At 46.2% G+C, this 139,949-nt stretch overlaps 1 protein-coding gene across 1 annotated transcript; it reads left to right on the top strand.

Annotated features, from left to right (window-relative positions):
* Nucleotides 1-59,172: 59,172 nt before the first annotated feature.
* Nucleotides 59,173-123,255, top strand: LOC138467086 (vomeronasal type-2 receptor 1-like). Its single transcript, XM_069607237.1, has 8 exons — nucleotides 59,173-59,321; nucleotides 59,484-60,447; nucleotides 76,729-76,892; nucleotides 82,693-82,984; nucleotides 89,559-90,389; nucleotides 101,184-101,411; nucleotides 122,132-122,255; nucleotides 122,345-123,255. The coding sequence occupies exons 1-8, from the start codon at nucleotides 59,173-59,175 to the stop codon at nucleotides 123,253-123,255; spliced, it is 3,663 nt and encodes a 1,220-aa protein (XP_069463338.1).
* Nucleotides 123,256-139,949: the final 16,694 nt, after the last annotated feature.

Raw genomic sequence — 139,949 nt, 5'->3', positions numbered from 1 at the left:
ACTGCACAAACAATTTGCAAAACACAGTACAAGAAAATAAGGTATTGTTTTGCAAAGCAGTAACTGAGATCAACACATGGTTAGAGTGGTAAGGAAGAAGAGAGAACATACACGTTTAAAGAAGCGCAAAATATGTCTAGAAAAGAAGAGCATACCTCAAGAAACAGGGATTTCCATAGGTTAGCAGCGAGGAGAGAAAACCCACAAAAATGAGAGGGGGCACATGAAGGTTTAGGAGAAGTTAAAAGGTAGAGATGCTGCTACCGAACAGGTTGAGATGAAGTGTAGGATGAGATAGGGTGGGGCTACTCGGGATAGCACTTGGAAACAACCGAAAGAAATTGTAAATGGAAACGCAAGTGAAATGGAAGAAGTGAGATGCTCACGAGAGATGGAGTAATAGAAGAGAGTGGAGGCAAAGAGAAAAGAAGCTGGATAGCAGAGTTACAGACTGGGCAGAGTGGGGTGAGATGAGATGAAGGAATCCCCATGAGAAGAGCAGAGCAGTAATAGAGATAGTAAAAAATATTAGAGGTGATAAAGAGTTTAGTAGTTTGGAAGGATAGGAATGGATGCAAACAGCAAATGTTAAATAGATGGACGCGGCAAGTACGAGCTGTAGAAGAAACGTGGGAGGAAAAGGAGAGTTACGAGTTGAAGCGTGTGCCAAGATTATGAACAGAGAATGAGAAATGGAGAAAGGAAAGTACAGTCCAGAGGGAGGAGAATGGGATGAAGAGGAAGAAGGGAATTCGAGAACTTCAGTTTTAGAGACATAAAACATAGAAAGCATGACAACATTCCATGTTGTTCATTGAAACTGCAGTCCGAGATTGTGGAGTTGAGTGTGTCAGAAAAGCAAGAGAAGGAAAAGAACATGTGGGTGTCAATGGTGCAGAAGTAAGATGACTGATTGAAGGACACAATGAGCGAAAAGAGTGGAATGGTGTAAATAGAGAAAAGCAAATGAAAGGGACAAGCACTAAACCTTGAGGAACACTATAGAGACGAGAACAAAGGGAGGATGTTAGGCCAGACCAATAAACAGACCAAGAAACAGACTAAGAGCGATCAGAAAGTTTGGGACAGAACCAGTGAACTATAGGTTTAGAGAAACATAGGGAGGTGTCTGACAAATGTGGGGGATCGTCAGCAGTGTAAAATGCGGCAGAATGATTGAGATAAAGTAGGATAGATGAAGATTTATTGTGCAGAGAGAAGGTAATTGGTATTGTGAATTAGAGCTGTTTCCGTCGAGTGGCCAGGTCGGAAACCCAATTGGAACCCAATTGGGTTAAAGACATAAAGAGTGACATTTGAGGAACGAGGAGATTTGGGAGTGAAGTGCTCTTTCTAAGAGCTTAGAAAGAAAGGACAGTAAAGAGATAGGTTGAACATTTGATGGTAACAAGGGAATAAGGGAGCCTTTTTTTAGAATTGGAATGCCAACATCATGTTTAAATGGGATGAGAAAATGTGCAGGAGGCAGGGAGAGATTGATAAGTATGGTTAAGTAAAGAATGGGAAAAGGAAAGGTAGAAAGGGTTAGAAGAAAGAGAAGTGGGTCAAGGGGGAAAGCAGTAGGGTGGGCTATAGTAAGAATAGAGGCTGGGTCAGAATCAGAGAGGAAAGAAAAAGACAAAAGGGATAGGGATGAAGAGGATGCAGTCAGTTAATGAGGAGGAAGCAGGGAAAAGATGTGAGCCAGTGGAGAAAGATGCACGTAGAGAAGAGAATAAGTCCAAAAAGTCAGAGGAAGAAATACTAGAAGAGATGGAAGGGTTGGACGGAACCATGAAGTTTATGAACTGATAAAAAGGCGGGCAAGGTGGTGAGAAAGTGAGGACGTTAGAAAGGAAAAGTAAAGATTTTTAGCAGTGAGTAAGGAACAATCGTAGGAAGTGTGAAGTGCAGATAGAGCCACAAGTACCGAAGAGTGCTGTGTTTTCTTCTTGCGGCGCTGAACACGGCTCAGGGAAGTCATGGCACAGAGAGAAGGGGACAGCCATCCTTATAGAGGTTTTCGAGAAGGGAACAAAAGAGGCAGAACGAGGGTTATGAAGACAGGCATATGCTTGATCAAGGACATAAAGTGGAATGAAGTGAATGAGAATAGAGATTAAAGTGGAGAGAAGAATTCAAGGAAACAGGAGAAAAGAAGCAGAGGAAGGAATAGGAATGGGAGAAGGTGGTAACGAGAAGTAAAAGGAGAGAAGGGAGTGATGAAAGTGATACATGGGGTAAGAGGAGATAGAAGAATCAAGAGGAGAAGAGGAGTATGATCCAGATATGTGAGAAAGTGTCGTAGGGTAGACAGAGGAGAAAGGTAAAAAGAATTAAGAAGGGACAAAAGAGGTGTGGATAACTGGTACAGGTAAAACATAGATTAAAGTCTCCTAGCAGACAGGTAAGTAGGGTATCTTGATCATCATATAAAGCAGATGTGGGGCCCGGAGGATGGTAGACAGCAGTTAGAGGATATGCTTTGGAGAAGGCCGATTTGAGATATTCAAAGGAGGGAAATACTGGGAGGTTTGAAGGAGCAGCAGTTTAGTGCCGAGAGGAATGGAAGAGTATAGCAATGCCACCTCCCCATCCAGATGATTGAGAGTCTTTGGCTGCACCTAGTCTTGGCAGTGGAGAGAAGAGCAGGAAAAATAGGTCAAAAGTTGGGATAAAATGGGTTTGATTACCAATAGATTTAGCATTCCAGAGGCCATAAGTGATTACAGAAGATGGAGCAGATGAGATAGTAGAATAGGTAAGATTTGGTACGAGAGGTAAGATTCGAGGTAGTGTGGGAACAGGGCGGATGCAGAGGTGTGAAAGCAGAAGGAGCGAGGAGTGGGGATAGGAAAGGACATAGCGAGTGCAACCAGAGTACCTAAAAATCAAAATCCACCTGTATGCACCCAATCGCATGCTCAGATCTTCAGATCAAGGAAAGATCACATTAGCCACTCACAAGCGCAAATTTGGCTTATGGAAATATTTCCCCATCTTAGCCACCGGCCTATGGAACAACCTCCCCACCACAATAAGAAGGGAAGCCAACTAGTTGCGCTTCTGTAAACTAGTGAAGACCCATATTTTCAAGTGATCCCCTACTCTCAACAGACCTCCCATCTGTAATTGTACGTTGAGTCTTGTCTTGATAATTGTTATCGTACCTTGTGTCCATGTTTCTGCGCCCCGAAGACTTGCTAGTTACCGGCTCAATACAAATAAATAAATAAATAAATGCATAAATAAATAAATAAATAAAAACAGAAAGCAGAGTACAGCATGCAAGAAGAAATTAAACATGGCAGTTTAAAGGGTGAGTACAGTCAATAAACAAGGGGAAGGATATGGAAAGAAAGGATTGGTGGCAGCGGCACCTAGGGAGCAAACAGGAATGAGTTATGACCCTTAAATATGTTGCCCTTTAATGGGACACTGAGTGCATGGACGCCCTAAGAGATGTTACTTGTAAGAGATCCACAATGTGGGCCCTGTGACAAGTCATATGACCAGCTGTGGTGTTGAGTCAGTGGGGGTGCCAACTCCTCCAGCAACTGGATCTCAGGTGCAGGGAGCAGGAGAGGGTCAGGTGTGGAGGTCTGCAGAGCTTTTCAAAGGAGCCTTGGTCGGCAACCCAACCTAATGTGGTTCGGGCCGTGTCACAAGTCAAATAACCGGCCACAGTGTTGTCGGAGTGGTAAATTCAACTACTGCAGCCCACACCAAAGGGGCTCCCCTAAACTCCTGACATGCCCTGCAGGCAGCCCATCCACCCTGACCTTGCCCTGCAGACAGCCCACCCCACAGGGCCCGCCATAGACCCCTGACCATACCCCACAGGCCGCACATCCACCCTGACCATGCCCCATAGGCAGCCCAAATCACAGGGGACCACTCTACACCCCTGACCATGCCCCGCAGGCAGTCCACACCACACGGGCTCACCCTAAACCACTGGGCATGCCCTGCAGGCAGCCCAAACCACAGGGGCCGCCCATGACCCCTGACCATGCCCCGCATCCAGCCCATCACCCCTGCCCATGACCTGCAAGCAGCCCTTACCACAGGAGACCACTCTGCATCCCTGACCATGCCCCCTAGACAGCCCAGACCACAGGGGACCGCCCTACACCCCTGACCTTGCCCCGCAGGCAGCCCACATGGCACCATGCACTTGTGAGCCCCGACTCATGTCCCCCCACCTGTGACGGGCACCTGCCAGCAGGCCCCGCCTCATGTCCCCCAAACTCCATTGACGGCAACCTGCCAGCAGGCGCTGACTGGCCCCACCCCACCCGCCATTGACGGCAACCTGCCAGCAGGCCCCGACTTCCCCCACCACTTCCCCATTGACGTCAACCTGCCAGCATGCCCCGACTCATGTCCCCCCACCCCACCCTCATTGACGGCAACCTGCCAGCAGGCCCCGACTCATGTCCACTCACCCCACCCCTAATGACGGCAACCTGCCAGCAGGCCCCGACTCATGTCCCCCCACATGCTGACAGAATAGAGTCTCATGTCAGAAATGCCAACCCAAATCCCACCCCACGCCGCAGCACCCCAGTCGAATCACACAACCACATATTGTACCCACTCCCCAGTAAAAGCACCATGCCTATACCTTCAATAAAGCACACGCATGCACCCAAAGACATGTCCAACAGAGCCACACAGTGGTGACAAATGACAGAGGCAATGGACAGTGACCCATGCACAGAACTAATGAGAGTAGACCACACCAATAAAGAATATTTGTGAAATGTATTAAAAAGATAACAAAATGACAAAATCAAAACCACAAATGCAAATGAACAAATTATCAAAGTAATACCATAAAGAAAAGAGAATCCAACGAAAAAGAAAAATCCAAGAAATGAAAACTGTAAAGTCGTCCATCGCCAAAGTCCATTAAAATAAATCCAAAATTAAAAACCATAAAAAAACATTACTCCATGGGATGAAAATAAAAAGCAAGTGTGTACATGTCCGGAACTATTCACAAAGTAAGTCACAAGGGTCCATGACCCCAAAAATAAAGGAAACCTTTCTAAAATCCTATCAAAAACAGAACTATATACAAAAAGGAGGAGCAAAGTCTGTGGACTCCAAATCATAAATAGAAAGAAAGGAAACCTATTCCTAAATAATTATAGACAATGGTGGCTCACTTCTTGATGTTCCGGGCAAGGGCATCATCGAACTCCACGTCGATGTCCTGGATGCGGGCCTGTTCCCTGGCCTTGAAGGCTCGCAGGGATGTTGCCATGGACTCCTCCAAGTCCATGAGAGTTGCCACGAGGCTCTCAGCCTGCCTCAACGTCCGGTGCATTGAGTTCTAAGCCCTGACCATCGTGAGCCATAACCTCTCCGCCCGCCGCCGCTCTGCATCGATTTGCTGGCCCAACCGCTGCCACATGGAATACACTTCCAGTCCTGGGTCCACCTGCCCGTCGGCAGATGCCTGCCGCCGGGATGTTGTTGGTCCCGAGTGATGAGGCCTCCCACACCGAGCCTGCTGCTGCCTCAATGCCAAATTCCTCCGCCACCAGGACAGCCTCCAGGATGATGGTATCCCCCGGCTCCATCGTGCACATGCCCTGCTCGATGATGCCTGCACATCTTCCAATTGGTGGTGTGACCACCCCTGCTGGACCTCCGATGCCCGACTGTGGCAGGGATGTGTTCTCCAATTGCCTGGTTGCGGGCTCAGGGGCAGCTCCAACAGGGGGCCCAGGTGATACATGGGTGGGAAGACGGCACGGAAGACAACTGGTGAATAGGGGGTGCAGTTGAGGAGGAGGCCACAAGAGCGTCCAGCACATGGTGGAACCCAGCGCCAGTGACCTGTCCTAGCAAGTCGAGGCAGCTACACAGGTATTCAAATTGACGTGCACTGTCCTGCCTAGAATCATGCAGGTCATCCCGAATACCACGCGTGCGCAACGCCATACTGACTAGGACAGGCTACACATGGTCACCGATTGCCACGTCTGCAGGGAGAGGATGGCCAGTTGTTGTAGACGCATCTCTTACCTGCGAACGGGCCTGGATAGAGGCATCCCTGCTGGTGCGGGATGATGCAGTCACAGGATCAGGGACAGGATTACATATAGGCACCTCTGCGGCAACCTGTGCTGGCTCCTGCCCTGCCCCTAGACTGCATCACTCGCACCAGTGGAACCACACCCTCCAAGCCCCATGTGTGAAGCTGAAACGGCCTCCTCCTCAACCACATCCCCCACCAACCTGGATGACTGGGTGTCGTCTTCCTGAGTACGCCCCTGTGGGGGCTCAGCTGCCCCTTCTGCTGCCGAGGAGTCCACCTCCAACCTTGGCCTCTTGGACCTCCCTTTGGCAGCTGCGACCATGGAGGCGGCACCAGATTCCTCACTCCCGGAAGATATCATAACCTGGGAGGGGAGTTGGGCCCTGCATCTCTGGCTGGTGGTGGCATCCCTGCTGCTGGGCTCCACAGCATCGTCTCCACCCACTTCATCAGTCGACGCTGCAGACAGGGAGAGACAGAACACAGGCATCAGGGCACCGTACAACGGTCTGCTACACACATAACAGTTGCACATGAACCCACACACATGCACAAATAAACTGGGTTCGTGCAACACGCATCAACATCCATACACACATAACTGCATGAACATCCAAAGGTTGGCACGACATCACAAGCAACATGGGAAGTGCCGATCACATGCACACACGCCACCAGACAGACATACATCTGTACATCATCAGCAACTATGTCACATATGCCAATCAGGTACCAGATGTCTGGGTCACACGCATCCATGGCGTCTCACAGTCACACACATGCCAAACAGACACACGCACATGTACACCATGCACGTACATAAAAGTGGGACCAGCATCCATGTGTCATACCCCAACCATGGCATAGTACATACACATAAACACAAACATGTGTGCATCTCCACATGCAGTCAGGCAGCATGCATTGGAACACATACACCATTGATGTGCATCACACATGACTGAATTCACATGCAGCACGGGCATATCCCTGCACACACACATCCATACATGGGCCATGTCAGACATATGTCCAAGCTGCACACTCCTGCCACACCTCAACATGCACTATGTGGATGGGATAGCCCAGACACTCACCGCTCGACTCCAGACTGGTCTGCCTCTCTAGGACCTGGTGGTGAAGCACTGGGTTGATGCGTTCCAGGACCCTCATCTGGTCGATGGTAAGTTGGACCTGGCTCCCTCCTGCATCCGCTGCACGCAAGAGGCGCTGGGCCTTCATGAGGGTTCTGGACCTGAACTCCTCCCAGTGGTCTGGATGTGTTTCAAGTCACGGGTTGCCATCCCCTCTGCGTTGATGGCAACCACGATGTCCGGCCAGGTCCTGTTCCCTCTATCCTTGTCGGCGCACGGTCATCTGAAGAGGGCATCAAAATGCCCAAGGACTTGCTCCACCAGGATGCCAACTTATGTGGCTGAGAAGCTGACAGCCCTCTGCCTCTGTGGCTGGGGGTTGCCAGTGGTCTCAGATGGTGTTTGCCCTGACATGGCAACCCCCGAGGCAGGTGTGGGTGGGCAACTGGGTCCTGGGGCTGGGCTGTGGAGCGATGGAACAGCAGTCGGGAGTATTCTGTTCCAGCAGGGGTGGTCACAGGAACTGGACCCCTGCAGATGACTGATCTGCAGGCACCAAATAGCAGGGCAAGTGGGCAGCAGGCAGGCAGGCAGCAGCAGATGGCTCATGGGAGTCTGCTCAGGGCTCTGGGGGCAGGAAAATGGCCTTCTGTGCAGCAGCATGGTCTTCCGTATGTTGTTGCATGGCCAGCTTGATGCAGAGTGAATCCGCATGTGAAAAACAGCACGTTTGCGTGAAAATCAAGGAAAAGCCCTTAGTGAGTAAGCACGTAAGTGACATAACACGTGCAGGCATTTCCCTCTGCACGCGTTAATGGTCTGCGCGGGTCTGCAGCGCACTGTACGTGCTTTCCGTGGAGACCGGTGTGTGTGTTTTTCCTACTTTGGGGTTCACACATGATTATGTCACAGCGGTTACAGTGCCTATGCGTATTTCTTTTCATGGCAGACGGTGAAACGCACACGCTATTGCACGCTATTTTTCCCAAAGCGGCTGCCCCTGTTTGTCGCGTACCCCATTTATTGAGGTCATAGTAGCCCGCGTGTTAATCGCGTATGCTTTTTTGTGTTCCTGGGTTCCACAGCGTACTGCGTGAGGTTTTTTTACATGCACGTGGGCTACAGGGGTTGCATATACATTTTTCTTGCATTTTTGGGGTGCCTGAGCGTTGTGTGAGCCGTCATTTATCCCCAGGGTCCACAGGCAGCCTTGCAGGAGCACAGGTGTCTGTCTACCATCATGTACCCTGCCCCCTTCACCCCAATTACCCAGGACAATTGTTCAGTGCACCTCCAATTGGCATCAGTACATCCGTGCCATGGTTGGGAGGCCACCAAAGGTTAAGGGGGGCTCAGCTGGGCATCCTGACAGTGTTGGGTGTGGTTGGGCATTGGGCCGGGGTGACCAAGGAGTACGTGGAGTCCAGGGTGGCCAGGGTGGCCACAGAGGTGGAAGAGGCAAGGGTGCACCACAGGGTTAGGATGTCCAGCCATGTACTGGTGCAGCCATGCCACCACCCCCTGTGGCTCCAGTTGATGCTGCTGTTGCATCCAACCCTGGTGCCCTTGCATCCTGACAGTCAGTAACATGTGCTGACACGGGCCCACCGGTAGTGGTAGCTGCAGGTGCAGCTGTGGTGACCACCACACAGCCCGCAAAGTCTGCCTCACGGGCCATCAGGCACCCAGCAGGGTACTCGTAATATGGCGGTACGATATGGACGGTGCCAGTGACGTACCGGCACCGTCCATTGTGTACCACCATACTCATGAACACCCCCTTTGTATGTGTGGGAGTTTTTGCCAAGTGAATTTATCAGGTTCCATGTTTGGTGTGAATGTTTCCTGCCTGTTTACATTTGTCACGTTGAACTTAATGACGATAGTGTCATGTGTTGTGCATTTGGTGGGCTGTTTAGCTGCTGCATGCCATGGCATAGCATGGAGGACAGGGGTCATGGGGGTTGGGAGGGTAATGCACCTTGCATGTGTTCCTTTTGGTCACACAGGATTAGTTATGTTTAAATAGCTAGGGATGCACACAATGTTGTACTTCCATGGAAACATTCTCAGGGTGGTAAGGTTGTGACAGTTGACTGTCCCTTTGTCATCATCGATTGTCACCTGGTATGTGCCAGGCCTGTGTGCACTCCACAGGGGTGGGAGTTTAGGTGAAATATGTGGTCACAAGCTGGGTCCGGGCTGCCTCGCCATGTGCCCTTTCCCCTCCCATGCGCAGCGCCTGTGGGTGTGGTTGGGATGTGGGGGCACCACCATGGCCACCGATACGCCCCGTTGTGTTGCTACATTGTGCAGGACACATGCTGCCACAATGATTCTGCACATTACTGAGAGTGCATATAGCAGCTGCCCACCAGGGCGGTCAAGGGAGCGGATGCGTGACTTGAACAATCCGAATGTGTGCTCCACTATGGCCCTGGTTGCAATATGGGCTGCGTTGTATCTTACCTGTGGTGGTGTGGTGGGGTTCCGTATTGGCGTCATCATGTGGGTGCTCAGAGGGTAGGTACTGTCCCCTGTGGAGGTGATAATGGTTGTCATTATTTGGGTTTCTGTATTTGTCTGTGTGTGGCATGCATGCATGTGCACAGACATTTCTACTCACCGATGAGCCATGTGTCGCCATGCTTTCCAGCTTCCAGGGCCCGGCTCAGGATGGACATTCTGTATATGGAACTGTCATGGGTAGAACCAGGATAGTTTGCATGGACAGAGGTGATGATTCCCTGGGCATCGCATGCAACCTGTATGTTGATGGAATGCAAGTGCTTGCAGTTGCGGTAGATGTTCTCAGTGGCCATAGGTGGATGTAGGGCCACAAGTGTGCAATCTATGGCACCAAGCACTTTGGGGAAGTGTGCCATCCTGTAAGGGTTTGTGACCACGGCCTGCCTTTCTGTGGGTGTTCTGGGCATGTATATGTGTCTGCGGACTGAGGGGCGCGCTGTCATGATTGTACACCTGGTGTAGGCAGCGTGACAGCGTAGCCTGTGAGACGCCCCCAGCCATGGCAGTTGTCTGCTGAAATGGCCCAGTGGCCGAAAAAGTGCAGTACATTGAGCACCTTTTCCAAGGGGCTCAGTGCTTGGGAGCACAAGGTGGGTGATGTGAGGTCATCCTCATACTCAGCTACCCGGTCTAGGATGATATGGGGTGGAAACCTGTACCTGCAATAGACCTGGTCATCACGCATCCCAAAAGACTGGTCCTGGGTAAAATAAATGCGGGGCCTGGCTATCCTCCTCCTCCTGCAGTGTCCCATGAATGGTACATTCATCATAGCGGTATGAGCCTGTTTGTTGGTTGAGCGCACTTTTATGCTGCAGGGGCACGTACGCCAGCTTTCGCATGGCGTACGTGTTTCCGGCTTAGCACGTCTTTTGTGGCGTGTGCGTTTCCCTTCTTCGATTCCACGAATACGTGTTGTTAGCGCATGTGGGGGCGTTGCAAGGATTTGGCAGCAGTACTTCCCCTATAACGCCCATATTTTAACACGTTGTTCCCCATTCTGCGTGTTCCGCCCCCTTTTTGAGGTGTGTGCCCTGGGCTCTATGAATCGACAAACGGGCGCCTGCGCGGCTTTCGCATGCTTTTGCTGCAATTTTCACGATTAAGCCGCCGTTTTCAGCGCACATCATTCCATTAATTACCCTGTAGATCACTTGCAAGGAGGGTCACTAAACTTTTAATGAGCTTGACCTTTCTGTCATATGTTCACCTTTGTCTATATATTAATTTCATCCATTTAACAAAGGCACCAGTTAAATCTGGATGATATGCATGTGTTTGCCATGAACCAGATTCTTGAACAGACTAAAATAATATTAACTTTAGTTTCTGATATAAATCTAAATATCGCAGATGTGTACCTTTGATGTGCAATTTCCTTTGCTTTCTTTCAACCTTTATTTCTCTTAGAATGAATGACATGACCTGTAATTGGTTATCTATAGCGCGCATAATATCCAGAGTTTTCTGGGGATCGAACCTGTGTTGCACCGTGACGTTTTGCTTGCAAGGCGCGTATGTTGCCGCCAAGCTATCCTCCCGAGACAGACCGAACACACTTGCCACTGTTCATGTGTCCTTTCCACATCGCTCACATGATGAATACAGCAATCAAGGCATGGTGTCTCCTGGCAAGACATATATTTCCCATCTGAAAGATTTGAAACAACTGCTTGAAAAAGTCTAGCACACACACAAAGAATGTAGGCTTTGTGCCTGGGATGGGAAGGTATCTCAGAGGCAACGGGAATGTCTTGTAAGCAAGACATGACCTACTAGCACAGGTGCAAATCCCAATCCGGTGCTTAGAGACTGGAAACCGCGACACAAGAACCTAATGAAATTGTGGATGGTTCAATGCCTGAAGTACAATAGATTACAGGATATTGTGACCATATTATCGGATGTTACATCTTCCCTGCAGTCAAGGCTGCTTTCTTGATTGTTTGAAGAGCGGCCATGTGACTCCTCTTCGAGTGAAGTTTCTGGCACATCTACATGTCAACCTTTTCGTATTAAAGAGACTGCCACGTTACAGGTTTTAAATGATGTGTACATTGTGATGGATGAAAGAGACTTCTGCTCGTGGGTGAAGCCGGATCTTTGTGCAGCATTTGACACAATCAACAACAGGGTGCTTATTGAACCCCTAATATATTGAATGGGCATCAGGACACACATGCCCTTAATGACATGTTCATAGTTGTTAATGCAGGTGCTGGGTCCTCGTCCTGACCTCTTTGTTGTGTATACGTGCCATCTCCTGTTGCCTATGTGGTGTAACAATGTGAGGAAATGACTACTGCTCGGCAGGAGAACAGAGATGACTAGGGGCTAATGCAACTTCTAAGCCTCACACTACTACAAAACAACAGTGATAACAATCACAAAGATGAAACAGGAACAGGCAAAAAAGAAAAACAATGAATACAAGCAATATACATATTGAGCCAGTAGTTGTACCAATAGTTTATTTGTTGGACACACTAGCCATGGCCACTGTCCATGTCAAAGCACTATTTTTATCAAGCACTCATTGCTCCCTGCCCAGGAGGTATAGGCAATGCAGATATTACAACTTTTTTTCTAACTCCTTCTTCTTGCCACGCCCCCTCACTCCACTTAATTGCTATTTATTTCCCCACCCTTTTCCCATTACCTCCATCACTGATTTATTTGTGTGATGCACATTGTTTTCTGATCACAGCTTGCGGCGCTGCCACTGTAGTCTTGTGAGATTCCCACGGTCTTCCCCAGGTAAATGGAACATTATCTTCCTGTAACTAGATCCACAACCCACCCCCAAATCCCCAACTTCACATGATGTCTTCTTCACCACTCCTGACCTCTAGCCTGATGTGAATGCTATTGCTATTGCTATTGGTATTGGTATTAGTATAGTGCCTACGACCGGCCAATCTAAGCAAAAAAATCAGTGTTCCCCTAGGAGAGACTACATAAACAGAAGAGTTTTTAGTATCTTTCGGAAGTCTTTTTGAACGTTATTAGACTTTTTAAGGTAGTGGGAGTTCATTCCAAAGTTTGTTGGCATACTGTTTCCTCCTCCAAATAGAATTTTGAGTTTTTCATTTGCAGTTTCTCCCGGTAATATCACAGGAATCACTCGAATCTTTAACATTTTGTTTAGAAAATGTCATCCAATTTCACCTAGCAAGTCAAACGTTATTAGCCTCTCTCAGCCTCTCTGCTAAAGCACCAAGTCTGATATAAAGGTTTTAAGGAGCCGAGGACACCCTCTTCTTTGTCAAATATTTTAACTACTTGATGGATTTACATCAAACCAGTAAAGGAAATTAAATCAATACTTTGTGCCCAAATTGTTTCATTGTTGGTCCAAATCTGCCCAGTGGTTTTTGTTCTAGGGCTGTTCAAAAACTGCACTTTTTCTCCATGGGAAAATAAATAGGAGTTGGCTGAAAACTGTTTTTATATTCTCTTAATAACCTTTTAATTTTTAAACAAAATAGTCCCAAAATGTTCGGCTTGAGGGGGTTTAGACAACGTTATTCTTTGATAAATTTCATCCACATCCATATGGCAATTCAAAGGTTATTAGCCTCACTCAGTCTCTCTACTGCAAAGTACCTAGACAGATATGAAGGTTTTAAGGAACAGGGGGAACCCCCTTTTACATTGAATATTTTACTAATTACTCAATGGATTTTCCTCAAGCCAGCAAAGGAAATTAAATCAATGCTTTATGCCCAAGTTGTTTCTTATTTGGTCCAACTCTGCCCAGGGGTTTTCACGCTATGGCTGCTCAAATACTGACTGCACGTGTTCTCTATGGGAAAATTAATGGGCTGAAAACTGTGGTGTTTCATTTTCTTATTAACTTTTTCATTTGTTATCATCTTTAAATTGTTCCCAATCAACCTAGCAAGTCAAAAGTTATTAGCAATAGAATTTTGGGAAAACATGGCTGTTTGTTTCAATTCTGAAAAGCCTCTCAGCATCTCTGCTGCAAAGCACTATGGGAAATATAACTATTCTTTTGGAGAGCAGGGGCACTCCTTTCCCCATCGAATATTTTTAAAACTCCTGTACAGATTTGCCCCAAACTTGTCTCAGAAATCATTTGTTTCTTATTTGGTCCAATTCAAGCCAGGGTTTTTTTGCGCTTTGGCATGACAACATTTTGACTTTTTCTCTTTGTGAAAATTAATGTGTGTAGGCCGAAAACAGCCTTTTATTTTGCTTTAATTTTAATTTCTAACACTCTTTGCCCAAATTTACAACCTGGGGGGACTCCAGACAAACCTTTTCTTTCGGAAATATCATGCTAAATCCATCTTGCAAGGCAAAGGTTGCAAGGCAGGTACATTTTTGGATTTCCTATGATCTAGGCAATCACCTTAACTATAGTGCAGCAACCACTGCACAATAATATACACATGTCTAGACTGTTTTAAACAAACCAATGTGCAATCAACTGTCTAGAAAAACACTAATGGAAAGAAGACAGGAAATGCAGCACATATAGGTAATATCACTCTGGGTCTGAAGCAGGGTTCAGCAAGCAAGACATTGTAACAATGTAACTTTAAAAAGAATATGGGCCTCATTACGAGAAGTGCGTAAATAACATGGTCATTACCGGCATGGAGGAACTAGCGGGTCCGTGCTCGTTAGATGCTGCTAATAGCGGCTGATTACGAAGGCGCGAGCACCCGCAAACTCTCATACCGGTAATGGCCATACCGCCATGTCGCTAAAGGCCCTCCAACCCCCCGATAGTGCCATCACGGGACCCGCCGATACTGCCTCCACCTAGGAGGAACCCCTTAATACTGACCCGGTAATAACATCATGCTAATACCGGGCTCGTAATACCGGACCCGGAAGTAACGTCAGCGCATCGGAACAGGAAATGCAGGAAATGCACCGGCAGCCATCTTTAAAAACACAATCCATTGCAATCCTCCCAAACTGCCAATGTTGCACAGGAGAGACCAGGGCCTTTCAAATCAACATGTCTAAGGCAACCAGAAAATCCAACCCCCGCCTGCGCAAGAAGTCTTTCTCTAATGAGGAATTTAACATGTTGGCGGACACCCTTGTGCCCATGCTGATGACATAAACACCCATAACCTCAAAAGGGAGGCGCAGCAGAGGAAGAAGGAGATATGGGAGGAGGTAGCCCGCAAGGTATCTGCAGTCAGCACCACCCCACGGACAGTCAATTCCCATGTCATACATCATACATCACCACCAGCCATGCAGCATTCTTGAATTGAGACGGCACAACAAATGCCAAAATGCCCCCCTTCAAACTACCCTGTGTGACACACCTGTAAAATATGAATGCATGATTAATGAAAATCTCCACAGCACCATATAATGCATCTTGCATGTAACACCATCACTGATGCCCTGCATCTCTTCTACACCCCCCACCAGGCACCGATGGAGAAGATGCCAGTGAAGATCCAGCCACAAGGGCATCCACGTCCCGGGCCAAAACAACTGCCACTGGCAAATCCACCTCCGGGGCAGCCTCGCAGCCCACACCACAAGCCAGGGCGAGTGCACAGGCCATGCCGGCACATGTGGGCCCCACAGCTACGGATGAGACTGGAACCACAGAGCTGGCAACACCAGCGGTAGGGGAGGCCAGTGGCACCCATTCTGCTGAAACAAGTTCCGTGGGCGAGGCAGCTGCCACAGCCCCACTAAGCAACACCGAAATTGGAGCGGAGGCGTATGTGGACGAGGAAGTCCTAATCAATGTGGCATGTCCACACACCCCGTGCCCCCCGTCCACCCCTGACCCCACACTCAGGCCACACCCTCCAGCACCATTGCGTATCCTGCACTCCACAGTTCAGACCTCAGCACCTCGCAGCACCCTCTACCTCTGCTGCTCCCACTGACTTTGAGGCACGGTTATCAAGGGTGGAGGCAAGACAGGATTCCATGCTGGAACTTGTTTGACAATGTGTAGCGGAGGGAGAGGACACAAGGCGAGAGATAGCGCAGGCCATTGCAGGAAACACTGCCGCCAAAAATGCCTCTGCGTTGAGGTTGCGTGAAAGTCTGGGGGCCGTCATGCAGGTCTCGACCGCAATACTGCAACACATTCAGCAGCAACAACCGGCGCCAGCCGTGCCAATAACTGGGGCATCCACCCCATCCGCCACACCCCCATCCTCCACACCCACATCCTCTGCACCCTTCAGCCCTGTGTGACTGACAAGGCGGAGTGCGAGGCATTCCTAAATGCTGCCCCGGACACAAAGAAAGCACAAAAATAGTGTGGGTCAACATTGAGAATGGGGGAGATGGTGTCAGTGGTGTATAGGTGTATAAGGGGGAGTTCATTGGGGGTATGAGGAGTTTATTGGGGGTGTGGGGAGTTAATTGGGGGTATGGGGAGTTCATTGGGGGGTATGGGGAGTGTTGGTGTTTTGGGGGGAGGAGGGAAGCACTTTTTTGTAGTTTACATGAATACACCCGTTGTGTACAAAATCATTTCATGCCTGGACATTTTTAATTTTGTGTGTATTAATTTTATTCATGACAGTGCACAGTGCCCAACTCCCCACATACCCTGTGTGCATGTCCACATGGACCCAGTGCTCAGTGTAGCACTGACACATATCCATCAACGTCCCTGTGGTTCAGAAGTATTTGTCAATCAGTGATTGGCATACAGCATGGCCATCTTGTGCATCACGTACTGGCAGGGGTGCTGCTTCTCCTCCGTCTACATCCTCATCATCCACACCCGGTGCATGCATGTCAATGTCAGGTGGCAGTGGTACATTTCTCCGGACGCACATGTTGTGCAGCATGACACTGACCATGGTGATCTTTGCCACCTTCTCAGGCCTATAAAGCTGTGCTCCACCAGACCTGCTTAGGCAGGTGAACCACGCCTTCAACAGGCCAAAAGTCTGCTCAAACACAACAAGTGTACGGGTATGAACTGGAGTGTACTCCTCTTCATGGCTGTTCCACGGGCTCCACACAGGGGTAAGTAGCCACGGCTTCAAGGGATATCCTCCATCACCTGTATGTGAATACAAAGAGGTCTGTGTGAGTCACTCTGATCTGCCACCTTCAGGATTCACAACCATGTCCGCAGAAATTTGCTGTTGACATGCACATGTCCCTGTGTGTATGCACAAAGATTATTTAGATGCATTGTATACTGCAATATGGTGTGCTAGTCTGGATGGCGTTGAACAGATGATTCACGGTGATTACTTGCATGCTGATGCGGATGTACTGTGGATGCAGGACGATGTTTTGCCTCCCATGATTGCTGTGTATACTACTCTCTGCATAATCACATTGGCACAGTTGCAATCATGTTTGGTCATGCATTGCTTGGCATACCCATGGTGGCCAGGTTGTGCCTTTTACATGTTGTCATTGATATACGGCATTGGTCCAATGTGTGGCAGTGATGTGTCATGTTCGGGTTGGGAGGTTCAGGTCAGGAGTGTTTAGCTCTGCGTGCATTCTCCACTCACTGCCCATTCCCACCCTGGTGGAGTATGCATCCCCCAACCTCACAACCCCGATGCACTTCCATGGGCCAGTCAGGCAACTCACCAAGCAGACAGGCACGTCGTCCAGCATGTCGCTCCATGTGACGGGGTAGCGTGGAGTTACGCAGCACCATGGCATCATGTGTAGATCCGGGATATCTGGCGCAACAATGTGTGATGATATTGCTGGAGTCACATACCATCTGCACAATGATGGAGTGGTATTGCTTGCGATTGCAGTACACTGCCTCTATGGCATGGTGGACTACCAATTCTACATGGTTGCAGTCAAGGGCACCAACGCAATTGGGCATGCTTGCCAGTGCATGGAAGCCTACTTTGGTGTCAGCAATCTCCTGGGCTGTCCGTGGTAGGGATATATGGGTGCTAGCATGCTTCGGGAGGGCATCCAGCACTTGGGTCAGCACGCGTGAAAAGAGTGGTTGTGATATGCCATGCAGCTGGCCCACTGTGTGCTGGTAGGTTCCTGTGGCCAGGAAGTGGAGCACAGACACCACCTTTAGTAGCAGAGGGATAGCAGTGTGTATTTCATTGAGGCTGGCGATGTCATCATGTATCATGTCCACAATGGTGGTGATGGTGTCCCGGTCCAGCCGGTACAGGGTGTGGATCTGCTCAGGGGTTAGATTGAACGGACTGGGTCTGATGCGAGGGATTGGTGGCTGCCTACGAGGTACTACTGGCTGCACTGGTGGCAATTGGTTGTCCTGTCTCAACCTCCTTCTCCTCCTGCTTCTCCTCTGTGCTGCTTGTGGCTGTGGCTGTGGTTGTTGTTGTAGTTCTTGTTGTTGCTGTAGATGTAGCAGTATAGGCATGTCCTCCAGCCCCATGATTGCAACAGCTAGTGGTATCATTTTGGTGTGGGATAGGGTGTAGTGTGTGGGTGTACTCCTTTTATACTGGGACAGGCTCCATTGACTCCACCTGTGGTGATTGTGTGCACCTGTGGCAGTTGCCTTGACTGCAGGTTGCTGTTTACAGGTGGTCCGCAATGCCTGTATGGCCACCATCGTGCAGGCCCTAATTACGGCCTTTGGGATGCTGGTAATTGCATGCCCGCATGAGTTGTGATGTCCGCCTATTACCGGCATCCCGGTATTTACTCCTCGAAGGGGCACGTGTATGCGCACAAGCCGGTCTTAAGGGGCACGTTACAGGCGGTGGCGGTATTGGTGGGTTTTCGGGTCGTAGTGGCCCGGACCCGTTAACGATGCCAGTAAAACCATTCTTCCTTCCTATTTGTATTACCTCCATTCTCGTAATGAGGCCCTATGTCTCTCGGGAAAAGGTTCACAATGGTAGCTTATCCATCAACGTGGTCCCAAAAGTGGGTATGGGCCCCTCAAAAGTAGTGTATTCTGTCCTTTGGTGGTTTGACAGCATCGACTTAGGCTTCTAGGTGCTATCCTTACAGGTCAAACTGGGTTTCAGTGTGGCAGCTGGAATGATCCAGGTGGAGAGATGGTGTGGATTCAGGTTTGAAGAAGAATGATGTGCAGTTTGATGCAGCATTCAAATAAAGCTGTACATAGAGTACACCAGCATTGGGTTAAAAGGTGAACATGTTTGAGATGATTGGTATCAATGGGTGCAGTCAATGTGTGACAGGATGCTTCTCGAAGGTAGAGTAAAATTTTGGGTCAGTTCACAGTGATGTTCCTGGTGGTTCGATGCATTGCTATAAGATACAGTGGTTGAAAGCCATGCATAAGATTGAGCTGATGCACAAGCCAAAGCAGGGTGGAGTGGAGCTGGTATGGAGATGCAGAAAACCAGTTTGATGTATGCAAAGAGTGGTTTGAAATGTGATGAGCGTGCCAAAGGCCGCACTTTAGCTCCTATGTGGTGCAACAGCCGTATACACGGTTGAATTTGGTTGAAGGAGGGCCAGTAGCAATTAAACAAGATTCAAGTCTGTTCTGGGCTTCTCAGATTACTGTGAGTGCCAATAAAAGGGCCCTAGGTGAAGGCCAGACTTTAACTCTTCACTCTCATTCCAGGAAGCTTGGCTGACTTTCACCTCCAGTAAGGATTCCAGTTCCATAGCTGCTGGCAGAGTGGCAGGCCTTGGTACAGATAGCAGTTCATACTGTATTTCCCCTGTAGCTGATTAGGGGACAGAGTTCACCTCTGTCTTCAATGCACCAATCTTCACCTCTGGCAGAGTGCCTTGAAGTGGACTCTCCTCACAACAGGGTCCAGAAAATGCTTCTTCTCTAGGAGGAAGTCTAAAATGAATAAAAGAAGGAGTAGACAACCCCTTCCTTACAAAGGTAAAAGGGCAAAAGTGATTGGACATCAACAAGCCTTCTGTAAGGAGTCCAATCCATGACCCTGTGACAGGTGGCTTTTGTCTTCTTGCATGACACCCAGCTAGCCTTGTTTGCTGGAAATGAGGGTGACAGGAAGGGAAGAGAGCCAGTAGAAAAGCACAATAGTGATACCCCTCTTAGCTCTGTTCTATAAATTCTGGCTACTTTAAACCTCCCCCTTCCCAAACCTGCATCTTCAACTGCCCTTATATGTGCAGCACTCTGGTGTGAGGCAGAACTTTGTTATGTAACTCTCCATTTGAAGTATGGCTCCCAGGAGATCTCCTGATGAGAGCTCCTGGGCTTGAGTGAAGGTGATGCGCTGCCCCCCAGGAGTTCAAAAGAGAGCAGAATCATGTATTTTGTCACACTTGTGGAATGAGAAAAGCAGGCTAGCTATGAACGTACATAGTCTTTACACAGCCGACCTGGCTCACATGGTTTGGCACTTATAGCATAGCAATTTGATGTTGCTTTTTCAATTGTGTGCACAATCAGACATCATACACAAAACAGGTATGGCTTTTTCTTAGAGTTAAGATGGATCAAGTCACAATTATTATGTTTTGGATCAGAGGTGCATAAATTAAATGCAGCCTCTGTCCACAATGCCTTTGCGTAAACATCAGCTGTCTATACGGCACTTGTTTATTATTTTTTATTTGTTTATTTTATTGGTTATTTGTAAGGCACATGTTCCACAAATGGTGTTTAAAAGCACCACAAAAAAAAGGGGGGGTAGTGGAGAAAGATACCAATAATTGTCCTACCATGCCTTGTAACATTCGAATTGTAGAAGTGCAGTAACAAGAAGTGTGAGGGAGAGGGGGGGAGTGTGAAGTGCTAGGGTGGGAAGGGAAGTACAGGGTAAAGAGGAGAGAGTGTAAGTGAAGGGGAGTTCAGGTAGTGGGAGGGCAACATGGGCTGGGCAAGTGCTAAGGGGAGGCTAGAAGGGCAAGGGCCAGGGAATTGCATGGAGTGCAGGTTGTGAGGGTCCACATGCTAAGTGCGAGGAGGTGGGTGGACTGGAACGGGGGCCAGGTGCCCTGTAGATCTCAGAGGAAACCAGGCAGCCAGTCACTGCAGCAGATGGGGGTGTTAGTATCGAAGAGAGAGAGGGAAGAAAGAAGACACAAGGAGGGTCTTGAGGATCTACTGGAACTTAAGGAGATCCAGCTCAAGGCTGGGAGGGGTAGGGAGACCATTCCAGATAGAGGCTCCTGCAGAGGAAAGAGATCTAGCCCCCACTCTCTGCTTAGTGAAGCAGCTGACATGCAGAGATTTGGAGCTAGAAGAGCAAAGGTCTCTAGGAGGGAGGTATTTGGGGATAGAAAATGTTATGTTTCGTGGTCCCAGGTCCCAGAAAGCCTTGTGGATGATGCAGAGGTTCTTGAATTTGATCCTAGCAGCAACCGGGAGCCAGTGGATAGATTTTAGGGCTGGAGAGATGCTGTCCGTGGGCTTTAGGCCAAGGATATGTCTTGAAGTCCAGTTTAAGGGGGCAAAGAGAGGATAGAGGAATATTGAGAAAGAGGCTGTTGCAGTACTGCATCCTAGAGAGGAGCACTGGAGACATTGTAATGTCACATTTAAACCTGCCTTGTAAACTGGAGAGTGGATTATACAGATGTCAAGATACCGGTACAGCAGGGCACATGTGTACACTATGATTTTGGTATGAAACTTTAGAAAAGGGGGTCGAGTTAACACACCACAATTTATTTCTGAGGTTGATTGCCTACATCATTGTATTTATTTAAAATATATTTTATTTATATTTATTTTAATGTGATTTTAAATCACCAAATTTATACAAACAAATTCATATACTTCTTAAAACATATACATCCAAGTAAAACATATATGACGGAAAAAAAGAACACTTTTCTTATTCCATATAAATATATTACCATCACTAAAAAAGGATAAATGAAACACAAATAAATATCCATTAAATCATATTAAAATTAAGCATATTCAAACAGCGCGATCAATTCTTCTCATCATCATTTGCTACTTTACTGATCAAAAATGAATACAATCATCTCTTAAGGTAGAGCCAGAGGGCCCTTATTCCCCCCAGGCACTGCTTCAGGAGTGCTGCTGCACTGTTGGATTTCTCTCGTTCAAACTTTTATTAACCATAATCCGGACTCTATAAAGGGCTAAGTGGAGACTAGGCTTCAGGGTATTAAGGCACAAATACCAAAACTCATCTTCCTTAATGTAATCCACCTTATGAACGAATCTGCCAGAGTGCTTAATATATATAGAGCCCATTTTAGGGCATAACATAAGAATGTGTCTTATAGTTTCTGGAGTAGTGATGTTTTTGCAAATTCGGCAGATCTGTTCAGTTTTGGGAATAGTTGTCATCCGCCGTTATGGCAGAGGACGAGATTGGGGGATTCTTGCTCATTGGAATTGGCGAAACCGACATAGAGGGTTTTTTTTCCCTCTTTTGTTTCCTTACGCACCGCTCCGTGCAGTATTTAAGCTGCACCCACAGGAGATGCGTTGCGTTGCAACCCTCGATTCAGGACGCTTCATGTTTCCGGGTCCCTCTCGCTTTGTGTTTCTGGCTTCCTTTGGTTCTGCCAGTGACTAGCTATCGCTATCTCTCGCTCGCTCTCTCTTTTCTCTCACCCTCAGGGTCTTTCCCTTTTCCCGGGTCTCCGTAGTGCCCTTACCTGCTACCGGTGCTCCTGAACCTGGTGCATTCACTGCCACCTTCTCCTCCCTGCACAGTAAGGATGGCTGCTTCTTCCGGTGGAGTCTTCTACTCCTTTTCACTCGTCCAGAATCTCCATCTACTGGACTGCAATTTACCTTCTGTGACATCGCTCCTTACTTCTTCCGGTTGGAACTTTCTCCACCTCCTCCAGTCAGCACCCGTGGGGATTTGACTTCTAAAGAAGAGCCTGTCTTCATCAAGGTTTTTCCCTCCGGGGTTTTTTCCCTTTCCTGCTTGATTCCGGAAGGGGAGCCACAGGACAGCTGTTCCTTAGCTGTCACTGTGGCTTCTCTCCGTGACAAGCAAGTGCATCCCAAAAAGAAAAGAGACTTCCTCACCCGGCGACACCTTCAGGAACCCAGCGAATCCAACAGCTCAGGTGAGGAGAACGTGGGCATAGGGGAGGAGGGCAGCAGGAAGGAAACCTCGGCACAGTTTGCAACGCCCACAAGTTCAAAAATGTCCGTGGAGGAACAAGTACAGAAATTGTGTAAGGCCTTTCAGGCCTAGTCCCAGGAACCGCAAGGAGTTAAGACTGAAAATGCTCTACTCAAACAGATGGTGTCGGCCAGGGAACCGGCCCCTCCTCCCGAATTACCTCCCATGGCTTTGTCCTCGGGGAAGTTTGATGGCTCTCCTAAGAAGGTGAAAGAATTCTTAGAGGCCTTTATGGTCTATTTCACCTTCCGGCCTCGTACTTTCATTACAGATCAAGCCAAGGTGGGTTTCCTAATTTCTAACATGACTGGCAATGCATTGTCCTGGGCGACTCCATTAGTAACCAGTGGGAACCCCATCCTCCAGGATTTTGCCGGGTTTCAAACCCTACTTAAGCAAACTTTCGAGCGGCCAGAATTATCCTTTACAGCCTGTGAGGAATTATTGGATGCCAAGCAGGGCTCTTTAGATGTTCTGTCCTACATCTCTTCATTTAAGACCTTAGCAGCCGGAGCAGGTTGGCCAGAGACTGCCCAATATGCTATCTTTAGGAGAGGTTTGAAGGAGGAAATTAAGGATGAGCTGGCCAGATCCCCACGCTCACCCACTTTCTCGGATCTGCTTGCTGCTGCCCTTCACATCGAATTTCGTCTGCAAGAAAGAAGATCAGAACGCCGAAAGCGAAGAGGTTTCCTTCCTGACCCCTCTACGCACACTTCTCCCAGTCATCCTGCTGCTCCCTCTTCGGATGAACCTATGCAGATCGGTGCTACCAGGGCTCCCCTGTCAGCCGCTGAAAGACGCTGAAGATGTGAGAAAGAACTTTGTGCCTACTGTGGCTCAGACCAACATCTTCTGAAAGAATGCACTGCGTTGCCAGGCAAGAGTTCTGGAAACGCTTCCCCCCGGTGCCAGTAGGGACCAGCGACCGGGCGTCTCCAGATTTTCATCATCATCCCTATGTCTCCCTCTCTGTTTCCTCCTCCGAATCCAAGGAAGACTCTAGACTCATGGTAATACCGGTTCACCTTGACATAGAGGGCAGACCAGTACAGACTTAAGCTTTATTGGACTGTGGAGCAGCTGGGAACTTTATAGACACCCTAGGGGGTGACAAGGTGGGTCTTCGTAGGGTGGCCCGGAAGGAAGGACAGAAAGTGGAAGGTGTGGATGGCTCACCATTGTCCTCTGGCCTCATCACACATACCACAGAGGGTCTCTCTCTTACCATTAACCATCACACGGAGGTTTTGTATTTTGACATCATCAGAGCAGCCCATTTTTCCATCATTCTGGGCATTCCTTGGCTTCGCAGACACAATCCGTTGATAAACTGGACGGAGAATCAACTGAGCTTCACTTCCCCATACTGTACTTCCAACTGTTTTCCGCTGGAAAGTAGGGGTAATCTACAGCCCGTAAAGATATGCACAGAAAACCACATCGGTATCCACGTCCTACCCAGTTTCTGTTCAGGGTTTTCGGAAGTCTTCCAAGAATGCCCCCATGCCAGTCTGCCACCTCATCGGCCAGAAGACTGTTCTATCGATCTGGAACCCAAAGCCCTGGTTCTGTTTGGTAGGATGTTTTCCCTCACTCAGATGGAGAAACAGGTCCTGCGGCAGTACTTAGACGTAAATTTGAAGAATGGACTCATAATACCTTCTAAATCACCAGCAGGTGCCCCCCTGTTTTTCATCAAGAAAAGAGACACCACGGAGCTCCGTCCCTGTATTGATTACCGGGGTCTCAATAAGGTCACTATTCGGGATAGGTATCCCATGCCTCTCATTTCGGACATTATTGAGGCTGTACAAGGTGCCAAAGTTTTCACTAAAATCGATCTTCGGAATGCTTATCATCTGCTCCGCATCACCAAGGGAGACGAGTGGAAGACAGCCTTTCGCATCCCTTTCGGCCTATATGAATACCAGGTAATGCCGTTTGGGCTAGTCAACCCACCAGCTGCATTTCAGAGGTTCATGGACCGATTGTTTTCCGACTTGCTATCTCTTTCAGTCATCATCTACCTGGATGATATCCTGGTGTTTTCTCCCAACATGGAGGTTCATATCGAACAGGTCAGACAAGTGTTAGATCGTCTACAAAGGAACAAATTGAAGGTCAAGGCGGAAAAATGCAGATTTGCAGTTCCCACGGTGCACTACCTGGGGTATATTCTTTCGGAAGAGGGGATTGCTATGGATCAGGACAAGGTCCGGCCAATCCTAGATTGGCCAACCCCCACCTCGGTTCGAGAGGTCCAAAGGTTCCTAGGTCTTTCTAATTACTAACGAAGGTTTATCCCCAATTTCTCGGAAGTCGTTTACCCCATAACGCGACTACTCAAGAAAGAAGCTCTCCCCTTTTCCTGGTCTACCGCGGCAGAAAGGAGTTTTGGTCATCTCAAAGGTCTTTTTTGTTCCGGTCCCAGTCTACAGCATCCCAATCAATCCTTACCGTTTATCTTGGAAACAGATGCTTCAGCCATTGCCATAGGGGCAGTACTGCTACAGAAAGTACAGGAAATGGAACACCCGGTGGCATACCTATCCAAGACGCTTTCTCCCAGCCAACTAAACTACTCTGTTCTGGAAAAAGAATTGCTCGGCATGAAATTGGCATGCGAGGAATGGCGACACCTCCTCATGGGGGCCAGACACAAATTCATAATCCGAACTGACCACAAGGACCTTAGGCATTACAAGAGATGGAATGTGCTAATTCCCGACAGGGAAGATGGGCCTATCTTTCTTCTCAGTATGACTTCCAGATCACCTATTTTCCGGGAACTCATAATCAGCTGGCGGATGCATTGTCTCGCAAGGACTCCCGCAACGAACGAGCATTGATCAAAGCTGAGCCGATGTTCCACCGTAATCAGATCTTGGCGATGATAGGTTCTTTTCTCCAAGACGTGAAGACCGCTACCATGAATCACCTGCCCCAGTTCTCCTCAGATTCTGACTTTCAAGTCAAAGATGGCTGGTTATTCTATAAGAAGAGCTTGTTCATCCCAGAAGGACCACTGCGCAAGAGGATCTTGAATTGGGGTCATGATTCTCACCTAGCAGGACATCGAGGGGCAGAGACCACCCTAGAAATCCTTTCACAGTCCTTCCTTTGGCCAGGTATGAGAAAGGAAATACTGCAGTATGTCAGTTCGTGTCCGGTCTGTGCCAGATCTAAATATGCCTCAGGCAAGCCCTTAGGTCTCCTCACACAAGCGGAACTTCCGACTCGACCGTGGAGGCTCATCTCCACAGACTTTATAGTGGACCTCCCAGTTTCCGAGACGTGTACCTGTATAATGGTTACAGTGGACACTTTTTCCAAATTGGCGCATTTTTCACCCCTTACGGGAGTTCCCACAGCCACTAAGATGGCAGAGACCTTTGCACGAGATGTCTTCAGACTTCACGGCCTGCCGGACAAGATAATCTCGGATCGAGGCAGTCAGTTTATCTCAAAATTCTGGACGGCGTTGTGTGCACGATTAGGAATAGAGAGAGCACTTTCCTCTGGATTTCATCCACAAACCAACGGCCAAACCGAAAGACTCAACACCACTCTGGAGCAGTATCTTAGGTGCTTCATCACCCAACACCAGGACAATTGGGTCTCTCTACTTCCCACAGCGGAATACTCTTACAATAATGCCAAACATTCTGCTACCGGAATGTCTCCTTTTTTTTGCACCTACGGGGTTCACCCCCGATTTATCATTCCTACTCTTCCACAATTCTCTAACTCCCCAGCTGCGGAGGAGGTTATTCGAAACATCCAAGAGGCTCAAAGTTCTGCCATACTAAAATTGGAAAACAGCAGAAAGCAGAATAAGAAGAAAGCAGACTGGCATCGCAAGGAGTGCCCTACATGGTCACCAGGGGACAAGGTGTGGCTATCAACCAAATTCTTGCCCAAGTGGGTGAGGCCTTCTAAACTGTCTCCTAGGTTTCTGGGTCCTTTCTCTATTCTCTCGAAGATTAACCCTGTGGCCTACCGTCTACAGCTTCCCCCTTCTCTCAAACGCATTCATCCTGTTTTTCACTCTTCCCTTCTCAAATCTCACGTCCCAGATTCTTACCGAAGATCGCAGTCTCGGCAAACTCTGGTTCCCTCTCCTGGACCAGATGAGTATGAGGTCTCAGGCATCAGGGACTCCAGGTTCTCTCGAGGCAGGCTGCAATATCTTTTATCCTGGAAGGGGTACCCAGAGTCGGAGGACTCATGGGAACCGGCTTCTCAGATAAATGCTCATCAGCTGCTCGCCAAATTCCATCGCTTACACCCTGGGAAGCCGGGGTGGTTGCGATCTAGGAGGGGGCATACTGTCATCCGCCGTTATGGCAGAGGACGAGATTGGCGGATTCTTGCTCATTGGAATTGGCGAAACCGACATAGAGGGTTTTAGTCCCTCTTTTGTTTCCTTACGCACCGCTCCGTGCAGTATTTAAGCTCCGCCCACAGGATATGCGTTGCGTTGCAACCCTCGATTCAGGACGCTTCCTGTTTCCGGGTCCCTCTCGCTTTGTGTTTCTGGCTTCCTTCGGTTCTGCCAGTGACTAGCTATTTCGCTTCGGCGATACTTTTGCACTGTTGTGCTTTCCTCCCTCCTCTGCTCCTCCTCTCTCTACGGCTCTCTGCCGTGCCTGGCTTATTTACTTTTTCTCTCGTGTTCGGTTCCGGCTCTACGGAGCCTCTCTTTCTCCCTCTCTCTCTCTCTCTCTCTCTCTCTCTCTCTCTTTTCTCTCTCGCTCGCTCTCTCTTTTCTCTCACCCTCAGGGTCTTTCCCTTTTCCCGGGTCTCCGTAGTGCCCTTACCTGCTACAGGCACTCCTGAACCAGGTGCATTCACCGCCTCCTTCTCCTCCCTGCACAGTAAGGACGGCTGCTTCTTCCGGTGGAGTCTTCTACTCCTTTTCACTCGTCCAGAATCTCCATCTACTGGACTGCAATTTACCTTCTGTGACATCGCTCCTTACTTCCTCCGGTTGGAACTTTCTCCACCTCCTCGAGTCAGCACCCGTGGGGATTTGACTTCTAAAGAAGAGTCTGTCCTTCATCAAGGGTTTTTCCCTCCGGGGTTTTTTCCCTTTCCGGCTTGAATACAGAAGGGGAGCCACAGGACAGCTGTTCCTTAGCTGTCACTGTGGCTTCTCTCCGTGACAAGCAAGTGCATCCCAAAAAGAAACGAGACTACCTCACCCGGCGACGCCTTCAGGAACCCAGCGAACCAAACAGCTCAGGTGAGGAGAACGTGGGCATAGGGGAGGAGGGCAGCAGGAAGGAAACCTCGGCACAATAGTTTTCTCAGGGCCTATCACTGCTAACACAGGGAAATGATCAATGCGTAGTAGCAGTAAGAAACGTCTAAGCTTTTCTGATGGGCAGAGGTTTAGATACCCCTGTGATTTCTTATATGTATACTGTAAATGGGTAGTGAATCTATAACTGCTCAGATCCTCCAAGTGCTCAAAGTTGTTTTGCCAATCCCACAGCTTCACGCGCTCACCCTGTTAGAACTGATATAATATTGTTTCGTCCTCATTGTATATGTTGGCCTATGCCCAGTCTCTTTGCGAGGAAGCCTGTATTACAAGGTCGTGACCTCAAGTGAATTGAGCCTCCATTTTAGGTTAGAACTGCCATCTTAGTTTTAGTACAAAGTCACCCTGTAGTCTAAAATGGCCGTCTCGTGTGCTCTTGTTCTTGCCTTAACATCTTTAACCTCTGTAGGAGGGTTAATGTCCAACCTGCCTTCAGGCTACATGTTCGGGTCATGTAGACCTTGTCCTTTGTTGACCTCGGGATCAGGGGATTACTTGAATTAGCAAATGTTAAACTACAAGAACAGTAATGCTATCCAAATACGATATGTGAAACATTTGTTTAATCTGTATTCCACAACCCAACTGGTGTTACAAGTGGTCAAAATCCGTGCCCCAATTAGGTGTCCAATCAATTGCTTTAAACAATGTGGCCATTTCCGTGGAGATCTTAGAATGTTTTTTCCCACTAATGTCCTCTCTAATAGTTGCCAGCAACTGATTGGTACGGTTATTGTGGATTTTGATGTAGAGTTCAGCTCTCTTCTTCAACACCATGGATTTCATTAAGAACAGCCCAAGTTCCAGACGGAGAATAGCCATCGGTATCCCTTGCGGTAATCCCAGAAGCTTCCGCCAAAACTTCGATTCTATTATCTGCAACCAATCCAGGTTAATGGTAACCAGGGCCTCCAGTCCATACGTTACCATGGGCACCAAGCATTGGATGTATAACTGCCGTGCTCCCCAGATAGAATAGCTGCTCTGGTTGCGAGAAAATTTGCAGATCATAGCTGTTAATTGTGCAGCTTTTATTTTACGATTATCGATACAGGTGTCAAAATTTCTCTTGGAGTCGAATTCGACCCCTTAGTATCTATATGTATGGGTGTATTGTATTTCCTGACTCCTAGCACTCATACAGGGGTGGCTGATTGTCCCATGTGCATATAAAATCAGTTCAGTTTTACTATGATTTATTACTAAATCATTTAATTCTGCATATTGCCCAAACGGCATTACCTGGTATTCATATAGGCCGAAAGGGATGCGAAAGGCTGTCTTCCACTCGTCTCCCTTGGTGATGCGGAGCAGATGATAAGCATTCCGAAGATCGATTTTAGTGAAAACTTTGGCACCTTGTACAGCCTCAATAATGTCCGAAATGAGAGGCATGGGATACCTATCCCGAATAGTGACCTTATTGAGACCCCGGTAATCAATACAGGGACGGAGCTCCGTGGTGTCTCTTTTCTTGATGAAAAACAATAAAGCTTATGTTCTGCTGATCGTAGGAGTCCGCTAAATGTGTGGTCAAAAATGACAATGTCATCAGCATACTCCATTACTAAACAATGCTGGGTGCCCAGTTTGGGGTGGGGCAGTTGTGTGTAGCCCGAATAAATTCAGGGATTTCGGATACAAACAAATTGTACAGTGTAGGTGCAGTGACACATCCCTGCTTTACTCCCCTATTTTGTTTTATGGACCATGTAATGGTAGCTCCCCTGTCCAATCGATGTTGCAATAGAGAAGTTGCAAGTAATGGAACAGCCCATCTGGACATGCCATCTCTATCAACTTTAACCACAATTTCCACCTATTAACAACATCGAAGGCCGCCTTAAAATCAACATACAGTGCATACAAAGGTGGATTATTAGGTTGCAAAGCTGTGTCTCTCAAGTTGCTCATGACAAGTAGATTATGGGATGTGGAGTAACCAGCTCTAAATCCACTCGAAAAGGTCCACCACCCCACTTCCATCTGCCCAAGATTGCAATTTCTGCAATAGTAACGAGGCAAACATCTTACCAGAACAATTGAGCATAGACAATAGCCTGCAATTTCCCGGGTCAGATCTGTTCCCCTTTTTGAATACATGTACTAATATTGCAGCCTGCCAGGTCTCTGGGATTCTCCCCTCTCTTAATACCTTTTCAATCAGAATTTTTAGCAAATTGGCCCAGACTATATGGTTGTTTTTCATAACAATGTTAGACAGGCCATTCGGGCCCGGAGCATGAGATGTTTTAAGTTTGCTAATTATGTTTATACATTCGTTCAGGATCACTGCGAAAGGGTGGGGCACATGCTTAACTGCAGATGATAATTCAGCCAGCTCCACTTCTTTCCCATTATGCATCTCAAGAAACCCCACCCAGTCATCTGCATTTATCGGATTGATTTGGAGAGTTACCTTACTACCCCTAACCTCCCCTAGAAGGGCCCAGATGTTCCGTCAGTTTCTAGTAAACATAACTTTTACAGTTTTTTGCCAACATTCAAGTTATTTTTCCCTTTTCCTATGTTTGGACCAAGACTGATATTTGTTCCTAAGTTCTCTTATCTTACCATGGGCAGCAGTCAAGCACCTAGAAGTGGTCTTAATTTTACGTATTTCACTTCTAAGCTTTCGCTTAGCATCACGTATCTCTTTATCGTAAGTCAGGGGAAGGCCAGGTTCTCTGATCGAAACTGATGACTTTTTGGTGGCATATTTCCCAGTAAAGGTGCTAATCCATTTTTCCATGTCTTTAAATGACATGGCTCTAAACAGATTAGAATAGTTTACATCCCAGACTTTGATATCCTGACCTGCTCTTATGATATTCCTTTCAGACCAAACTAAACGTGTGGCTTATTCATTAATCAAGATATTACCTGTCTGGATAGTCTGGGGGGGGGTTATTAGTACTTTCACTAGTCATGCTCAGTGCTTCGTTGTCACTCCAAGCATTGCCTAGAACTTTCATATCTTTAAACATGGATGCCACTTCACTACTTGCGAAGATATAATCAAGAGTGCGGCTCGCTCCACCTGCCCTCCATATGTATTTCCCCGGTCGATCACTGTGAGTACGGCCATTAATAATTTCAAGGTCCCAGCTGTTAAGGAAACATAACCATCGATCCCCCGCCTTGTCATTACAGTTATGTGCCATGCAAGAGGACGGGTGCAATGACTTATTGTTAGTAGTACCACTTCCCCCTTTAATTTGACAATTAAAATCACCAGCAAGTATGACATAATTGCTTTTGGTTTCATTTGTCCAGGTACTAAGCAAATCATTCAATGCATCTTGAATTCGTTCTCTACCAGTCGCTCCATGAGGATTATATAAGTTGACCAGTAACATTAAGGCCCAATTATCACTCACTGATATGACTACCTCTACAGCATTATTATTATCTTTATGTCCAGTAGAAATCTCTCTAGATGTTATTGATTTTTCCACTCCAATCATTAATCCGCGAAAAGGTCTACCAAACTGACATTTTTTTGCAGGGGTATGGTACAACAAATAGCCATCAATTATGACTGAAGAAAGTAACCAAGTTTCTTGTAACAAAAAAAAAATGTTTCATAATGAGTGGTAGCAAGCAATTTTTTACAATAAAATACAATAAAATGTTTGAAACCCTGCATGTTCCAAACTAGCAAGGAGCTGGCTCATGGTTTATTCATAACCAAATGTTATGCATCTGCTAACCACTGTATATCTGTATATCAGTCATCTGTACTTCTTTCCCTGTTATCAGTGACGGTTTACAGTTTTTATTGATCTTCAATACTTTGGCTTCACCGTTATCGTTGGATCATCGTCCTCAGGGTTGAAATCCACCCCAAGGCCCACCTGGGCCAAGCTGCTCTCATGATTCCGAAAGAGTTGTGCTGAAGCCAAGACTTTACAGTGTAATGCCGGCATGTTTGGGTTAGAGAGTTGCAGGGGTTCTACAAATGTAAAATCCTCAGAGTGGATTACTTTTAATTGCGGTATAAGGTGCAGTCTCGTGAGCAGATCCCTCCTTGCTAGCCACTTGCCTCTACTTTTCTGTTGAGATTCTTCACTACGCAGATCTTATTTTTCCACAGTGGTTTTGTCCCTGGGCTCCTCCAGACTTTCGTTTTCAGAATCTGTACTCTCATGTCTACTCCTTGGTGTATTCTTTTGAGAGTAGAGTATTTATTGTCTTTTAGAGAGGACAGGGTCTTGGCTATCACTGCTGACTATCGATATTTCATTGGATTTCTCTGGTAAAATCCAGCTAGTTAGCGTTCCAGGGCCCTTTAGTTGTTGTTTCTTAGACTTTAGAGCCCTTTTCCTTGCCTTTCTGGATTTTTGTTGTACATTAGCCGTATCAGGAAGTGGTGAGGCAACTTCCACTGGCAGGTTCTTCAATGCTGCTCTGTGAGCCATCCTTTGTTATTTCTTAGTGAGATATATCATTTGCTCTTCAATAGGTGCCACAGGTACCTCAATATTCACGGGGACCTCAGGAGTTACATGTTCACTTTCAGTAGGTTCGGTGTTACAGTTCTCAATATCATGCACCCTACCCGGGTCAGGTAAATTAAGCTGAAGTACTGTGTTCACATGGATTCTCTGACAAAATTTAAGGAGGATTTTTACTTCAAACTTTAGAGAGGATATGGATGCCTGAAGATCAGCTATTGCAGTTGCATTTGATTGAGATAGGTCGTTAGTCGCATATTCTGCTGAATGGCCCACATCCCCTGTGTCAATCTTCAAATTAGGAGATTCAGATAGGCGGCCAGTAGCAAAGTCCGTAGGTGAGATGTTCGCCGGTAGGAGCACCTGTGCTTCTACAGTGATGGCTACCGCTTTCTGGGGAGTCCCCATGGAGTTATTATATGCCATTGCATTGCTGGGGGGAGGAGCCAGCGACCTCTGTATTGACAAGCAGAGATCTAATAAAGAGTTGTTATCAATGTCTTCGTAATTTGTCACATCCATAGGTTGACTCGCATTATGTACTGACGGTGTTGCCTCTTCAATGGGCTTGTTGTTGTTTGTTGGTAACGTTTTTAGGAACAGGGCTGGAATTGTGCCCCTATCATTAAGAATTGTCGTCGGAGTTTCCACCTCCTTCCCTTTGTTGGATTTCAGGCTCGCCTTCCTAGAATTGCCTTTTTGAAAGTTGTAGTTCGTTTTTACTTTATGTGCTTTAGTAGGCATGGTCACTTTTGTGTGGTGGCATCAGAGTCAGAACAAGAGGTTAGTTGTGTATAAAACTCTTGCTGATATTAAGGAACAACAGTCCAATAACTCTCAGGCTGTGATCACAATAGCAAAGGCAGGATCAAAGGAGAATCAATCTCCCGCAATCTCCCGCAATCTCCCGCTCGCCTCAGTACCCACACCTGGGACGGAGAGGAAATAAGCTTTCCGTTCCAGTGTTGCGATTGCTCCACAGTCCACAGTCACTCGGGCTCCCTACATATGAGGGCTAGCAGGGGGGTTCTCCCCACTCCTCCCCACAAGTGTCCACAAACGACCAATTGCTCTCCACATGGCCCTGCGCATGCTCCGCGCTGCACTGGGGATTATATTCTGTTTGTTTGGAGTCCACCCGCCAAAGCTCCTCCTCACCAATGAAGATGCAAAACAGACTCCGGATAGTTTGGCAATGCACAAAAAATAATCAAAGTCCCACCACAAAGGACCACTTGCTCTCCACTTGGCCCCGTAAATGTTCTGGCTATGTCACAATCACCAGATGGCAATTCTTCACAAAACAGAACATGGTGGCTCATGGAGTTTCCTTGTGCACCAGTATGATGATAACACTTGACTTTGTATGCAGATTGTATGTAGATTATATCTACAAGATTGCCTTCTGGGAATAAAGGTTTCAATGTGGTCAGATTTACCTCTATGACTGACTTTCTTCTGCTAACATACTGTAACTGAAGGGATTCTCTTATTTTCTGTATTTCAGAATCATAGGTCAATTGTGCTCCCTCTAGCTTACTACAAAACTGTTAACTTTGACTCTGGATACCTCTCTGGTTATGTTCATTATTTAGCTGAGCTTCACATTATTACCCTTTCCTGTTAAAAGTTGTTAAAGTTGTGGTTACATTGATTACTTTCATTCGCTAGTTCAGGTTTTGGTCTTTCATGAATTGCTTCTGTGAAACCTGTTTTCATTGCCATTCTCAAGCAACTCTACCTCCCCTGAAGGAATTTCTCCATGCTCCAGCCAAGTTAGTTATTGGGCCTATGGGATTGTTGCATTTACCCTATCCTGGGGTAAACAGACTGGCTTCTATTAAATGACAGAATTATGTTAAAAATTGCATTCATGACTCAGAAGGTTGCCCTAAAACTTGATCCTATTTGGATGCCAAATTAGCAGTTTAATTTGCAATGAGGGGTCTTCGTAATCGAGAACTCCTCGAAGGGTTTGGAGAACATCGACATTAAAGAGATCTCTATCTGGTGCAATTGATACTTGTTGGAATTCTCCCTTGTGATCTATGACAGATTATGGATCGCAAAAGATTTAAATTGTTTAAATGTTGAAGTTGGAATAGAGCTTTTTAAAAAGATTTACTGTATTTTTGGACAGAGGCTTTTGAATATTGCTTATGAGACAAATGCATATTTTCTGTTGGCTTGAAAGTCGTATTGTTAATTTTGCATGAATTTATAATTGTTAATCCTGAACACTTTTCTGATGCTCTTTGGTGTTACGTTAGGACTGAACAACATTTGGAAAATAAATATAATGCTAAGAGACATTGGGCCTCATTACAAGTATGGCAGTCCGGAAATAGTGGTGCCAGACACACGGTACCGGCACCCTATTCCTGACCGTTACATCCATGTTGCTACTGGATCCGGCAGCACAGTGAATGGAATCTGTGGCATTACCCGTAGGCCGTGCCTGAAACACTGGCACATCGGTAGTATGGGCACATTCCGAGTACCGACTTCACAGAAACACTGCCATAAAAGTGGTAGTGGCACTGTGATAACTGCGCTGAAAACACTGGCATCACGGACCAGGTGTTAAACAGTGTTAGGTGTGCAGGAACAGGCCACCGCTGGCAGAAATCAGACAGATGCACACCATGCGCAATGTAAATGCACAAAAAGACCACTCCCACACCCCTTCCAGCACAACCATGCTGACAGCTCCAGTATTAATCAGGGGGCATCAGAGGCACAGGAGGAGAAGGAGGATCATCATGGCCATGCAGAATAACAATGACCAGCAGGTAGCACCCTGCCAGCAGCCACCCATTCCCCGTTTAAGAACCACACCCTTCAACCTCACCCAAACACAGATCTACACCCTCTACCGGCTGGACAGGGACAGCACCAACTACATAGTCGACCTGATCCATGATGATATTGTCAGCCTGATGCACATCTGTACGCCATCCTCCCTTGCTCAAGGTAGTGTCTGTGCTAAATTTCCTGGCAACTGGCACCTACCAACACTCTGTGGGTGAGTTGCACGAGCTATTTCAACTGTGTTTTTCGAGGATCCTTTTACAGGTCCTGGATGCCCTCCTGTGGCACGTGTCCGACCAAATTGTACTCCCCACAACACTTGCCCAGGTTAATGCCACCAAAGTTGCGTTCCATGCCCTTTGCAGGCATGCCCAATGTGCTTGGAGCATTGTACTGCACACATCTGGATCTGGTGGTCAGACATGCAATTTAGGCAGTCTACAGGAACAGGAAACGGTACCATTCTGTCAATGTGCAGATGGTGTGTAATACATACAACCTCATCACCCATTGCTGCGTAATATTCCCCAGATCAACACACAATGCTATGGTGCTGAGGTACTCCATGATGCTAGGGTACATGGCACATTACTGTGGAGAGTGTACCTGCATGTTGGGTGAGTTGAATTACCAATTCATGTGCACTGTGAAATGGGGGGATAAAACACTTTCACCAGAGCGTGCCTTGCTGTTGGGTGAGTAGAATTACCAATGCATGTGCACTGTGGAATGGGGTGATAATACACTGTCACCAGAGCATACTTTGCTCTTTGGTGAATAGAATAACCAATGCACATGCACTGTGGAATGGGGGTGGGGGATAATACACTGTCATACATGGCTGAGGTGTGAGTAGGATTTCCAATGCATGTGCACTGTGGAATGGGGTGGGGATATAACTGTCAGCAGTGCATGTGCGTAATGCAATGTCATACACACAAATAGCATGCATGAGTTGAAGGGCATGACTCGCATGTGTGAAATGGCCAGACGGAACACACCCAATCATTATTAGGCACATCAAATGCACTACAATTGCCAGAATGCATCACACCAATGCCACATACCCCTGCAAAAACACATTGAGCACAACACCCATTTCCTGCAGCACAGACAAGTCATATCAATTCAACCCACCTCCTCAACACCAGTGTAGCCAGTTAACCTGCCAGTTACAAGTGCACATACCCATATGCATGTGACATGAATACAAACAAAAATGTTGCACATATGAATCCAGGAGTGGTGTGCTGCCAAATATCTCTGCCTTAATGACAGTAAGACTGAGATTTCCTCATCGGCACACCTGCTCCCTCCTTTCCTGTCACTCTCTGGCTGTCCTCTCTTGGCCAGTGCTTTAAGTGGGCCGGGGCCTACCGGGGCTGGGCCCCGGCAGTCTCCAAAAAGTGGGGCTTAGCCGGGGCCCTGCCGGGGCCCCGTCCCAAGGCCCGCAACATTGGCAGGATGCATTATCCCGTCGCGGCCGCAGCCGCGACGGGTTAATGCATGCGCCTGCCATGAAGTCAGGCCATCTGACAGAAGTGGCAGCCAGCCACAGCGATGCTGTGACTGGCTGCCACTTCTGTCAGTCATAGTAACTGCATCTGGTGACCCCTCGCGCGAGAGGTCACCAGAGGCAGTTACTGTTCCTTTGTTTCCCCAGGTCGCCGAGGCGTCTTTAACCCTCGGCGAACCTGGGGATTCCTCGACATATTTCGAGGTTTATAAACGATGGCTTTGAAAGTACACATTTCAAGCCATCTTTTATAAAGCTTTGCGGATGGACAATTTTGTCCGTAGTCAAAGCTTTATAAAAGATGGCTTGAATTGTGTACTTTCAAAGCCATCTTTTATAAACCCGAAAACATGGCCTGAAAACTAGGCAAACCGTAAGGTACGCACACAAATATATATACATGTTATATATCTGTGTGCGTACCTTACTATGGTTTGTGTACTTTACAGGCCATCTTTTCTAAACATAGAAATATGTAACATATGTAACATATTTCTATGTTTAGAAAAGATGGCCTGCAAAGTACACATACCATAGTAAGGTACGCACACATATATATAACATGTATATATATTTGTGTGCAGACCTTACGATTTGCGTGCTTTTTAGGCCACGCCCCTCCCCGAAGCCACGCCCCCAAATGAGGGCCCCCTCTCGATTTCTTAACCCACTTAAAGCCCTGCTCTTGGCCCTTTTCCTGCTCCCATCTGTGAGGCTAAAAACCTCAGGGTCATCTTCAACTCCACCCTTTCCTTCTCTCCTCATATCTCTGACGTCTCTAAGAAGTCACACTACCAGCTGCACCTCTTCAGAGGTATTCTTCCTTTCCTCTCCTTCCGCCAGAAGATCACTGTCTCCAGAGCTCTGATTCTCCCAAGGCCGGACTACTGCAACAGCCTGTTTCTAAATCTGCCTGCCTCTACTCTCCACCTCCTGCAACTCGTCCAAAACAGGACTGCAAGACTTGTCTTTGGCCTCAAGCCCAGGGATCGTATCTCTCCAGGACTGAAATCTATGCACTCGCTCCCAGTGGCAGCGAGGATTAAGTTCAAACCCTCTGCATTGTCCACAAGGCCTTCTGGGGCCTGGGGCCTCAATACATTTAACTCTCTCTTTCTAAATATCTTATTTCTCATGATCTTCACACATCCTCCTCCAACCCCCTCAGAGTTAGTCGCTTCTCCAAGCAACGAGTTGGTGATAGATCTCTCTCTTCTGCTGGGGCCTACCTCTGGAACAGCCTCACTGCCTCACTGAAACTTGAGAAGAACCAACTCTGATTCTAGAAGCACCTCAAGACCTTCCTCTATGCTTCTGCTTTCTCTCCTCCTCTCCCCTGCTGATCTCCTGGCTGAATCTGAAACTGCACTGGTTACATGGCTACCCTCTGATCTAGGGCCCAGATTCGTCTCGCTGCCAGTTTCACACCTGCAATGCTCCCCTGGCAACCCTTGCACTCGGGAACTGTTTCTGTATCCCTGCAGCCCCAACTAGCCCTTGATACCTGATGTCTGCACTTACCCCTGCACTTGCCACCAGCTGGCCGCACCTTTATCTACTATTTATTGTTTCTATTTATTTTACTGTTATCCTATGTACTGCACTGCCGCCTCCCCTTTCCCCTCACACTTTTCCCCTTACCCTTACCCTGCACTTGCATGATCTCAATGTCACCTGGCCTAGTAGGATTGTTATCTCTGTCTTCCCTCTGTTCCCCTCCCTTTCCTCATCGCGCCTTGAAACACTTGTGTATAGGCACGTTATAAATGCTATATCATATCATATCTTCCCTCCTGGTCTCGACCACTCAACTCCTCCTTCTTGGAGACTTCAACATCCACCTGGTTGCTTCCTGCCCTTCCTCTGGACTCTTTTGGTGACCTTTGCGACTCTCTCTCACTCTCCATTCTCCCCTCTGGCCCGACTCACTCTGCAGGGCATACACTTGATGTTCTGATCTCCTCTGACCTTCCCCTTTCTATTCCTCTCACCACTCCTCTCTACTGGAGTGATCACTTTCTCCTTTCCTCCCAACTCACCCTCTCTAACCCCCAGGCCAAGCCCTCTCCATCATTGCCACCCACCTTCTCAGTCATCAGACCCATGAAGCACGTGTAATTGGAGGCTTTCGCCACCACTTTCTCTCCCTTCCCTCTCCCGCTTTGTCTGACTCACACCCTGACGCAGCCCTTTCTAGGCTCCACTCTGCTATAGCAGACACTCTCGATGTACTTGCCCCTGTGATGAGGATCCGTCTGAAGCCGAAAGCCAAGTGCAACTCCTGGTACGACTCCGTCCTCGTCACCCTTAAACACAAGTGCAGGGCGGCTGAGAGAAAATGGCTTGCTTCACGTACATTCTCTGACAAACTGGCCTGCCGGCTGCTCCAAAGGCAATACCGGCTCTCTGTTCGCACTAAGAATAGAGCTCACACCCAACCCCGCATCTCTGAGGCATCCAACAACTCTGCCAAACTCTTTAAAATTTGCAAGGAACTGGCCAATCTCTACCTCTCCTGTCCCTTCCCAGGCCCTCTGCAAAAGACCTGCTCTCTAACCTTGATTCCAACACCCCATGTGTCCTCATCTTACTTGATCTCTCGTCTGCCTTCGACATGGTCAATCATGACATCATGCTCAACCGTCTGCATGATAACCTGGGCATCACGAGTCAGGCCCTGGCGAGGCTGACTTCTTTTCTCTCCGATCGACCCTCCCAGGTCCAACTCGGGTCCTTCCTCTCCTCCATCTCTATCTCTAACTGTGGTGTTCCCCAGGGGTCTAACTGCTCTCCCGGGCTGATCAACCAATACCTGACACTGCCCACCGCATTGCCACACTCTGCCCCAACTTCCAGTGCTATACAGATGATACACAGCTCATTTTCAGGCTACCCTCAGCCACGTCCTCTCCCTCTCTTAACTCTGACTGCCTGTTCGCCATTCAGGAGTGGTGTGCCACCAATGATCTCTGCCTGAATGCCAGCAAGACTGAGATTCCCCTCATCGGCACAACCATACCCTCCTTTCCTGTCCCTCTCTAGCAGGCCTCTCTTGGCCCTCAACCCTGCTCCCACCTGTGAGGCTAAAAACCTTGGGGTCATCTTCGTCTCCACACTCTCCTTCTCTCCTCACATCTATGATATCTCTAAGAAGTGACACTACCAGCTGCACCTTCTCAGAGGTATTCTACATTTCCTATCCTTCCCCCAGAAGCTCACTGTCTCCAGAGCTCTGGTTCTCTTTAAGCTGGACTATTGCAACAGCCTCTTTCTAGATTTGCCTGCTTCTTCCCTCCGCCCTCTGCAACTCATCCAGAACTGGACTGCGAGACTTGTCCTTGGCCTCAAGCCCAGGGATCGTATCACTCCAGGACTGAAATCTCTGCACTGGCTCCCAGTGGCTGCGAGGATTAAGTTCAAAACCCTCTGCATTGTCCACAAGGCCTTCTGGGGCCAAGGGCCTCAATACCTTCAACTCTCTTTTCCTAAATATCTCCCTTCTCGAGCTTTTTGCTCATCCACCTCCAACTCCCACAGGGTCAGTCACTTATCCAAGCAACGAGTTAGTGGTAGATCACATTCTTCATCCGGGGCCTCCGTCTGGAAAAGCCTCCCTGCCCCCCTGAAACTTGAGGAGAACCATCTGTGGTTCCGGAAGCACCTCAAAACCTTTCTCTTTGCTTCTGCTTTTTCTCCTCCTCTCCCCTGCTGATTTCCTGGCTTACACTGAAACTGCACTGGTTTACCTGACCACCCTCTGATCTTGAGCCCAGGTCCCCCCCCTGCCAGTCACACTCCTGCACTGCCACCTGGAAACCCCCGCACTTGGGCACTGTTCTCTGTATCCCTACAGTCCTACCACTAGCACTTGACACCTGATGCCCGCACTTACCCTTCTCCCTTGCACTTGCCACCTGCTGCCCATACTTTACTTTGTTATTTATTTTATTATCCCATGTATTGCACTGTCCCCTTCCTCCTTACCTCCCTGCACTTCCCCTTCCCCCTTCCCATACACTTGTGCAATCTGAATGACACCTGGCCTAGTAGGATCCTTGTCTGTCTTCCCTCTGTTCCCCATCCCTTGGCTCGTCGTGCTTTGAAACACTTGTGTATAGGCGCATTATAAATGCCATATCATATCATATCATGTCATATCATACCATGTATGACATTTTCAATCTTATTGGCCAGTAATGAATGAGTGACATCATTGGGAACCCGGAAAAGGGCCTCATCACGAGGTTGGAGGTAGCCCGCCGGTGATACTGGCAGTGTGACGTCAAACACATGGTACTGTTTATGGCACCTTGCTTCCCAGTGCCACAGGGACAGTACAAGTCCCGGGGGCCGCCAAGGCATGCGCCAAAAAATGTAATTCACCATTCTCGTGGAGTAACATCGGATTCCATGCAAATTGGGATTCCGAATCACTGTCACTGCCCACAACGGTGCTAGTGCTTTTGTAATAAGTCTGCCTACCGGGTCCGCTGCATCCAGCGGGGTCGGACCTATCTGCTGCAGCAGACAGATTTGTAGTTTACCGGACCGGAAACAAGGTTCCTGTTAAGACCACTGCCATCCTTCTATCCGGACCCGCTTAATTATCAGTTCCACCATTCATTTCCATTTACATTCATTTATGCAGACAGAAAGCAGGCAAATCACAGAATCAAGGTCTAACAATCCGTAGAAATTGGAAACTGCAATTAACATTGATAATGCGCCAGATACTAGGTTCATCTGTGCCATTTGCAATGTCTTGTGCTAGTCCCATGTGACAACGACTTACAAACAGGCTTTATTAACATGACACTGGCACTACACTGATTCCGTCACCTTTCTGTCCCTCCCATGCAGGTGATGCCAGATACCCCTTGATGCCATGGCTGATGACCCCCGTCAGGCAACCACCGGACCAGCACTAGCAAGGATAAAACTGTGCTCAAATCAGGACCCAGTGCACAATCAAGCAACATTTGGGTTGTTAAAAGCAACCGCTGACTGAGCGAGCAGATCGGGGGTGCCCTCATGTACAGCCCTGTCAGGAGGGCAAGAATGTTCTGGGCTGTTCCTTGTTGCCTAACATGTGTATCAGGTGCAATATACCACTTCCCCCAGACATGGACATGCACCCATCAGAGGCGGGGGATGAGAATGACAGTGAGGATGAACTGCCATTGCCACATCGCAGGGATGCCATTGATGGTTGTGATGCATGCAATGCACTGATTCACCAATATTTCTGAGCACATCACACAAGCACATGGCCGAGGCCAGCAAACATAATCTGCACTGTGCAGGGAATAAAACACTCACTCACACTAAAAATGAATGTCCAGTCATGATTTCTATATAACACAAAGTGTAATGTAATGAATATAATGTAATAACAGATGGACCAACATCCCTGCCACAACTATCTCTCCCCACCCCCCCTCCGCCTCCTCAATTATCCCTCCCCACTCACCCTTCCCAACTATCCCTTCCCACTCCCCCTCCACAACTAACCCTCCCCACTTCTGCTCCCCAACTATGCCTCCCCACTCCCCCTCCCTAGCTTGTGTAATGTTGTCCATGTTGACCCTGCCAAAGCCACATCCTTGACACATGTTTGTCCTTGGCCCATTTATGGGCCTGCTTGCCACCAGGTGTGCCACTGTGTGGTATGGCTGTCGGGCTCATCAAACTCTGCCTTGGGCTGCTATGGACAGAACTTGCGGGAAAGGAGCGTGTGGATGCCATGTGTGTTGTCTCACTGGCCCAACTATCCAGGGATGCCTGAAGGGACATTGCCATGGTCTCTGCAATGGAGGACATTATGCTGTCCACCTCGCGGAGCCTCTCGGCCATCAGTCCGATGGCAGTTGTAGCACTAGGGCAGTTAAGGCATCCTGCCGTTTCTCATTATGGCACAGATGGCCCTCCATTTCCCTGACTTCATGGAAGGCCAGCAGATGTGGGCTCATGAGGTTTACTGGGCTGAATTCAGCCTGCTCATAGCTAATGTCATTGCTGGTATCCCCTGTGGTGTCTACAGCATTGTTGGCAGCGTCCTCGGCAATGAAATCCTGGCCACGTGCATCTGGCTGCTGTGATGGGGTAGTGTACTTCATCCTGCTGTTTGCCTTGTGGACAATAGCGGCACAGCAAGTAGTGCTGCCTGGATGGGTGCAGCAGCATTAGTGGCCACAGCAGGTAGTGCTTCCTGAAAGGGTGCAGCAGCAGTGGTGACCACAGCAGGTAATGCTGCCTGATGGGTGAGGCACTTATGTCAGTGGCAGTGGTCGCTGAAGTCTTCTGGGGGGTGGTGGTCCATGCAGTATTTCCCTGGCATTGTCTGATGCCCCTTAAGGTGCTTGGTTGGACTCCTTTAATGTCAGAAGTTGTGCCTGAGGGAGTCAGAAAGGCATGATGAACGGGACCTGTGTAGATTCAAGAAGCACTGATACATGCATTATGTTGGTTATGGCCGTGCTATAGTGGGGACATGGCCTTCTGCATGGCATGGTGCACACATACTTCTTTTGTGCATGCTCAGCTTCAGGACATGGAATGTTTGTACATGGTAGACTGCTGCTGTACTGGGGCTATTGTTGTGGTGTCCTGGCACTTGTTAGCTATGGTGTTGGGGGGGTGGCCTATTGGGCTGTGGGGTGTTGGGTGGGGAGGGGGTGGTATGGATGTGGCAAGCCAGGGCTTGATGGCTGACCAGTTGGAGGGCCACTATGTGCAATTGGGATCGCAGATCGGCCTGACAGAGACGTGGGGCACACATGCATTGCCATTGCGTGCAAGGGTGGTCATGTGTAGGTAGAGATGAGGATCAGCATTGCTGTGTTCTGGTGGCTGTGGCAGCACGGCAGACACACACGCAATGTGCTGTGGCAGGTTATGTGTTTCTGTGTGTGGGCAGATGCTTGTACACTTGGCAGCTTGGTGCTGTGTTCAACATGTTTTTCAGACATGGGTTATTGTTAGGGTGCCAGGGTGTATGTCCATGAATGCAACATGGATGTCGGTTCATATGCGAGGGGTGTGTGTGCATGCAGGGTGTTTTGGGGGTGGGGGTTGTGGATAGTGCAATTCCCATTTCAGTGATATGTTGGTACAGTGGTGGGAGCAGGGTGGCCAGGGCTGATGTTCATTAAATTGGGGTTACGTGTACTCACCGGCCTCTTTGGGTGTCCCGGCTATGGCCTCTGCAATGCCAACCCCTTCTATCAACTCCATGTGCAGCACACTGCTACACTTCTCCTCCCAGAGCATCAGACGTATTGGCGAGGAGGTACCGCCACCTGTGGCCATGTTCTATTGACAGTGTGCAGGGAGGAAGTTCAAGACTCGGAGGTCGTCGCTGCCCTTGTGGCAATTTCTCACCAAGCATGGTGTTGTCCCCACTGCCGATACATTCTGTGCCACTTCTTCCCATATTGCCTCCTTGCACAGCTGGATTTGGTGGCGCTGATTATTGGATAATAACTCCACTGCATGCAGGACAATGGAGTCCGCAAGCATGTTCAGTTCTGCCTCCGAAAAGAGCGGCTTACGCTGGCGGGTCTCATGGACGCAAGATGACATGGTCCGTGTGCTCTTTTTTCAGTCAGGATGGTGGATGTCGCCTGAGAGTTGCAGATTGCAATGGATTGTGTTTTTGTAATGGGTGCCGGCCTCTTTCCTGTTCCGCCGATCAGTTTGTTTCCCGGTATTTGCGGCACCACAGTTTCAGGAGCTGATGTGTCCGGCATTGCAATGACGAATCCGGGGGCACTGGCACCAAGGTCAATGGTGTTAGCAGTTTTGGCAACTTTTCACAGTATTTCCGTGATGCTGGTGCCACAGTTTCCATCATGCTGGAATGCACTGGCCAGACAACCCATAATCATCCAGAATCACGGGTTGCCGGAAACAGTGGCACCGGCATCACGAAAACGAACCAATCTCGTAATGAGGCCCATTGAATTATTTAAACACCTGCATTACCAACACAGTTCTACAAATAACTCAGTCAAAATGTGTTTGCATTTTTTTAAGTTGCTTTGAGAGTAGGGGCAGAACATTTAATTTCGGAACATTCTATTGGGGTATTGGAATGGAAAGCCAGACATCTATTTATTTTTGTTGGAAGCTGCCAGCCTCCACCCATTCTATGTCAAATGTATTTTCATCTCAAGTTGGTGTGGGGAGGTTAAGAACACACTTGAGTCTGGTAATGCAAACTGTCATAGCTGAGTGGATCTGCCACCATCATAGCTTGAGATAGTCCTGCCCTCCAATGAAGTGCCAAAGAACAGCTCCATTGTTGCTTATTTCCCCTCTTTTCTCGCTTTTGTGCTAAAATCCCTGTGCTAAAAAGGCAACAAAGGGTGGACATCAGAGAAAACATCCTGAATGCTATGAACAGTCCCTAAGTCGGCATCCCAGTATATATGGATTTGGTGACTTCTCCACACTTGATAAGGGACTAAGCGACTCTTTACACGGTAGGCGGTAAGGGTCTACCGGTACCAGTATTTTACCGGTACCGGTAAATCCTTACCGCCTTACTACGAGGTCCCTTTCGGGTTGGGGAATTTAACGCCTGCTTTTTGCAGGCGTTAAAAATCCAACCCGCAAAGGGACCAGGGTGCTAATTTCGGTACCGCAATTTGCGGTACCGTAATTAGCGCCTTCCCCATTCCCATTATGCCCTATGGGGCAAAAATGGGAATGGGGAAGGGCAATGGAGGAAGGAGGAATTGCCGCCCTGCCAACCTTGGAATAGGGCGGTAATTCCCCTTTCCTCCAAGGTGGTACCGGTAAATTACCGGCATGAACCATGGCGCTAATAGCGCCATGGTTTACCGCTTACCGTGTAATGAGGCCCTTAATCTGAGATTCACCGAGAATCCTGAAAATAATGCATGTTGCTATAACCAAAGATATTGAACATATTGCTTAATCTGTAGATGTAAAACAATTAAAGGAGAGGGTGCATGCAGTGACTGATATCAAAGAGATTTACAGAATGATACCTGAGGAAATACATTGTTTTAATGAAGAAAGGATATGGAGTTTGAAAGGGAAGACACATCCTGATGTCATAAATGTAATTTGGATGTCGACTTGGAAATTGGCCATAGACTTTTAGAAGAAATCTGCAGTGCTTTAAGGTTTGACAAATTGGGAAGTGTATATGTGGCGAAAATTAAGATGAAAGGAAGAGTTTGGTTTTGCAGATTAAATATATCTGCAACAAGGAGGATTGTGGCCCACTTTGTGACTTGAAAATGAATGGTTGTGCTCTGGGTGTTAGTCATAGTCAAAAATGTACAACAACGCCAGAGAAATGATTTGAGGTTAGAGAAAAAGTGGTATGTGAAGAATTTGCTGCTTCTATTATGCTATATATGAATTCAGGTATATATCAAAAGGTGACCTTTTACTCCATTTTTTTTTAAATTATATGTTTATATAGCGCTGCAGCCTGCGGGCATCAGAGCGCGTAATTTAATATATGAATATTATATAATATATAATATGAAATTGTATTTTAAACATAAGGGACCCCAAGGGAAAGGTATATGAATCTGCAAGGGCTCGCGTCTCTTGAAGTGGGGGCATAAGCATGAGTTGGCAAACCAAATGAACTGCAATGCCCAGAGTCTGCTTAGGACAACATGAGAGTAATGTAATATGTGTGACGCCATTTTTCTGAAGAACTCTCCAGTTGATTTGAGTTCAAACATGCTTTTTGAGTGTAACTCCTAATTTTGACCAATGCCATTCAGGGTGGTTGGGTCCAATTCTACTGGTGTGGAACCTGGATGGCAAAAGTAGGGCATGCATTGACCACTAAGAAATGAATGAGGAAAGGACAATAGATGTTTGCCACTAAGCAGAAATGTAGCAACTCGGTTGAAGCTAAGGATTATACTTTTACTTGCTTATCATTGGCTTAGGATCACACAGTCTGAATTAGCACTACTCTATCCAAATTGTAGATGGTAAAGAGAAAGGTGCAGCTTTTAATGCAATGCACTTTGAAAGAATCATCAGCCTACGGCCACACCTCACTGAATGCGTCCAGTCTCATCTGAACTCAGAAGCTAAGCAGTGTAGAGTCTGGTTAGTACCTGGATGGTAAATAATCATAAAGGAATTATCCGGAGGTGCAACGTTTGGCTGTGGGACTTTTGGTCTGCAAATCATGTTACTTTGTTAGGTGTTTCTTTTCTCACATGCGCCAAATACATGAATGCTGACCGCTCCAGCCTCATTTGATATGACCCTCGTATGTTTTCTCTTTGGATGTTAAGACAGCAAACCTATACTTTCAAAACGCATTTGGTTAATTTAAGGAATGATCAAAGTACGTATTGTCTGTCACTTTGCTGTAGAAGTGAAGGAGGTATGTGAAAGAATGCTCTCTATTGAGGGAGATGCAGTTGTTTCTATTCAATGGGGAACTAGTAGTGTAAACGAGTGGGAAGATGCACTTATTGTGGGTGCCATGTTGCTTTTAGTTGCTTGTCAAAATCTGTCTGAAAATATTAGAATCTGGAGAGGAAATGTTCGGATTGGTTTCCATTTCCGCATCACTTTAAGACACATGGATATTCCCACAAGTGTGAATGAAATACATAGAGAATCCAATCATGTGGATTTTCAATTGCAAAGTCTGACCAGAGAGCTGTTTTTTTGGGGTTAAAAGCATCACAGAGTATAAATGTGGGAAGTGCAATTGTATGACTAACTGCTCAGAATGAAGAATATCCCTGCATTATGCTTCAACTTCATTAATATACTCTTCAGCAGGTTCAACAAAATAACAGAACATGAGTGAACATGATGCTTTCACTACTCATTTTCCTTTCCTTTTTTCTTTGCTTTTGAAACCACATTTCCCTCTTTCTCTGTAGTCCCTGGCAGTGCCTGCCCAGTCCATATGTCATTTCCTGACTCAGACTCCTCCTATTCTTTGAAATGCCCTGAACTGATCCATCTTTGTAACTGTAACCAAACAGAAATTCGACAACTTTGGGCATTCAACTGCTGATAGCTTTCTGTTCTTCCCCTGCAAGCAATAGAAGACACGCTTGTTAGGGTGGAGTCCATAAACTGTTTGTTAAATAATAACATTCCATGATTAAAACCAGTGCATGAATAGGATGGGAAATTAATGCTTGCCTTCTTGTCTTTAATCGAATCAAGACTCCCTGTGCAGTATGCAGGGGTAATCTTCATTCTATGTCAAGACAGGTGGTGATCATTATGCTTTTTCATAGCTTCCCATTACAGCTGCTGGCAACCCTTTGAACGGCTTAAAGTAAAAGGTTTAAAATGCGCTATCACTAGCCTAGTCTGCAGCTTTAATAATATCTTCTCTATCTATCTTATCCTCTTCTGCCCAATAGTACTACTACTTTTCATGTCTGTCCCCTTCCTATTCCCTCTCCCTTCCCCCTTTTCCTCCCTCACCCACTGCTCTACTTCTCTTACATACTTCCTCGAACTGCCCCTTGTACCTGACCCATCCTATTCACTCTCCCTGTTATGCTTCCTTCTCTCTCAACACCGATACTCTCCCCAACCTCTTTCCCCCTACTTGTTCCCCCTCACTTTACTCTACATTCTTCTAATGGCCATCTCCTCTCTCCATCTTCCCCTCTCCTCCCACACCCTCTCTATCCCTCTCCCGAATACCTCATCTCATCGCCACAATCTTATCTATCCTCCTCTCACCAACACCTCGAATGCCTTTGATGTTGCCCTTGGAACACCAGATCGATCTGTAACAAGACCTCTGCTGTCCTTGACCTTTTTCTTCGCCTTAACCTAGAATTCCTCTGCATTACTTAGACCTGGATCCTGCCTCACAACACCTCTGTTCCTGCCTCCCTCACCTCCTCCTCCTCTTCGTTTGAACATTTTCCATGCACCACTGGCCATGGTGGTGGTCTTGGCCTCCTCTTTCGCTCACACTTTACCTCTTCTCAATCCCCTACTTCTCTACCCTCTTTCCCTTCCTTTGAATTCATGTTCAAAATCTTTAATTCTCCTCATGCTATCTCTTTCCTCATCATCTACCGCCCCCTGGTCCAGGTTGCTCCTTCTATGAGGACATTGACCGTCTCCTCAGGCTTATTTCCCCCAGTCCCACTCCACTTACTTGTTCTTGGTGGCTTTAACCTCCACATCTCTTCTAACCCTCCCTCCTCTGTTCTCCATCCTCGACGCCTACCTCCTCTCTCCCTTCACCTCCCCTCCTGCCCACCAATCTGGCTCTACTATTTATCTCATCTTTACTTCCTCCTTCTCTGCCTCCCCCATCTTCTCCCTTCCCACCTACCTATCTGATCACTCCATACTTTCTTTTTCTCTCTCCCCCCATCTCTCTCTCCTCCTCCCCCTCAATCCTCTACCTCCTTTCTCCGGCGTGACCTATGCTGCTTTAACCCCTCCCGATTTCTAGCATCCCTCTCCTCTTCCCTCCTGCCCCTCTCCCAATTCTCCTCTACCTCTGATGCCTCCTCCATCTTATCTTCCTCCCTCTCTACTACTCTTGATGTTCTCTACCCCTTCTCACCATTTCGCCCCTCTCACAAACCACCTGCTCTCCCCTGGCTTTCTTCTCATCTCTCCTCTATGCGCCGCCTCCTTAAGTGCCTTGAACGTCAGTGGCTCAAGCACCCATCCCCCTCTAAACAATCTGCTTATTTCTCCTATCATACCCTATACGATTCATGCCTCAACTCTGCGAAATGCACCTACAACTCTGACCTTCTCCAGTCATATTCCTCTCACCATCGCCGCATCTTTCAAACTTTAGCCCAACTTTTCTCTCCATCTACTCCTGATCTCTCCACTACCTCTTCTCTCATTGCTACTGATCTTGCCTCCTTCTTTTCTAGCAAAGTCCTCAATCTCCGTCAAACTATCATCTCCTCCCCTCCTACTCTCCTCCCTCACCTCCTCCTTCCCCCACTACGTTAGCTATGTCCTATTTTGCTCCGGTCACTCATTCTGATGTCACTCTACTCCTATCCAACACTCATCCTACTGCTTCCCCCTCAGATCCTATTCCCTCTCCCCTCATCCCTAAAATCGACCCCCTCCTCATTCCCTACCTCACCTCTTTCTTCAACATCTGCCTCTCAACTCTTTTTCTTTCCTGCTATCACCGTTCCTCCTCCCTCCCCTCCCCCTTCATTCTCTTTCCCCCGCCCAGCTCTCCTTCTCTCCCCATTCCCGCAACCTTGATCTCTATCTTGACCCTCACCTCTCTCTATATCACCGCATTTCTCTCACTGCTAAATCGTGTTGCTTTCACCTCTATAACATTCGTAAAATTCGACCCTCCTTACCTTTCACGCCACTAAACTTTTAATTACTTCCCTCCTCTTTGCCAGACTCTTCTACTGTTCCTCCCTTCTCTTCGGACTCCTCTCCGCTCATCTCTCCCCTCTTAAATCCATCTGCCACTCTGCCATCCACTCCCTATGCCTTCTCTCACCTCTTGATCCCATCTCCTCCTCCCTCACCTCTCTAGGTTGTCTCTCTTTCCACTCCCAACTCAAGTTCAAGTTCCTCTGTCTTGTCTTCAAATCCCTCTATGATCTTGCTCCACCTTACCTCTCCTTACCTTCTTTCCGTCTACACCCATTCTCGTCCTTTCCGCCCTGCTAATCTTTTCCTACTCTTTCTTCCTCCTCCAACATGTGCCCCCTCCCGCTTCCGCTCCTTCCAACTCCTTGCTCCTTTCCATTGGAACCGCCTCCCCTTCACATCCGCTCTTCTCCCTCTTACCCTTCCTTTCACCCTTCTCTAAAATCTTACCTCTTCCACTCATCTCCATAACAACCCACCTTCCCTACCGCCTCCCTTCCCCTTTACCCTTACCTCCTACTCCTCCTCTTCCTTACCCTCTCCATCCCTCCGATCCCTTTCCTCCCTTCCCCCGCTTGATTCTTGTCTCACCTTCTCTGCTCTTCCCTCACATTCCTGCTCTTTCCCCCATCCTTACCTCCTCTAACACCTACCACTCCCTTGCTCACCTCCGCCCTCCCACACCCTCCTCACCTCTACAATACTGTAAGTTGTTCTTTATGCTGTTTTCAGGTTGTGGTTCAATTGTCATCTTATGCTTGCTGTATGTTTACTTGTTCTTATGTAAAACACTTCGGAGTAAAGGGCTATATAAATTCAATAAAATACAAATACAAATCTTGGAGAGACACTTCTGTCATGCTTGCTTTCGAAGCCGTTGCTCCTCTTACTGAATGTGCTCCGAACTTACTTAAATCTACACATGCTAGTTGCATGATTTCTCGCACCCACCTTACGATGGTGGCTGTTGCTATTGCATGGAAAGGCTTCCTGCGTGTTATTAACAGCTCTGTGATGCCTGCTGGTCTTGACTCTGCAGTTCTATTCCAGTACTCTCTGATACATGCTGCCATTCACCACTTTCGGTGGTTTGGTAGATAAGGGTATGAAATGCAGGAAGAGTTTGTCTTCGTCCTCCTCGACACATTAAAGATTACTCCTTCTGGGCTGAAAGTCTTCCTGTTCACCTCCAGCGCTCTGAAGTCTGCTACTCTTCTGCAAGATACGAGGCATAGTAGCATAGCTAATTTACCCGATAGATGTTTCAAGGATAGGTATTTAATAGCTGGCCAGCTCGCCAACAGGCATAGGACTAATGTTACATACCACAGCTGCATGTATTTTAGAATTCCCTCTACGGGCAGGTTTTCTGCTGATATTGCTGATCTATACACTCCAAATTCCTGTATGCCTTACCGTCTTGCAGCAGGGATGCCAGGAAATTCAATACGGCTACTATAGGCACCAAAACGGGATGCAAATGTCTCCATCTGCACCAGGTTGACCATGTATTCCAAGTGCATTGTAGCTCTTCCGAGTGGATGGTACCCATGACTGTGCGATACGTTTAGCAGCTTCTTTCGAAATGCTTGGCAGTGCCCATCATCTCCTGATATCCTGCACGCTATCAGAGGATGAAACGACCCAGCTGGGTCTGTCAGCAGGTGTTCTCCATCTAGTAAGGTGCACAGAAAATCTGTGTTCAGCTCCATCATGTGGGAACTATAGTTGAGCCTTCCACATTGGAGCAATGAGCACTAGCTCTGCATGCTCTCTCCTTGCTTTCACCATAACTCTGCTCATTATTACAAAGGGGGAAATACATAGAGCAGTTTCCCTCTCCAGTCTTGTAGAAAAGCATCAGCTCCCAAAGCCGACGGGTCTAAACTCCAGCTGTAGTAGCTGTCTTTCTGTGCGTTCAGCCGAGACGCAAATATGTCTATGTGCACTGCCCCCCATAGCTGTTCCAGCTGCTCTAAAACATTTGGGTTCAGTTTCCATTTGCTGGACTCTGTCAGATATCATGAGTTCTAGTCTGATACCACATTGAGAGCCCATAGCAAGTACTCCGCTGTGACCGATGTCCCTGACTGGAGGCAGAAATGCCTAAAGCCCTTTGCTAACTCTGCTAGGAGCTTGGACCTGGTCCCTCCCAGGTGATTGATGTATCTCACCACTGAGATGCTGGCCATCTTCAACAGCATGCATGAGTTCAGTCTCCCTTTCATAAAAGCCTTGATCATGAAGGATCCTGCTAGGAGTTCTAAACCGTCTATATGGAGGCGCAGTTCTTCTGTGCTCCTTTTTCCTCCTGTCTCTAGCGAGCCGCAGCATGCCCCCATCCTATCCTGCTGGCGCCTGTCTCTATGACCAGATCTGGCTGGTCTCCGAACATGGCCCGGCCGTTCCACAAATACATGTTGTTCAACCACCATTCCAGCTCTGTGATGGACTCGCGATCTAGCGGAACTGTCTGATTGTATCTCAGACCTTGTTGGAGATGTTTTATTTTCAGTCTCTGGAGAGCTCGATACAGTAGGGACCTGGAAAGAGGGCTTGGATAGAAGATGCTAGCAGCCCCACTATTCTCGCTAGCACTCTGCAGGAGATTATCTGTTTGGCAAGGGATGCTTTGATTTGCTTCTTGATCATCACATTTTCCTGGCTGGTAGTTCCAGTGTTGCTAGTTTGGTGTCTAGCACGAAACCTAAAAAGCCTTCTTTCTGGGCTTGTTTATGATTTCTCCTGATTCACTAGAAATCCCATAGACTCCAGTAACTCCTTCACCCATGAAGTCTGATAGTCTAGCAATTCCTTGCTGTCCACTAATAGCACTACGTTGTCCATGTAGATGATCATACGGATGCCTTTCTCCCTGATTGCTCCTGCTACTGGTTTCATGAGTTTGGTGAATGCCTATGGTGCCGATGCTAGGCCGAAAGGCATCGTCCAGAATTGCCAGAATGTCCCTTCCCAGATGAATGCTAGAAATGGTTGGCAGTCCTCTTGGACCGGTAGCGTGAGGTAGGTATCTTTCAGATCTATTCTGGTTAACAAGTCTTGCTGCCTGTTCTCCCAGTAATGTGCTCTATTGTTTTGAGGTCTCCTTGTGCCGTGGAATTGACTGGCTGCACAACCCCTATAGCTGCCGGTCCATGCAAAAACTCTTGGAAAGATCTTCCATATGGAGGCTTGGGCTTTCTCTGGTGAGGTGTAGGTTCCTAAAAAACCTCCCCATCTCTTTCCCGAAGGTCTCTCCGAACAGGAGTACTTGTGCTGCTTCTCCTGCTTTGTATGTGGCTTGGTAAAGTGCTTGGTAAAGTAAAAGACCCCTCCTCCTCTCTGAGGATATCACGCAGTTTGCGTTTCCGAGCAGACAGACTGCTCTCTGGGCCCAGTTTGTCAGTGCGTCATGGGTATCCCTCCTCTTTGATTTCTCTTGCACATTCTGCTAGTTCCATTATTTTCACTAGTGGACCTGCTAGATCTAGTACCCTCAATTGGCAGCTTCTCCAGGACTTGTCTATTCCTTTGTGTGGGTCTCTAATAGTCTTAGTGTCAAAGGCCAGCATTTCTGGGTCCAATTCTGGTGCCTCTGACACTTTACCAGGTCAATCTTGTCTGGGCAGTATGCCCTCATGCGCTGTCTTGATTCTTTGTCCAGTGCTTTCCTGAGCCGCTGGGCCATGCGTTTTGATACTCTCTGTGAGGGCTGCTAGTCCGTTGACCTGGGGTTTCTGATATTCTCCAGTTTTAACATGTCTGCTAGCTCCTCATCTTCACCCTCTGTATGTTTCTCTTTCCGGGCTCTTTTGCCCCTGGACCGCTTTGGCCAGTCTTCTTCTGGCTTCTCCTCTTCCTCTTGCGAGGACAGTACCACCTCTGGAGACACTTCTTCAGAGTCCTCGAGTGCAGTACCCATCTTCCCCGGGGGACTTGAGGTTTGGCACTGCTGACTTCTGTAGGAAGGCATCTTTCAGCTTTCTGAAGCCGTCAGCAGGCTCTGGGGCCTCTTTGTTCACCTGTTGAGAATGACCCATGGGTCAATAGAGGATTTCCTTTTACCGGTCTCTCTACACCCCTTATAGACTGGATCTGTGGTCTTGGCAGATGTGCTATGTATCACCTGGGTGCTTTTACGAGGCTGGCTCAGTATCGATTGTAGCAGAGCCAGTCTGTCTTGTAAGGGACTGATTCCCTGCACCACAGCATCTGCCAACAAACTCCCTAGAACCTCTTTAAAGTTGTTGGCTAGGTCAAGTGTCTGTTCATCTTCTCTCCATTCAAATTCAGACATGGTGTCTGGGTGCTTAGTGCCTGTACCTGGACTTGCAGGTTGAGTGGTGCGTCCACTGCTGCGTTGTGTGGATGGAGGAACTTTAATTCATGTATTAGTACTGGGCCAGCCAAGCCTTTCTTGATTTCACCTCCCTTATTAAATTCCGATATCTAACTGTGACACACTGGAAAAGCGTTTCTATTTACTGGGTCCAGCTCTGCTAAAATGCGTTGTGGAATAATCCATAGTCCATACATTCCTATGCATATATGTTGACACAACCCCACAATCAAGAAAACTTCTTTGTCTACTTGCGTTACTGCATCTGTACAATTGTAAAATGACTTGACATTTTCCTCATCGGTTCTGTAGCATGAGTATCTTCATCTCTAACACCTCCTCCTTGGATCTTTATAAAATGTTTATGTTCCCTCGCCTCTGCATCTCTTCTGGATGAATCAGCCCTGCTTTGCATGACGTCACCAATTTTCTCCTTTGCTCAGTTTTCACACTTCTTCCGCGATTTCATTCAAATGCCCATCATATTGTCGTGTGTGTGTATATATGGCTTTCTCAATGGGTACCTTACTTCCAAGATTCTTCTCGGTATTGTTATTTTCACTGGTACTGCTCTTGTCTCACATTCCTTCTCCCAACATATAGGCAGCATGGGGGCAGACCTTTTAGTGCGGACACTTAGCTCCCCCTCTACAGGGTGGAAAGGGAGAGTGGAAAGGAAGACAAACTCGATTTTAATCATACATTTATTTATAATAAACAAGTAAATACCACCTACAAATACCCGTTGCTGGCAGCTTCTACTAATAGATTACTATGAAATCTCCCTGCTCTTGACCAGGTGCAAAACCGAGGCGGATTTCATAGGAATACATTTGTTATATGTCTGCATGAACATGCAGGCATAACAACATGAAGTGTCATATGAGATGGAGCGGATAGGAACAGTGGAGTTCTTATCTCCTCACTATACCCTTACTCCCTCTTTGGGTGAATGGGGCAGAGGGGTAAATGAAGGCGTAATAGCAGTATCCCTTGCTTTTATACTCTGATCTACCAATCCAGAACAGTTTAAAATAAGGGTACATGTATCTTTTATCTTGAAAACACTTTTTAAGTGGGAACCGATCATTCACATCAAAGCCACTGAAGGCAGCAAAACTCGGGCAATATTAGAGATCTCACATGGGCATAACGAAGGTAGAATATTCCATCAGAACAGAAGAGCAATGATGGTTATTGTAAGGAGAGTGAGCACAGGTGAACACTTTTTGATGCAGATATTCAAGAAGTGTTCCTGACTTCTTGGATGGAATATGGATGATCGTCAGCGGGAGGTTAAGAACTAAGACAAGTTGTTCACAACTGTGAGCAAATGTAACTTGCATCTGTAACAGTGCCACAGTGCCTTTGGGCTGCTGTGTTCTTTATAAACAAATACAATAAAATAAATGAAATAAGTTGTGACCAAATTGACACCAATGGGGTTCCCCTTGGAATACATTTTGGTTACTGAAAAATATGTGGGAGGAAACAACCAAACACAGCTTTAATATAATTACTCATCCCATAAGGAATAGCCTAAATGGTATTCCATAGGTGAATTAGATAAGGATGAGTTGAACAAGATTTTATATACAACAGCCATGTCCATGCAGGTCCATTTACTGAATTGGCAGAAGCACAAGAAGCCTATTTTTCTTTGAAAAGCGCTGCTTAATAAATTGGGTACACACCCACTTCAAGATATAGTGATGCGGTAGAGGCACTTTTCAGTAAAGACAATCATTTTTCTAAAGAATGTTTTCAATGGCTTTAAGAGAATTCACTGATGCATACGCCCATGAATCAGCCCGTAAAAGATAACAGACTGCACATCAGCTTTATATATATTTTGTTTGTCGTGAGTGTCACCCTCCACCTAATTCTGTGACCAAATGTCATTGTTGCTCCTTATCTTTGATTTAGAATACTATGCTCAACTTAATTTGACCATGAATCAAATTTGGCCATTTAGCCATCAATCTTCCCTCAAATTGGTTGACTTGTTGAATAATGTCTCCCGTTAATCCTAAAGGATACCTTGAAAGACCTAGAGCATTGGCAAACTGTTTTTGTCATGACGACAACTAAACTTTGGTCATTGCAGAATTTTTGCAGAGTAGTCAGTTACTTTCCGATTCCATAAGGGGATATGATGCAACGGCACTATTTTTGTATCACAAATTATAGTAGCATGTATTTATTTATTTAATTGTTTTTTTATAACACACCCAATACCATACCTGAGTTTGGTTTCTTAGCGCAGATCCGGGATTTAAAACGTCTGTTGCTCTGCGTGGGGCGTTGCCCCTGTGTCATCCTCAGTTCCCAACCATTTCTGGATCCAGTGAATCCGAGTCAGGAGTCACCATCTTCTGTTCATGGAATCACACTGCTGTGCCTCTCTGAGCTGTACTGACACTGATTTTGTGAACGCCTCACGTCACCGTGTTGCGGGACGTAAGGCGCGTTGAATAAAAGCCCAACCCCTGCCAGGAGGACGGCAGTTCTGGGCACACCACGAGCCTCTGTGTGCGTCTCCTTTATTCATGCTCCGCAGACAGGCCTCGGCCCGTGGAGCCCCACGTGTTTTCTCGTATTGCCGGAGCACCGGCGGGAGAAGCCATTACACTGGCGACGATGAAACAAACCATATCACATCACGTGCGTGTGCTTCAACAATAACACATTTTTGGAAACACGGTGGGGGGCCCACCGGAAAAAAAAATGTTTTCTTTAAAAAAAATGTTTTTCTTCACAAAAAAAGTGAAAACACCTCTCTTCTTATCTCACAAGAACTACACCATTGCCACTGCATGTTTGGAGCCCATGCTTGGAGCAAGCCAACAGACATCCAGGCAGCCCAGTCAACACAGCACCGCCAGCTACAATCCACCCCCTGAGGTGAGGACATTTCAGGCGCACGCCCTCCACCACAGCCCTCATTTCAGCGCACCATGGCGACAGGCCTATCTACACCCAGGCCTAGCACGCCATCGAGGATTGCGGCCAACCTGAGACCCACAGCACCGTCCTCGCGACCGCAAGGAGGTACCACAATGGCATTCAGACCTTTTAACCTTTACACAGACCCCTCATCTGTGGGCACCCGATGGCTGCTGCGGGTCCAGAAAGTTTGAAATGGCCATGTAATGCAACAACATCACAACACCCAGGAAAATGAGGTCACACCTCCTACTCAACGTGGGTGACGAAGTCCTACGCATCTTCAACTTGCTCGTCATCGGAGATGATTTAGACGTCTACCAGCTAGCAAAGGACGCTCTCACAGCCCATTTCATGCCACAACTAACCCAGACTACGAGACGTTCATTTTCTGCACCACCATCCAGCTAGTAGAGGAAATGCTCGACGCATATCACACGAGACTCAGAAAACTCACGCTCTCATGTGAGATTGACAACGTCGAAAAATAGATCAGACGCCAAGTCATCAATGGCAGGCACTCTGAAAAACTATGCAGGATGGTGTTGAGCGAAAAGGGCATCTCACTGGCCAGAATCCTTGAATACGGACGTCAGAGGGAACTATCACATACGAGGGCGGCACACATGAGCACCACCCTGCAGAAGCTCCAGCTAACACCGAGGACAACGACAATAGCGCAGATCACCGGCCGGCAACAATCAAGAGAAGACTCCAGCGATGCAAACAATCCATCTCGGTGGCAATGAAGAACCCCAAAGCCCGCCGAATGTGGATGGTGTGGAGGCATACGTCATGGAAGGTGAAACTGTCCAGCACAGGGAACCACGTGCGGAGCATGTGGCCAGAAGGATCACTACTCAAGAGTCTGCAGATCGTCAGAACCCGCAAAATGCCCCCCGCCACAACAAGAAAAAGGGGCCCAGAAGAAAAAGAAACAGGCCAATGCCCGCTGTGTCGAGACGGCCAACTCATCCACCGATGAAGAAGGTGATGGCGACGGCATCACAAAAAAAGAGACAGATAGTGGACAACTGAGAAGAGGGAGGAAACTCTACCTAGTTTCAGCACTTGACCACAGAGGCACAAAGTCGACAAAAAGGCAAAGAAGATGGAAATGCCTAGTAGCCATTCAAGTCCAAGAGACTCAATTGACAATCGACACCAGGGCATTGGTGAACGACATGCCGGCTACCATGTTCTGAAAGCTATGCTCCCCCCAGTCCTAAAGAAAACAGACATGCTTCTATTCAACTACGGGTACGAAACTCCATTACCAGTGGTAGGACGTCTTCGGACAACTCTCAGCAGAGGCGACCGAACAATACAATCCAAGGTGTATGTCGTTGACTCGGGCATCGAGTGCCTGCTGAGTGGGGATGCAGAGGAAGACCTAGAGTTGATACGTTTTGTCTGCAACATCACAGACCAATCAGACATTGCCAGCCTCCTTGACAAGCACCCAGTCCTCCTCAAAGGTATCGGATGCCTGAAAGGCAAACTCATCAAACTCCATATCAACAAATCAGTGCAGCCCCGAGCGGTGTGCCACAGACGGACACCTTTTCACATGAGAGACCTAGTCGAAAAGGAGCTGCATGAACTCGAGAAAGCCGGTATCATAGAGGAGGTTACTGGCTCGGTGGGTGTCACCCATGGTGGTGACTAAGAAGCCAAAACAACCGGGGAAGGTGAGGATCTGCATCAACATGCGCCTCCACAATGCAGCCATCAAGCGGGAACGGCACATCACCCCAACACTGGACGAAATCATCACAGACCTTACTGGATCAAAGGTGTTCTCCAAGATTGACCTCAATGCTGGAGACCATCAGGTGAAAATGCATCGGGACTCGAGGTACATCACGACGTGCTCCACGCACCTGGGTCTGCGCTGATACAAAAGACTGAGCTTCAGCATATCATCAGCGGCCGAAGTCTTTCAGCAAGCCATCCAGGAAGTGATACAGGGCATCCCGGGAGTACTCAATGTCAGTGATGACATTCTCATCCACGCCAGCGACAAGCAAGAACACATGCGTTGCCTCGAGATGGTTCTTAGCAGGCTGGTGGCCGCAGGGTTAACCATTCACAGGGAAAAGTATGAGTTCATGAAGGATGAAATCATCTTCTTCGGATACATGTTTAATGGCGCAGGAGTCTCAGCTGATCCACAAAAGGTCGCAGACATCAAGGAAGCCTCACCCCCAACATCACCTACTGAAGTATGCAGCTTCTTGGGGATCGTGATGTACTGCAGGAGATTTAACCCCAACCTGGCAACGATGTCCGAGCCACTCAGGGAACTCACGAAATCGAACATTAAATGGACCTGGGGCCCCAACTGCCAGGAGGCTTTCGAGCAGATCAAGACATCCCTATCGGCCGACACCACAATGGCGTACTGTGGCAATGGCACAATGGCAAAAGAACTATATGTTGACGGCAGCCCCGTCGGCCTCGGGGCGATCCTGGTCCAAGTGGCCCCGACAGGTGAGACCAAGCCGATTGCCTACATGTCCTGTGCTTTAACTCCCACTGAACAAAGGTACTCCCACATTGAGAACGAGGCCATTGCGGTACTGTGGGGCTACCGCCACTTTAACATATACCTGTATGGAGGAAAATTCAAAGCATACATGGACCACATGCCTCTCATTCCCATATTTACAGGATCCTCCTCACACCCCCCGGCAAGGATAGGGAAATGGTTGTTACACCTGCAACAGTACAAATTTGAACTGATATACCAACCTGGCACTAGCAACCCCGCAGACTTCCTATCCAGACACCCGAGAGCGGCCAAGCCAAGGGAAGTGAATGTGGCAGAGGAAACCGAGGAACACATCTGCCAGGTCGTCCACATGATGAAACCCAGAGCGATCAGCATCAAGGACATCATACAAGCTACCCAAGCTGACGCCTGTTGTGACCTCGTCAAGGACTTCATCATCTCCAGCGAATGGAAATCGTTTCTGCGAAACGTACACGCCCGAAGCCATAGACTTCCTCACGGGCATATTCCCGGTACGACAAGACCTCTCCGTCATCAAGTTAGGCCTCATACTAAGAGGAGCTCGGATTGTCATACGCGTAGGGCTTCAAGACAGAGTCATTGCTCTGGCCCACAAAGGTCACCAAGGCATGGTTAGGACCAAAGCCAGGATCAGACACAGAGTATGGTTGCCGCACATTGACACCAAGGTGGACAACTTATAACAGCATGCCTACTGAGTCAGATCACAAGCGCACCACTGAGCCCTGAACCCATACAAGCAGCAGAACGGGTGTCATCCAGATGGGATGTGATCAGCATACTTCTGCACGGTCCAGGAAGGCACGTACCTGTTAGTGGCAATCGACAACTACTCAAGATAACCTGAGGTGGAAATCGTGTCATCCACCTCTGCAGACATGGTGATGCCGGCTCTGGAGAAGATTTTCGCCACCCATGGCCTACCTCGCCGCATCCGGAGTGACGACGGGCCACCATTCCAAGGGGCGGAAATCAAGAAATACCTGGATGATCTGAACATTCAATATCACAACATCACGCCGAGATGGCCCCAAGCCAATGGAGACGTGGAGAGGTTCATGAGTACCCCAAGCCAATGGAGATGTGGAGAGATTCATGCGTACCCTCAACAAGGTGCTACGCTTTTCCCAGGCACACTCCAGCCCCTGGAGGGTGGACCTGTATCAATTCCTGAGGAACTACAGAGTGACACTCCACAGAACCACAGGGTTACCACCGGCAGATGTCATGTATGGGACAGTGATAAATTCATCAATTCCACACCACCCAAGCCGGGGCACAGATGCCTATGACAGTGAGCGCACTCACCAAAGAAGGATCACAGCGAATGAGCGCATGAGCACCAAGAGACATGCAAAGGAATCCAGACACCAAGTTGGTGATCAAGTGTTGGTGAAGAGGAACCCCTTGAAAACGAAACTGGACACCCAATATGACGTGACACCCTGGACCATAACTCAAAGGCGAGGAACCATGATAACGCCCACACGAGGGCAACGACAGATCACCAGGAACGCATCTTGGTTCAAGGGAGTGCCACGGCAAATGTTGACTGATGGTGACCAGCAGCCCTCGGAGGAAGCAGGGTCACTGCCGGAGGATGAGGACCAACAACCCGAGGAGGGGTCGACCGAGTAGCACAAGATAGACGGACTGCTAGAGGAACCGAGGGAGTCGTCTCCAAGTAAGGCAGCTGAGCTGCAACTGAACACGATTGGGGGGACAACCCCTAGATGTGGGCACTACTCACTAAGAACTGCACCGAGAGCCCCAGAAAAGTTAGGAGACTATGGCCCTCATTACGACCCTGGCGGAATTCGGAAAACGATGGCGGAAATGCAATACCGCCATCGAATAGCGCTCGGTGCGACTATGACCCGTCACCGCAAAGTACGAAGCCATTAGCGACACCGTAGTGAACGCCAACGCTAACTGCATCAAGCACGCGCGCGCGCGCCATGCCAAACCGTAAACACCACCATGGCGCAAGGGTACGCTAATTCCGACCCTAGCGGACATGTACCTAACGCCATCAAGCATGGCGGAATGTACCATTCCGCCATGGTGAGAAGTACGGCATCGCGAATCAACCGTAAACGGCCCCACTGAGTGCCTGTACACCGCTCCCTGCCCACAAAGTACAACTCCCCGTAGGTGCAATGAAGTCACAATGCAACCAGTGAAATGTACAAGTCACCCATGCATGCCAACGAACAAAAGAAACACAACAGGGGCCAATGGGAGCTGCAGGGCACAGATGGCACGAATACAGAAGCCATCCCAATGGACATGACCACAGTCCCCCACCAAGAAACGCACGCAAACACAGGCACCTGTGACCAGCAATATTCCGAAAATCACATCATTCCACCAGTCCACCTGGCTGACCGGCATCTGTTACACAAAACCCAATCCCCCGCCCCTGAGCATGACAACATTTAAACAGTCATATTGGCAGCCCCCATCCCTGACCTCACTGGGCTTCGTAGGCAAACGCGCCCAGTACAGTACCACGCAACTAAACTCCGAAGCTGGAACCCAATGCAGATCTCCTCACAATACATCGCTCCCCAAATAGGAATATGCCACATCACTTGCAAAGAAGAACGCTACACGGGCCAAATCAGAATAGAAATTTAATGCACAACAAAATCACCAAGCCCATACAGCCATTAGGCCATGAACTCCAAAACACATTTCACCATTGTGGGCTGCATCCGCAAGAAATGACCAGCCACTACTTGTGTGACGCCCTGTTCCATCATGGTACACAGAGCCACATTCACGTACGAAAAGGCAACATGGAAGTGCACAGAACCGCAGGGCCGTCCCAATGGGGAGGCACTAGTCCAGCTGAAAGGCCGAAATGTTGCTCCGAGCCACCAGTACTGCGTAAGGGCATGTGGCCCATTGGCGATCGTCCCATAAGATCGTAATGCTGCTCCACTGATTAACACGAAGCAGCAGGTGTCGGGAGTTAAAGCCATCTGCAGGAGTGGCATACAGATGGCAGTGGCAAAAGGGGAGGAGATACCTGTCAACCAAAAGAAAAGAAAAAGAACAGAATGGCCATCAGAACTACATTCCAACAACTCACTTCAATGATCACACTAAATCCACAGCCATATGCATGCTAGCCCACTCCAAAGGATCATCACCACCCCAAAACCACTTGCGACTCATAACTATCTATATCGAGGTGTAAACACCATCACAAACGAGTGTACCTGTGCATGCGTCTGTCAAAACAGAATCCATCAGATGGGATTGGTAACGTGCATGGACACAAGTGTCTGAGGGCGCGTCGAGACAGGGAGGGCTCAACAAGGCCAGATAGACGATGGTCCCACTATGGCAGCCCTGCATCACATAGCGCAGGGGAGGCGGATAGATTCCAAGAAGCCCTGTACATGGCAAACTCTGTATCAAATCACCTGCCCATGCATCCATTCATCATTCCCTCATCCCGGGATTAAAACGCCTGAATATTTACTCACATAACATTAGAAATATCCATTGAGTCTGTGCGTAATGCAGCCTGCAAAATCCACAGTGCCCCAGCCCGTAATTCCAGTGTAGTGAAGTAACATGTATTTGGGAACGTCCGGCCTCATCGTCCACATCGCTATTGCGCATCCCAAACCATTCATATCAATCATTGCATCCTCGCCATGGCCCCTGTCTCAAGGACATTGAACAATAGTACGTTATATTTGCAGTCAGACCTGTGGGCATTTCCTCGCCCCTAGCTGAGAACCGAAAGTGCTGCCCTTCGAATTCCTCATTTGCAACATCACGTCGAAGAGGCATCTGTGGCCGTTTGAAATCACTAATTAATCCATCGAGTGCGGCTGTGTGTGAAAATGGCAACTGCCTTCACCCACAAATGGGACGCCCCGCCCGTCGTTGCAACTCGGTACAGTGATGCATGAGGGCCCACCGTTACTCGAGTACTACGTTCCACTGACCCTTCACAAGTCTGTTCGCGACTGCACAGATAGTATGTGAAACAATGGGACCACAGCAGAATGAACATGTCAACCAATGTTACACGGCCATCGGGTACAAATACATGATTGCAATAGCAAGATGCCATTCCTCGAATTGCAGCGTTGTGTGCGGGACGTGCTCGGCCAAAGGGGAGAGCAGTTTGCACAGGTGGAATGAATCACCACAGGTGGAGGCCATACAGCCTGAAAACACATAAATTGCACACCCAGTCTCCTCCCACAACCACACCGAAATGCTACCAGCAGGACTCGCGATGTTGGCCCCGGGGGACCTGATAGCACTGCAAGTACTCCAACTCCAAGAAGAAGACGAACACCAACTACAACCGGCCGCACGGAGGAGACGCAGGAGGAGGAGGAGGCCAAGGCAGGGCCAGCAAGGGCCACCAGCACAGCCACTACCACCATGCAGGCAGCCCGCAATCCCACGCCTCTGAGCACATCCGTTCAACCTCACTGATGAGCAGATCCACACCCTCTACCGTTTGGACCGGGACACCATAGCCGCCATTGTGGACATGACACAGGCTGACCTTGTCAGCATGATAGATAGCCCAACCGCCATCCCACCCCTACTGAAGGTGGTGTCTGTACTCCACTTCCTGGCCACAGGCACCTACCAGCACACAGTCGGACAGTTGCATGGCATTTCTCAGCCACTGTTCTCACGGACACTATTGCAAGTGCTCGATGCCCTCCTGCAGCACGCAGACGACTACATCTCTCTACCACGCTCGGAGCAGGAAATTACAAACACAAAAGTGGGATTCCATGCACTTGCCGGCATACCGGGTTGCATTGGTGCCATCGACTGCACCCATGTGGAATTGGTCGTCCCACATGCCATGGAGGCCCAGTACCGCAACCGAAAACAATTTCATTCTCTGAATGTACAAATGGTGTGTGACGCCAACAGGATCATTACACATTGTTGTGCCCGATTCCCTGGATCAACCCATGATTCTATGGTCTTGAGGAACTCTACAATACCACGCTACATGGAGCGACACGCAGGGAACAGATCCTGGCTACTCGGTGAGTCTCATTTCATGCATGATGATGTGGGGTATGTGATGCGGCAATGACCTGGCAGGAAGGGGGGGGGGGTGCGTACGTAGCAATGGCATTCCTCAAAATACCTTTATTGTCCACATACAGGTGATGCCGGGTATCCACTGAAGAGATGGCTCCTCACACCAGTCCGGAACCCATGGGACCAGCATGAGGAGGACTACAACCATGCCCACTCACGTACCCGTGTAGTCATTGAACAGGCATTCGGCCTACTGAAGGGTCGTTTCCGCTGCCTCAGCAGGTCTGGCGGGGCACTCCTGTACCGCCATGTGAAGGTTGCAAAGATGGTGATGGCATGTGTCATGCTCCACAACATGTGCGTACGTAGAAATGTGCCCATGCCCCCTGACGCAGAACTGCAAGCACCTGATGATGGTCATGATGAGGGTGGGGATGTGGCAGCACCTCAAGGAGTCTGCGAGGCACCGGAGGGCCGTGACATTCGTCAGCATCTCATTGATGTATGCTTCTAGCACTCACGCCTGGTGGCTGATACATGGACACGGGACTCGTGGCACTGTGTGTGTCTGGGACATGCACAATATGGACTGTACGCCTATGATGGCCTAGTACACAAAGATCAATGTCCACACATCTCATTGGTTGATCGTGCACTGTTTATGGCATATGTGATATCATGTTGTACACCCTATCGACCCGCCACCCAAGTGAGCCCAACACACCCCCTCCACCCTCCTACCTCCCCCCCGAACACCAGTGTCCAAAGATGCTCATTGTCAGTGGGCAGTCGCTATTGCAAGCCCCCTCTGCGGGTATCAGGGGCACCCCTGCCTGTGGAGCGCAGGTTCCTCCCAGATCTACGTTGGGGGCTGCCCTGGACGGAACTTGCAACGGATGATGTCTCTGCCTGCTCACGTCCATGCATGTCCCTAAGAGTTTGCGAGAGCTCAGTGAGCACACGGCGCACTGCGGCAAGTTCGGCACATACGTCCTTGGACGTCGCATGCAGTTCCCCCCTCAGGCTCTCGGTGCTTCTCTCCATTTGGACTCCCAGGCTCTCGGTGCTACTCTCCATTTGTGCCCTTAGTGTCTCTGTACCTCTCTCCATTTCTGCCCTAAGTGTCTCAGTTGATGTTTCTATGTCTGCCTTAGTGCCCCCACATTCATCGGCATGGTCCTTGAGGAGCGTGGCCAGTTGCTGCTGTTGCACGATTAACTGGTCGAGGGACTGTTGCCTCTGCTGGGCCATGGCCATTTGCGGGGGTGTCACAGAGGGGCTGTTGACCTCATGTTGCCTTGCCACAGGGCTTGTGGGGGATGGCCAGTCGTCGTCTTGTGGGTGCCCCTGCGTGGTATCCTCATGTTGTACGGGATGGGACAGACAGGGGGATTGGGACAGGTCATGGATGGATCTGACTTCGACATCCCCGTCTTCTGTGTCGGAGCATGCTGCCATCAATGGGGTGTCACCTATGGTGCTGCTGCCACCAGAGGCAGTGTCTTCTGTGGCATCCGTTGGGGGGACCTGTGGTGGTGGTGGTGTGGGCATGCTGGCTGCTGGGGTGCCTGTTGATGTTCCCTCCTCTGTGCTGCCACCTGATTTGTGCTGCTGCCGTGTCTTGATGCGTGCAGCTGAGGTGGAGGGTCTTTGGCCGTTGGTCTTGGCCCTCTTTGCAGGTGTGCTGGTAGGGGTGTCCTGATGCTCGTCGTTTGGATCGGACCCTGTGGTGGAGTAAAGGAGGGCGAGGGTTATTAATGGGTCTGTGGGTATTGGAATGGCATTGTATCACATGCATTGGGGTGGTACCTGAGGGTGATTTGGGTCGGGGCCTTGGAGGTGCTTTCATTTGTGTGTGGAGTGAGGGTGCAGTTGTTTGGCAGCCTGCAGTTAGGGTGTGCCTGCTGCACGTGTAGTGCGTGTTTTAGGAGTTTTTAATTATTTATGTATTTATTGTGGGTTTTAACGTGCGCTATCAGGCCGATGTGTGTGGACGTTCTCCTGGACATGTGTTTCTGTTGCACTATGTGGACACATGGTACTTCACATGGATGGACTTTGTGGATTTGGCATTGTTTTATCTGGCCCACCTACCTGAATCTTCGGATGTCTGCACTCCTTTCTCCATCCCTCCGACTCCCTCTATGCTCTCCATTCCGATGGTGGAGGCACAGATTTCTTCCCAGGGGGTCAACTTGATGGGTGATTCAGGACCTCCCCCGGTGGCTGTGGCAATGTTGCGGTTGGCAGAGAGTATGCTGCGGACGCGTATCCGCAGGTCGTCCCATCGCTTTCGGCATTGCTGTGGGGTGCGGGGTGCGGTCCCCACCGCACTTACCCGCTGTGCCACCAGAGCCCATATGGCCTTCTTGTTTGCAAGTGCCGTCCTGGTCATTTGCGTGGAGAAGACGACGGCAGCATTCTCCTGGAGGGTCTCTGTTAGCACGGTGAGTTCCTCACGGGAGAAGTGGACCTGCCGCTTGCGGTCGCACGCTTTCTTCGCTACTTTTCCCATTTTTCTTGGTTTCGCTAGGGTGGATGACGGGTTGGGGTGTGTCTCAGGGTAGTGTTTTTGGTGGTTGTGTGGTTTTAGTGGTTTTATAGGTGTACGGCGGGATGTTTCCCGTTCCGGGCCCATGTTTTTACTTCCGTTTCCGTATATTTCCGGTCACCGTACTTTCCGGTAGGCGCACACTGCGGTGTCCGCTGTGATGGGTGGCGGTATTGCACCTAGGGCGCCGTACGGCGGCGGTGTGGGCCGTTTTGGGGTCATTTCCGCCATCGCGGACTTTGCACTTCCGCCATGCCGTGGTGCTCGTGCCCGATGGGTCGGAATGGGCCGCACTTTGCTCCTTCGTGCAATGGCGGAAACGCTATTTACGCTGTGGCGGTCCGGTCAGTCACTTTCCGCCAGGGTCGTAATGAGGGCCTATGAGTGGTAGGACTATAATGTGTGTTGGACTAGAATGAACAGTAGAGTTAAGTTGAATCAGTTTGGACATGATTGTATTTAGTGTGTTGTGTTTTAAGTTGTTGACAAAAAGGGAGAATGTTGTGTATGCCTCACGTCACCATGTTGCGGGACGTGAGGCACGTTGAATAAAAGCCCCGCCAAGACAGGGGCAGTTCCGGGCACACCACGAGCCACTGTGTGCGTCTCCTTTATTCATGCTCCGCAGCCAGGCCTCGGCCCGCAGAGCCCCATGTGTTTTCTCCCTCGCCGGCGCACCAGCAGGAGAAGCCATTACAACTGACAGTCCATGACCTGCTCTCACTATCATAAGTAAGCAGTGTACCGCTGTAATTATGTGTATTGCTATAAACAAACACATACAAAACATGTTAATCTAGTAAAAGCCTGGCTCGTTCTTACATGGAGACACTGTTTGCATCCTAATTTGTGTTTTAAAAATGCAAATCATGTGCAGATGTTCCTTTTACCATCCCCGGGTACTGCATATTTCCGGTTAGCGTGGACTGGTAGATAACTGATCCGAGACTGTTGCAATATTTGGACCTGCCATTTTGCATGCCATACCTGTGTGTCTCTGTAGCTCAAAATTCAGAGCATAAAGACATTTTAAACCATGCACCTGTTTTTCGATATCCCCCACCTACTTTTGCATATAAGTTGCGAAAACCGTGCCTTTGCTTTGGCATTGCAGAGATAAAGCAGTGGCTGGGGTTTGTTGAGCAGGACATGCTGGCAGTGTAGAGAAACATGTTGGCAGTGCACACCTAATGTTGCTGATGTTATTGTCTCTGACTCACTCTCTTGCAGGGAAGGGCTTGTTTGGGGTACTTGTGACTTAAGTGGTGTGGTATTTATGATGTTCTCTACAGGGTCATGTGTGGCAATTAGGGTCATGAATGCCTTATTGTTGGTGAACTGCAGACCAGGCTTCTCATGATGTTGTGTAAAACTTTCTTAAAAACCTATTTCCCTAAATGAAACTCATATAGCTGCTGGAGAAGCAATGGCCAGAGAGAAATGTCTTAGAAGAAAGCACATGATCTTCAAATCCAGGTCTCTCTGATTGAACATTAAAGGGTTCCATGTGTTAATATCCCCGCAAAAATATCGCCATACAAAAATATTGCCATATTTTTATGGCGATATTAAGGCATGGAACCTGCGTGGGACACCCCCGCAACCCCCATATTATTTTAAAGGGAGCGGGGAACAACCCTGCAACCCCTGCTTCCAAAACCCCAAACATAACCCCCACTAAAAATATCACCTATGGCTGTTCCCGACGACCATATACATGGCGATATTTTTGGTGGGGATAATATTACCTGATACCCATTAAAGCACCTTAACATGCACGTTTGTCATAACCTACTTAATTTGTGGGGGTATTTTCCAGGGCGCAGCCCTGGCCCTTATTTCTGAGAGGAGCACTTATTGTCTCAGTGTCTTATTGATTATGAAGTGATGATACCTAGAGCATCCATCAGCCCCGAAGAGCAAGTGTGAGCTGTAGCTGAACCCCAAATGTGTCAACACTGTGGGGAGCAGCCCGCCCACAGTGTCACATGCCTGCTAGAAAATAGTCATGCCCTGGCACTTATTTCCTTGCAAATTATGCAATAGTATACACTGAGCAAAAGGGTGGCCAGCACAGTTCATTTTCAACTACAGCTTGCAACCTTGGCTTGCACATCAAATCAAATCTTTCCTTCTCTCACCATATCTCTCTAACTTCACGTTCTTGCCATTTCCATCTATACAATATCTGTAAAGCACGCCCCTTCCTTACATTTCAAACATCCAAACTTCTAATCTCCTCTCTAATTTTCTCTGGACTATTATACTCTTCGTCCACCTTGTTTGGTGTTCCCAAGTCCTGCCTGGCCCCTATACATTTAGTTTTATTTCTTGAATGTGTCCGCTGTGTCTTCTTTCCCACCGCAACTATATCTCTTCGTCTCTTGCAACACTTCATTGGGTACCTTTTTACCCTCAAAAAGGTCCCTGACCATGCCCGCAACGTGGAGTATGCCCAGCTGAGGTGCCCCTCACCTTTCGTGGCCTCCCAACCATGGCACAGATGTAGTAGTGCCGGCACAGATCTAGTAGTGCCAATGGTAGGTGTACACAACAATTGTCCTGGGCAATTGGGGTGAAGGGGGTGGGATACTAGATGTTAACAGCACCTCTGTGTGCCTGCAAGGCTGTATGTGAAGTGATGGGTCACGCAATGCTCAGGTACCCCATAATTGCAGTAAAACCGTGCACGCAACCCCCGGTAGCTCACATGTGTGGAATTAACCTCCTGCAGTACGCGGTGGCACCCAGGGACACGAAAAACACGTATGCGTGGGACACGCGTGGGGCACGCAGGCTACTATGACCTTAAAAAAGGGTAAGCGATACACAGGGGGACCCGCAGTGGGAAAAATAGTGTGCGCGACTCACCGTCTGACTAGCGTGGTAATGAAAAACACACATAGCCAATACCCCCGCCAAAAGAAGAGATACGTACTTGATCCGCTGTGAAGTAGTGATGGCGCATGAAACAACCAGAAGTAGCAACACATGCGTCGGTCTCCACGAAAGGCACGTACAGTGAACTGCTGGCCCCGCTCACCTTTAACCCATGCCGAGGGAAACGCCTGCATGCGTCACGTCACTTACGCGCTTAGGCCCTTTCCTCGAATTACACGCATTAACATGCGGACGTGCTGTTTTTTCATGTGCTGAATCACTATGCACTTGTGCCAGGGAAATGCCCATGCGCATTATGTCACATACACGCTTACGCGCTAAGGGCCTTTCCTCGAATTACACGCTGATGTGCTGTTTTTTCATGGGCCAAATCACTCTGTATCAAGCTGGCCACGCGAAAACACACAGAAGACCACGCTCCTGCCCAAAGGCCATTTTCCTGCTCCCCAGAGCCCCAAGCCAACTCCCACCAGCCATCTGCTGCTGCCTGTTGCCTGCTGGCCACGTGCCCTGCTATTTGGTGCCTACACGTCAGCCATCTGCAGGGGTCCAGTTGCTGTGACCACCCCTGCAGGAACAGAAGACTCCCGACTGAAGTTCCATTGCTCCACAGCCCAGCACCAGGACCCAGTTGCCATGTCGGGGGAAACACCATCGGAGACCACTGGCAACCCCCAGCCAAAGAGGCAGAGGGCTGCCAGCTTCTCAGCAGGAGAGGTTGGCATCCTGGTGGAGCAAGTCCTTGTGCATCATGATGCCCTCTTCGGAAGAACACAAGCCGACAAGGATGGATGGAGAAGGATCTGGACGGACATCGTGGTTGCCATCAACGCAGAGGTGGTGGCAACCCGCGACATACCACACGTCCATAAGCGCTGGCAGGACTTTCGGTCCAGGACCCTCAGGAAGGCCCGGCACCTCTTGGATGCAGCAGAGACAGAGGGGTGCCGGGTCCGCCTTACCGACGACCAGATGAGGGTCCTGGAACGCATATGCCCAGCGCTTCCCCTCCAGGTCCTTGAGAGGCAGACCCGTCCAGAGTCGAGCGGTAATGGTCCATGTGTACTGATTGGACGCAGTGCATGTTGAGGCATGCCAAGAGTGTGCAGCATTTACATATGTCTCGAAAGGCCTATGTATGGATGTGTATGTGCAGGGACATGAGCCTGCCGCATGCGAGTCCAGTCATGTGTGATGCACAACAATGGTGTGTGTGTTCCAAAGCATGATGCACAAATGCACGTGGAGACACACACATGTTGGCATTTCTGTGTATGTACTATGCCATGGTTGGGGTGTGACACATGGATGCTGGTTCCACCTTCATGCACATGCACTGTGTGCATGTGCGTGTGTGTGTGTTTGACATGTGTGCAACTGTGATACGCCATGGATTCATGTGACACAGACATGTAGTGAGGCAATTGGCAGATGTGACATAGTTGCCTGTCATTGCACTGTGACAGGTGGTGGAGATGTACAGATACATGTCTGTCTGGTGGCATATGTGCATGTGTTTGGCACTCCCTGTGTTGCTTGTGACGTCTGGCTGACCTTTGGATGTTCATGCTGCTTTGTGTGTATGGATGCTGCTGCCTGTTGCACCATTCCTGTTAATTTGTGCATGTGTTTGGGTTCAAATGATTTGTGTGTTGGGGAGTGTGATGCCATCTGTGAAGTTTGACAATGCCACTCATGTGCAACTGTCATGTGTGTATATGAACACTGTGATCTGTCTATCCCTGTCTGCAGCGTCAACTGATGAAGAGGGTGGAGACGGTGCTGTGGAGCACAGTGGCAGGGATTCCACCGCTAGCCGGAGAGCAGGGCCCAGCTTCCCTCCCAGGTTGTCATCTCTTCAGGGAGTAAGGAGTCTGGTACCATGTCCATGGCCACAGCTGCTGAGGGTACGTCCAAGTGGCGGCGTTTGGAGGTGGGCCCCTCGGCAGCAGTAGGGGCAGCTGAGCCCCCACTGGGGCCTATGGAGGAAGATGGCACAGAGTCATCCAGGTTGGTGGGGGGTTTGGGTGAGGAGGAGGCTGCGAAAGGGCCATGTACGGGGCCTGGAGGGGGGATTTCACTGGGGCTAGTGGTGCAGTCCAGGGGCAGGGACAGGAGGCAGCACAGGTCACCGCAGAGGTGCCTGTGTGTAATCCTGTCCCTGATCCTGTGACTGCATCATTTGGCACCAGCAAGGATGCCTCCGTCCAGACCCGTTTTTCAGGGAGCGGATGCGCGTACAACAAAAGGCCTTCCTCTCCCTGCGGACATTGCAATCTGTGACTATATTGAGCCTCTCCTAGCAGGATTCTCATCAGGACAATGCACGTCATTTCGGATCCCTCATTAGCCACGTCGACCTACTACGACTGGGTTCATCCGTGTGCTGGAACTCCTTGCGACCCCCTCCTCAACTGAACACCCTATGCGCCAGTCATCGTCGGTGCCATCTTCCCGCCCAATTATCACCTGGGCCCCCTGTGGAGCTGCTCCTGAGCCAGTGGCCAGGCTGGTGGAGGCCACATCCCTGCCACAGTTGGGAGTCCGAGGTCCAGCAGGGGTGGCCACCCCACCAACTGGACCACAGCAGATAGAGGACGTACAGGCATCATCGAGCAGGGCAAGTGCACGACGGCCCCAGAGGATTCCATCAGCCTGGAGGCTGTAGAAGTGCCAGAGGCATTTGCATTGGAGGCAGCAGCAGGCTCAGGATGGGAGCGATGATGGCTCGGGCCATCAACATCACAGGGTACAGGCATCGGCCTGAGGGCAGGAGGACCCAGGCAGCGGTTGGGCCAGCAGATAGATGCAGAGCGGCAGCGGGCAGAGGAGGCACTGCTCACTATGGTCAGGGCGGAAAACTCCATGCGCAGTGCATTGAGGCGGGCAGAGTTCCTTGAGGCAACTCGCAGGGAGTTGGAAAAGGCCATGGCTGCATCTCTGCGAGACCTCGAGGCCAGGGAGGAGGCCCGAGTCCGGAACATCGACGTGGAGCTCGATGATGCCCTGGCCTGCAACATCAAAAAGTGAGCCGTAGGACTTGCCGCCGCCTTTGTACATAATTCTTTAGGGTTAGGTTTCCTTTGTTTTATATTTTTGTTTGGAGTTTATGGACATTGTCCACTTTATGTATATAGTTTTTTATTCATAGGACTTTTTTGTAGGTTTCCTTTTGTTTGTGGATCATGGACCCTTTGGACTTCCATTGTATATAGTTCTGGACTTGTACATACTTTCTTTCTTTGGACATCCCATGGATCTATGTTTTTGTACTTTATATGGACATTGGCAATGGACCACTTTTCTATTTTCCTTTTGTGGATTTTTGTTTTAGATTGGATTTATTTTTGTTTTGCTTTCATTATTTCTTTATTGAGATGAGTCAGGGCCTACTGGCAGGTTGCCGTCATTGGGGGTGGAGTGGGGGACATGAGTCGGGGCGTGCTGGCAGGTTGCCGTCACTGGGGGTGGGGTGGGGGACATGAGTCGGGGCCTGCTTGCAGGTTGCTGTCAGTGGGGGTGGGCCGGGGGACATGAATTGGGGCTCCCAAGTGCATGTTGCCATTTGGGCTGCCTGCGGGTCATGGTCTGGGGTGATGGGATGCCTGCGGGGCATGCCCAGGGTGGATGGGCTGCCTGCGGGACATGCCCAAGGGTGTAGGGTGGTCCCCTGTGGTGTGGGCTGCCTGCAGGGCACTGGGGGGCAAACCCGGGAGGCCCAACATTACTCCCCACGCAATCCGAAATACGCATACCACACTCGCTCTAGGCAAATCATGTGTAAAACTCCATGTGCATCCCCGGAATACACATAACCGGCTCGCGCCAGGCCAATCGCGTCTAAAAGTACATGCGCACCCCTCGGAATACACATACCCCACTCGCTCTAGGCCAATCGCGTGTAAAACTCCACGCGCACCCCCGGAATACACATACCCCGCTTGCGCCAGGCCAATCGCGTGAAAAAGTACCTGCGCACCCCTCGGAATACACGTACCCCACTCGCGCCAGGCCAATCGCATGTAAAACTCCATGCGCACCCCCAGTATACACGCAAGCAGCCCATCCACCCTGGGCATGCCCCGCAGGCAGCCCATCACCCCTGGGCATGCTGCACTGGCAGCCCATCCACCCTGGGCATGCCCCACAGGCAGTCCATCCACCCTGACCATGCCCTGCAGGCAGCCCATCACCCCTGGGCATGCCCCGCAGGCAGCCCTTCACCCCTGGGCATGCCCTGCAGGCAGCCCATCACCCCTGGGCATTCCTCGCAGGCAGACCATCACCCATTGGCATGCCTCCCAGGCATCCCTTCACCCCTGGGCATGCCTCACAGGCAGCCCTTCACCCCTGGGCATGCCCCGCAGGAAGCCCATCATCCCTGGGCATGCCCCGCAGGAAGTCCATCACCCTTGGCATGCCCTGCAGGCAGCCCATCACCCCTGGGCAGCCCTTCACTGCAAGCAGCCCTTCACCCCTGGGCATGCCCCACGGGCAGCCTATCACCCCTGGGCATGCCCCGCAGGCAGCCTGTCACCCCTGGGCATGCCCCGCAGGCAGCCCTTCACCCCTGGGCATACTCCGCAGGCAGCCTTCACCACAGAGGGGGACTTTTTCCACACGATTTCTCTGACGTGAGCGGGTTACGCGTATTCAGAGGGGTGCGCAGGGAGCTTTACATGCGGTTTCGCTGGTGCGAGCAGCGTATGCATATTCAGAGGGATGCGCGGGGAGTTTTACATGCAATTTCACTGGCACGTGAGGGCTGTGTGGCCTTTTAAGCAAGTTTTCATGGTTGGGGGCCTGTATACTGGTTTGTGCCATGTAGGGGATTTGTGCAATGTTTTTGGAGCACGGGCAGGGTGGGGGGCGTAACTGGCACTGCTGCTTATGGATATGAAAATCCATGAATACGCTGTGCGTCAAAATGAGTTTTGGCGCAGGCGGCTGGCGCAAACTGCTGCACGCGCTGTCTGTGCGCCAGCCGCGTGCGCCACTTCTGCGCATGATTCCATGAATTACACCCCCCACATGTCTCTTGCACAGTGAATCCAAGTGGACTGAATGGACCGGAGGGCAGACAGCATGGTCAGAGAGTCATCTGTATGTGACGAGAACAACACAGAAACCTAAGGGTATCTAGGCTTAACGTGGTACCTCTGCAGAGCTACCTTGCACTGGTACAGTTCAAATGCATTCACAAATTATATGTCATTCACACAGAATTCTGAGAATGCATCAAAACATTGAATGGTACAGACCACCTCCTGCTGCCTCTTTCCACTGTTGTGGACTAAACAGGGTCTCTGCAGTCCTTGCTTATTACAGCAGAGAGTAAAGCCAAACCACTCAGCACTACCTCTGTGGATGCCAATTAACCACATCACCAATTATTTTAGGCATAATCCAGTACTGCAATTATTCCTAATCTCCAACATACCTCCGGGATCAAGATTGATATAAAACAGATGCTTGCACTAACCTTGCCAGAGAGAACCCCATGTCACAAGCTAATGACAGCTAATGAGAGCATAGAAGAACTAAACTAGCGATTGATAAACTATAATGCTGAATCACTCTCACCTCTACTGCACCTCCACATGTCTGTTTCACCAGTGCCCAGACTACTCTAATTCTCTGATTAAAGAACTGTTACAGCACTACATCAGAACCACCCCAGCAAAGAGACGCCTGGAGTTCTGCAGCTCGGATTAACCACTTCCTTCAAGCATAGGAGAAACAGTGCATCGCCAGATTTGAGGCACTTATGCAACAGACATTTTCAGAAGTAATGTAGAATGCAGTCATGGGCAGTTCATTGCTGTGAAGATTGGCATATGCATGCCCAGCGGGAGGTGTGGCGTGGCAAAGATCTCTGCAATGCCACATTCTCTCTTGGATCAGGATTGTGCATGGACAATTTGATGTAGTGTTATAATGGATATCTTCTAACAACTGAGAAACAAATATATTATTAATGTCCAAATGAAGTAGAGGTGCATCCAGCAGCTCCATATTCTGGTGACGCGCGGCATGTTATCGCACCAGCTCCAGAAACTGCAGCCGTCCTATCAGCCAATGCATAACCATTGCTGTGTGCACTGCTCGCCAAAGGTCTCAGACCTCAAAATCAGACAAAGGATGTCTCTGCGGATGACCCGGTGGCCTCTCCTGCCCCGTGCACTGCATCTGTGCATGCTCGTGTCTTGCCTGATGCCAACTCTTGTTGGGCAGCCGCATGACGACATTTGCCAGCTGCGCATGCCCAGCGTGACCGGGAGCACCAGTAACGGGGATGTTCTCATTGGGGGAATCTTCCCCATTCACGCGGACCGAGTGTACCCTGTGGTCTCTTCTGTCCCCTTCAGAGAGGCGCCGGCCCCCATCACCTGCCAAGTGTAAGACATGTGTAAGACAAGTCCTTTAAAAGTTGCGTGCATGTTTAATTGATAAGAATCAATTACTAATGAGTAAGTACATTATTAATGATTGTATAAAATACACTTGGCTACTGACGCTGAGGTCATTTTGTGTCGGATCAGTCATTCGCCAGTCATTCGCCAGTCATTCACCAGTCATTCACCAGTGTCAAAGGAAGAATGCCACACAGTTTGCCAAACCGTTGTGAGCCCAAATGATCCCCTTTCAATGTGTATTATGTACTGCAGTGCATTCATTAAAGTTTAGTAGGACTAGCTTAGCGGCCATGGTCCAGATTCTCCAACATGAGCGCAAATGAAAGAGGAGGCGCATTTTTCTTTTGCGCTTCTTGCTCAAAGGTGAGATGCGCATTTCAGGAGGGGCTGGTCCGGAGCGCAAACATGCACTGTCCAGCCCATTTGCATGTATTAGTGCTGGAAGCATGCTCCTGACACTGTTTGACAGGCTCCCAGCGCGTGGGGGCCGCATTTCGTGAAGGGCCTGAAGAAATGTGCAGAAATGTGTACAACTACATGGAGACGAACGATTTTTCAAATTGTTTGAACATATCACAATAGGCCCTCAAAAGGTCTGTCATTGTGAAACGCACTTGCAGCAGTGGTTGCTCTCAACATGTCACATACCAGTGTGAAGAGAGCAACCCTGATACTAACATCTGCAAAGGGGTTGGGCAACACATTTTTGCTGCCACACTTCTCTCCCAGTAGAACATGCGCGGGTCACCTTTGAGAATAAGTTGACCTACATATTTCTGAAAATCAGGAATATAAAAATGGTGCATATATTTTTACGAATAGCGGCTCCTAAGTTTTTAAGAAGCAGCATCCTAAAATAAGGGAAAAAATATACATATTTAAAGTAAAAAATAAATAAAAAATCAGGGCAAATACGAAATAGAAAGAGGACAATAAGAAAGAATAATGCAAACAAACAATAGAGAAGGTTTATGTAAGAGCATGTAGGAGCCAAACGTGTGGTAATGGAGGATTCCCCTATTTAGAAAAAAAAAGGAAATGTATAATTCAAAAACAAAGAAAAATAATCCCAAAAGAAAGATCAGTGAGATGCCATTAGGTGAAACGACCCTAAAACATTTAGCTGTAAAGTCTTGCATTGAGGTGGCATTAACGTGAGATCTAATTCATTGTTAGCATTCTGAAAATATGTTTATTGCAGGGTTGTCAAACTCCAGGCCTGAGGGCTGCAAACCTGACAAGTTTTCAGGCTATCCCTCATGTATATTCATAAGAAACATTTGCATACATTTACAATCATTATATGCTAATTTATGTTGTGTATATTAATGAGGGGCATCCTGAAATTCTGACATGTTTCCGGCCCTCAGACCTGATGTTGGACAGCCCTGCTTTAGGGCAAGGAAATGCCACACATGTTATGTGAATTCTTAAGCTCTAACATGATTGAATGAATTAATGCAACGCCTATGAAACATGGCTCTGGGAAGTAAACTGCCTTAAGATGCTTCCTATATTAGAGGAATGGAGGCGAGACCTTAATGAAAAGATGGCTCTTAATGAATAGATTCGGAAAGTGAGGGGGTTGGCACAGGTGTGCATGTCTCTAGCAAGCATGCATCAGTATCACGATACACGGACATGCATTAGATAGATGGTAAATAATCTTAGAGAGGGGACACAGATATGGTGCTGCGGTGGGACATATTTTGCATCAGTCAGCCATCTGCTATCCATGGTTCAATCCATAGATGGCCTGCTTCCTTCATCTTGGAATTCGACTGTTGTTGATGCCTAGTTTAGTTTAGTTTAGTTTAGTTTTTTGTTGGGCACTTATACAGCAAATAAATTATTTTTCAAAGTGCTCATAGGGCAACAGGGAGGGGACATGAGATTGCAGTGCAAATAAAATATACAAGAAAATACAGTGGGGGAAAGGACAGCCAAACCTACTAAGCATTGTGAGTATTCAGAACATGCAAGTGCAGCTAGGAAGAGGGTAGTGAAGTAGGTGCTGTGGTGTCCGTGCTCGAGGGTGAGCCGCAGATGAAGTGCAAATAATGGTAAGTGCTGTGCGGTCAGGAGACGCGTTGGGTGGAAAAGTGCGTGTCTCCAGTGCAGAGGGTGCGCCAAGGCAAGTTCTGAAGGTAGAGAGATGCTGGGGAGATTGGGTGTGAGTGGTCAAGGGCCCCAAGGATGCAAAAGGGTCCAGGACACCAATCACAGCAACTATGAAATTAGCAGAGGCGGGAAGAAGGGAAGGAGGAGGAAAGTCTTGAGGTGCTTTCGGAATTTATGAAGGTCCAGCTCAAGATGCAGAGGGAGGGGGAGGCTGTTCCATTGTAGGGATCCAGCGGAGGAAAGAATACAACCTCCTGCTCTCTGTTTAGTGAAATACACAGGGAGTTGGTGCCAGAAGAACTTAGAGGTCTAGAAGGAGAGTATTTTGTAAGAGAGAGTTGCAGATAGTGTGTTCCCCGGCCCAGACAGCTTTGTGGATGATGCAGAGGGATTTGAATTTGATCCGTGCAGCAACCGTGAGCCAGTGGAGACTTTTTAGGGCAGGAGAGTTGCAGTCCCTAGGCTTAAGGCCAAGGATACGTCTTGCTGCTCTATTCTGGATTAGCTGAAGGGGTTGCAGAGTGGAAGAAGAAAGATTGAGGAGGCTGTTGCAATAGTCAAGCCTAGAGAGAACTAAGGCTCAGGAAACATTGAGTTTCTGGAGGAAAGTGAGAAATGGGAGAATGCCTTTGAGAAGGAAGAGTTGAAAGTTGGACTTCTTAGCAATGGCCTGAGTGTGAGGGAGGAAGGAGAGAGAGGGGTCAAAGATGACTCCAAAGTTTCTGGCTTCAGAAGAAGGAGCAAGGGGAGAGCCCAAGGTGGGAGGCTAGAGAGAAGGGAAGAAGGAGGGAGCCTAGATTGAGTTTGGTGTCAGCGTGTGAGATGCAGAGAAGGGGGCAGTTGCCCATCAACTTAATCAGGGGGTGCAGCTCTGATGAAAGACAGTGGGTTATTTTCTCAGCTACATAGAAGGTTGACAGGCGATTGAGTGAAAATTCCCCCAAAGTCATTGTGATTGGTCGGAGAGGTAGGCAGTGAAGCATGCAAAATAACATGTATAGGGATCTGCAACACCGAGAGGAAATCAATCCGAATTGTGATATCTATGATGTAAACGGCTGCTTTAAGTTCTAAATCATGTAGAAGATAAACATGGTCTATTCAGGGGTTTCCCCCCAGAATTTGTGCACATTTACTATGGACCCAAACCAATTCATCACTTCCTGGGTCAAGTTAAACAATTTTGTGCACATGTAATATATACATTACAAGGCATATCTTATCCTTTTTGCACTGGGTTTGTACTTAATCATTTATGTTAAAACAGATGGTATAACTTATTAGCACATTCCCATTTTCTATTACTCCACCCCTTCAGATTGATTTGCATGGATCCACTGAAGTGATATGTAAGAGTTAATGCTCAGACCATGCCACATGTTGGGCATATCCCTAGGTGATCAGTGGTACGAAGGAGTGCCACACCATAGTGGTTGGCTATGGTGACTGTCAAAGGTTTTCTTTCCACAAGGATGTTAATATATTCCTATTGGTGGTAAATTAGTATGTGTATAAACTGGCACTCTATACACTGTGGCCCTGATCCATGGAATATTGCATGGAAAATCAGGGATTTGCGTGCCGATCTGCGCGCAAATCCCTGTTCAGCGATTCATGGAACCGAATGCGCTGGACTACTCCGGCACTTGCGTGGATTCCGTGCAGGCCCGGCACATCTCTACAAGTGGAGGAGCACCTTGCGTGAGATCCTAGCAGAGTGTGGCACAGGCCTATGCAGCGACCGAAATAGGGGGCGGAACATGCAGAATGAGGAAGAACACGCAAAAATGTGGGAGTGTTAAGGGACGGTCCACGACCAAGCAAATGCACGCCCATACCAACGCAAATGTAAACGTATTCATGGATTTGAAATCAGAACGTTGCGTCGCAAAAAGAAAACACGTAAATACCAGGACTCATACGCCACATGATAGCAGGCATAAAGTCCATAGGCCCATAAGAAACAACGAGCGTGCAAAACACTGATCATATGGATGGCGGTACATACAATCGCATGGGTGGACGCAAGATACCAGCACTTTTAACTTGCATGCCCTCTGTAAGTTATGATCAGCAACTCGTAAATTGGGTTCAAACAAGTTGAGTGATGCTGATCGTAAATTGAGTGATGCTGATCGTAACTTGGGTGCATGCAAATTAATGGGTGATCGCATACAGTTCTCAGTGTTGCTGGATTTTCGGTGCAAAGGTTGTTGTGTGGTTTGCATGGTGGCGTGTTGTCGGCGTTCTGGCCGCGACTTGCGTATATGGTTAATTTGCGTGAACACTTCCATAAATAGGAAGAGCATGCAGAAATAATTATTTGCGCAGGCTCATGCAGAGTCGTACTCGGCGTGCAGGGTCTGCAGGTTCAATGCACCCTTTCCCATGAATCAGGCCCTTAGTCCAGAAGTGGCTTCATCTGTGTTATGCCTTCTCTGCAGGTGTGTAACCTTTGATGTAGTGCAGTACACAGTTACATTACGTGATGCTCAGTATGTCGACTCATTCCATTGTTGTATTCAAAACCACTACATAGGGCCTGATTTACAGACATGTTTTATAATGGTGCAATCCCATAGGAAAACGCTCTGTAACTCAGGCCCATAATGCCATGTTCTGATGTTTCCTATCTGTTTCCTTTCATAATGCCAATAAAAAGAGTTTTTTAGTATTTATTTTAAAAAAGGGAGAGCGTTGAGATTGAAGGAAAGCGAATACTGTTTGCCCATCTAATTGCCCATAAGCGAAGGATTGTTCAGGAATGAGGACATTAAAAATAGATTAAAGATTTCGTTTTTTCATTTATGGTTTTAAAAAAAATGGCCAAACATGTCGTCATTGTGAGATGTACACAAAGCATTTTTTTTTTAATGAATAAATCAGCCATAGAATAAAAAAAACAAAAAGATTTGGAGGCATTTCATGGAAGGTACCGATAACACTTTCATATTTTATTTTTTCTTGCAATCTTGGAGCAATATTACTAATAATGATAATGTATTAGGAAGATGGTGTGATCTTGGGGTGCTACATCACAATAACTAATGTTTTTAAAAAAATCGGAATTTCTGCTTTATATAGTTTTAAAACTATACCTCACTATAATAACAATCCACATAAAGATTCACCCTTCGTGTTCAGAAGGGCGGGAATGTATGCATATGTTGGCAACTTTGCACCTAACATGATGTGAGGTGTTTCATCTGAGGTGGAATAAAAAAAATACAGATCGCGCCATATGGGGAAAAACAAGTTCATATTCCCTCTTTCAAGAGATGCCGCATGTCAGCGTTGAGGTGCATTGCATTGGGAGAATGGCTTGTCAATCCAGAACAGACATAGCAACAGATGGTGCCGGTCAGGAATGAGGTGGAGTATTATCAGAACAACGCGAATGGTCCTTACAGAAGCAATGGTGTCTACTCTGGGAAAAGAGATAGGCACACCAATAGCTCTTCTTCTTAGCATCCAGCATGCCTTGATTTTAAAAATAAGAAGTACAAACACACATTTAAACATGTGTATTATATTTTCTTACTATGAAATGAAGACAATCTAAAAGTACTACTGTAGCTATAACAGTGCATTTAATCAACAGTCAAGCACCATTTTCCTTCTGTTTTGATATCTGATTGGTTACCTGTCTTGTATATTTTAGATTCAGTGTCCAGAACTACCAGTGGCTCCGAGCCATGACATTCGCCATCCAGGAGATCAACCAAGCTCCCAACCTTCTGCCCAACATCACTCTGGGATTTTGGATCTATGACTCTTGCACAATGCGCCAGCGGGCACTGCAGGGCACCCTTTGGATGCTTTCTGGGCAGCAGGAACCTGTCCCCAACTATCAATGCCGCCAGAAACCACCTCTAGCGGGAATCGTGGGTGATGCAGGGTCGTCCAATTCCTTGCTGATGGCACGTCTCCTTGGTCTGTACCGAGTGCCTCAGGTGAGGATGTGCAGTGAAAATAGCAAGGGGGAAAGGGATCTTTACCAAACTTATATCCCCATGGGAACCTTTATATCAGAATAATGATAGTTACATGTTCAAGACAATGTGCATTCATTTGCTAGAAATATTGTCGGTGTGACATCAAATACACATTTAAGTGATGCAATAATTAAAACATTTGTAAAAATACTAATCAAAGAAAGACTATTAACGATGTTGGGTTATCTAAGATAAGACATTGTAACATTTTAATGGAATCTAAATATTGATCCAATACCATATTAAAAAGGTTATCTTTGTTCAGTCCAAATTGCCTACACACATTCTCACAACAAGAAAAAACATGAAATGCCTACAGCATATCATTGCCAGCATGAAACAACCCTGCAAGAATATAGTGTACTTTTGCCCATAGTAATGGTGTTGAGATCAAACCGGGGTTGAATAGGCATGAACCATAGAGGTGGGTGCGAGGTGGTCAACACATGTGTGTGAAGACATGTCAGGAATGTGAGAGCCCCTGTACCGAGGATGAACACGTAATTAATGCCCTATTCTGTGAGAAGGTGCCCAATCAGGAGGTGGGGAGTGGGTGAATGTAGGCAGAAGGTAGTGTGGGCAGTCTTTTTTTCAAGTGAATGTTCGAGTGAGTGAATGCATGTGTACAAATGAGCAAATTAATAAAAGGTGATATTGTGTGTGTGTGTGTGTGTGTGTGTGTGGCTGTGTGTGTGCAATGGCATTATATTGGCACTCTGGGCAAAGCCAGCGTGATGAGTGTTCTTATGTTGGTGCATCCAGTATAGAGAGTTGTCCTTACAGTGAAAATACATGTTTACTGGCATTATGGGCAAAGCCAACTTTACACAAATTTCCATACTGGCGTATATGGGTGCAACGTATATGGACATCGTGTCTTACAGTGTCATGGTATTTGTTGTTGGCATTATGGAGAAAGCCAATGAGTGTTCCTACATGGTCATCCTGAACTTCATTGTTGCATTCAGTATGGACATGTTTTCTTACATTGGCCTGGGTGTTCTTACAGGGCCCTACCGGGCTACATTTGTGCAGATAATGACTTCTTGCAGTGGCGTTGCATTATTTACTGCACTTATGGGCCTATCCAACAAGAGTGCATTCCTATGGGAGGATACTACATGGCCTATATTGACAGAGTGGGCATGTGCATGTTTACTTATAATATTATTAGTGATTTTATGGGCAAAGAAAACATGAGTATGTTCTAATCGGGGATACTTGCTTATTTTGGTACAGCCAGCATGGGCACTTTTGGCCACAGCCAGCATGAAAAGGTTTCTATAAAATGAAAGCATAATGTCATATATTGTGTCCAAAAACATCTTTAAAAATGCACTGGAAAATGCTCCTTTAGTTGGGGAATAGACTCCAATTCGTTTTTTCCATGTTTTGTCCTATACAAGTGAGTGTAAATTGTGGAGATTTGTACACATTTTTTTCACTGAAGGTATAATGGTAAATGCACCATTTTAAACCATTATTTAAAAAATGTTCACGGGGGAAACCACCCCAAAACTGGCAGTTGTGCCATACTCGCTATATTGACGTGCAGTCAGAATAAGGAGTACCGTATGCTGGTGACCCTGTATGAATTGATCTGTCCTAGGCGTACCTGACGAGTAGAATGCAGTCTCTGTCAGTGCTCCTCTGCAAGCTGAGCACGAACACGGCCAAACAAGGAAGCCCCTGTCACCAGCATACGCTGCCCCTTATTCTGACTACACGTCATGTCTCTTTGTGTTTACCATAGAGCGGCAGGATCATTCTCACTGCCATCCATTGATTGTTCACAGCAAGTACTTCGTATTGCTACATCTCCTGATTAGCACAAGGCTTCACACTTTTCAGCCAAAGCCCATACACTCTCCTACCTTCTCAACTCTGATTCTATTTAGATTTGTCTCTTACACATTTTCTTACTATTTCCTTTCCGGCACTCCACCAATAACTGAAACTATCTACGCATGGTATGTTACCCCTTTTCTTCACGATTTTGGCTAATGATGCATTAACTTATGTATTGATTGTAATGCAATTTCTTCACTATGCAATAGAATGGCCCTGATGAAGGAAATCATTCTCCGAAATGCATTGGCATATTTAGTCTGTTTTTTAAGGATGTGTTGGCTGCTTCCTCACTAAGAAGTTATTAGTGAGCATTTATTTTCAGATTGGATTTTTGTTTATAAATCATTTATTTAACAAATAAGGCACAGACTCATTATTTGAGGGTTTGTGCCCATTTGGATACCTTATCTACATATTTAATGATTATCTACATATTTAATGATAACACAAGCGATTTACAGACATTTTTTGAAAGTCAATATCCCAGGTTGGGACTAACAGAGAGCGACTGTGTGGCTAGGTTATTTTACCCATCCTTCTGCTTCACATGTGCATAGATGTGCACCTGTTGAGACCCCGAGGAGAGTTAGGAGAAGGTGCTGTTGAGAATGAGTCTATTGAAGTGAATCGAGAAAGCAATTAAAAACTCAACACTGTGTTTGAATGTCAAAGTCTGGTTCCCCCAGACATCATTCCTTCCCTAAGAACTCTCCAGCCCAATAGTAAAACAAAAGATGTTCTTCCTGCATTAGCAGCTAGCAGAGATGCAGTAATCAGTGCCTTCCACATTACTCGCTTTGCATATCTGTTCTCATAGAGTCAGGCGGTTCTCTGTCCATTGAATATAATAGATTCCAAACAAGCTATGAAACAGAAACAACTCCTGATGCACAAATGGTATCACCCCAGAGCAGTCTTGCCATTGCTTTCCAAAATACTGCATGATGTGTTTTATATCTTCAGGAATTTGGGGGCATGGAGAACATTCTCAACACATTTAATCACGTTTTTGCCCTAATCAGGGTACAGGAGCTAGCTTGGTGAAAGAAAGGGACTATATATTGGTCTGGGTTGATATGGATGCCATTTCCCTGTTTATGATGCGTGGTGTTCCTGCTGCATTTGTTATCGTGGACCACAAACTACTTCTGTGCCACCTGACCCCTGTGCCATGATTTTGGTCTTGCCTCGCTGATCGAGGGCCAAAACAGAAACGTTTAACATCTATATATGTCTCATAAATAACATTCTAGAAGATTGATGTCTGCACTGATATGGGAATTACACCCATATTTATATCTTTGTCAGTGGATCCCAGAATAAGATTTCCATATCATCGGAATGTTTCTTGGAGGTCAGATAATGCATTACGTTCAGTGGACAGATCATCAAAAACTAAAGTCATGGTATTTGGCCAAGGGCCATTTTCGGAAGATTCACGACTTTGATCTGACAACGCCCAGGCTGTTTGGAGCATTATATCCTACACATCGGGGTGTACAGTTAGGTATGATCCTGGATGAAGATTTAGCTATGAAGTGACGGATCGGGGTTCTGCTGAAATGCTTTTTTTTAAAGATATTTGCAGCTCCACCTCAATCTCCCATTCCTTCTTAAATAAGGACTCTGCCACAGATCCAGGGACATTGTCAACACGAATTGTGATTATGGTAATGCTTATATGATCACTAACCTATTAGGTGCAGTGGCTGCAGGGGATTCAAAGTGCAGTGCTTCACCCGGTTCTTCATTCTAGCAATCCTGCAGTGACCACTGGTTCACCAACAAGTTAATTTGATGATACTTACCCTTAGATTTATTTATGGTTTTGCCTCATTTTACCTTACCAGCAAGATTCATTTTCATGCCCCCTGGCACTTTCTTAGCTCGGCATGTCGATAGCTGTAGATTATGAATCAATGCTTAGCTCTAGAGGTGATTGCCAATTTTCAGGGTGAGAAGCCTGCATTTGGAATGTGCCCCTGTGACGCATTGCCATCTGGCAAGGGGGTAGAAGCCATGACTTATTTTATTTCTTACAGTGATGTGGCTAATTCCATCTCAGAAAGGGTTCTGCTGCCCAGATCTCTCTTTTCATCACCTCTATGCCAGAAGCCTACTGTTCCCCTGTGCCCTGCTCTATCAATTTCCTGATCTGCAGTGCCTGCTCTCCACTGGTGTCAGAGCAGATTCAGGGGTCACTGGTGCCCATTTGGCAGTGGCGTGACAGCCAATTCACCACAATACAGATATCACATTAAAAGGGCTTAACTGCACCTAAATCGCACTCAACTCATAGGAAATCCTGCAACCATTTCCACTTTGCCCCTGTCTCCATCAAGGAAGTAACTGAAATAAGTTCTTCCCTCAAACCTTCAAGATGCCTCGGAGACACCTGTCCAGCAGTGATCATTAAAGAGGAGGTCAAAGATTTGGCTCCTTTCATCACTTCATTCATAAACTCCTCTTGACTAATGCTCCATTCCCACCAACTTTAAAGATGCATCATTGAATTTCAATAGTAACCACTGCCGAAATCCAATGGTGTAAGGTGCACCGTATGTTTATCTTTATCAGCAGTGACTTGATACCCCACAGCCCCACATCACTTTATTCATATGAATAAGGATCTAACAAACTCAAATAAAGATATGAATGGCATGCAAGCATGAGGCACCCACTTCTTGCACCCCTGCCTACCTAGTTGCAATACGTTGTGGTTCAGTTGGATAGAACCACTCCCAGAGCCAGGCCATCGGTAGACCTGAGATGAAAACAACATGAATAGAAAAAACAAAAACAGGAAACATGCCTTCTCTTGGTATACCTCTGTCAACTGGAACACCATCTTGGTGTCGGCCCAGACCATGCCAACACTCTTGTGGTTCAGGAAGGAACTCTACGACTTAATCTTCTGCTAATACCTAGGTGCTCCTAAGCTTTTTGTGGTCCCACATCCTACCCATCAACATGTCCAAAACATCCTATCCTACATACCCTAGGCTCCCAACTTACCTCATAGGTTACCTTGGATGACATATACAGTGATTGTTTGTTTTGTAGCTAGGTTTGCACTAAATGAATACACAACTACAAACACAAGTTTGTTAATCTTTGACAAAAGGACTTCTCTTCTGCAGGCGTACAAGGATGAGTAGTAGCTAAATTACCTACTCAGCTCTCACAGTTCTACAACACAAGAGTGACCCTCATCATAAAGTTTAAAAAAGTTGCAGTTAAGAGACATACTGACTCTGCCATTTTGTAATTATGTATATGATTTAATGTATTATTTAAACCCACCATTGAACAGCTAACTAAAAAAAACACTATAAAACCCCACCTCATGCGTAAAAAAGATGCAGCACTCTGGTAATGAAAGCAGGGAAGAAAAAGCAAAAATCAACCACCATGAATTTAAAAGGATATCTCTCTCAGTGGAAACATTGAAAAGTCAACTAGCCATTCTCTAGGGACCAAAGATGGAACAGACCGACTGTTATGTCAATAGTACCTTTCTGCTGTTCTTAGCCAGTTTGAGTTCATCGAACCAGGCTCAAACTGATGTGTGAGCAGGCTGAACCAAGTTCGGGTGCAGCAAGTCATGTTGGTCAAAGTGGCATGCTGGCATCAAGTCAGTTTGAATGCAGAATCTCAGTGCAGTGCAAAGGCAGAATTCAAGAGAAACAGATCTGAGTGCTCACCAAGATCCGCTCAGGGTTGAGCCAGTTGGATACATGAGGTAATTACTGTTTAGGGTCAGGGAGTGATGCTCCAGTGGTTCAAGTGAAGTCCAATGAAGGTTCAAAGCTGTCTTCTAAATTTTCCTATATGCAGTTTTAACGAAGCAGAGATTCAAGGTCAAGCTATTTGAGTCATTCGATACCTATTGCTTAGGGTCAGCAAGTAAGACTCCAATGGTTTGAGTTGAGGTAGAGCGATGAGCAAGTGATGGGTTTCTGCGAAGGATGGGGCTGCATTGTGCTGGCTAGAAGTTGGAAGCACAGTGGTTCGAATGGCAGCACCAGTGGGTCCTTTGGTTTGCATACAGTTAATCCAGTTTGAATGCAGTTTCAGATATATGTTACCAGAACTCATCAAAACGAGGCAGAGCTACTCAATGTGACACCCTTCAATATGGCAGAGCCAGGCTGTCTGATCGGAAATGCACAAAACCCTTTCACAGCTATGCTCAAAGTGCTGGCACAAGTATGATATAAATTTGATGCGGCTTTAGTAAGTGTGAGAGATTCACTCAGGTACGATTACAACAGATATCATGATAGCAGCTCTTATAAGTATGTGCTTTGGGAACAGAGGCGCATATCTTAAATGCAGCCTTTTCGCTGAGGTGACTTGGCTGTCACTGTAGCTGCCAAGAGGTCACCTGTGACCCCTGAACCTGCTCTGTGCCACTGTGCTGTAAAATATGATAGTGATTCAGCCATACATTATACTTTTGTAATGGACATTGCTGAAAATGGGGATTGGTCGGCAGACCGCGTTTTCTGAGAAAGAATTACCCACATCATTTTATTATTACATTTTCTTTTAGGAAATGTGCAATAGCCCTTGTGTAGCCCTCAAATGATGTAAGAGAATCACAGCATAGGCTTTTGGCTCAAGATCACATAGTTGGCTAGCAATGAAAGAAATCTGTTTTTTCCCATTTTTTAAACAGGTCAGTTATTTTTCAACTAGTCCGCTGCTGAGTGACAGGCACCAGTTCCCCTCCTTTTTCCGGACTATCCCCAGCGATGACTTCCAGTCCCGAGGTTTAGCCAAATTGATATTGCATTTTGGATGGACCTGGGTGGGTCTCCTGGCTGATGACAACGACTATGGGCAACTAGGCATCCAGGCCATTAAACTGGAGCTGCTGAAGTCTGGAGCATGCATTGCCTTCTCAGAGAACATCATCCTCAGCCAAGCAGATCGGAATGCCTTCCACATCGTACAAGTCATCATCAACACTACCGCCAATGCTATTGTCATCTTCTCCCTTGATGCAGGGCTTGTTCCTCTACTGGATGAGTTAGTGCAGCAGAATGTTACTGGGAAGATGTGGATCGCCAGTGAGGCCTGGTCAACATCTGTCCTGTTCTCTATGGAGAAGTACATGCACCTCCTTGAAGGCACTGTTGGCTTTGCAGTTCACCATGGAGAGATTCCTGGCTTCCAAGAGTATTTCACTAGCATCAATCCAGCAAAATCTCCAGATGACATATTTATCAGAGAATTATGGGAAGATGTTTTCAGGTGTCAATGGATGGGCCGAGCATCATCTGACGTCTCCCTCTGGCAAAACAAAACTAAACTGTGCACAGACATGGAGACGCTCAACAGGCTTCTAAGTTTGTATGATGAAACCAATTTAAGGATCAGCTACAACACTTACAGTGCAGTGAATGCCTTTGCATTGGCTTTACACAATCTAAGTTCTTGCAAGCCAGGCAGTGGCCCTTTCCATCAGTGGACCTGTGCAGACATTCAATATTTAAAACCATGGCAGGTGAGAATTTCAACCTCGAAATGTGCATATTTTTAAACTTACTCAACATGCGATTTGTCTGTAATGTTCGCTCTGTAAGGCAAAATTTCAGATATACTCCCTATATATATATCATATAGATATATGGATGAGTGGCAGGAGAGGTGGGTGAGTGGGGTGAAGGGCAGGTGGATGTTTGGTGTCTGAGGGAAAGTGTCGGTGAAGGTGGACGCGGGAAGTCTGGAATGGAGGAGGGGGGAGGAGGTGATGCTGAATCGGTTGAGGATAGGGCATGTGGGGCTGAATGACTGTCTGCATCGAGTGGGGAAGCGTGAGTCGAGGGACTGTGCAGTGTGTGGGGTGCCTGAGACTGTGGGACATTTTTTGCTTAGATGTGAGAGACATGTTGTGGAGAGAGAATTGATGAGGGTTCGGTTGTCTGCGCTGGGTGTGGTTGAGATGAGTGGGAAGGCTTTGCTGGGAGGTGACGGGGTGAGAGGCAGGAGGAGGAGCAGTGTGTTGTTGGATTTTGTGAGACAGACGGGGCGGTGGGAGGAGTTGTGCGTTTATGTGGGCTATGTGTTGATTGGTGCACATCATCCTATTGGATGGGGAAGCGCCTGCATGGGTCCGCCCACGCATTCGGTAATTTAGAAGAAGAAGAAAATATACTCCCACAGTCATAATATATCACTAACACATTGTACACGCACAAGGCGATGGAGTTGGCCTTTCTTTCCTAAACATGCATGTTTTGCAGTCCTGGACACCTTCTTATTATCTTTTTTTGCATTTATGAAGTTGTTTTAACGTAATTTATTTTTATTTTATTTTATATTTTATTTTTACATTTGTGTAATGCCCAGATCTATGGGTATCACAGTGTTTGTACATGAGGAGAAGACACACAATCAGACATAGTACATTCAAAGTCAATTATTAGATCATGATGTGCAAAGTAGCTCCAGGGTGAAGTTAGTTGTACTTATTAAACAACAAAGTTTTCACAAGTCTCTTGAATGCCTGGGTTGGAAGGTTTGTTTCTTAGGTGCTCAGGAAGTGAGTTCCAAAGATAAGGGGCAGTGCTACTGAAGCTCACCCCACCGGCTCTGCCCCGTTTTAAACGAGGGACCATCAGGGTTATATGGTTAGAGGATCGGAGGGATCGACAGTGGTGTTTTCCTGCAATGCGAGAGTTCAGGTATTGGGGTGCTTTGTTGTAGATGCAGCGGTGTGCAATGGATAATGTGTTAAAGTAAATCTGTGCTTTTTTCAGTAGTCAGTGGAATTGCAGACTTGTGGATAGATTTACAGAGGCCTAAGGCCTTGCGCGAGGCTTTGTTTTGTAGTAGCTGTAGCTTAGTTTATATAAATTTAGCATTTGCTAAACTCAGAATTGGCAGCTGTGAAACTGATGTGAGCTGACTTCGGTAAAAGAAGCATAGCCCCCCCCTGTGAGACTCTAACACTTGTGACAAGTGACTCAAAGTCTTTACACCAGCGCTGTACTGACAAAAGTGACCCACACACGCGAACATGTTCAATATAAACCTACAACACAATAAAACAGAAAAAGCAAGATAAGCAAATAAAGAACTTGTCATTGTAGAGTTGCAGAAACATTAACCCTTCTCAGATTTATTGTTCAGCATGTTCTGAAATTCCTAATCACAATCTCCCTGCAAAGATGCACATTTTTTGTCTCAATTGCACGTATAGTAATTTGCCTGAGTGCACATTTTACGCATATTACTCCAACGCAGCACCTCATTTACTTGAAGCCAGAATATGTTTCCTTCTTCATCATGTAATGGAGATTAGGAGTAAAGCATGGAGTACTTAATGTGTGGGGTGTTTGCCAGGGCTCAGCCCCGGCACTTATTTCTGAGCCCCAGCACTTATTTTCTCAGACTCACATTGATTATGAAGTAATGATAGCCAGAGCATCCATCGGCCCCAATGGGCAGGTGCAAGCTGTAGTTTATGCCCAAATGGGTCGACGCAGTAGGGAGCAGCCGTGGGATGTGGCAGCAATGTGGGGAACTGCCTGCCTGTAGTGTCACAAGCGTACTGCAAAATATTTGGGCCCTGCCACTTATTTTCTTACAAATTAAGCACCGAATATATGTTGATTCCAATAAACTACACCTTGAACCATATTTGTGCGATCCTGTTTCCGTCCTATTTTCCGAATGTGTTTATTAGACTTGTGAAACGACAACACCATTGGGGATCATATGCCACTGACACTTCATGCAGATCGTTTAACTGGACTCTCCAATTATTCTAAAAATGTTTACCTCAACACACTTAACGCTCTATCCTATCATCACTTCATCTTGTTGGCCTCATTCTTTTAAGCTGAATGCTCACTGAATTGCTACACCCTCTTGTCACTGCCTTTACTCTGCTGTTGAAACCTGGATATGGTGCTGGTTCTCAATCTAAATCCATGAAAACTAAAGTGCTGTTTTTTTCCAGAACCCTCTTAAGTATTGCCCCCAAACCCAATGTCTTGTCCCATTCATCGATCTTCTCAACCTTGTCTGCCACTAATTCCATCTATCGCATACACCCCGATATCTCTCATATGGGAAAATGCAGAGGATATTGGAAAGCTCATTGAAACTAACCTTCCAAAGGTTTCAGTGCTTTGCCCTTATGATCAGCATCTTTGAAACATCCTTAAAACCACTAGTGTGATTAACAATTTAACAATACAGCTTGGATATGCCCTCTTCATACATCCGGTGCATCCTAGCAGCATCCAGTAGAGAAAGTGTCTGGTGGGAATCTGGCCTGAACAGCCCACTTGATATGTCCCCCATGTAATATTTTGCCTAACAAGGCCACCTGGCCGGTCTGGCAATTGTTGTCATATGTTAACCTAGCACGCCATCCACCTCTAAATGGCTGTCTCATCCAACTAGGAACTCTGACCCCCAGCAACATTGTCACAATCCCAACCACCCAGCACGATTACAATCTCCTAAAAACCTAAAACCACTAACTCACCTATCATATTCATTTTTTTATTTTTTATCAGCATGACATTGGAGATCATGAATTGATTGAACTGGATTTTCTTGGAATTGTCAGCCAGTCAAATAAGCTCAGTTAATACAGTACGGCTGTCCCATCAACTGACATAAGCTTCTCTGGTTTCCGCTTCTATATCCCGTAAATGCATTTAATGTAATTGTATTTGTCTTGTATCGACATTACTATTATTAGGCATACAAAACAGAAACATTTGCAAAATGGCTTCTTCAAGTGCCCTTATCACATACTTCAGGAGCATGGGTCGCATATACAATCTTCTGTATTGTAAATACGGTGGACAGGATAATAGAAAGCGGTCTTCAGATTCGACGCTGATTTTACTATACAGACACTGAGTAGTTATGCAATCGGCACAATACCGAATCTTAGCTTGATGTAAATGGAGCACATTAATTAAGGATGCATAGTATCCAATCACGCCTCATAACTCCCGGTATAAACTCAACAGTCTACAGGGTGAGATTTTGGCTAACAAGTCTGAAGCACACTTATCTTGAAACACTTTCTTAATTCGCGATTGACCAAAGATCCATGCACCCTATTGGCTGTAAAATATTCCTGAAATGGGCAATACAGGGCAAGGGTTACCCCACTCCTGGCCCAGGATATCAGGTAAGGCATCCCAGGATTTCCTCACTCCGGGCACAGTCCTCAGCTTTACCCAATACAGTCGGGTCTAAGTGTCACAATGTGAACAAGATATGGCAAGCTAAGCTCTTCATGTATTAACATTGTTAATGTACTATTGGGCAACCAATCTCAAAACATTTTTAAAAAAAAATCTTTTTTCGACACTCCATTTTTTGCACAATTGGAGTGGCACCGCATCGCTGCCCAACAGAGCACGGTGTGGCGACCTTGTAATTCATAGGGCCTCATTACGACCCAGGCGGTAAGTTACCGCCTGGGTCGTACCTTTACCACCATGGCGTAAACTACGTTTACGCCATGGTGGTTGGCGGACTTACCGCCCCATTCCGAGGTTGGCGGGCCGGTAAGTCCCCAATCCCCATTTACCCTTCCCCATTCCCATTTTTGCCCCATAGGGCATAATGGGAGTGGGGAAGACGTTAATTACGCCACCGTAAATTACGGTGGCGTAATTAACATCAAGGTCCCTTAGCGCCATGGATTTTAACACCTGTGGTGTTAAAACCTCCATGGCGCTAAGGGACCTCGGAATCAGGCGGTAAGGGTCGGCGCTGTTTACGCCGCCTAAACCCCTTACCGCCTGAGTCGTAATGAGGCCCATAGGCTTTAGTGACGGTCTCACCGCCCCATATGCATGTTTGTCAGTCACATTAGCTAAAGCTCCACATTACCTAGAAAGTAAGACGCCAGCTTTATGTAACTGGCAATACCACATGCCAGCACATGAACATAATAATAATAATATAATTTGGCATTTATATAGCGCTACGAACCCTCGGGTATCTGAGCGCTGCTTATTATTACCCACGGTGTGTGGTGCTCATTTATCGGCCCCGCCGGGATTAGCAGGCTCTGCACGGATGTCGAAGCGAGTGCTCTACTCGCTGTGCCACTTGACCGGCACATCTTATTGATAAGTGGTCAAATGTCTTCACCAGCTCAATGCCACAGTTGTCTGCTACTGAAAGGCAAGTGCACAGCTTCTTGTTTGTGTGTGAACACCAAATATCTTGTGTTATCATTGCATATGCGCCCGGGACCTCTGGGTGAGTGGCACGTTAGAAAAATGTAAATAAATTAATTAATACAAATAAATATGTCCAGACACTTATCAGAACTGATCTCTTCAAATAAATCAAACTGTTTCCTAAGGCGGGCAGGAGGGTGTTAGCGATATCGCTGCATCTGCATATCACAGCAGTGGTTATTTTTCTAGAGCCATGGTTGCTGCATTTGTCAGAACTGTCAGAATGTTGTCAATTATCCTATGTATACACAAAACAAAAATATAGGAAAACAATATTGTGGCAAGTGTGCAGCCCGGTTGTACACCTTGTTGTACCTTATAGGGTGATGTGGTTGCCCCCAGTTAGCCCCACCTCACCACTGCTCTATTGCCATTATGCAGCTGCAGTGTGGGTGACAATAAGACATGTGGAATTCCCCGTTTATTATGTGTCCCAGCGTTTAATACGAGTCACACCATGAAAGGCCATGCAAAGATTTATGAACAATACGTGTAGGATCATTGTGCTCAGGGTAAAATACGTGCCAATCAAGCGAATTCTCCTGCACCCAGATCTACAATCGCCCCAGTGTAGCTTGTGCAAAAATGCGCCCTGCTGCATCCAGTAAGGATAATGGGCGATCATGTGTTGGCTGCTCATGACGCCCCATGTTATAAAGTGTGATGACTTCCGCCAATGTCCATGATGTTGTAACTTTGTTAGTTGCCTTTATGTCATTAAAGAGCTGTACAAAGTAATGGGGCCAGCTTTCCTGCTCAGGTTTAAATAGATCAGCCGTGATATTGACTGGACCCGCGGCTTTCTTATTTTACGAAGTAAGCCTCACCAGTGTAAATACCATTGGGGCATGACAAGGCAGATCGGCAATGTGTGGACTCAGTACATTCCCTTCTCTCACAATATCTCTGACTGAAATTATCATACCATGACTTCTCAGTAATATTCCCCTGAAGAATTCCATCCTCTGCCAGGGGTGCTGTAGACATAGACATAAGCTTCCAAAATGTAACCTGCTTTTTATCCAGAATGGCCTCCAAAATAGCCTCCCAAAGTAATAAACGTCTGCTTATATTTGGATCTGACTAAACAGAGGTCACCTCTCCCCACAGTCTCCACATTTTTGTGTACTATAGAAGTTCTTGTTTCAGCAATGTACACTTCATATAGTACTGAAGAACTCTTTTGAGTGCTACGTACTTGCCTGTCTAATATGGGTTTGTAAACATGGGCACAAAGATGTTCACAATGTCCTGGAACAGTTTCAGTACTGCATATTTATTTATTTATTTTATTTCTGTTATGCGCCACATGTTCATAGTCCCCAAGGTGCACAAACAACAGGGACAATGAGAAAGAAACAAAACATACAGTCTGGGGGATTGTGACACATAATTTGATTCACTCAAATTGCCCAGAGGCAAGTCTACCACTTAAGAAATCTGCAACTCTTTTCCATCAGCATCTCGGTGGATTAATGGTCCAGTGACTGATCGATGACTGAAGGATTTGCTGGATGCTAGTTATTTTCTTATCCATCAAATGTATGGGTGGGCGGTGTTTGGAAAGGCACTGGAGCCAAACCTGCCTTCACCCTCTGATACCAAGTGTACTTCCTATTCATTTGTCCTTTCTCTCTCTCTCCCTTGAGCTGTGTAGATTTCAAAGAAGCCCTGTCCACGTTGGTTCAGGATCTTCTACACCATCCTCTTGCAGCTCAGTGAACATTCCCAGGAATCTCCTATTTCCAAGTTCTTTGAGAGATTGTATTTGCTTTGGGATATACATCCTCCTCTCCCTATAGGAATCCCCCTATTATTCAGATCTGCTTATCATGTTTATCTGACACTTAGCCTAAACATTCTGCAACAACTTTGAAGTCCTCCCTAAACCTTCATAGAATGAAAAGGTTATTTAACAGTCAGGCCAAGCCGTCCCTGCAATTAGTTGGTAGACCTCAGTCACATAAGATAACAGGATACTGACTGTTCTCTTCCATTGCTGGAAACATAACTATGCATTAACGAGTGCTTGTATACATGTGTAGTGATCAAATATGCAGCCACGAGCCTTCTTAAATTGTTCATTGGAATGCAAAATAGTCTCCTCGTGTTTGCCTAAGAGTCACTGCCCAGGAATATAATCACCAGAAAGACATAAAACAAGAAAAGTCACCTTACAACGATCACCTGTTAATGGTTTGCACGTAGAAAAAGCTTTACCAGCATGACAAAAGTTTGATATGTTTTGGGATTTGCCAAGTACCCCTAAGGGTGATTGGGACAGGATCTGACTATTCAACAGGCATTGATGCAACACTTCGTAAGGCATTCTCCTAAATCAGACTAAGGCAAAGTTTTCCTTGGGCCTAACTTTGCTCTGATATTGACTGGGTTATACAATATACTAGAAAACAAAATCAGATCAATAGATTCACTATGAGCTGTTTTTGTTCATGTAAATGTGTGTTCATTGTGTGTGGGAGAAATTATATTAGATTGAGGGGCTTTGACGTCTGGCAGGGAACCAGCCAATTTGCTATTTTGTTATTTAAGAGACACAATGGACAAGACCACATCACTGCAACCTCCCCGAAAAAGTGAATCCTTTTTTTAGTTCATCCCCCTTTACACATATATGTGGGGTGGTGGGTACAGCATATAATGCATGTGGGTGGGGTTTGCGCGGTGGCTTCCGCCACTTATATATCGGATGGTTGAAATTAAATAAAAGTTGACATTTTCGGGGCTCACAGTGAAGTGGTTGCAGTAATCACATAAATCCATCTGTATTCAAGCCTCATACATTCTTAATCAGGAAACCTATCAATTTGTTGTGGTATTATTTAAGAGACAGAATTACTAAGATGCCAAGAAACTCAAAACGCAGATAATCAGCATGCAGGCCTCATATATGCTTAATCGTACGCGGTAACTAATTCTTGGAAAACAGTTAGAAAATATGATTAACTTTGTGTTGTGAGTTACAGAGCAAATATTAAGCATTTGCAATCGGCACAATCATTATTGGTAGATAGACATTCCTGAAAGTTAGTTTCTGCAATATCTGGCTTTCCAATTCTTTTGGATTATGGTTCATATGATCCATTACCATTTACTCTAATGTCTTGGCTAAGCAAAGTTGTAATGCCAAAGCTTTCAGTCACCTATACTAATCACTGCAATCCACACACCAACCAACAGTGTGGAACGCTGACAATATTGCCAGGAAAGACTTTAGTCATAGCAGAACAAAACATATTGGGAAGCCACACGCAATATCTTATACAACCATAGTGTGGGTATTCCACTTAAATCTTTCACACCCCCTTTAATTCTGTTGGTGGTTTTAATCCAGAGCAACCAAAGGGATCAGCAGTACTTGCTCTTCTGTCATGAGGTCGAGATAGCCTGAGGATGAGGCAAGTGCGGCTGCCTTTTCATTGTATTAGATGCGTAATAAACAGGGTTAAACTATTTCCTTTCCTGTTGGATTGGGGGACATGATTGAAAATATGAAACACTGATTAATTCACTGTGCTGAAGGAGAAGGCAATATCACACTTTGAGAAGTTTGTACATTGTGTTGGTTCCTAGAAAGTAACTTGTTTTGGAATTGTTGTATGAGTGGCAATAAGGTGTTTCTCACTAGTAGTATGGACATTTTTACATGATGTCATAATATGGTCATATTTGTTGAAGTATATCTATTTAAGAAGATGTTGAGCTTGAGTTTTGTAACTGAATTACTAATTATGTTTAGATGAATTGTAATTGATTAGATGACTTTGATGAATCTAACAACATTGTTCAATCTGATGAACTTGATGGAATTGAAGAACTGGATGAATTTGAGCACCATACCAAATTTGATGAACTCGTTGATTTTAATATGGATAAATAATAGCTGATTATTTTACAGTTTGTGTAATGAAATGCTAAGGATTTGTGAACTATATTATATTATTAATAAATAAACACACATTTCCTTCTCGATTTGGGGTGAGGACAGTTCATGCACATTTGGAAAAGATTTCACAAGAATTGTATTTTAAGTTCTGGTTCCCTATGAATTGAGCTACAGTATTTAACAGGCAAAACATCCTGCAATATTCTGTATTATTATGATGTTCAATATCAATGTGAAAATGCTTTGTATTTCAGTTTCTATTCCATTAAAAAGGAAGGTTTCGTTCCTACAGAAAAATAGACGCCTCAACAAAGGCTTTTTTTCCCCAAATGAATTCCCAGAGCAAAAAACTGCTTGTATCTGATACAGCTTCTTCATAGATGCACACTAGTCAGTGCTTGCGCTGCTTAGCATTTGCATACCAATTGCTTAGTTGTCTCAACCAATTGGACTGGGATGATTAACCCTTACAGTGGTTACCTCACACCTCTCTACTGTCCTCAAAGGTGGGTTGAAGAGATAAGATAAATTCTTTCCTCCAGGACACAGTCTCATGCAACTCTATTTGAAAATAGGTGCTAGGGGTGAGACCAAGACTTTTTTAGTGACCATATAGTTGGCTGCCAGGCATATCCAGTGGTAAGAAGGATTATACTGTTGCACCGAATAACAAATACTTCCAGTGTATGAAAATGCGCCTGTACATATATATTTCTCACTTTGACGCAGAATGAAACAATGTAAAGCCTTCTATTGAGTTATAAATTCAAAACTGTTGGAAGCTGTTGCTGGTTTGTTAAAATGGCTTGTCAATGATTTCTGTGGAACAGCTGAATAAAACGTGTTCGAAAACATCCTTTTTAAAAACAGGCAATGTTATGGAACTGAGTCTGGCTTTGGTAGAACATAAGTAAAGATATTAATTTGGGGTCATCTATGTAGTATGCATGGAAAGCCAGTGAAAGCCCTCCAAAGTTCTGTCGGGGTGGGGAATTCAAGTGGGGGTTCATTTACGATGGCTTATTTGTCATAAACATCAAGTTAAAAATGTGTACACATTTCTTACAAAACTGTCACTAAGCACTGATCTCTTTATGAAAACCTTCCATGATCTCTCTTTAGGATGAATTTAGTTGAGCTTATCTACCATGCTTGTCAGACCGCACGCGGTTGAAGGATCTGGGAAATGAGACTTGAACATATACCTTGAATACTGAAGAAGAAACAGACCCACAGGCATGGCCGAGAGACAATAAAAGGTTGCATGGAAAGATTACATGATATGTTGCCACATAATCCAAGCCTGTCACTTTTTGACTTTTTCCTCCTGCCCCCATGCCTGACATTAATGACTGTTCAATGGAATATGAAATAAGACACACACATTATAGCCATTAGCAAGACATTTTAATGAGGAAAAGAGATGTCTTTTTGGTTAATAAGGTATACAAAATAAACCCCATTGGCACTTTATGAAATTGTTATCTGTTAATTAAGATTCTACATCAGATTAACATGAATTATAATCTAGAATGACCTGTTTCAATTTATAAAATATGTATTTTTTTATAAACTGTAGCACAAGAATGCATACTATTGCTTACACAGTGTTCCAAGGGGTTGCTCTGGAATGAAGCATTGCCTATTTTGACAACGTATTACTTTTATAATGGTGAATTTCAAATGTCTTCCTAAATTCTTAAAAACAGAATAGAGATACTGGCAGGTGTAAGGAATTCCACCAGGATTATTATTGCTTTATTTTTTCGAATTTTAAAAATACGTGTTTTTAACCGGAAATATGTACACTGGCACATCATTGTATAGTTAGATAAAGTTGTTCTTCATTCAGGCATTCATTATCATTACTATAGATTCCCCATAAATATATCTCTTTCTGTAAAAAAAACCTCATTGTGGATTCTTCATTTCTATGTTTTGATTCATGTGTTTCTTTGTCAAGGAATTATACAATTTCTCACATCAATCCCCACGTAAGCAATGTCTGTCACTTTGGATTTGCCTAATCTTTCACACTTCTGTCCGCAGGCCGGGTGCTCTGGTATGGTGCAACAGCTGAAATACTCTAGTTACTAGCTGATGCTGTCACTTTGCAAACAAAGGAATCTCGTGTGATAAATTGTATCCCTACTTATCCTCTCCTCAGGTGTTCCACTACATTGAAAACAGCAGATTTCACACTAAAGATGCAAGAGAGATGCTTATTGATGACAACAGGAGCCCGCTAGCCCAGTACGACATCATTAACTGGCAGCGCAGCAAGCAGGGTTCCCTCAGGCTGATGAAGGTGGGCGACTATAACTCCAGGGCTCCCCCAGGGGAAACCCTCACTGTCAACGCCAGTGCCATCCAATGGCCTGAAGATAAGACAAAGGTACTGTATGAGAAGAGCATGTCTTACTGTAGCTTTAAATGCCGAGACGGGGTGCACATTTGCCCAATATCAGCTCATGGGCCCAAGCCCTGGATAGCCCAAGAGAAGCAAGGGCACTGGTGAGTGCTCAGTGATGATATTGGCCGAGTCTACCCTCCATGGAGGTACTTAAGGTATTTAATACTATTAGAACATTGGGGCTCCTTCTGGGATGCTAACATTGTTTTTTCTCAAAACAATATGGTCTGTGCCTACGACAAAAGCCTGATTTCCATAAAAGGATACTGCAACGCAAGTTTTGTATTCGGGTTGGCCTCTCTTTTCTGGAATCCCACACCTCAAGGCCCCGCATACCGATCCCGTGAACACACAGAGACAAGGGAATCTCCAAACTTCTTTATTTCCCTCTACAGCTGTGTGTGTTTCCCGGGCTCTACTTCCCCCTCTTCTTCATCCCCTTCCTCCCCTTGTCCTTGCCTCCCTCCTCTTCCCATAAGGTGGTTCTGGCCTTAAGGTGGGCTGGCTGCATCGTATGTCACACCACCCTTGCTTGCTTGTCATTTTTGTAGGGGTTGATCGTTCTTCTGTTGCGTTCTGGAGGCTGTCATGGTCTTCTCCTTGGCCTTGTTCCCTTTTGCTGTTTTCCCCTTCTGCACCCACACTGAGACCTGTGTGACCTCCTGGCAAATTTGCCCAGGGTTAGATCTTCCCCCCACGGCATTTGTGCTTGTGATACATACTGTTGTGTCTCCTTGGTGCAGTCCTCAGTTGATTTGGGGAAGTTGACATCTTCCTAGCCCTCTGTCACACGCTCCTGTTCCACACCCTTCTTCCTCATTTGCATTGACCTTTCTGACGTCATTGGCAGCCTTTCAGCCAAGGGCGCCCTTTCCTTTGACCCAGGCGCCCATGGCATTTGTTGTTGCTGATCTCCTTCTCACTCAGTCCTTGGGGGGCAATATCAGAGCATCGTTGTTCTGGTCTTCTTTGTGTCCCTTCAAACTCTTCGCCTATGCGCCATGTCTTTGGCAACCTGCTCAGCAGCCCTGCTCTTGTGTTTCTCTTTTCCGTTTTCCTGGTTCTTTCTGCTGACAGCCTTGCCATTCAGGTGCTGCTGTTGTAGAAGCTTGGAGATAGGTTTGTTTCCTATCTCCACAGTGCACATGCTGTGTAGTCGGAAGGTTGTAGTCATACTAGAGACTTGTGTCATGGTATTGCCCTGTGTTCTGATCGTAGTGACAATTTGGGGGTTCATCGTAGTCATAGATTCTTTGTTTGTTTGTTTATTTGGTAATGTGCAACAAACCCTTGGGTAGCTGGACACAACAGGACAATAAGACATAGAGCTTCTTTACAGAAACATTTCAAGTGCATATATACATACATACAATGAAATAAGATTACTGCCACCTCTATTTACAGTAGAGTGGTGGGAGCTAGGGGTCACATATTAAGTAATACAAATAGCAGTTAATGGTACAGTATGTACATATCAAATACAATGAACGTGGTAGAGTGAAGCAGGTATCAGGTAGGGGAACAGTCTAGGTACTGGCTAAGCAAGTTTAGGAATCATTTGTTTGTAGCCATTTGAGTACATTACGCCTACATTTGGGGTAAGGTTGTTCCATTCGGAGCTCTGATGGGAGAGTATTCCAGGATTGTGCTGCTTTGACTGGGAAGCTGGATTAACCAGCTGTAGTTCGTTTGAATCTGGGGATCTCGAGGGTGTGGGCTTTGGCTGATCTCATAGGGCGAGTAGCAGTTGATATGGAGGTGCTAAATGGTTCAGGCACTTAGAGGTGAGTGAGACTGTTAAGGAGGATCCTGTCATTTATTTTTAAATAGTGGACATCGCTTCTGAAATTAGAAATGTGCTCTCTGGAAGGGATATTCAAAGCTGCTCTTTAATTTGCATTCTTTGAATTTTATCCATGACATGTTTATTGGCACATGAGTACAGGGCATTACAATAATCTAATCTGGACATTATAAGAGCATTGGCCAAGGTGATGCAGCTGGTTGCAGAGAGAAATGGTCTGCACGCTCGGATGAGTTTGCAGGTGTAGGCTGTTGAAGATGCAAGTGAGTTAACTTGTTTCTTGAGGGTGAGTGTGGAATCAAGGTAGTAACCTAAGGTTTTGACGATGGGCATCACCTTGATGGGGTCGTTGTCAATATTGAAGGAGGCATACCTAGGGCTAACTTTTTGAGGTTAGTTTCAGAGCCTAGGATCAGTATCTCAGTTTTATCGTCATTCAGGCAGAGGACGTGGGATGCCATCCATGCCTGAATGAGGAGGTATGTCTTATTTACTAAGGATGTGTCCTCAACAAAGTTGCCCGAAAGGGGTATGAGGATCTGGGTATCGTCTGCATAATTTGTGTAGGTGACACCCAGTCTGTCCAACTTATCAAACAGAGGCTTAGCAAAAATGTTATACATGGTGGGCGAGACACAGGATCCCTGTGGTACTCTGCAGGACATTTGATGGGGAGGCAGACGGGGAGAAGACTCTCATTGTGCGGTTGGCTAAAAAGGACTGGACCCAAGATATGCCATCCTCTGAGAAAAGGGCAGCCGACCTGAGGTGGTTGCATAAGACTGCAAGGTCCACCAGGTCGAAGGCTGCCGATAGGTCCAGTAGAAGTAGCATAGCTGTTTTCCCATTATCCTTCAGCTCGTCAATTTGAGTCTTAAGGTCCAAGAGGGCTGTTTCAGTGCTATGAAGGGGGCGGAAGCCAGATTGCCATGATCTTAATAGGTGATTAGCTTCCAATTATTCCTGAATTTGAAGATAAGCTATTCTGTTGATAATTCTAAGTAAAAAAGGGACAGTGGTAATAGGTCTGTAGTTGGTGGGGATGGAGGGGTACATTTTTTTTTTTTAAGCAGAGGGAGGAGCCAAGATTTTTTAAGATTGTTGGCACTGTATTGGTCTTGAAGGAGACATTAATGAGCTTAGAGATGAAGGGGGCTAAGTCTATAATTTGGGCTGGGCAGCTGTCTCCCTTGCAATTCGAAGGTTTTAGGGAGGGTATGATTTTCTCAGTTTCGAGGATAGAGATTTTCTTGAAAGGTAAGGTAGTTCTATTCGGTGTCCAGTCAACTGGTCGAAAAAAAACTGGTCGACTGCAATTTGGTCGACGCAATTTGGTCGAAAACCAAATGGTCGAATTTTTTTTTTATTTATATATTTATTTTTCGGGTTTTCGTTTAGTAAAAAAAGGGGTGTTTAGAGAAAAAAAGGGGGTTGGGGGGGACCCCCCCAAAAAAATGAAAAAAAAGGGTTAAAATATAAAAAAAAAAATTCGACCATTTGGTTTTCGATCAAATTGGTTCGGCCATTTGTCTGGTCGACCAATTTTTTTCGACCAAATGTCTGGCAACCGTTCTATTCATAGTATGTTGGGGGGTTGCTGCTCAGATGGGAGCAGAGAGGCCTTCTTGTTAGCTATTTTGAGTTGGATGGATGCAATTATATTTGACAGAGCATGTTGCATGTCATAAAACCATAGCTTGTCTTTTGGGACATTGGGGGTCATACGAGTTTGGAGGTAGCCATGGTGCTATTAGTGCCATGGCTGCCTCCAAAGTCGTGTCCGGGTCCAGGTTCCTTGAATGGGGATTTACCGGGTTATTCCAACCTTGGAGGACCCAGTAAATCCCCATCAAAATACCCATCCCCATTCCCATTGAGCCCATATAGCCCTAATAACAGGCCCGTTATTAGCTTCCTGGTCCCCTTGCAGGACCCGCAAAGGACATCTGGTCTGACCAGACGTTGTGAGCGGGTCCCGCATGGGAACCTCGTAATGTGGTGGTAAGGGGTTAACGGCACCAGCCTGCTTACTGGTGCCGTTAACCCCTTACCGCTTCAGTCATAACGACCCCCATGACAGTGGGATTGGGGATTCCATTTCATGAAGGATAGAGAAAAGTTCCTTGGTGTCAGACTTAGCCTTTGAGATTGAATGTGTTCTTTTTGGTATTAATTATTTATTTTTTGTAGAGTTTGGAGTAGTCAGTTAGTTTGACTTTATTATAGTCAGTAGGGGAGTGGCACCAGATGGATGGGGGCTTTCTTTTTTGTAGTCTTAGTTCTTTGAGTTGGGGTGTGACCCAGGCATTAAGATGAGATTTATGTCTGCCTTTACAAAGTTTGACCAGTGCAATAGTATGCAAAGCCTTAGTCATGGCATTATTAAAGGTGTCATCTGGTACATTGGGTTCTGTATTGCTGTCAAAGTTATTAATGGAAGGAAGGAGATAAGGGAGTAGTTTTTCCGCTTTGATTTCCTTTTTACTTCTGGTTGGGAATGGGGGTGCCATCTCGATGGTTTTAGGGCTAAGGAGATCTAATGTGCTGGAAAAGGTAATAGGATGGTGGTCAGTCCAGGATTGCGGGGCTGTATCAGTGATGGCAATACTACAGTTCAGATTGGCCACCCAGTCAAGAGTCCTTCCTTTGATATGGGTGGGGGAGAGGACTTTTTGTATGAGTCCATGATCTTTTAGTAGGGCTGCTATTGATTGGGCATATTTGTTGTCGATATCATTGAAGCCAAGATTAAAGTCCCCCAGCAGCAGGGTTTGTGAGTGGTCTTTGTATTATTGGCTAAGAGGTTAGTTAAATCCTGCTCAAAAGTTCCCAGTGGTCCCTGGGGTCTGATATACCAAGAAGATAGTTAGCGTGTGGTTATTGGATAAGGGAAGTTTAGCTGTGAGTAGCTCACATTATAAGTAGGATGGTGATGTGGCAAGTCTGATAGGTAGATTAGTTTTAGATATGATAGCTAGGCCGCCTAGCGTCTAGCGTTAGGCCCGTCTGCTCTAAGAATCTGATAGCTGTCAGGTACCGCTACCTAAGGGTCAGTCCTGCTGCCTCATGAAGCCAGGTCTCATTTATGGCAAGCAGGTCCAGATTCTCATTGTTTAGAGTGTCGGCAATTTCAGCAGCATGGGCCACCAGTGACCTAGCATTAATGAGAGATCCGGATAGAGTTACGGTGCTATTAAGTTTAGGAGTGGGAGGGTGTATAATTGCTAGTGTATTAAGGCTCATGGTATTATTAGGGGGAGTAGCATCATGTGCAGAGTTCAGTTATTAGGTCTGGTAACCTGTACTCGCATAGTCAGTCACTCACTAACTTGGCCTTATGTATAGGACGGTTGTGTGTACTGTTTATTTTTGGTTCACAGAGGCAGGGCAGTCTTGACCTGGGTCTCATGTTTCTGTCCTTGGGTGGGCATGTTGAGATAGTAGCGAGGGGCATTATAGCGAGGAGACCGAGTGTGAGCAGGATGGACTGGGTCCTCTGGTTTCCACTCATAATCAAGGAGTTTATTAGGTCAAGTTATGTAAGATTGACTCAATTAGTCACAGGATAGGCTAGTTCCAGTTATCACAGTAAATGCTAATTTCACTATTCACAGGGTAGGCTAATATCACTTTCCACAGTAAAGGCTAATTTCACTTTTCACAGGGGTAGGCTAAGATCACTTTGCACAGTAAGGGCTAATATCACTGTCCACAGTATAGATTAATTTCACTTTTCACAGGGTAGGCTAATATCACTTTGCACAGGAAAGGCTAGTTTCACTTTTCACAGGGGTAGGCTAATATCACTTTGCACCGTAAAGGCTAATTTCACTTATCACATGGTCGGCTAATATCACTTTTCACAGTACAGGCTAATTTCACTTTTCACAGGGTAGGCTAATATCACTTTGCACAGTAAGGGCTAATTTCACTTTACAAAAAGTCAGCTAATATCACTTTGCACAGTAAAGGCTAATTTCACATTTTACAGGGGTAGGCTAATATCACTTTGCATAGTAAAGGCTCATTTCATTTCACAGGTAGTCTGACTTCAACCTTGGCATATAGTAGGCTATTATAATAATTTGCAGAGAAAGCGGCCTCAAATCAGATATTGTTTCATTTAATTATTGTCATGTCTGTTCGTTAGTATGCAAAATGTGTAGGCCGTGAGTTTAGAATAGCGGAATAGTAATACAAGCGGTGAGGTAGATCACATCTACTGAGATATGAGTACTATACTGTAGCATTAAGGTGTGCTACCAACATATCTGGGTAGACTATGTTTGCAATGATAGGAGAGCCTATGTGGCCAAAATTACAATAGCATATGACACATTGTGATACCAAATGAACTTTCTTCATACATTATATGGCAAGCATATTGTAGCAGCAGCCTAAGCGTGTCACACATAGTACATGGTAGCTAGTAAAATGAGACAGGGCCGGGGTCCAGAAGTCGAGCTTAGCATACCAGATCAGGGGCAGTGTTTCAATGTTTTTGGGCCATTAGTTGTATTGGGAATACACCGTAGGTATGGGTGGAGGGTACAAGCCTCTACAGAGTTTGATTGTTTAAGGTCAGCGTATGGTAGCACATTAATTTCCTTCTGCTACTACTGTGTTCAAGAATGGCAAGCATTGCCCCCGTATATACATATACGGGGGCAAGGGACGAGGATCACCTGTGATGGGGGGACCAAAGGGTCGAGTGCCGGCACATTCCAGCAAACAGGAGGCCAAACAGGGCTTTATCCTCGGCCGCTGGCGCCTTACGGTGGAGCGGTTAGGTTAAAGAGCTAGGCGTTGCTTAGCAACTGAGGGACAGCCTCAGTTTCAGGCCACGTTGTGCCGGCCATCTTGGGTTGGGCAGGGGCCTAGCTGTGGCGCAACGAGCGGCATGGGGGAGTGGGAATAGCACAATTTATGTGCTGGGTAGAAGATCAAGCAAAATGCATGTGCCTCTGATGTCGAGCATCTGACGAAGATAGAGTACAGAGGTGAGGCCAAGGGCTCCTGGCTCCCTGTGACCTTTGCTCGCAGTAGCCGGCTTCCGCTATCCGGCAGATGTTCGCCTGTTCAAAGAGCCGCATTGCTTGGCAACATGTAAACAGATGACCTGGGCTGCCATTTTAGGACAGGCAGTCGTAGGTACTGCAGTGCGTTGATTGGGACTTCAAAGGGCCTATATGGGCAACTGTCAGTGCTGAGGGTGATCAGCGGATGGTGTAGCCATATGTTGCACACAGGTGTGCTCACCTTCTCAGTGATGATGACGATCAGCGTAGGGGATAATTTGGCTGCTCCATCAGTGAGCACATTGATGTTGCAGGAAGTGAGTGTGAGGGCCCCTGCCCTCCTCGATGATCCTGCTGAAATGATGGGTACAGGGGCAAACAGGGCCTTACCTCTCACGGGCCTTTGCTCGCAGTGGCCGGCTTCTGCCTGACAGCGGATGTTTGCCTCTTCAAAGAGCTGCGTTGCTAGGCAATGTGTAAACAGATGACCTGGGTGGCCAATTTAGGACAGGCAGTCATTATAGATACTGCGGGACGTCGCTTGGGAATTCAATGGGCCGAAATAGGCAACGGTCGGTGCTGAGGGTGGTCAGCAGATTCGTTGATTCCTATGCCTGTGCTGCACGTGGCCTTCTTGGTAACTGGGGCCTTCTCTTGTCTCTTGCTCCTGCTCGGGGTCCAGGTGATCAGCGGCAGCTACTGTGCTGACTACGGAGGATGCTGTGCCTGGTTTCCCACTGGGAGAGCCAGGTGTTTGCCTGGACTTTTCCCACAGTCAACTGTATGCATTTTGTCTGATTTTTCGAGCAATGGGTGCTACCTCTTCCCCTTCTGCAGTCCTTGAGGGGCCTCCAGCATTGAAGCATGCTGTCTCCATGCCAGTCCCCTATTCTGTTGTGGTTGCGTGTCCTTGGTGGGTAGAGAGTTACTCGAGGCGGGGGTGCGCCTGTTGAAACACTGCATTTGTGATGTGTGCATCCTGTGTGGGGTGCTATGTTCCCCAGTGTGATGGTCTTGTTGTGACATTCCCTTGACAGCATCGTTTTGTGCTCTCCGGAGGGATAGTCTTAGTCACAGTCAAATTTAGGAGTGCTGCCGCTACAGTCCAGCCTTCTACCAAAGGTGTATGGGGCACACTTGTTGTACAGCCCTACTTCTCCAATTGCCATGGGTATGCCAGTGTGTATGGTGATGTGCTTCTCTTGACTCTCAAGTTTGTTCCAGTGGGCTTCCATTGCTGTCTTGGATCTTGTTGCTTCGACATCCCTCGGTAATGATTGTACTTCGCCAGGTGGTGGAGGACCTCAGTTTAGGTGTGGTGCCCCCTTTGTCCACTCACTCAACTGGTCATGTTTGATTGGTAGCTGGCTGTACCGTGTATCGGTGCTCTTGCTTGTACTGCTTTGTTGATGTGGAAGGGCTCCCATAAAATCCCTTGTCTTTTTGGTCTTGATTGCTTGACCGCGGCAGCCTCTGTGGGTGCCTGGTGGCATTGTGTGCCTGCTGTGTGCGCGCTGTTTATATATTTGTAGCCACATAATCGGTTCCCCTCCATGGGCGCAGCTTTCTGTCAGCTGTGTGGGTGCTCCTCACTTTCTGTGCTTGCTGATTAGCACGGGGCGCTGCTTCTCTGCCAGCTGCTCCACTGCATTTGGTCTTCCTCATCCTGGCACGTCTCCCCACCGGCCACGGTTCGCTCCTCCTGCCCTGGTCAGTGTCCTCTAGCACAGCAGGGGCTCCTGCCTCCTCCTATGTTTGGTACCTCATCTGGCCCTCGCCTTGTGCATTCTCAGCCATGGCGACCTCCAGGCCCGGCTCCAGGAATTTTAATCTGGGTGGGCCAGGTTTGTGACCAGGGGGGCCAAACCTTTCTCAGATTTGTGATCCGGCAAAACACGTCTTCCTGGATCTGAAAAATCAATTTGCCCTTAAATTCTTTAGTCTGTTAGACTGCTTTATAAGGTGCAGAAGCCTGGATTCAAACCCAGGTTGTTACCCACAAGACTACTTGAATGTTTGATAAAGATGCTTGTTTGGATTGCACTCCCTGGCAGATTTAAGCCAAATAGATTATTGAGCAAAGCTGACAGATGGCCCCGGGTAGGTGGGGCATGGCTGTGGAGCTTATGGTGGGAGCATGTAATCGCTGTCATGAGTGCAACAAATGTTACATGTTTTTTAAATTGTCTTTTTCTACTATTGGAGTTGTATATTTAGAGGTATGACTCTAGCTGGAAACAGCCAACAGCCTGTTCACCTCACCAGGTTTTGCTGACATGAGGTGATTTGCCTAGGTTCGCTCAATTCATTCAAATGGGAAATCTGCTCTCGCCTTCCAACTGCTCATCCCTTCCAAACTCACAGGCTCTCCAGTACTCCTTCCACAGTCTTCTGCTCTCTTCTTCCATTTGCTCCTTTGTTTCCTTCCATAAGCTCCCTCACTACTTTAACCTTCCATTGGCTACTCACTTCATCTTCCATATGATCCCCCATCTCCATAAGGAAAACATTTGCCAAAAATGAAAAATGAAAGCTGTACACTGCCCTTAACAAGAGTCTGAAAGATTAATCCCAATTAGTCATGCCCTAAGAAATATGTTTTGTGGCTTTCTTTCAACATACTGCTATAATTGAGATATAAAAAACAGTACAGATCAAAGGAGAAGCAGAAAATATAGTGTGGCAATATCACCCCGTCACTTCCATCAGCTCCTCCTGACTACCATTCCCATTTACAATCACTCCCACCTATCCCACCCTTCCCCCACCATGTCTTCTTGGCCTGGCTGCGGAGAATCAAGAATTATGCCACCTCCTCCTCTGCAGGGCCTGAGCAACGAGGACGCCAGTCCTTATTCCATCTAACATAGTGTGCGCTTAATAATACCTCCCTGAATGCTGTGGCTACTCCCAGGAGGCCACGTAGGAGGTGATTGTGGTCCAGCCATTTTGTTGTGAAAGACAGCCCCCTCCACCTCTATAAATATTGAATCAGAGAATAGGATATTTAGTTTCTTCCAAATTACATTACAGCTATTTTTAATTGAGTTGAGGGTGTGTGGGAGCGCTAGCATGCAGGTGAGAGTGGGATCAGGGGGGAGACAGTGGAGGTTGAAGAGTTTCCGGCCTCCTGGCATCAGTCCCGGTTGGATGTGGCAAGGAGGAGGGGCCGCTCCTCCTCTGCTACCCCCTATACATCATTGTGTGGTACATACTGTTTATAATATGCAATTGTCCATGATTACTTCTTATTTGACATATTTACTTAGCTATTTTGAATGTCACAATTTTGATCAATAAATGTGGCCTTATATTTTCCAAATAAAGATGTGTGTATGTCTCCTTGGCTGGCCCTGACCCCTGTGCTGCCCATCTATTAAACCATATTGCAAACTGGATCACTTCTAGGGGCTCCTAATTTTGGCAGGAAACACACAGTGAGATTAACTGATTTTGCCAGGATCACACACTTTGGTTAAGTGGTAAAGTCAGAATGTTAGCATAGCCTGAAATGTAGGTACTTGATCACACACCTTCCCAGCTAAGGTTGGTACAAATATGTTTTGAAGTTTGGTTTTAAATACCTAAATCATTACAATTCTGGGTCTTTGCACACAAGTCACCTTTTGTACAGATTTTGAAATGGGACTTACGTCCTGCTTACCATAGCCGTTACTCGGTATATAAAAGAAACTTTAAGTGATAGGGATGATTTATGGGAAAACATTTTCTATTGTCATGAATTGCATACTTTTATACCAATAAGCCATGAAAATAAAAATGTTGTTTATGTTGTAAGTTTCTGTATTCAATGTTTCTCTACTTTTCTTATTCCATTTATTTAGTTTCTTTTTCATACTTTGCTAACTTTATTTGTAAAGGTGAAAAGAGTATTGGGTCAATTTTGTTTTGAATCCTAAATTGCATAATGCGGACTGCTACTGTTTGCAGCTTCTTTGCAAAAGGGCCCCTACAGGCAATTTGAATCGTTTCCACAAAATACTGGAAAAGTAAATAGCAAAACAAAGGCAAAATCGCTGTTTCACTTCACTTTTGTAGTCTGTGTCTGGAAAAGTATAAATCTCTCCCACAATTAACGATTTGGAATCTGTTTGCTTTTACCAATAAAGTTGCAATCATAGGTGATCATTTTCCAAGTCCTGTGGAGTGGAAAAAGTGGTGGTAAAATGTTTTTTGATTGTAGCTTTATGTTCCCATTCTGATTGGAAGCCTACACACTCCAGAATGCCAATTAATCAGAACTTACAAAAGATCCCATACAGACACAAAGTGAAATGAAATGCATAACAAAGTCATTGTTTCACACAGCTTGTTCTTTACCCCCATCAATTCTAATCACCCAACAGCCAACCCTAAATAGCTAATTAAAAGCGTATATAATGTAAAGAAAAAAGTACCTTTTCCTATCACTAATCACTTCCTATTTTAAATAATCTGCATCTGATATATGTTAAAAAGATAAGGCATCACTGGGAGGAGCTGGGCAGCCCTGACTGACTTTGAGGGCAGAAAGGCACAGCAAGGGTGCCCCACGAACATTTGTCCATTGTTCGACTGTTAAATCCACCTCTGATTGCACTCTGCAGGAAATATCTCAATACCCTTTTTTTATGTTTAACAGTTCTGCACCGTTTATACGTTGCCAGAAACATATTAAGAAATGCTTTTTTCTTGTGTTATTTTCAAGGTTTCATGATCAATCTTCTGAGAGCCAAATGTTTATTGGGGGAAGTGGGAACAAACCTCCAGTTCTGCACCCCTGCCCCTCTGTCACTGGTGGGATCCCACAGTAAATAACTTCAATTTCTGGCACTGCCTAAACACCTAGCAGTTATATCATACTTTTCAAACAAGGCCCACAATACACATGATGTATTCAGTTTGCATACAGACATTGTCAATTGTTACTCCAATAGTATGATGTCAATAAGGCAATACTAATCTGCCCATTTCATAAAAAGTTCTGGCCAGGCAGCCTAGGCTTCCAGACAGACAAATATGCATACTGTTTAGGTCAGAACCCCATAGGTAAGTTTGTATGAGAAGATGATCTGAAGTTGGTCCATACTTACCATCCTAGACTTGATATGTTCAGGTAGGTTCTTATTGGACCACACTAGTGAGGTGCAGTTTGAGTCCATAGGCGTTGCAAACAAGGCTCCCACATCAGGGCATGTATACTGTCACTTAGGGAGATAAACTGAAACCAACACACATTGGCAAAGCCAAGAATTAAGACTTTTGAATACACATGGTAAAGACATTTGCCAGGCACTGACATAACGGTACCACCTGGCAATAAGGTGGGAACATCTAGAAAATGGGGTGAGTACCTACGCATATATGATGTAATTGTCTGGAAAATACCTGTGTAATACTTATACACATGTCAACACGGTTGACTTTGCGATTGCTTGTTTTAGAATTCCAGTGTAAGGAACACATGTGAGGACACCATGTTGCTTGTAAATCTACTGGCTGAAAACACATCATGTTAAGAGATTTTTGATTACAACAGGAGCTCATTTACAGTGCCAATTAAGTCTGACAGAGCTAGCTCAAAGAGTACTCAAGAGGGTATGATTCAGCAGGGAGGGGGCAGGTAGTTGGTAGGAATACCATAGAGATTAACATGGCAATGGATGGGTAAATGACCAAACACATCCATTGAATGTCTATCCCTCCTAACATACTTTCTCCATCCTATATGTGGTCCGATACAATTATTCTGGATTACACCCAATAACCTACTTCAACGCCTTACATCAAACCACTTTGATTTTACTACACTCTCCCCTCCAGATTTACATTGTTCTTTCTACCAACCTTACTGTTTCACTTACACCCAAGTAGTTCATGCAGCAGAATATATACTTTGAATGGAATTTGTAAGGGTTCTCAGTCTAATTAATCACTGCCATTGCTCGCTCAGGCTTCAATACCATTATTTACCAATCAGCCTTGCCCTCCCTGCCACTAATGTGAACAGCCGTGCCCAATCTGCTGGACCACAAGGTCTACAAATGCTTGCGGTATCTTGTGTTCCAGTGAATGTAACTTGTCAGGGTCTTTAGCCATGTATGCGCCTGGTGTAGAAATCTTTGTCCAAGCATCACCACCTCCATTTATTGTCTTCTACAGTGAACCATCTTATTAGGCATGATTGGAACAGCTATATTCCCACACATTAACACCTACATTCAATTACAGAAATCTACTTGATAGGTTTGAAACAATAGCTACCATATAAATGAGAGGTTTGTAATGTAAGTAAGATTAAAAGTTTAGTTAAAAAAGCAACACAGGATCTTGCTAGACAGTTGTAGGCTGCCTGCTTGAGCAAGTGTGCTACCTTACTTAGAGGTGTGAATGGCCCTCCATATCCCTGGTCATTTCTGCTTTCATGGCTGTGGGGCATAAATCATTGTCCAAGGTAAGCAAACAAATCCTGACTGAGCCACCTTCAGTGCAGCTCCTCAGAATGCTAATCGCAAAATCCCCCCAGCCTGTTTTTACCCTCTTAGTCTCCCCCTCCACCCCCTGGTTCCCAGTGGCTTTTTAAACTCCATGTTTAGTTTTTTTTGTATTGCGTATAGTTAAAATACATTCAGCCTTTTGATGAAAAAAAGAAAAATATGAAGAAAACCTCACAGCACTGACATGGTCTCCTTTCTAGCAGGGCTGGGCTGACCCACCGGGAGACCAGGAGTTTCCCCGGTAGGCCTCGGGCTATAGGGCCTCTTTTCCTGGGGGAAGGATGCATGGGTACTCAAAATTAAACTATCACTCGCCATTCGGGGATATGCATCATACAGGCCAGCCTGAGTGTGGCCATTCGCTGTATGATTTGTTTGCCTGCAAGGCCCGACCCTGCCCATGGATTTTGGGGCTTGCACTCTCGTCGCACTAGGGTGCACGTGCATTGAAACCGCAGTGCCCTAGTATGCTCTGTGCTTTTGAGTCACATGTGCAGGTGTGGCTGGGCCCATTATTGAATGTGCCACTGCCACCTGAGAGACACTGCTGACAGACAGTCCGAGTGCTGTCCTGGTACCAGGCCCATGCCATGTGTTGTGCCCGTTTTCATGGTGTGCTCTAACAGATTCAAGAAAGACAGCCAACCAACCAGGTGAGGTGGGCCGCACTACCTCCATCAGTAGACAGCAGCAGGTGACCCAAGTGAGGCTGTGGCTGGGGCTGAAAGCAGCTGAGGGCAGTAGCCAGACCTGAAAGGTAAGGGATTATGTGTACATGCGTGCCCCTCTCCCATTCTGCCGAGTGCTTCTGACCCTCACTCTCACCCTATGAGGTAAACCTTTTACAATGTGCTGTAATATTTTCTAGCCATCATGCTATGATGTTTTCCATGTGTTGCTATCCTGTGCATAAAAGTGCTGAACTTTTTTCTTACTGTGATGCCATGAACTGTAATATTCTGCACCTCTGCTGCAATGTGTTCCCCCTATGCTGTAATCATTTACCGGCCGGGGTCGTGTAATATGTTCTCCATGAGCTCTAACATTCCCCTTCCTGTGCTTTAATGATCCCTGCCTGAGCTATACTGTAAAACAGCACCCAGTTTACCTAATATCCGCTCCTTGTGAGGTGATCCCCCGGCCCTGAACTGAATGGGGATGGTTATCGAGGTGTAGTGGGAATACTGGCAACCCGTAGACCTATTAAAATACACTTCAGCTCTGCTATGCAAGACCAAACTGAACTGCTAATCCAGTACTGCCACTCACACCCACCTCTACAAATGTACCTTACTATGAACTAAAGAAGTCCCTAACTATGTCATTATAGAGGCTGACACACCGCTCTGCTAATGCACCTCTTCCCAATCCTGACCTCCCACAACTCCACAATTCCAGCACTGACTTCCATTGACGCCTGCTGTTCCATTACCGCAACTAACACTCATCTGACCTTCACTACTAGTCCACCCTTACCAGCAGTAACCCCTTTGCTACTATTACAGCCATTAAAAAAACTGTGCTAATGGACCTCAATCCTAGCCAGCAGCAACCCTGTTGTTCCATTACAGTGGCTCACACTCAGATCTGCCAATGGACCCTCCATCCTGTCTTGCAACACCTCACGTTATTCCATTACAGTCAGTGTCTCCTTCACACGCAGCTCTACCAGTGTTACTCAACCCTGTCTAGAAGCAACCCCTATTCTTCCATCACACTCACTCCCACAAAGCTCTGCCAATGGACCTTAATCCTGGCTAGCCGATGTCTGATCTTTCATGCTTGTGGTAGGTGGTGAGGTCTGCATACTCCCGGAGTTGTCCTGATAACCAGATCTAAGGTCATGTTGTTTCTGGACAGGGAGTAGATGTGTGTGGGTGGGTTGTTCCAGCACCCCCTCCGATAACCCCTTATCTTATCCGGTTGTATTTAGGATGCCTTAGCATGGCACCTATGCTTCTGGGCCCCTCTGTCTCTGTGAGAACAATAACACATTTCAGCGATTCCAGACTTTATTTGGCTGTGAAGGGGGGCTGCAGGGTGTGCAGATGATGTCTCAGGCCCGCAGGTGGAACCTAGCAAGGTGCGTACCCCCTTGTGCTGTAACATTCTCAGTGGCGGTAGTGTGCTCTCCCAGCACTGTACTCTTCAAGCCATGTGCTGTAATAATCTCACTGTCTGCTGTACCATCCACTTCCTGCTGTAACATTGGCCTGTTCTGCTGGTACATTAGCTCCCTGTGGTGTGCACCTCTCTTCCTGTACTTTAACGCTCCACCCGGTGTGCTGTAATATATCAGTGTGGTGTGATTTCCCCAAAACACCTGCACTAAATCTCTCCTTGCTCAGCAATCGTCGGCTAGTACATTATGCCCTGCCCACCCCCTTGCTCCACACACTCTCTGTCCTCCTCTCCACCTCCCCAATCCTCAGGACTCTGATGGTAATTTCATATCTTCCCGGCTGATTCATGGGTGCCTGCCTGCCTATGCAGTTGTCTTCACGCTGTGCTGAGCACCCCACCCCACCCAACAGCTTGTGCATGCTGTGTAATCCATCAGCCCGCCACTGCCTGATGGTTCTCCTGGTGTGCAAAACCCCCAACCCCATGCTGTAATATTTCTGCCACATAAGAAAAATCCCCTTCCATATTATGTAATCCCTTAGCCCTGCATAAAGCCAGCCCTGTGCTGTAGCATGACCTACCCATGATATAATATGTATTTGGGCCAAAATCGTCCAGTCCTGTGCTGTACTTTCACCCTCTGCTTTAAAAATCACATTTGCTAAAACACCCCCATGCCGTGGGATTCCTCTGCTGTAATATTCACTACACGTGCTCTTATCCTCATCTCTGTGCTGTTTTTTTATTCGTTTGGGTTTATAGATGGCACCTGCACCAGCTATAAACTGCTAATAGGTGCTCAGGTACTCACACCGTTTTGCACCTGCTGCCATTAATGGCCAGTTAATACCAATACGGCGGTGCTTGGAAAGTGCTCTTGCCATGCCTACACAAACTGTTGGCATTCCCAATGCTTGTTTTCAATATGATGGGCCCCCTGGTGCAGAAATATTTTCCTGTGCACTAATATTGCTCACTCGTGCGTCAAAATATGGAGCCACTTTGATCACATTTTCCAGGGCCTCTTTTGGTTTCCAGTCCAGCCCTGATTTCTAGGGGGGGCCAGGGGCTAACATTGGGGGGGCCTAGCCCCCCTGACCCCCTGCTGGAGCCGGGCCTGGCGACCTCTTTGGTCAGTCTTCCCTGTGGCCCCCTCCTTGGGTAGTCTCTCCTGTGGCCCCCTCCTTGGGCAGTCTCTCCGGTGGCACCCTCCTTGGGTAGTCTCTTCCGTGACCCCCTCCTTGGGCAGTCTCCTCTGTGGCCGTCCCGTTCACCTTCTCCAGCGTTCTTGTTACCTCGGGGTCGGCCGAATTTCCTGCGTCACACACAGATCACGTTTCCGCATCTCTGTCGTCTACTGCTCTTATTTTCACTCCTTGTGCCATACTGCTCTGTACTTTAACTTCTTTTATTCTCGTATGCTCCTCTGGTGTTATGATTTTGGTGTCCTCTGCAGGTCGTATTCCTCTGCCGTATGTTTATTTCCTGTTCGTTGGGTTATTTGCACGTCCATTCATTTGTGCGTTGATTTGATGGTGTAATTTCTGTCTCCCCTGCAGTTCTTTTTATGTACTTATCATTGTGTTATTTGTGGTTTGCTTCATGCTGTGTGTGCACTTCTTTGGTGTTATGACTCTTCTCAGCAGTTTATTGTGTGTGTTCTTCACTGTCCTTAGTTAGGGTGTCCTCCCTTGGTGCTGTCTGTTGGGCCGGCGCCTTATTTGTTTGTTCTGCATGCGTTAGGCATGCAGTTGTGTGCCTTGTTGGTCTGCTGGGCGGGTCTGGTGTGAGAATTGTCCCTCCATAGTTCTGTGGGGGTCACTTCCCTGGTGGTTTAGTGGGTAGTCCATATCCCGGGGTTGTTGCATAGGCTGGCACAATATATATATATATTTCTTCAGCCACGTGTCATCCGCAGCCTCTCTGCATCATACGCAGAATCTGCTGATGCACGCGTAGTTGGGTGCCCGTGGCATTTGCCGGTGCGCGTTCTCTCTTTCCTACCCTGCTCTCTCCATGCTGCTGGGGAGCGGGTTCCCTTCCTGCTGTGGTACGGCGGACCTCTCCCTCTGGCCTCTTCCTCTGCGCCACCTGTTCAATGGGCCTCCCACTCCTACTCGGCCCCATGGTGCAGTGTCATCACGCCAGCCTCGTTGCCAGTTGTTGTAGTGTAGTTGGCCTCACTTTACTGGAGTCCCAAACCTCAAGGCCCCGCACACCGATCCCATGAAGACACGGAGACAAGGGAATCTCCAACCTTCTTTATATCCTTCTACAGCAGTGTGTGTTTCCCAGTGTCTACCAGCTCCTCCTTTTCCTCCCCTTCCTCCCCTTGTCCTTGCCTCCCTCCTCTTTCCTTAAGGTGGTTCTCTTAAGGTAGGCTGGCCGATTCTCGTGTCACAACAACCAGGTGGCTGCCATATGATAAAGAATAGGGTCTAAGTCTCTTTTCTATGTTAGTGGCGTCATTTCAGGAGGATGTAGGAGTGCCTACTATTGTTTGTGCACCGGGCTGCATGTAAGTGTGGTGGGAGGGGAGGCTGGGGTAGGGGGTGCTAGCATGGAGTGAAGGAGGTGCTGGGGCTAGAGGGGGGCAGCAAATGGGAGGGTGCAGTAAACACAACCGGCAGCGAGGCGCTGGCAGAAAACAATGGACTGCAGGCTGACACCAGCTAATCCATCCCATTTTACAGCTAATAGGATTGCTCAGCATCTATCTCCATGTTTATAATAAAAGATGCATGCTTTACTGGTCAGCTTTGGTTAAACGCTGGTTCATTCAAAAAAGTGCAATGTGCTGAGATTCAGATTCTATGGCCCTCATTATGATAATAGAAGTAAAGGGAAAGCCATGGTATTTTAAACACTACCTATTTTTCATAATACCACATACTTATGAGTGGGGATATCATGAAAAGTGTATATGGTGTAGGGTAGTTAGAATGGATAACATGGGGTGGTTATGTGACAGAGTTTTGGGACCTGGTAGCATAAGCAATTACGACTAGCAGTAGACTGTACTGGTGTCCTGTCTTGGGAGGAGGTCATAGGACAGATAATGTTCATCCACACCCTAGAAAAGAGAAACGAGTCTATGCACCAGACTGTATCATCACTTGAGTCCAGGCAGCAGCAGACACAAATACAAGGTGAAAGATTGTGGATTCACTTCCGGTCACAGGTGATGCTCAATGGTATATTTTGGGATATCATCTGTCAGACTGTGGTATCACGTCTGGCAAGTCAGTGCTGCAAGTGCTGGAGGAACATCTTGAATGAATGTGTTGAGCTAGTTTTAAAGTTGGAATAGATAGAAGGTGTGTGAGGCACATTTGAATGGATTATTTCTGTTCTTTGTGCCTTCTCTCTCATTTTCTTTTTCGTTTCTTGTATTTTTCTAAATTAATGTTTTATAAATGATAACGGTGGAATTGTCATATGCAAGAGCATTGTAACTGTGTTGGAAATTAGAAAGGTTAGTAATGAAGCAAACAAAATAAAAAAAACATTTAAAAAAATTAAATGTCAAAGAAAACTTAATCGTAAACAATACATCTGACTACAGTGGTCTCGTAAGGCACGTTGATATAGGTACAAGACTATGCCCATCGTATTGGAACCTGCCCCTTTAAAGCCTTTTTAATTCGTTGGCTGGGACTGAAGATAGCTCTCGACAAGCATATTGGCATAAGCATGTGTTTGCCCAATGCATGTAAATGGTGCAACAATAATATGCTTTGGTAAAACATACATGAAAGATTACTTGATTCATATTGTTGGATAGTATGGCATTCCACTAATGACATCAGATAATTGGGTGGTTAGTTTATGGGGTCAAGAAGATGACCTAGCTTATGTTTTCAACTAGGATATCTATTTCTGGCGGTCGACACTGCCATATAATGCAGAGAGAAGGGGCTTACTTTTGAAAAGTAGACTGACATATGGGTATCTCCAACGTATGCGGCTAAAATAAACTGCCCCTTAGAGAGTTAATGATCTTTAGTAGAAGAATCTGACCATTATCAGAAGATCTGAGCATTGCATAGCTAGGTGAAATTACCAGAACAACACTGGGGAGGGATGTTGGATGTTAGTTTAGCTGTTCATCTGAGTGATGTTGCTCCAAACTAAGTGGCACCCACATTTATTCTCATCAAACCGGAACATCCATTTTCTACATTCAATTCTATTTTGCTGTTTTCCAAACTATTCTGAATGTGTATTTAGTTTTTGTTATAGCTCCATGCATACATTCCATATGAGTAACAGTAGACTTCATATTTTATGGGTTGGATGGGCTATCTGATCTGCAAGGAAAGTACCAGTCTGTATTTGTCTTACAGGAATAGGGACAGGAAACAGTGTGTTGGGGAAGGGGTATAGTGAAAACTAATGTAGAAATAAATGCTAGAGAATGGCGGAGGTCTTCATCTTTAGTAACCACAGGTAATTTCCAAGGGTCTCCTGATTTCACCTGCCTACCATGGAGCTCAGGTGCATGGTGTGTGAAGGAATTAGACTTATGGGAGGAAAATAAGGAAAAGAGGGAGGACAGCAATTCTCTCCTTCTTCTGATCAATGTCTGTGATTGGACGTGTTGGATGCCCGTTGGACACTAACCATCTCACAGGGCCTTCATCACATTGCATATGTAAAGGATATACATGTTTATCCCTATGTTCACCTCACATGTGGAACTCCCTGCCACCTCATCATAGAGTCATTGACTGTCTCATGCACTTCAGTGCTACATCAAAATCTTCATATTCTAACCTACCTGCTCCCTCCACTGCTCCCTGACCTGCTCCCCATTTCTTCTGCCTTAAAGGTCCCTTTCTTCCCCCCCCCTATCAGTATCCCTTCTCCTGTTATTATACTGCCAATACCAATAGACAATTCAATCTGTGGTGTGTCTGCCCTACGTAAAAATAAAAATACAATATTAATAGATTTGAGACTTCTGATTGGGTTACTATCCGGGAGAATAAACAATAGCAAACACCCTCAGAGTGCCTTTGAGTGACTCAAGATTAAATGTTTCTTCTATTTTTTCCTTACCTTTTCGAATGGCTTGGGAGGAGTAATACAATGTTGGCATATTATGCCAGGAGGAAACGATCTTTGAGAAATGAATGCAAGCTCATGAAGCTCTGGAAAATAGCAGACGGACGTGCTGCAACTATACCACCCAATGGGAAGTGGAATGGTGAGAAGGAATACTCCTTGTATCTAACAGGGAAATCATTATTTTTCCAGATCCCTGTGTCTGTGTGCACACCCAGCTGCTCTCCTGGATTTAGAAAAGAAGCTAAACAAGGAAAGCCCCTCTGCTGCTTCCAGTGCGTTGCATGCCCTGCTGGGGAAATCTCAAACAAAAGCGGTGAGTAGATCTCAGTAACTGTAACACTTTTTTGAAACTATGAAATACCAAAGATTTTCATATCTTAATGCCTTTGTTTTCCTCTTCAGACTCTACGGAATGCGTCAGGTGTGCGTCTGATCACTGGCCTAATGTCAGACACGAAAAATGCATCCCAAAGGCAATACAATTCCTCTCCTTTGAAGAGGCTTTAGGAGTTGTTTTGGCAGCTGCCAGTCTATTCTGCTCTGGGATCCCTCCTACAATTTTAGGACTTTTCATCTTTCACCGGGACACACCCATTGTCAAAGCCAACAACCGCTCCCTCAGCTACCTACTGCTCCTATCCCTGACCCTGTGCTTCCTCTGCTCTTTGGTTTTCATTGGTTACCCCACCCCAGAAAAATGCCTCATTCGCCAGGCAGCATTTGGCATTACATTCACTCTTTGTGTCTCTTGCATCTTGGCCAAAACCATCATGGTGGTCATTGCCTTCAATGCTACCAAACCCAAGAGTGGCCTAAGGAAATGGATGGGACCTCAACTGTCTTACAATGTCATTAGTGGCTGCACACTCATTCAGGTTCTTCTGTGTACTGCTTGGATGATTATCTCTCCCCCTTTCACAGAATATAACACTCACACTCAACCTGGAAAGATACTAGTTGAATGTAATGAGGGATCTCCCATTGCGTTTTGGTGCATGCTGGGATATCTCTGGATTCTTGCCATTATTAGTTTCATAGTGGCCTTCCTAGCCAGAAAACTGCCTGACAGCTTTAACGAGGCCAAATTGATCACCTTCAGCATGCTCGCCTTCCTCAGTGTTTGGCTCACTTTTGTTCCAGCCTACCTCAGCACTCGGGACAAGTTCATGGTTGCCATGGAGATTTTTGCCATCTTGGCTTCCAGTTCAGCTCTGTTATGCTGCATATTTTTCCCAAAATGCTACATCATTGTATTGAAACCAAAGGCAAACCACAAAAAACATGTTTTCAGTGGAAAAAGGAGTCTAGGCTGAAAGACACACTTTAATGATAGCTTTGCCTTTGTTAGGATAACACTGTTTGGTTGGATCATGTGTTACTGGCTATATAGCCTTGTCTGTACAAATTTGCCAGATTTAATATCAATGTACCACCCTCAATGAAGGTATGGTTTGGATCCATTACACAATATGTAGCCAATGTTGCCCTTCTCCCCTCAACTACTAGAGTGTTTACTTTAACAGGACAAGTGCATGTCAAGAGTTTTCCCGTGTTGAGAGATGCAGACTACCTAAAGGAAAAATGCAGCTTAATTTTTCTGGCTGAAATATGTGACCTGGCTGCATATCTGAAAACATTCAGACTTATGTCACTCTAAAATTAGCCAGTGCCTGATTGAGTTCATAGACGTTGAGCTGTTTGTTTGTTTGTTTGTTTGTTTGTTTTATTTATTTGTATAGCGCTCCGGACCCGTGGGCAGAAGGGCGCTTAAGAATACGGTTACAGGCATGAAATATACAATTACATATTGCAACAAATTACTTGGTGCAACAATTTACATAAATACGTGCTATTCTTTGTTCAGTAACCAGCTGATAACATGTTTCCTAAAGATCGGAAAGGATTCAATAGTTTTTATGTCAAGTGGTAGTGTGTACCAGAGTTGGGCGGCTAGCACTGTGAAGCTGGCGCCTCCTGCTCTTTTTAGGGCAAATCTAGGCACTACCAGGCATAGGGAGTTGGATGATCTGGTGATTCTGGTGGCGGTTTTTAAAGTAAATTTGTTAGTGATGTAGGGTAGGGCTAGGTGGTTAAGGGACTTATACGTGAGGCAGATAGTTTTGAGGTAAATTTTTTGCTGTATGGAAAGCCATTTGCACGCTTTCTAGTTGTGGAGATGTGCTCTCGACTTGGGATGTTGAGTGCAGCGTGTAGAGCATTATTTTGGAGAACCTGGAGTTTGTTTATTATGGATTGATTGGCTCCTAAGTACAGACTATTACAGTAGTCCAGTTTGGACTGGATGAGGGCTCTGGCCAGAGTAAGGCAGCTATTGGAAGATAGAAAGGGTCTGCTAGCCCTGATTAGCTTACCTGTGTAGGCAGTAGCTGAGGCGGTTGAGTTAATTTGTTTGGTGAGGTTGATATTGGCATCAAAGTGGAAGCCTAGGGTTTTCACACTTTTGACAATGGGGATGGTGTTACCGTCTATGGTAATGTTATTGTAGCAAGGACTGAGTTTAGCCAGGTTATTGGGAGAGCCGACCAGGAGAAGCTCTGTCTTATCATCATTCAGGCAGAGGCCGTGTGTGGCCATCCATGCCTGAATGATGGAGAAGATTTTATTAATCCGGGTGACAGCTGCATTGTAGTTGCCCGAGATGGTAAGGAGGATCTGGGTGTCATCTGCGTAGTTGGTGTAGGTGACACCCAGACGGTCCAGTTTGTCGAATAGCGGTTTTGTACATATATTATACAAAGTGGGGTTGACACAGGAGCCTTGTGGGACTCCACATGCAATGGGGATGGGGTCAGCTGCTGCTGTTGTGGAGAAAACCCGCATAGTTCTATTCGCCAGGAAGGATTGTATCCATGCAGAGGCAGAGGCAGAGAAGTGGGCTGCAATAGATAGGTGGTTGCAGAGGATTTTGTGGTCGAATAAATTGAAGGCTGCTGAAAGGTCTAAGAGAAGTAGAATAGCAGCATTGCCTTTGTCTTTGATTTCATCAATCTGGCTTTTGAGGTCAACCAAAGCGGTTTCTGTTCTCTGTTGAGGTCTGAAGCCAGATTGACGTATACCTAGCAGTTGGTTGGATTGAATCTGAATGTAGGCGACTCTGTCCAAGATTTTTAATAGGAAAGGGACAGTGGTGATGGGTCTATAATTGGTTGGTATGGCTGGGTCTAATGATTGCTTTTTTAGGAGAGGGAGAACCCAGGACTGTTTTAGGTTGCTAGGGACAGAGTTGTTAGTAAATGACAAGTTGATAAGTTTAGTGATGAATGGGGAAAGGTCTCTGGCTGCGTCTTTTATTATCTGTGCAGGACAACTGTTGGATGGTTTTAAGGAGGCGATAATTTTTTGGACTTCTAGAGTAGTTACTTTCTTAAAGGTGAAGGCTGTATTAACTTTGGCAGGCGTTGGTGCGTTAAGGGTTGGGTTTGCGGTCGAATTGTCGAAAAGTTGTTGACGTTTGTCCTCAATTTTGGTTTGGAGTCCAATGATTTTGTTGTTAAGTGCGTTCTGGATGCTGATGCACCATGGTTTATCTTTTGAGCAGGTGTCTAGAGGTGGGTTGGGGTTTTCTAGCCCCTTTAATATTTTGAATAATTCTTTAGTGGAGGAGCCTGCCTGCTCTATCTTATTGTTGTAGGCCTCTTTTTTGGTGCAAATTATCTCACTTTTGTAGAGCGCAGAGATATTCTTGAGGGTGGATTTATTTTCCGAAGATGGGTTAGATTTCCATGAGAGTTCAGCTTTGGCCTTCTTTTTCCTAAGTAGTTTAAGTTCGGGGGTGTACCACGAATTTAAGTGGTTTATTGGCTTGCTTTTACGTAATTTCAAAGGGGCAATAGTGTCAATGGCAGTGGCCATAGAGTTGTTGAAGGTGTCAACAAGTAGGTTGAGGTCAGCATTGTCCGGTAGTGCGTTAAGGGTGGATAGGACCAGAGGTACTAGGGCTTCAGCTGTAATGTTTCGCTTGTTTCTAGTTGGGCAGGCAGGTGCCATGGGGCATTTATTAGGTGCTGTGTGGTTGATGTGGATTTCAAGAGGGATAAGGTAATGATCCGTCCAAGTGAGAGGTTGGGGGTCCCTACATGTGGTGTAACAGTTAAGAGTAGCAACCCAGTCGATGATTCTACCTTTCTGGTGAGTAGGTGAGGTACTGAGTTGAGTAAATCCGTGCTCAGTTAGGGCGTTGGTTAGGGATGTGGCTGGGGCATCCTTAGGGTCGTTGTAGCCAGGATTGAAGTCACCGAGGATGATTGTTTGTGCTAGTGGTCTGGAGTTTTCAGTGATGAGTGCAGTGATGTCTTCTTCGAAGACTCCAGGAGGGCCTGGGGGTCTATATATGAGGTTAATGGTGATCGTGCTTGTGGGAGAAGTTTGAATCTTGACTGTGAGTAGCTCACAGGATTTAAGTGTTAGGGTGGAAACAAGTCTACAGCCTAGTAGTGATTTGGGGATAATTGCTATGCCTCCTCCTTTACCATTAGGTCTGTCAGCTCTGAGGATGGAGTAGTTGGTAGGAATAGCTAGCGATAGGTGTGGCCCAGATGCCTCGTGTAGCCATGTTTCTGTTAGGGCAAGGAATTCGAGATCGTGGGTTAGAATGATGTCGGCAATTTCTGTGGGGTGTGTTGAAGTAGATTCATTATTTCTCCTCAAAATATAGGTACACCTAACAGAGGAGGCACAGGGTCTCATCACCCTTACATTTTGAAATGTGATGTTTGGTCTCCCCATCCTTGCAGCCTCTCCCTTCTATCTACATAGCTGTAGTGTTAGATACTCTTTGCACCTCTACTAGGGCCATGGGATGGCTTAGCAATGACGTTTTTCTTTGTTTAAAGTAGTGCATTGATAAAGCACAACAAGCAAAGAATGGCTACAGCAGCCACAACAGTTGGAATTGATATTGGAATGCTCTTATTCTCTGATATGTCCTACTAAACTAGTCTCAATGTTTCCCACATTGTTCTCAGTAATGTTTCCCATTCTTTGACTTTGTCTAAGAAAATAAAAAGTAAACTAAATGTAGTGAGAGTTTGGTCTTTAGGTAAAACTGTGAATCAACTGCACACTGATGTATTGCAATGCTGTGTTTATCTAGGGGTGAGCTCATTTGTTATATGTAGAGGTTAAAGATCACAGGGTTCCATCAGAATGGAACACTGATGGAATACAGGCAAGTGGGCAGTGTTTGGACTTGAAGGAGCCCATCTTCAGACCATATAGGTAGAATGTGAACCATTTCAGGACGTGCCAGGGGAGCTCTTGATGTGTATATGGAGGATGAGTAGTGAGTGATTGCCGAACATGGAGGATGATGTCATTTGCATTTGCAGGGGGGCTTATATTGGTATTCACAGAGAAGATCGATCTGCTCAATTTGTTTAAGTAATTACATTTCCGATGACATTGCCAATAAATGCTATGCTCATGATTGTTTGGTAGTTTTCTAGGTCTTCTGGTGGATATTTTCAGAAGTGGGCACATAAGTGTGCTCTGTCACATTTTGAAACACCTTCTTTGTGCTAGATGGAATTACCAATATAATATCCTAGGCTGGTCATGCACATCATCATCTTCTCCCACTGGTTCAGCTATACACGTTGCTGGATTCACTGTGTGCCACCTAATGATATTGATTGCAGGGTTTAAGATAATTACCACAGCACCTGATGCTCTTTGTGTGGTCAATGTACATTTAGGATTCTCCAAAATCACAAATAATGCATGTTCTACAAATAACAAGGCTTTTTCAATCGCAAATGCAGCAGCTGCTAAAGATTGCTCACAAGGATAGTGTCCTAACTGGATCTAACAACCCACTTTAATAAGCCAATGGTTTGCGACCATGTCCTAATGTTGTTTTCTGTGTAAGTACTGATGTCATGAGGCTAGCAGTTTCTTTGTGGGATCGCTATTGGATTGCGAGCGCTATTTACCACTCTTAAAACCTAAAAGAAAGGTCGGCAGCAAGTAATAATCTTCCCTCAAGCTTCCCACAAAGCTTGTAGCAAGTAAACAGAAAAGATTGTAGTTCGGGAGGATATCTTGCGCTCACACCATACACTTGATCTAAGTTTTACATTTTTACAAGTCCAACATCATTATTCATAAAGTCGCTCCAAGTGTTCCTTCAATATGAATGTTTTTAATTCTTCTAGAGAAAAATACAGCCGACACGTGTTTCGACCACCGGTCGTTCTCAAGGCTGTACAAAATTACACATTCATTCAATATATACATTTTTCAAAAACCATACCATATTGTGTCACATGTCAGGTCAGGATGATGGAAAATCAAGAATTTCAATCGGTGTTTAAAGAAAAAAACATACATTTAAGACCACAAATTAGTGTCTCAATCAAAATATCTCCGTTTGATCAACAAAAATAGACAGTTATTATCTGTATTCCACAATTAGATCCACTCATGTATTCATTATCAAATTAAATTGTCGGCTGTGTTTTTCTCTAGAAGAATTAAAAACATTCATATTGAAGGAACACTTGGAGTGACTTTATGAATAATGATGTTGGACTTGTAAAAATTTAAAACTTAGATCAAGTGTATGGTGTGAGCGCAAGATATCCTCCTAAACTACAATCTTTTCTGTTTACTGATGTCATGACTTCTACATTTGAATGAGAGAATAAGTAAAACTATTCACTATAATTTGGAATTCCTAATACAGGAGCTGTACTAATCGCCTTTTTTAACTCATCAAATCCTTCATTCATCTCTTCTGTCCACAATGATTCATTTTTAGCCACCTGTGCCTCTTTGACTCCTTTCAAGCGTGGTCAGATATACGTTTTGTAATCAAAGACCCAGGCCTTGCAATAATTACATACAGCTAAACAATGTTGCATTCGTCTTACTGTTTTTGTCTGCTCAGTCATCATAATAGCCTGTGCTGTTTCAGTATCACTTTTCTCTCTTCTTGTGAGATCAATTGTACTATATAGAGTACTTCTTTCTGACAATACTGTAATTTCTCATTATCTACTCTGTACCTTTTTTTCTGCCAGGATAGTCATACGTTTGACAGAGTCCTCTCTACAGTTTTCTTCCATCTCACTACACACCAACATGTCATCAACATATTGAATTATGATGCTTTCAAGTTGAACATTACCCAGGTCCATCTGAAGGACTCTATTAAGGATTGATAGGGTCTCACAATACCCTTGAGGCAAATGAGTATGGTTCCGGGAAATAGTTCTATATGTCATATCCTGTGAGTCTTCATAAAGGGTAACTGAGAAAAATGCATTTTTTAAATCAACAACAGTGAAATGCTTGGCTGTCGATGGAATATTACACAATATTGTTGCTGGATTTGTAATTAAAGGAAACACAGCTTTGACTATATTGTTTAGGGATCTCACGTCCTGGATAAATCTCCACGACCCCCGTTGATTTTTTGACAGGGTACACAGCCATGTTATATAGAGAAACAGATGGTACCAAGATGCCCTGCTTCATTAAAGTGGATATAGTTTCATATATTCCTTCACTGCCTCTCTGGACATCGGATACTGCTTTGCATGTGGCAAAATGGCTCCTGGTTTGAGCTTATTTTTAACTGCTCCCACTCGTTTCAATAGGCCCATGTCACATGGATTTGTGGTCAATAAAATAATTGGTACTTGTTCTTCCTGTAAAAATGGAGGCTTCCTTTTCACTAATGCCATTATCTGTGGTATTTCTATACTATCTACTAATCCAATAATTAACACTTATAAAAAAAATACTAACTAGTCATTTGAATAGTCATCCCTGAATACCTCCTCATATGTCCAATCTGTCAACCTATATCCTTCACTTAGGGCTATCACTATTCTCCACCCCATTCCCTCATCGTCTGTCTCATGAAGCATCACCCGTTCTTCTCTAACTACTGCTGCTTCTAGTTCTAAAGCAATGATCTGCACTTCCTCATCATCCATAGGCATCTCTGGCCTGAACAAAAACTTATCAGCTACTCTTAACAACTTAATGATTCATTTGAGTAACCATGATAATTAAAAAGTCAGTCCATATAAAAAAAACTGCCTCATCTAGTGGGACAGTTGGAGGCTTTCTTAACTGTAAATGCTAATATAAACTCTCTCACATTTACATAAAGTATCCCTGGAGTAGAGCACACTATTCCTTCATCAGCAACATATATTGTAATATTAAGATTCATCATTACGTCACACCCTAGTATATTTACTGCCATTTGCCTAGAGTATAATAATGGCATAGATATATTGTGTTGTTCTATAGAAATTGGTAATTTGTTTGTAAATGGAACTAAATTCATCACCCCAGAAAATACCTGCGTATGCATGGCAATGCCTGACATTGGATATTTGTCCTCACAGACAGAGAAACGAGTCACTCCAGCATCTACAAGAAATGAAAACATCTGGCCTCCTATCGTCACCTTTATCCCTGGTTCCTCTTGGGGTTCCAGTTTTACAGATAATACTGAACACATCAGGTCATTCTGTGGGCCCTCCTATTGTGGATATAAATTCATCCCCGTGCCTGTGAAAGGATTCCCTCCTACCTCAGTCACACTGCCCTGTTTGGGTATGGCTACTTGCGTGGCTCCCATATCCATTTGCCATTGAGACATACTTTTCGGTTGCATTGGGATATATTGTATTTGCTGTGACGGTGTCTGTTGCATCTGCATACGTGTTTGCTGTTGCTGCTGTCATTGTGGTGCATACGTCTGAGGTTACATGTGATCTTGAGCATAATATCCTTGTGCATCTGTATTATACTGAGGAGAATATCCCATCCCCCTCTTGGAGATTGCAAATTTTACTGAAGCATGACTCCACTGTTGCTGCATGCTCTGGCTAAGTGACCAATATTTCTGCAATTCAGAAATTGCAGTGACTGTCCACCATAAAATCCTCCCCTTCCTTGAGGGCTTTTGAAATCCCCTTCATCCTCCTCCTATCGGCCCATACCTTCTGCCGCTTGGCATAAAATGATACCCATTCTGATGTATGGCGTATGCGGCATTATTCTGCTGCGGTAGCTGCACTATTTGTGCCATCGCTCCCTCATAACTTGTGAACACTGCTCCCTCCATGGCAAATTTGTATAATGTTTTCTGCACCAAATTTGCCTTTTCCTGTTTCCTCCCTTCGGATTTCTCTTTATGTTTCTCCTTTAATATTCTACAATAATGCATCATTGCCAATTGTATCTCTGGCCATGGTGTTGCTTCCATTCCCACCTGTTTTTTTTTTTTTTTAACTAACACTGCACCGGCTCTGGTGTCCCTTGACAGAAAATATGCAAAATGAATGCAACCATCTTATGCCACAGTTCATGCGTCTCCAAACTCCATCTGTCCTGAATATCCAGAATAAAACCAATGGGGTCCTCACCCTCTCCCATTTTCCTTGTCATTATCGCCCCAATATCCGATGTATCAGGATATTGTACTCTAAGCACTCATCAGACACATGCTCTACAATTATTATATGTCCCTCCATCATGTACCGAGTTTTGTGCAGTTACTTTTGGATATCCTGCTCTTTCCCAAATGTAACCCACTCTCTCCCCTAGAATAGGTGATAATAGGACTTTAATGTCGCCTATGGCTAACGTCATTCCTGACGTTCTTTTCTCTAATTCAGAAATCCTTTTTCCTGCACTGGAAGTTAAACTTGGTAGTGTGCACTTTACATTCTCTTTATCCATCTGGGGCCATGGAATAAATTGTGGTTGACCCCCTCGTTTCTCTAATAGCGGGAATTGTGAAAATCCTGGTCCATCATGCCGCCCACACTCCTGGTCTTGCAAGCAACATTGTCCTCTCCTGTTTGTCTCCGTCCTATCAATGTTCTAAATCTAGTTATATAAGGTGGTGATATATTCTTGCGGTTGTTCTGTATTTTGTGTCGGTAATGGATTCTTTTTTCTTTGAGGTCCTCTAAATCTGACAATTTTACCCTTTTATCTATGCTCAATTTTCTTGCAAATTCACATGTGCCTTCTTTTTGTGCTCTCTCTTTGTCCCTCCTTTCATTGTTAGGCCCCAAGTCGTATGACTGTTAACTTCTCCCACATCGTCAAGATCTAACCTGCTTACGAACATCGTTCTATGAATGTCTGTTATGACATAATTCACTGTTCCTCCTGTTTCCTTAAAGAAAGCTTCTTGTTCACTCTCTTGAGTTTTGCATCCTCCCTTATCCCATATTAACTTATATAATATCCCAATCCTTGTCGCTATAGTACCTGAGTCCTCTTCTGTCCATGTTGGTATCCCTTGCAAAGCCCCACGGGATGGTTCTGATCCTCTCCCATCTTCAGCTCATTGTTGTGCTTCTGCGGCATACATATTCAATCTCTTCATCTTTTAATCCCCTACATTTCATTTCTTTTTCTCTTCATCTCCCTCAATTCATCTTGATTTTGCCTTTTCTGTAATCTATGTACTTTCATCTATATTTGGGCATCAGCCTCTTCTCTTTTTTCTTCTTCTAATCTCTCCTTTCCTTATCTCATACCTTTTCTGTTCTTCCCTTCACTTACATTCTTTATCCCTTTCTTGTTTGTATTTTCTTTCTTCTTCTTTCTCTCATTCTTTCTTCTCTCGCTCCTCCCTTTTCTCTCCTTCTCGAACTCCATCAATGCCTTTGTCGTCTAATTTAACCTCTTAAATTCCAGGCTATTATGCAAGTTTATGCAAAAAGGACGGACAGACTCGTCCTTGGCACTTAAGGGGTTAAGCAATATGTGTCCTCCCATCCATTCATTCTGTACTATTGTCATACTCTTAGCATTATCCTTTAGTCCCTTCTGTCTATCTGCCTCTTACTCTATGTCTATCTGTCTCTTTTGTCTATCCTTTCTCCCATCATGCTGTTTACCTTAGTTGCATATTATACATTCTCTATTTTCCATCTATACTATCTTCCCTACTATAAGCAGAAGGCTCATGCATTGGGTTAACTTACCCACAGCTGCCTTTAATTCCTTTAAAGGATAAAATCCCTTCTCTTCAGTAATCCTTAACCTTGTTTTTCAGGCGAGGAAAGAGGAGCTGAAGGCATTATGTCTGTTGATTATTTATTTATTTTGGTGAAAGTTTCAGCTCGACAGGCCTGCATGATAACATACTGGCCATTGTGCTTTTATTACACATTTCAACTCAAGACATAATCACAGACATCAAATTCACAGGTCATACCTTTGTTACTCGTGACACAGGCGCATTGTTTGCATCATATTGTCTTTCTTATTAGTCATTTCTGATATAGTTTCAATGAATACATAAAGTTTATGACGGCATACGTTAGTTTGATGTTATGGCCTGCGATTGCATATTGCCACCATTCTTGATTGTTCGGGGTAGCTGGAGCAAATGTTCCCAAATGTTGCATCCGCCGGGCTACTAGAAAAGTGCAGCCGGTCATAAGATGTTCGATTGACTCGATCTGATGGCTGCAGAACCGACAATGATTTCCCCCCACCTCATTAATATGACGACGGGTTAACATCTCTTTGGTTTGCAGTACATTCAGTCGTAGTCACAAAAACTGGTTGCGGTGGTGTCGAGATGGACAATTAATTAAATATCGACTCTGCACATGAAGTTTGTGAGCTCCAATTCCAGAATTCAGCGTCGTGGGCATTAGTAGTCGTCGGTCATTGTCAGTATCCAGCTCCAGAGCTCAAACTTCTTTTTGACGACTTGTGGTCGAACAATTAATTCTTCTAGCGTTAAATCTGCATGTGTCAGTTGATCTAATTGTAGCTGACACCACTTTTGTAACAATAAAGACTGCCATTGGCCTGGTTTTTCGGAGAATAATTTGTAAGCTGGAACTACTGGTCTTAATTTTATTTTTCGGAAAATCATTAGGGATTTCCACATAATGCTCGAATGTAGAGAGTTCAATGACAGCTCATATCGTAATTGAGTCACTGATATGTAAGAAGGCAATTTCAGGACTTTTCGCCAAAAAATGCCTTCCAACTTTTGCCAAAACAATGTTTCAATATTCCATCCAGATTCAGCTTCAAATGTGATTGCCAGTGTAACGTTTTGACAGTAGAAGGTAATTATTGGTTATAGACTGAATTTGCCGTACAGTTTGTATAGTTTAAGGCCCTGAATACTGAATCGAGTCATTTTGTTCACCAGTTCTGCCTTCCAGTACTTTTCATTTATCAAGTTATTAAACATTATACCTAAATATTTCATGGAATTTGTTGAACTTAGTTGAGTTAAATTAAAGTACCATTTATATAGTTTCTGCTTTTTTGAAGTTCGGGCACCAATTGACATAATTTTGGTTTTATCTGAATTCAAATCTAATTCATTTATTTCCAGATATTCTTGTAGTTTGTTTAGTAGCCGTTGGAGGCCGATCTCCGTTGAATCTATTAGGACTACATCATCTGCATAAATGATACATTGAATTTCTGTGTTGTTTATTTTTGGTGCGAAACAACGTGCAGACTCTAGATGATTAGGCAGATCGGAAATAAACAATTTAAATAGCTCAGCCGCCAATGGGCATCCTTGTTTTACGCCTTTGTTGGTAAATACACTCTTTGATAACTCACCCTGTTGGTTCAGGCGAATTCTAATCGAGGTATCAGTATGCAATGCTTTTATTGGGGCAATCAAGTCTGATGGGCATTTCCAGGCAACCATTTTCTTCCATAATAATTTGCGGTTGACACTATCAAATGCACCACGCAAATCAATAAACGCCAGATGTATTTTCTTCTTGGCTTTCAAGGTCTCAAGCTTCAAAACATTAAGCATCATCAGATTTGCATCTACACCAACACCCTTGGTGAAACCGGTTTGTCTAATGTCGCAAATCTTTTCACTCAATGTCCAAGAGACCAATCTTTGTCTCAAGAAAGATGCAAAAATCTTTCCAATGGTATCCAAAAGGGCATTCGGGCGGTAGTTGTTTGGTTCCGCCCGATTGCCCTTTTTATAGATTGGCACAACTATGGCTTGTCGCCACGAATCTGGTATTTTCATTAGGACAGATAGTCGTCGAAAAAGTGTCTCTATTAGGATAGCCCATTCGGCAGTGTTCTTTTTTAGCATGACATTTGAGATCATGTCAGGACCCGCTGCACATGAACTTTTTAAGTTTCTTATGGCCATCTCTATGTCAGACAAAAAAGTTTGCATACCCCAGGTTGTCGTATGTCTGTTGATTAAGCATCCACTCCTTCTCAGCTAGATCTACTTTCTCACTCTGGTGCATTTTTCAGAGTTCTAAAATTGCATACCTCTTCTCTAAATTCTTACTTTTATAAGTGGCATGTAAATATGTCATCATGTGATGCCGTATCATTTTTGACAACAAACCCTCTTGAAGCCATGACATAAGCGTTTTATCGGCCGTGCCCTTCACCCACTTGGAATGATACTGTCTAATTTTGGCTATATATCTTGGCAATGACCTACATGGGTGTAGAAGAGGTGTGTCTTCCATAATGACAAGTCAATTTAAACAATGAATTCTTCCCTGATCTTTTATTCTTCTTTCTAGATTTATCAAGTCTACTGGTTTAGTCTTTTTGAGCAAGCACCATCAATAGTTGCTCGTAATCCATTAATCATGATATTTTGCTTAAAATTATTTGTGTATTTATTTATTTAAAACTCTTTGCACCACTGTTGTTCTTGCCCCTTCGTTTAGACTTTCTAACAATTATTTATTAAATTGTTCTTTGTTTTTTAGTATCTTAAGGTTCCCCTTTTTAGTGGTGTATTAGTTTCATCTAATTTTAACCTTTTGATTGACGTCAATCATTTGAAAAATGTAACAAAAATCGCATTAATTTATTTATTTTTGCTATCGTTTTATATCTGTATATTTAAACTTGAAAAAAGCTATATGCAAACATATTAGACCCAATACACATGTGGACTTTCAATTTGTTCCCCTACGTACATCTTCCTTTACCACTCTTTAGTAAATGTATCTCATCTTCTATTCTAATTGCTCCATCTTGGAGTTTGATATGTGCTCTTCTTTTTGGCCCTGTGCCTCAGGAATCCTTATCCTCCTTCATGGAGTTTCATAGCACGTAAACTTTTGATCCCTCACGGGCCCATGAAAACGAGATATCCTTTTCTCTTCCTTATAATCCCAACAATTGTCTTTTACCTAGCTCGATGGTCTACTTCCATAGGTATCGACTTTCCTACAATCGCAAGGTTGCCTTCAGTCCACAGGGCACCTCCAGGGATTGGACAGGAATTTCATTAAAGGGGGACCTGCCAACCGAATCTTGAACATGTGTTCTTTTACTGTCACACTCACCTGTGTGTCTGCAGGAGCGATGGACGAGCCTCCCTTGGCCCAGAGTCTTCACTTTCCCTATTTCACCCAGAGGAATACCTGTTTAATACAAGGTGTACACTCAGACCTGAATTCACCTGATTCCCCTCGGCCCTTCCCTTCTCTTTACTGTGTGCTGTGAGGTCCCCCTATGGGCTTACCTTGATCTTTAGTAGAGTGTGTACTCTTTCCTGCATTTGCAAGGTTGCGATTCACTCATATGATTTGTGCCAATGTCTGTAGGCTGAGTTCAGATGCCAAACTCTGTGTTATGCCTTCACAACGAGGCCGAGTGTTCAAGGCGCCAGTTTCTTCACTGGCTAGAAAGTCCTTCCCACAAGTGAACATTGCGCGGAGAATGTTGAGTGTCCAAAATTGTCTGTATTGTCTTTGTTTGCCAGGATTTTCGTGGGTGAGTAGTGCTGCGTGTAGAAGCTAGCTACTGGTAGGTTTGCACAGTGCCTTCAATTTGAGCATGCCTGGTGATGTCTCTCCCTTTCCCTTGCAGAAGAAATTATGTGGTATTAGTGCCTCGAGTCCGGGTTTAGCGCTACTGGAGACTTGGTGGTTGGGTAAGTATTCACGGAGGCTTTTGGTAAGTATGCACCGCGAGCGCAGTGAAATAAGTGTCTGCGTTATTGGGGTGAGCACAATGAATAATGTCTCTTCTTTCTTTTGCAGTCGGTTTGTGCGTTGGTACAACTGACCTGGATTCCAGCGTCACGGGAAGATTCGGTGAGTATGCGCAGCGTTACTGATGTGCGCGTGTAAATGCAATTCTTCTTTGTTCTTACAGGTGCCGGTGTAGAAGTTCCTTCTTGACTGGAGATAGCTGCGGCGTGGAGTAAGAACGGAGGTTCCTCCAGAGCAGGTAAGCTGAAGCAGAATGATCCGGAGTGGGTAATCAGAAGTAGGATGATCCAGAGCAGGTAAGCAGAAGCTGGCTGATCCAGAGCACGGTAAGTGTGTTGCTGATACAGCTCACAGTAAGCAACACAGAGCACTGGAAGAATCTTGGGTGTGGCTTATATAGCCAGCCACACCCAAACACTAGAGCGCTCATGAATCATCATGCACTTCCTGTTTTGCAACAGGAAGTGGTAACCAGGAAGTTGCTACAAACACTAGGAAGGAATTAAAGGAGGGATTTGCTATGGGTTCTTTATGTGCCTATGCCAGGCCTGCCAAGCCTCCACCCAGCTTGCCCCAACTACCTGCCTGATACCCATGACAGTCTTCCCCTTCAAGACCTCTCCCAATGGTGTGTATGTGGGCTTTGGTTTCTCAGGATGGTCCCGATGGAATTTCCACACCAATCGGGGGCATGCACGTGTGTGCTGGGTTCCCATGATCTTTCCTGGGGTCCGTACCCCATCCAGTCAATCAAATAATACAGGGTCTTTCGTACTTGTTTGGAATCTAAAATGTTCTTGACCTCATATTCTGGTGCTTCTTCACCCACTTGTATGGGTGCAGGAGGTGTGGAAGTTCGGGTTCCTCGGTGTGCTGGTTTTTATAGTGACATGTGAAATACGGGATGTTTATCCATATGCTGAGGTAACGCCAGTCTCATGGCTGCTCGGTTAATTACTTTTTCAATTGTATACGGGCCGATGTATCTAGGCTGAAATTTTCTGGGACCCTTTAAAGCAATGTGTCTAGTTGCCAGCCAGACCGAGTCTTCCACTTGATAATCTGGGGCTTTATGGTGATGGCGATCAGTGTTTCTTTTGTGTGTTTCTTTGGCTTGCTGTATGTTCCTGCTGGCTTCTCTGGCTGCTTTCATGATGCTGGCATGTACATTCTTTACTGCGGGCATTTCAATGTTTTCTGGCAGATCGTAGACCAAGTTTTTGTAGGCATACTCTGCCATCCATAGAATTTCTGTCCAGCTTTGGCTTGTTTGGTGTAATAGACAGCGCAAATATTGTTCCATGGTCTGGTTCGTGCGCTCGGTTTGGCTGTCCGTTTGAGGGTGGTGACTAGAAGATAGACAGACTTCTACTCTTGCCAGGGCACAAACTATTTTCCAAAAATTAGATACAAATTGGCTGCCTCTGTCAGAAACGAATACGGTAGGGAATCCATGTAACTTGACAATTCGGTCTAGATAAACCTGCTCCAGGGTCTGAGCTGAGGGAATACATTTTACAGCTATGAAATGGTCCATTTTGGAGAAGAGGTCCACTACTACGAGGATGGTATTATAACCTGAGTTAGGAGGTAGGTCAGTAACAAAGTCCATTGGTACTGTGTGCCAGGGCGCTGGCGGAATGGTGATTGGCTGAAGGAGGCCGGCTGGTTTTTGCCTAGATGTTTTGTATTGTGCACATACCTCACAGGTGCCTATGTAGGTGGCAATATCATCTCGCCAAGTCAGCCACCAATAAGATTTGCTTACTTTCTTCATGGTTTTGGCTATACCCGTATGGGCTTCTAAAAGCGAGTCGTGGTAGTCTGATATGATTGCTTGTTGCAGATCCTTAGTTGGAACGTAGAGGCGTTTTTGGTAGTATGGTAGTTTGTCTTGAATGGTGAACTGATCTCCCTTCGTGTCGCAAGTCAGTAGGTCTTCTTCAGACATATTTTCTTTTATTGCCTCCTGCAGTGTATTTAGCGGAGATGGCCCAATGCATAGGCAGAGAATTCCATGGCTGGGTATGATCTCCACCGGGTTAGGGGCATTGTAGACTTCCTCTCCTGTGCCAATGCGGGATAACGCATCTGCTTTCCCGTTCTTAACTCCAGGGCGGTAGGTGATTACAAAGTCTTATTACATTAAGGATAGGGCCCAACAGAGCTGCCTAGAAGACTGAGCTTTTCCTGAGCATAAGTATTTCAAGTTCTGATGATCTGTTATTATTGTGATGGTGTGTTTTGCTCCTAATAAGTAATGTTGCCATTCACACAGTGCGCTTTTCATTGCTAGGAGTTGTTTCTCAGAAATCGCATAGTTTAATTCTGCTCGGGAAAATGTCCTTGACCAAAAGGCAATGGATGATGTGGGATGTTTTTACCCATGCATCCAAGCCCTACCATAAAACTGTGCAGTACTGGCATGGAAAACATCATGATGGCCAGAACTCCCCAGAGAGTGCACAGGGAAAACATGAAGAATAGGCTGCCACCCATTTTTGCCTATGTTGTGAGCACAGGAGGGCACCGCCTAAAACCACCATTGGGCTACACACACAGTAGCCTGAAACCATTGGGAATGGCAATGCTGATTGCCAAAAGCAACCCAGAATTGTGGGGAATTCATATTCTTAATAACAAAAATGGATACAGTACCGGTGCTCACCATATCAGAAAGCCGGCGTTTTAAAACCACCAGACTTTTGTGTAAAACTGAACAAATGAACCAAAACCAGGCCAAGGAAAGACTTGCTAAGAGGTGGATACAATGTAAAACTATATTCTGAAATGACTTGAAGGAAGTAATTATTTAATGTATATATAAAAAATAGCTGCATTTAAGTTGTATTTGAATGTAGAAAACTGGGAACTAAAGTGACATTTAGCTGAATTCTGCCTGATAACTAACCCCGACAGGAGAAACCTGCTCAGCCACTCTTCCCAGGCCTGGCTGCATCCTGCTGGCCCCACCAAAAGGAGGTCACATGGCCCTGTTGATTGAAAGGGGAGTGGCAGCTGGGGAC

The sequence above is a fragment of the Ambystoma mexicanum genome, chromosome 1p, assembly GCF_040938575.1.
Source record: "Ambystoma mexicanum isolate Mex_15411 chromosome 1p, UKY_AmexF1_1, whole genome shotgun sequence".
NCBI classification, from domain to species: Eukaryota; Metazoa; Chordata; class Amphibia; order Caudata; family Ambystomatidae; genus Ambystoma; species Ambystoma mexicanum.
The sequence above is the reverse complement of the archived record's forward strand: the minus strand, read 5'-3'. Positions and strand labels throughout refer to the sequence as shown.

Coding starts and splice junctions, on each gene's coding strand:
- LOC138467086 (XM_069607237.1), top strand. CDS start 59,173: ATGCGCCTCCACAATGCAGCCATCAAGCGGGAACGGCACATCACCCCA. Junction 76,893..82,692: donor GCCCCCATCACCTGCCAAGT/GTAAGACATGTG, acceptor TGTATATTTTAG/ATTCAGTGTCCAGAACTACC. Junction 82,985..89,558: donor GTCTGTACCGAGTGCCTCAG/GTGAGGATGTGC, acceptor TTTTTTAAACAG/GTCAGTTATTTTTCAACTAG.